This window comes from Tauraco erythrolophus, chromosome 6 (genome assembly GCF_009769465.1).
Source record: "Tauraco erythrolophus isolate bTauEry1 chromosome 6, bTauEry1.pri, whole genome shotgun sequence".
Lineage (NCBI taxonomy): Eukaryota > Metazoa > Chordata > Aves > Musophagiformes > Musophagidae > Tauraco > Tauraco erythrolophus.
In genome coordinates, this window is record NC_141470.1 from 65,866,129 (window position 1) to 66,000,614 (window position 134,486).

At 44.2% G+C, this 134,486-nt stretch overlaps 2 protein-coding genes across 3 annotated transcripts; one reads left to right on the forward strand and one right to left on the reverse strand.

Annotated features, from left to right (window-relative positions):
• Nucleotides 1-14,477: 14,477 nt before the first annotated feature.
• Nucleotides 14,478-16,739, forward strand: GPHB5 (glycoprotein hormone subunit beta 5). Its single transcript, XM_009979135.1, has 2 exons — nt 14,478-14,681; nt 16,551-16,739. Exons 1-2 carry the CDS (start codon nt 14,478-14,480, stop codon nt 16,737-16,739), a joined length of 393 nt encoding a protein of 130 aa, XP_009977437.1.
• Nucleotides 16,740-31,602: 14,863 nt separating this feature from the next.
• RHOJ (ras homolog family member J) lies at nt 31,603-88,315 on the reverse strand. Of its 2 annotated transcripts, XM_086614190.1 has the most exons (6): nt 88,138-88,315; nt 78,998-79,087; nt 39,117-39,175; nt 34,358-34,522; nt 32,932-33,027; nt 31,603-31,749 (listed from the first exon to the last, which is right to left on the reverse strand). In XM_086614190.1, exons 1-6 carry the CDS (start codon nt 88,313-88,315, stop codon nt 31,603-31,605), a joined length of 735 nt encoding a protein of 244 aa, XP_086470316.1. The 2 variants fall into 2 exon arrangements, with proteins under 2 accessions (XP_086470316.1, XP_086470317.1); XM_086614191.1 differs by lacking the exon at nt 78,998-79,087.
• Nucleotides 88,316-134,486: the final 46,171 nt, after the last annotated feature.

The window sequence follows — 134,486 nt, forward strand, 5'->3', positions numbered from 1 at the left end:
AATTGAAAGGGATTTTTTTGCTTTCAAGGGCAGGGAACTACCCCTTCCTGGTGCAGTTGTCATTTCATGACCAGTGTTACTAAGATACTGTTTTTTCTCCTCTGAGGCTCTTCATTATTATTACTTACCTAAAATATGCTCTCTTGAGAAAAAACTGCTTACCTAGTCTCTGGTATGAAAAAAAAAAATTAAATCAGTGTAACTTCACTTTCTTTGTCTGGAGAATACCAAATACAGGAGAGGCATTTTGCACACGCTGCAGTAAACATCAGTATGATGGTGAGGAGCAAGGTGCATACTGTCTGTTTAGGCACTCTGTAATGGAAGTGGACTGACATTTTGTAGACCATGGAAGAAGGTAGCTTGCATGAAGTGCATTGCTCTCACCCACAGCGGCAGAAGAAAAGGGGCGCTGGGGAAAAATGTGGGTTTGGAATGAAGTTTTAGAACTGGGAGTGCTACAACGAGGTGAAAACGAAGACCAGGCAAAATCCACTCCAACATTTATCTTCCTTCAGGGATGATCAGATGTTTAAGAAATTAGGGAAACAAGTCGGTTTTGAACATGTCCAGGAAAATGCTTTACTCCAGTTGTCCCAGTGTATCAGGGTAGGGTTGTCATAGCCATGTCTGGATCTCTTGTTCTGACTGCCTGTGCCATTCTGATGGTTGGACACTACAGTTTTGTCTCACAGGCTAGCAATTTTTTGGGTATGGATGAGCACTTCGCTGATGCAAGGTTAGTGCATCCAACATCTCCCAGCTGTAGCCCTAGCGAAACGTTATGTCATATGATAGGAGCTTGGAGGGAAGGGCACTCTGAGAAGTTACCTGTCCTTGTATGTGGCTCTTTTATGCTGGCCTCTGTGTGGGGTTTAGAGAAGTTGGGGTCCTTCTCATCAGTGCTGAAGACAGGGTAACAGAAGGAGCGGGGAGCTGTATTTAGTGCCTCCAGTCATTTCCTACTTCCATGTGCCAAACAGGTTTGGCAAAGGAGAGATTCTGAATAAAACCATCTCTGGATGAATGCCATGAGTCTTCTTTAGGCACATATGAAGATTCAGTGACCAATGGCTTCAGTGATAAAAACCTCTTGATGATGATGACAAGAAGACCAAACCCCATAGCAGCATTCCTTGGACCATGGTTTGAAGTTCCCGTGTTCCTATGGCATGGAGAATCCTTCTCATTCCCAAGTTGCCCTTGGGTCAAGCAGGGAGACTGAGTGGGTAAAGTCTTTGTTGCTCAGCCTACAGTCACTGCCTGTTTCTTAGGTATTAGAAGGAGGGTTGGGAAACGTTTGCATGGACTCAGTCCTGCATGTGCAATCAAACAACCGAAATGGGGGAAAAGAACAGGTTAGCCAATTTTCATCAACCTGTCAGCACTGTGGCTCCCTGGATTAAAAAAAGATGAGGTGATTTCTCAGTTGAAACAGGCTGTGAAACTGTGATGTACAGAAGCTGTCATTGTCACTGATCTCTTTAGAGACACATTACTAGTTCCACCACAGTTCTCCGTGCTGTGCGGAGAATATCACCCAAAACGGGAAAATTGGTAGCTGTTGGACTGTGGCCCTCGGCTTTGTACTAGTACCTACGCCTTTTCAGCACCCTGGGACCAATCTCTGTGGGGAGGGTTTTCAAAAAGGAGTATAGACCAGTACAGTTTTCCCCTTTCAGTGCCACTGGAGGTTTGGCTGTTGCTAACTCTTATAAACTTTTAACCTGCAGTGTGCGTTGCTCTTGGGTAGTGCTAAAGGGCCACGGGTTCAGAAATTCAGTTCCATACAACTGGAGCCTGCAGGACATTGATCCCTTCATATAGTTGTCACTGATGCTAATTAAAGAGGCAAACCTTAATTTTAATTTTCTAACCTTATGTTTAGGATCAAACTCAACGTTTTATTATGTTTCCAACTTAATCTGTGAGTCATTTATAATGCATTTTCCTTATAAAGCAACATCTGTATGTTGTATTCTTTACACATTGAAGGGGTTCAGAGCCTCTTAGTATTTCAAGTTGAGTGGGAATCCCTGGGGCACAGTTTGGCACACTACTCTGAAAACATAACTTTTAGTTATTTCACTGCTAGGTTTCAACTTAAATGGCTGATCGAGGATTTAAACAGCTGGATTTCAACGTCTGTTTGCCACATGCCAGCTGCCAGCAAAGCAAGAAATTATTATACTGGGCCATGATTTACATATTTGACCTTTGAGCATAAGAGGATACAACAGACATTGTCAGAATCAAATACAGTATGAAGCCCTGTGAAGTATGAAACTTGTCTTGTTAGATTGTCAGATCTTTATAAATTAATCTCTGGTTCAAAAGTGTCTTTAAATGACAAAAGCATTTTGTTTTTATCAGGATTTATCTGTCTAATCTAATTAAAGTAGACATAGCTTACAAAGACTGCTGAATATAAAGCATGCTTGAAAAAAGCAGAGGTGTGTAGCAATAGCACCATGAAATTGAATTTGTGGAACTCTTTCAGTTAATCTGTATTGAATAATCCCTATGCAGAAGACTACAGGCTCTGACCTGAACTTTCAGCTCAAATAGAAAATCATGACCTGATACTACTGTGATATGAGAATTAGAAAACAGGTTATAAATTACAATGTGTGATGTTTTCCCAGTGGCAGAGAGCTGTTCCTATATGGGGCAAAGCTGTCTTTTAGAAAGCCCTGTACGTATCAACGTACTTCCGTGGTCAGGGCTGGAAGTTGGCATTTCACAGGTCATGGCACGTGTGACAGCACAAACGATTTGCTATGCAATAGAGTGCCTGCTGTTTGCTTGGTTTATAACACACGTTTTGAGATGGATTGTGACTAAGAGATGATATTCAGGATTAGTTTATGATAGTTGTAAAAAGGAGGTGCTATATGAGCTCTCACTGTGGCCTCCACGTTCTTGTTTCCCAAAGAACATGCTTGGCTCTCTCCAGCTGTGTTACAGTGGAGTTAAAATGGAGACCTCTGCAGAAAGGACATGGCCATAATTGAAATGAGACACTTAGAGAGTGATGTGGTCATGGCAGTGATGTTCATAGGTGAAAGGAGGGGCTTCTTCTCGTCTTTCTCCCCTGGTAATTCTTCAGTAGTGTTGGTGACCCAGGATTGCACTCTACAACTACCTGAAATGAGTGTTGGTGTATTTTCCCGAGTAACAAGTGGTAGGACAACAGGAAACGGCCTCACGTTGTGCCAGGGGATGTTTAAATTGGAAAGACCACGATGATCCAAGGGCTGGAGCACCTCTCCTATAAAGACAGGTTGAGAGAGTTGGGGCTGTTAAGCCTGGAGAAGAGAAGGCTCCGGGGTGATCTTATTGCAGCCTTCCAGTACCTAAAGGGGGCCTACAGGAAAGCTGGAGAGGGACTTTTTACAAGGATATATAGAGATATATAAAGCCATTGCCAAGGGGCAATGACTTTAGGTCTCTTCCAACCTAAATGATTCTGTGATTCTATAGACAACAGCAAACTGACAACCCTATGGTCACCTAAGCTGTCTCTGTATGGCTGCAGGGTTTGTTTCTCAGAGGCCTGCTGGACCCTATTTTTCTTTATGACCTTGTGTTTCTTTGAGCCCTGCTGGTCCTGTGACACAGGATGACTCTGCACCCACAAGGAGCTTGTTGAAATCAGTGGGAAAAGGGTGATGAACTTAAACTGGAAATAGTCTGAAGACTCCAAGTGTTGACTGAGATCCACATTTCCCCAGAGGGTAAAAAGGATTCAGGCTGGAAGATCTGCTTCTGTCTGCTGCTGAAACTGCTTGCCTGTTACTGTCTGGGTCTATGCTGTGCCGAGGTTTGGTTTGGCCAAGTGCCTCTCTGGAGTTTGAGACTCTCGTATTTGTTTTCCTGGATGAGTTTTGATTAGTTCAGTAATTCTATGGCTTTATTCTAACAGGATTCTCAGGAAGAGACAGTAGCTTTGTTTCAGGAGATTTCATTTCCAGCTTTGTCTAATTTGTAAACTTCACTCATCACCACAGCAATGTTGGAAATGGAGCATTAGCCCTGGTGGTGACGCATGTTGAAACGAGGTGTCCTTTTTCCAGTGCTCTGGACACGAACAATAGAGAAATTAATGAATTAAGATAATGTATCTTTGAACTTTTGTAGTTTTGATTAAGAAGCTTCATCTTCTACTTCTGAGCCGAGAGGAGAGGATTGATGGAGCTATGTCATTGCCCACTGGTCTGTCATAAAAGCCTAAAATGTTCTTTCAAAAGACCTTTAGAGGAAAGCTATGGAATACAGAAATTATTTGAATTAAATTGGTTGTTGTCAGTCATATATAGTTTACATAGCATTTTTATTTATTTGGGAATATTTTTTCATGCTGCAATGAACTCACGGCAGATCTCCAGGTGTACAGTTGGAGAGCCCAGTTCTCACCCACATCGACGTTTCGCCACCTCCATTGGATTTGAATTCTTGAATTACGCTGGGCTGACTGTGATCAGCATCATCACCAAAAATGAACAGTTTAGCAGGCAAGAAAATGTGGCCACAGTTGAGGATGGTGTAAAGGTGTGCACGTTTTCAAAGGTGGCTGTGAGAGCTGAGCAGCACTTTACAAATTGTGCAATATCCACAGCCAGTTATTTAGTGCAGGTTTGATAAAGGCAAAAAACAAAGGGCAAGACTACAGTGCTGAAGTGTTTCAAACTTGCATTCCAGATCCTTAAACAGATCAACTGAAGCACAGTGCTGTCATCTCAGAATAAATGTCTACTGTTCTGCTGCATATAGCGTTTGTGTCCACATTCTCTAAAAAAGGTAAGTGGTATATCAGTCTATCAGTCTATTCACCTTAATTCTTTTTACTTCTGTCAACCACCTTGGCTGTTTATAGCAAATTTGACAGAATGATAGTGCTCAGTATTTTTCAGGTGTTATGAGTATTGTGGATACGTGTTCGTGTTACTGCCCTCCTAAGCAAAAGCTGCAGCTGCTTTATTCTTCTGGCACTAGCTCTGCAGGTGCTGCTCAGGCATTTTCCTGGTTGAGTTTCTCCTGAGACAGGGTGAAGTGTTACACAGAAAGGAATGCTAATCTTGAAAGCTGTCATATAAAGGGTGCCGTTTATTTTCACACTCAACCACATATTATTTTGTCTTGTAGATGTCAGAAGATCTCAAAGCTTGGAAGGAACCAGAGAGTTACCCAAGGACTTCATGCCAAGCAAAAGTTTGTGTTCTCTTGGAATGTTTGCACATCTCCGTATTGAGGATGAGTTTTGCATTAATTAGACTCATTTTTACACTATTTTAGGGCATGCTAGTCAACCATGGTCAACTGTATGTTTATGCAGTAGCTGTTGTTTTCAGACCCTGGTTTTAAGCTTTTTTTGTGTGTGTCTTAAATTGATGCTTTTTCCCCAAATATTTTCTGCCAAGCACCGATGATATAATATATTTGGCATTGGCAAACGAAGGAGAGCAATCCACTTTTCCCCTAATTAGTGGTGGTTTATTCCTTGTTAATAGGAGCTATGCTTGACAAATACACCTTTCCGGAGCAAAGATATAGTAGCCTTAAGAAAGGAGTCTCCTAACTTTCCTAAGGATCATGACTAAGGAGTTCCACAGCCTGGGCTTGGAGTTGTGCCTTTACTCTCCTCCTCATCCATTCTAGATATGTGTTTTTCCTTTTTCCTGAATATCACTGTATATATAACAGCTCCTAAATCTTCAGGGAACTCCCCAAGAGCATCCCTGCTTCAGATAAATTCTTCATGGCAGTCAATTTTTGAGAAATATGTCTTAAGCACTTCTTAACCTTTGCAACATGTAACTTACTGACACTGCAGAGTTCGACTCTTGAACTGATATTTGCAATACTTAGTCTAGGACAGGTATCAGGCAAAACCAGTCTATATCACTCATTTTGTTTTAAATTGTGGCTATCCTTGCACCATTGGATCAGGGTGTATTTTGTTGAAGGCTGTCCTTTTCTGGAACATGGACATTTTTAATTTTCTACTTGCCTTTATGTTTTTGCTGCTGAGTTTTTCTTCTGAAATTATTTTTTCTGAGGTAGCACATATATAAACATGTAAAACAGGAATTTTAGTAAATGTATCCAAAATATAATACAGATTGTTTGCCCATATCGTATAAAAGCAGGTTATGATTGAGAATCTGAACTGAACCTTCAGTTCTGCTAAGGATTTATCTTTATTGGAATTACCTTGTTTTGGGTGCAATACCTGTATGTTAGAGATGCTCACTACCAAAGTTGGGAAGCTCCAGCTCTTCTAGTGGCTGTAGGGCTTTCAGTGTATGTCTCCTGGATTGAATCAATCATAGCTACAGGACTTTTTCAGCAGGATAGTGTTATCTCACCAGGTTAGAAGTATCTCAAGCAAACTGTGGATTAGCATTTTTCCTTACTGTTAAGCCTCACCCTTGGACTTCATTTTCCAGGTCTGGATGGAAAAGGAGATGAATAGTGCTTGACAGTTTCCTTGCACCAGCAATCCTAGGAAGGCAATGTCTGTGCTGGAGCAGCCTTGATATTGCTGCAGTCAGTGCAGTGTTATTTCACAGCAATTCAGATGTCCTGGGCTGGATTTTGCAGGTCTGTTCGTTGGGCCGTTCTGCAGTTTGTAACACAGGTACGCCCACAAGCAGCAAGAAGTAATTACCTCTTCTGTAAGATGGGTCATTCCCCTAAGTACTCAGTGTGGCGTGACTTACTTACACAGCAGCCTCGACAAATCCTCTTTCCTGACTTCATTCTTTTCACCCTGATGCTCATTCAGTTGGTTCCAGTTTGCGTTGTGTTCAGCTCAAGAAGGGAAATAAGTAGAAAGTCTTCTAAAGCAAGAGGAGTGGCTTTGCGTGCCTGAGACCTTCAGCCAGGACTGGTGTCCCATTGTTAGTAGAGAGAGTCCACGTTTGTTTAATGACCATCTGAGAATACGTTTCCTGATTGCTGCGTTGTGCCTTCTGTACTTACATCTGGCAGTGTTTCTGTCACAGCATTTCTATGAGCTTTACTCGCTTCCTTTGATTTTAATTTACGGATCAGCCATGCCCTCTCAAGGTTAAACCTACTTTGTCTGTCCCTTTGCAAATCAATTCTTCACATTCTTTGGAAATTTAGCAAATGACAGAAAGTCACACTCCAAGACAAATATGCAGCAGCTGTGGGGACAGATTAAAGAATCTTAAAGTACTTATTTGTAATGCTATTTTCAGGATGTAAAGGTTATCTTCCTTTCAGAACTACCAAAAAAGAGTAAACAACCTACTGGGACAAAGTCTAATGTTAGCTTGTGTAGGGAAAGGCGATTCTAGTGCTGTATTTTTCAGAAAATTCATCAAATTACATCTAGCATACATAGCTTCATCCCCTACCTGATGGTTTTATAACTGTGTTCTAACCTGAATCCCTACCTCTCTTGGAAGCCTGCTCCTGTGAACTTGGCCAGCAAACCCATGCCACCTTGTTTCCTCCTTCTCCTCCTCCGTCTCTGTTACTTTTGAACCTACAGCCACCCTTCTCAACACTGGTAAGAGTCATATCTAACTCTTGGTTATTTCATATGCTTAGACTGACTACAGATTTTACTACCTCTTTATGTGATCTCTCTTGTGTCCAGCATATTAAATCTCTCCTGTCCAGTCACTGGCTTGGCTTGCCTGAATGGCTACCAGTTTCCTCTTGGCCTGCCGGCTGCCTGTGTGGTTCTCTGCCACACTTACTATGTGCAACTACTCAACATCGTTGTTTCCCTTTGTCAGATAGCACATCTCAGTTCCTTTCTCCAGTTCAAACTTCTAGTCCATTAACTCCCTGTTCCTTACTGTACCTCCTTGCCTACTTCTACAGTCTTCCTCCTCCAGCCTTTGTTTGCAGAGTAATGCTACCTCAGCTATCCGAGGTCCTCTCTCCTCCATACTCTCTTCCATTTCTTCACTTGCAGGGCATCTCAAGAAGAACATCTGTAAGACCTCCATGAACTCTGTTTTTCAGTTTCTCCCCCAAACTCGGCGATGTCATTGATGTCCACAAGAAGTGGGTGAACTGAGCTGGCATGAATATATTTTTCACCTTTTATTCATTCCTCCTCAAAACTTTGTGAGAAATTTTACTTCTGCTAGAAAGGCCTAGAAATCTGGGGCAAAACTTAGAGTTTTTGTAATGCTAGGTTGAAAAAAAAAAGATAAATCTTTGTTTTCAATCTGAAACCAGAAGTTTGGCACCTTATATGAAAACAATGATTTTTCATTGGAAAACACGGTGGGATTTTAGTTATTGTAAAATAGTGCCAATAATTTTTTTAACCTACTCCAAATGCTACACAAAATACGATCATGATCACTGTCAGTACTGCTTCACTTGTGTATGAGCTCTCACCTTTCCCCTCCACTATTTGTTTCTCTCTTTTTCCAAGTTCTGAATTAATCAGGATACAGATGAATTGCTCATAGTACCTGGAATATCTTGAGACCTATTGAAATATAAATAGTCCTCATAGAAGGTTAATACTAGGAAAAATACATTAGGGCATATTTGAAGTTGAGAGGCCCATCATCGAAGGACAAGAATTCTCTGAATCACTGAGAATTTGGGTGTTCATGTTAGTTAATCTGTTTGGATAATTTTAATTTTGGAGTTTTACGTGGTGTTGAAGTGAACAGCACCTGGTGTTGGTCTGTTTTCTGTACCTGGGAGAGGAGATAGGGAAAGACAGCATGAAGCTGCATCCAGAAGGCAGTGAAGAACCTATGCATGTCCAAGGTCTTTTGCATCTATGGAATCCCCCGTGTTTTAGGCTAAGAGCCCAGAAGTCTTCTGATCAAGAGAGGCTGTTTTTCAGAAAGCCTCTTGGAGTGCATGGGCTGTATATTGAGAGCTCTGCCAAGGACAAGTCAGTAAGGGGCCAGTTCAGGACCAAAGCATCCTCCCTGCTGGCAAGATCTCCCAAGAATGCACCCGGGAATGATGCTGTCCTGCCAAGAGCAACCAGAGTCACTGGGAGACCAAGGTGGGCTCTAAGGATTTGCTGAGAAGTCCAAACCCCTCTCAGGATTTGCTGGGAATTGGTTGGATTGAGCCCACAAGTACTTCATAACCAGTGATGGTACACATGGTGGAGGCTGCAGTAGGGTCCCATGGCAGCGCTAGTGCAAAGCCTGTGAGATTCGCTATAGCTTGGCTGAGGAGAACACAAAGCTGTAAGTTAGCAGTGCTCATAACTCTGACACCTTGAACATCACCCTTGATGTCTCTGCTCTGCCTGTCCAGAATTCAGAGGAAAAGCCACACAAGCCTGAATAGATGAGTGGGTGCACGATCCTCATGACACGTGCTCCTCTGATCAATCTGCTTCTGTCTCCTGTGTGTCTCAAAAAGAGGACAGGTAAATAACAGACATATTTATCTTTAGAAGTTTTATCTATACGTCACCTTTTATTTCAAATAAATTTTAAAGCTCCAGGGAAAGAAAAAATATGCAGCTTTTAAATTTCTGATGTATACTGAAGGCCAAGAGTACGCGTGGGTGCTATATTTATTAATTAACTTTAATAAAAAAAAATCATGAAACAATAAGCCAACAAAACTCTGCCTGGGAAAAAGCCAACATGCATGCTTTTCATGAGACATGATGCAAATCCTTCAGAAATTGGTGTCTGCCCCATGAATAGACAGGATTTTCAACAGAGAAAATAAGTGAGAGGGATCAGTTTGCAATTTGTCTTTCATTTTACTGTATGAGGTTATTCAGTACAAAAGGAGACAAGAGAACAGAATCTTCATTAGCTGAAGTCAGTGAATCCAAACTGAATTGCACAAACCAAAAGTCCAGCACCTGTTTTTCTAATCCGTAGAAGAAGAGGGATCTGTCAAAGCTGGTTGATCTGCCATCTGGCATGTATTTCCTGTACCTGTCTCTAATCTTGGGCTGATTTGTGCTGGCACAGTTCCAGAATCAAATAAAGGGAACTTATGACCAGTATTTTCACTTTACCAGCCTTCTGTGCAAGTCAGGAACTTTTAAACTGTACATTTTTTAAAAGAGTTTCAAGGTTTATTTTCTAGCTTTATTTTTGGTCAGCAAAAATTACAGCAAAATGTTTCGTGTTTTTTTTTTGTTGTTGTTGTTTGGTTTTTGTGTGTGTGTGGAAAGTTGCTGATACTTTTAGATCAGTGACAAGACTTTGGCTGTTCCTCTTGACCTCCCTGTGATCTGATTTTGGAGAAAAGGGTGTCCAGGACATGTCTGATGATCATGTCTATGGAGACAATTACAATACCTCCATTCAGCGTTCCTCCCCCAATATCCCACCTGATGGGTCTTCACTTGAAGCTGGAGTCTGCTTTTCTGCTAGCAAGACTGCGAATAATAATAAGCAAGAATACTGGGAATGATCTTAAACATCCTCTCTTTCTCAACTTCAGGACAGTTTTCAAATTTTTAGTAAAAAAACTGTTCCTTTCTTCTTTGTTCTTCCCTTCCTCTTGCAAATAAATCCTTTATTTTTGTTGTTGAGGGGCTTTTTTTTGTTGGATTGCTTTGCTTTGCTTTGCTTTTCTGTTGCTTCCCATGTCATGATGGCAATATGGCAATAGCATTGTGGGCAAAAGAGTTGCTTCCCTCTTTCACATCTTCCAATCACCATTTCTTAATTTAGACAGAAAAGGCAAGTCTTGAGGGTGAATAACCAGTCTTTGACATGCCACCTTGTATGTTTGTAACCAGTGTAATTTACTGACCAGGGAAATAGCAGGGCCACATAGTAACTAGAAAAAAAAAAGAGTAGTGGCTGCTCCAAGCTAAAAAGGAAAGTACAGCAAGCACTCGGTGGGTTCCCAGGAGGTGTTAGCATCAATACGAGTCCTGCTGCTGCACCAAGTGCATGCTATTGACCAATGCATGAGTGAAACAAGGACCTCGAGCCATGGGTCGTTCACCCTGAAAAGGGAGAACACCTATGTAATATACCTCGTTTGGTCCTGAATGCTGCAACATCACATTTCCTAAATAACTATTTGCTGGTTTCCGTAGGTCATGCTATGGAAGGCCTGAAGACAACCCACCAGAAGTATACATTTGATACTATGGCACCAATCATTCTTACCCAGCTGGACTGAGTTGAGCTAATGAACCACTAATTAACTAATCAACTCAAGGTACCTATCCTGCCCACAAGAGGCAGGCCATTTCCTCCTGGTTGCGGAGGATGCAACAGTGTCCTTGGTGCTGCAGCCCAGGCTGGTGAGCAACAACTGGTGACCCTGACGTGATACATCCGTGAGACCCTGGGAAGCCCCGACTCCCTCGTCGAGCCGAGAGCCCGAGCCAAAGGAGCCGGAGCCAGAGCTGGAGCCGGGAGCTTGAGCGAGAGTCCTTGGGAGAAGAAGGTAAAGCCGCAAGCCCCGACGTGGTATTCGCGGGAGGGAAGCGTGCTGGAGTTGGATGAATGGGCCGGGTCTCTGCTCACCCATAAAGCCTTTGTGAAAACAGAAAAAATGGTAAAACAAAAAGGGGGAATTATGGCACCAATCATTCTTACCCAGCTGGACTGAGTTGAGCTAATGAACTACTAATTAACTAATCAACTCAAGGTACCTATCCTGCCTACAAGAGGCAGGCCATTTCCTCCTGGCTGCGGAGGATGCAACAGCGTCCTTGGTGCCGCAGCCCAGGCTGGTGAGCGACATGATACTTGTAAGGTAAACTGTGAAGATGCAGTAATCACCGTTTCATATTTGATGAGATGCATTTAATGGACATTAACAGATGCTGTTTTGGTTGTTTGTTTTTTTTTCTCGAAAACATCATTATTTAAATCAAGGTTTTCTCTGTGTTTTCCCTTCACGGGGTTGGGTTGTGTTGCTGTGACTTCCTTTAACAGCATCCCAAGGGGTTCAGAATTGCTGACACTGTGCCTTTTCTGGATGTGCCTGGGTATTGGAGCAGTCAGCGCTGGGAAATCCCTGTCCAGCCACGAGCTGGTGCCAGGGAAGGGAGGTGACTTTCCTGAGATCACTGGGTGAGCTTATGGCTGCACTTCTCTCACCCGCTTGTCGTTTATGAACTCACTGACCAGCGAGTTTTCCACAGTACCAAGCTTGGTTCCTCAGCCTCTTTCTGTCCTATGAATAGCTGAAGCTTGTGTTTGCGCGGCGAAGGCGATGGACACGATTTCCAAGTTTCCTCTGCACAGTGGTGCTCACCTGTGTGACGGCTGCCTGACGCGTCAAGAGAACATTTGCTTTTCTTGCAGACTCACACATCCTCCCCCATCCCTTGCCCTTGCTTGTACAGAGCAATCGAGTAAAAAAGGCCTTGTGTAGTTGACAAAAATTCAGGGGTTTGTTGGCACAAATATTTGAAAAGTATCCCTTCAGGGTGTTTGCTGAGGGCTTGTTAATTAGGGGGATAACGATGATTCCAGAGCCAATCTCCAATATCCTCGCAAAGGTGTTGCAATTCCACTACGGAAAAGAAGATCCATTTTGCCCCAGTGCATGCTCATTATTTCACTCACCAAGACGTTCCTTTTGTTTCAGGGCTGATGCTATGAAACAATACCCTTTAAGCTCATCTCTGTTGGAAAGGAGAGGCTTCTTTTACAGTCGATGACTTTGATGCCTTGGGTAGTTCAAGTAAGGATCTGCCTCTGTCTTGCCTTGATTGACAAGACCCTTTCTATAAATTTGAGCAATTAAGCAGCCCAGTAGCAGCTTCTAGGGAGCTCTGCTGAGCACCAAGACGACAAAGATTGCCGTGCAGGTCTCCTGCTGCTCACTCTGACGTCCTGAAACACCGTCTGCAATTTAAAACTGCGAGAGGAGATCTGACTCCGACAAGTTGGGTGAGTGCACTTCTGTGCTAGCTCTGCGTCATGGCTCCAGCTCAGGAATAAAGCAGCAGGTTTTGCTCAAGTGGCAAACAATAAGTGTTCAATTTGCTCTGATGTTTGTCTCTTTTGCATGTCTGCTTTTAAAAATAAGAAATTTTAGCTTTTTTTTTTTAACGCCGTTGAAGCTTATATATAAACATACACTCGTTTAATCACATGTACAACTATAGCATGTGCATGGCCACATATATGGAGGGTTCACTGTAGCAAACTTCATGCACTGATCTAAAACTCTGATTTAGCAAATTTAAAGCATTTGTTTTCACAGGAGCCTAGAGACTCCAACATCAGCAGGCAACAGGCTGGCCAAGTTCTTTTAACTGAAGTCTGTGCTGCTGAGGACACGGGCTGATGCACACAAGTCTGTGTGCCCCGTGCTGTAGCTGACTTTCTCAAAGTTAAATGTCAAGTCTGGGGTTTCTAGGTGGGCGTTTTTAAACACAGTGCAAGTATGCGAGGTTTAAAATGGATATTGTGGCTTGGAGTTAACTTTCCAGCTCTCTTTTTTTGACAGGGAAAGTTTTCCAGAGAAGCTGGTTGCTCTCCTCACTGATGGTTTGAGATAGAAAGGCAGCAAGTATCAGAGGGAGCTGGGTGGTGTTGGACTGCTCGGAAGATGTGAGGATTTCAAGCCTTGTCTGGTCACTTTGGACACATCCACCTCATACAACCAGCTCTGTTCACCGGCTTAGCAGCCTTGGTTGTGTCTGAGCTGGCTGGTGGAGCAGTGTGTGCAGGAGGAACAACCAACAGTTGCATTTGCCTCTTTGGCTGCAGCCCTGGGAGTGGACCAGCACAAAGCACAAATCCAGTGCCCAGGGTATTGGTAATGGCAACTCCAATAATGCTTTTGGGAGGTGCTGATCTCTCCAGGGATTATAGCACAAATTCAGGGACATTTGGCTCCTAACTGAAGGTAATGGTAAGCGGGATCAATCCAGAATTAAGTGCCCTGGTCAAAGAGCTGGTGTTACCTGCAGACCTAACCCTGCTGAATGCATGGAGCTGCAGTCGCGCTGCTTTCTCCCTGTGCTGTGAAGTAGGGAACCTGCCACCTCCCATAGGTGTGGAGGACAGACAGACGGACGGACAGACTGAGCCCTTCCAGACTGACCCTGCCAGGGCCAGTACTGTCAGGGACTTCAGCCAATAACTTTCTGTGTACTGAGAGAGCAACCAAAGGTCTACCCAACCATCGGCGTGACACAAGCTCAGGGCAACCCAGCTGGGGTGGCAGGAAGGCATTTGCTGCAAAGTACACCTGCAATATGGAGATATCAGTGAGTCTGAGGCACTGGTGGGTGGCTTTAACTCTTCCAGGCAAACCCCACTGCTCTGTAGGGAAAGTCTGCACGCCCCTGCTTTCTGTTAGACCTTTTCACTTTACTCTTCTGGGAGTAGGTGACCCCTCATTCGTACATCTGCCCACCTTCTCTCGGGCTGAATGAGAATGGGGAACAGTGTGTCTGAGGGGAGGAAGGGACATCCCAGATCTGGAGCTGTGCCTGTGCACTTCTTACCTCCTAGACCTCGCTAGCTCTCCCAGCCCTCCTCTTCTCTCCCTTCTGCCTCAGCATGAAGCTCCACGGTGTGATCCTGGCCGCTCTGCTTCTCCTGCCACTGGCCGGCTGCGACAGCACGGTCAAGACCTCCGCCATCGACCTGCGCACCTTCATCGGCTGTGCTGTGCGAGAGTTCACCTTCCTGGCCAAGAAACCCGGCTGCCGGGGACTGCGGGTGACCACGGACGCGTGCTGGGGACGCTGTGAGACCTGGGAGGTGAGGCTGCGTCCGGGGCTGGGAACGGCCGGCGGGCACCGACATCCCTGAGTGGGGCTTCTACCCCCCAAGAGAAGCCCTCGAAAGAAACCCACCAAACAGGAGGTAGCTTGTGGCTACCTATGAAATGGGCAAGGGCTGTGTCCCGCTCCACGACCCCCTCGCTGCCGCTGTCGTGGCGGAGCGCGTTGCTCTAAGTCGCTTCCTCCCTCCTTCCGCTGCCCCAGAGGGGGATGCACATCACGTGCCAACATTAATGAAGCACTTATGTAATACTCTTCTTATGCAATTTGAAAGCCTCTTACAGCTCGAACACTTAAGGAGAGGAGACCTTTATTACTTTACTGGCAAAAATTCCTTTGAGATTAAGACGGAGCTCCCAATTGATGGGTAATATATTTTGTTCCAAAAAGCTAATCCCAAAGATAATGTCTGTTTCTAATTTGGTCCTGTTTTCAGTTGCAGCCCTGTATAAATATGAAGTAGTTATGTTTGGAGGGTGTACAGGGGGAGAAAGAAAGAGCATAAGTATGTCTACACACACTTCAGAGAACAAGTTTCTGACTGTCATCTTCTTTCTGCTGCTGGAAGGCTCAAGGGACCAGTCCCAGTTTAACTTATTCAGGGAAGCTTTGAGTGACTCCAGAGAGATTTTAACCACACAAAGACAAGGGGTCTGTATAAGTTATCAGAGGACGAGCCAGGGTCTGTGTGCCAGCTCCAGCCACCCTCTTTCACTGCTTGGTGGGATGAGGAGAAAGGCCATCAGTTGCCAGATTTCCCTGGTGGGGTAAGGTTCTTTTGAGGGACCTCTTGCTGCCTGGTTCCCCCTACTCCCAAGCTCCTCTGGCAGCACAGACCTTGCAGACTTTCTCACTGTACTGCTATACTGCTGGGATGGAGTTAAGCTGAATGCATCTGTTTGTGGGCTCAACAGCTTCTAGAAAGCACCATGATGTGTTTGGATGGGGTGGTTGGTAAGAGGAAGGGTGTCTGAGTATCTTCTTGCTGAAATGTCGCACCCATTCTTTTTCCATGTCATCATTCTCAGTTCCCAGGGCAGGCTCTTTACACAGCACAGAAGGAAAGAAAGGAAAAGAAAAAGAAAATGTCTCCTGACTGTGTTACTTTATGCTGTTTCCCATCTGTGCAAGGGAGCGGAGGACAGTGGGCTCCCGCTCCTGTTTGCACTGTCCATTCTTGGGGCCTTTGGAAAACGGGTGCCCCTGTCAAGTAAAAACTCCCTTTATAGCAAAAGCAATCCTGCTGTGATACAACATGGGAGTGGGGGTTTTAGGATCTTCAGGCTCCTGTCTCCTTCTGATGGCTGAGGTCTCTGGCCAAGCTGTTTTTCTCAGGAGGAATGTGCATCCCCTATGGTGTACATCTGTTGACCTTTGTGAGACCTGCTGCCTGACTGGGAAGACTGGTCTGGTTGGGAAAAAAACAGCTGTTTGGCACCTGGATGCACCTCTGCTCTTATGCAGCTCATGCACAGGGAAGGGTTTCTAGCAGAATGCATTTTCTTTCATGGAAAATCAATCCTTTTGGAAGAAAGCAGCTGCTTTTTTGGTTGAAACACTAGTATTCTGCTGAAAACCAGCTTTTTGGATAGGCTTTTTTTTTCCTTCAAGCAGCTTTAACTGTAGCATTATGCTTTAAACAAACAGAAACACACACATATACCCACTTCTCTCCATGGCAGAGCTCCAAGGAGCAGGTGTTGAAGGATGTAACCTAAAAATAATTTCCATGGCCCCTTCCACCTGATCCAGTGGCTCCCCTATTTACAGTAAATCCCCTTGAGGAAACTGGGACTCCAGATGTTTGTCTTGCTTCTTGCCCAAGGCCAACATTTCTCCCCAACAGAAGCCAGTGCTGGAACCACCTTACATCGAGTCTTACCACCGTGTTTGCACCTACAACGAGACCAAGATGATGACGGTGAAGCTGCCCAAGTGTGCCCCCGACGTGGATCCCTTCTACACCTATCCCATGGCCATCCGCTGCGACTGCGACATCTGCTCCACCACCACGACTGAATGTGAGACCGCCTGATCTCTCCTTTCCCAGGTCAGGCGAGGAGGGGCCAAATTCTTCCCTGGCTTCATACCCCTGGTACCTCCAGCATTACAGAGGGTGTAAGTCAGTCCAGAATTTGATCTCGCCTTGGAATGCTCCTAATAATTGACTTTTCTGGGCAGATGAGGCTTAATCCCCTCTTCCTGTGCTGTTCAAAGCATTATTGCTGTAGAAACGTAGTACACAGCCTTACAGTAGCAAATCCTGTGGGGGAAAAAAATAATTGATGCAGTTTCCCTTCCTTACAGGCTTTTCACACTGTGTGACCTGTCTTCATGCACAAAGTGCACATGGACTAAACAGTCACTGGGGGGTGGAAAAAGGCCACAGAGGCATTGCAGCCTGTGCCACAGCCTCTTTATTCAGGTCGGGTTTTAGCTCCTTCCTAAAGCAAATGCAATTACCAACGTTTCTGCCACCTCGCCTCTGCCATTAGTTCTTCTTACCCTGAGGTCTATCCGGAGTAGCAGTTAAAGAAAAGGCTTTAAGGCCAGTGAAATGGAAATGGGTATCCAAATTGCTACCTTGAAATTAGGGTGAAGCATACTCAGCCCTGACTCGGTTAAGTACTTAAGCTCATGATTAAGTGTTTTGCTTAGTATCAGTTGACTTCCACAGTTAAGCACGTATTTCAGTGACTTGCTTAATGGAGCTGTTCTGTTGAAAAAAAACCTGCCTCACGAGAGACAATTCCTTGAAAAAAGAGAGAAACACATTAAATCTGTGAAACCAAAAGTGCATATCTTTCCATCTGCTTCTGGCCAGGGACAGGAGGGGATCTGACTTCATGTGAAATCAATGAGACTCTGCAGAGCCCAAGGAGTCTCTCCTGACAATTTCCAGAGTTAGAGGGCTCAAGCCAAAACACAACGATCGTGGTTTGGTTTCGGTGAGCCCGTGGCTGAGGTGGTGGGAGAGGGCTACGAAGGGTCTTCCCACACTTCCATATGCTGCTCAGCCCCATGGAGACCTGCTCCTCCAAGGATGCACACAGAGCTAGGGGGCAGCCAGATGTGCTCACAGGACAGCTGTGGAGTGGCCAGTAACGTGGCCAACGTGGGTGAGATGAGCTCAGGACAGGAAAGACATCAGACATGCCAAAGGACGGTTCACACCTCCTCAGACCCGCTATTTACAAACTAGAGGACACCTGGGAGCTGCTGCGACAGCCCCCCGGTGACTGCAGCCACATAAGTGCCTTTTATGCTCTGGTTCCCACCTGGAGGAAGACAGATCCATGTGCATCCCTCACTTCTCCCCCGAAAAAAATGGGAAATTATGTGAAAGCAGGGAAATTATGTGAAAGCAGGAAGATTTGCCAAGTGGGAGAGACTCACAGGAGCTTACAAAACAAAGACACCTTCTCAGCTAGCCATTAGGAGAGAATTGCTGCTGAGATTAATATCTGCACCTGCCTTCCCCCCAGTTAAGTGTCTTGCCTTCTGGATGCAGTCGCCTTGTTTCCAGGGACGCATGCTTGAAACTTCTCCAAGTGTCCTGTCCTCACTGAGATAGGTTTAATTTAAACTGTAATTTATTAGGTGCTGTCATCTTTTTGTCTGTGGAATTGTAAAAGCTGCACTGTGGTTGAGCAGGAAGGAGGCGATTTTATCGCTCTGCCTTCTGTCACTCTGAACAGAGGCTGCCCCGTCAAATGGCAGCAGGAGCAGCTTTCCGGCGACGGTAGGGTTAACTGCCCTTTAAAGAAGTCCTTGTGTTTTGTTTCACATTGCATTGCACAATCCCTCTGATCTTTTTATTGTTCTAACTGGCATCACAACTACTATGGGAAACCTGCAAATTATTTTGTGTCCTTAATAAACCTCAAAATTGTAGTGTGAAAGCAATTTAAAGAAATGTGTCCCTCTTTATTTATGCATAGAGATTTCTCATTTAGAACATGTATAAGCTCCTATAAACTCTTTGCCAGAGCTGCGAACACCTGCAAAACATCTCCTTGATGCTGATGTGAAGTCATTTCCTTAGCCGGATTTCTCTCACGGAGTCTGGCTGTGCTATAGTCTCCAGATCAGAAGTAGGGTTAGAAAGTGGCAAACTTCCTTCCTTTGCAGCCAGCAGGAAATATGGGATGTACCCAGATAGGGTGAGACTGTAGGAACCTCAGCAAGCGTTCTGAAGAAAACACTACCGGGTGTGAAGGAGGGTTTTGATTGATGCAGCAGCAGCCAGACTGGGAGGTGGAAGAGGAAGAGTGGGAAGGATGTATTGACTGAAACCAAGCTAACACTTCTCCATGGTCTTTTAAGGAGGAGAGTAAAAGTGAATGGAGATGCTGTGAATTTGCTGAGGGTGACAACAGTACAGCTGATGCCAGAGCCCACTGGCCCGTTTGTCTGGCGCACCTCCCTCTTTGTCCGGCTCTGCTGGGTTCCCATGGGTGGGGCACATCACAGCGAGTTTCAAGGAGCCAACTTCGTTCCTGCTGCTATTAATTACAAATCTGGGGCTTTTTTTTCAGATGTTCTTATCATACTAGGTCTTCATTCTTCAGTTCCCACTATTTTTCATACTTGTGACCGGGCCTTTTGGCTTTCACATCCTTTATGCTGCAGCTGGGATGTTATGTCCTGCTCGGAATCTGCAGGCCGTCCAAATAGCCCACACAGTTCAGAGCAGGAGAAGCCCCTTCCCAGGCCACCATCATCTCCTTGGGGGCATTTTAATGCTCCTTAAAGCAACAGATTTAAATCTCACTTTCCCACCTGTCCAAAGCAGTTAAACAGCCCTTCTGTCTTTGGTGCAGAAGTTTGCAAGGAGCGTTTGTCACAGAGGCTGCCACGTCTCACATATTATCACAAAAACCTCTGCTGCTTTTTGTAGCACATTGGTTGCCCCCTTCACCTGGACGCTGACAACCATCACTGAACAAAAATCCTCACAGCCTGCAGCTTGGGCCTCTTAAAAGTGTCATTGGCCACCACACATTTAATCTGGCACAACTTTTGCTACCCAAAAGCAAGGGAAGGACATTTTGCTCTACATCTACAAGGGGAACTTGTCTTCCCTGGGAGAATTGTACTTGCAAAGCAGGGAGTGAAAGAGAAGCTCCTTCGTAAAGCCTCAGCAGCCCCATCTTGAAATACCTGCTGCCCTGAAAGGCTTTCTGCAAGAAGGGAGATGGCTGATGTGCCTGTGCAGGGAGGAGAAGGTGCAGATACGGAGGAGGCGTGACTCTGCAACCTGGGGACTGTACTCAGTTCTTGGCTCTGCCATAAACATGTCGGGTGAGCAGGGGCAAATCAGTGGATTTCTTTGTGCCTCAGTTTCCCTTCTGGACACTGGGAGTCATGATACTCTCAACTTCCAACACAAGAAGGACATGGAGCTGTTGGAGGAGGTCCAGAGGAGGGCCACGAAGATGATCTGAGGGCTGCAGCACCTCTGCTATGAAGATAGGCTGAGAGAGTTGGGGCTGTTCAGCCTGGAGAAGAGAAGGCTCTGGTGAGATCTTATCACAGCCTTCCAGTACTTACAGGGGACCTACAGGAAAGCTGGAGAAGGATTTTGGGCAAAGGCGTGTAGTGATAGCACTGGGGGAAATGGCTTTAAAGTGAAAGAAGATAGATTTATGTTATATATAAGGAAGAAATTTTTTGCAACGAGGGTGGTGAAACACTGGAACGGGTTGCCCAGAGAAGCTGTGGCTGCCCCATCCCAGAGGTGTTCAAGACCAGGTTGGAAGAGGCTTTAAGCAACCTGGTGTAGTGGAAGGTGTCCCTGCCCATGGCAGGGGGGTTGGAACTAGATGATCTTTTAAGGTTCCTTCCAACCCAAACCATTCTATGATTCTATACAGCTCTTTTTTTTCTCCCCCATGTGTTTTGGAGTGTACAGGCTGTGCAGTCCCTTGTGATGAGTCATATCCGTGTCCTGCACAGCATTCACTTTCTCAGGTTTGTTGTCACTCATTCAACCTGAACAGCAGCAGTCACAGTCATGCCGTGCTTTGATTTTTGATAATACTTTCCTGATATACGATGGTTCCAAAAGCCCACTGGTCTTGAAGTTCAGCTTCCCTCATTCCCATGCTGTAGTCGGTGTGCCCCGCCAGACTGACTGTGTCAGAAATCAGTATATTTCACCCCGTCTTCAAACCTGAGTTACAGTGAGAGGGAGGGCAGGAAGCCTCCCCAGATGCGTGTTTCCTGCATTGACTGGGTTTCTCTTTGGAGGACAAGGACAGGCAGCTCCCTCCTGCTCTCATTGTACTCACATGGAAACATGGGAACGGCTGTTCCGGGGTCAGGGCAGAGAGCCGTCTCGCCCTGTATCCTACCACTGACAGTCGCTGGCAGCGGATGCTCAGGAAAACGTAAAAGCATCAGGGCTGTACAGAGATATCCTTCTCTGGTTATATCCACCCAGCATTAACAGGCAGCAGTGTAGGAATTTTCTGCTCCGGAGGGTGCGTTCAGCACCCAGTTGTTAACCCCAGGTATGTAGGCCCTTCACACTGTTTCTTCCTGGACAAAGCCTGACTGTGGAAAGTCTGGTGACCAGTACCAGCTTCCTTTAGGGCCGGTAAATCAGATATATTCCAGGCCACATCCTGTGCCCTCATGAATTGTCCTGGCTCCTTTGGGGGTGTATCCGTTTATAGCAGCCAGGGATTTGGGCTGCCATGCCTTTTTATTAGGAATAGACCTTGCCACCTTTTGTCCTCGCTCTGCGAGCGAGTTCCCCAGACCGGGGCTGGTGAAGCCTGCTGAGCTTCCCAAGATGTGGGAACACGAAAAGAGCCTTTCTCTAGTGAAACTTGCTTTAGCCCAATCAGTATTAGGGACATCATTCAGGAACGATGGGATTTATGGTCTTAATTTGAAGAGTAGAGTAGCAGGTCAATGGGATTGCTCCTGGTCTTGCTATCAGTGGAACTGAAAAACTGGGTAACGAAGATACTATCTTTTTTTTTTTTTTAATTTAAATTTTTATATTTTTTAAAAAAAGATCCTCATCTCTGCACTGAATCCCTGGAAGACTGGAGCCAGTCATATTCTTGATCCCAGTCCAGCATTTAAGGGCTGTCTTTCCTCATCTAACTTCTTCAGCCCTTTAAGCATTTCCCTTTTTCTCCTACCTCCCTCTGACCTGTCTGCTGGGCTGAAGGTTACATAGCTCATCATCTTCCTTGCCATCGGTAAAAATTTGTTGGAGAGTTTTGTTATCCATGTGTTAGATTTGTCAGGGAGTAACAAATGCCCCTCAAAACTCCTCGCACTTGGGCTAACACTTTTCCAAGACGCCTTACCAAGAGAGCTCCAGTGGCTGCTAGGCTGCCACATGCTGGCTTCTCTCCAAAGCACTTTAAATACTCACTCAAGGGAGAAAAAACTCCTTTTATGGTGCTGTGATATCGCAGTGGATACCAGAGACAGTAATGCCAAGAACCCCTTAGTCAAATAATAAAAAAAAAGAAGTTATATCTGAAAGAGTAACCAACCAACAATCTTAATATTGGTGGAAGATGGGAAACTCAACATCTCCAGGCCAGTCAGCGGGGGACATCCTGGGACTGGAATGAGCTGAAGGCTGGGTGCCAGGAGGGATCCAGACCTGCTTGTCCCACATCTCCACCTTTCCATGTTTCCAGGCTGCGGAGGATTTGGTTAAGCAGCAGTTTCCCAAGAGGAACAAGATACCCGAGACAAGCAAACCCCTGAGGTGTCACAACCTGTTTGACTTTCTACAAGGGACACTGGAAGGTGCAGGCAGTTCCAGGACCATCCAAAAGCAATCCTATGTGTTAGTAGATGTTTTTCCTACCTGAAATGTCCTGCAAGGTGTATGTGATTAGCATCTGGGAAAATAAACACAGCACCACACCTTCTCAAAATGATGCTGTCAAAATACTTAGTAATACATTTATTTTGTTAAAATAAACTATGTACAATAGACGATATTAATGTGCAGTTACAATATACAATAATTACATGTTTAAAAAAGGATAAGCAAAAGAGTACAGAATCATGTGCGGTAAATAGGAAACTAATACAGTTTACATGATTTTTAAACTATGCAAAACATAATTGTTGGAATACGGAATTTCCTTGGTTTGAAATTTTATTGCTTTGACATGATTGTGAAGATTTGGTTAATCTTTGGAAAGAAATATGTCACTCGAAAGTCAGTCATAATGTGTTAGTATTCATCCTTTGGTTTTCCCAGCCCCATACTCCGGTTATATTGCACTCAGCAACTTTTTAAGACAGAAAAATTCAGTTGCTCACATCAAGTAAAGTAAATAACTCTTTTTCTTAACCTGCTAAGAACTGACTGATGATGGGTTAGGTCGTTAGGTCCTGATTTGTGCCGAGGTCATTACATCTGCTTCGCAAACAAACTCAGAATAACTTGTTGTACTGTTGCTTTCAAGTATTGCTGAAGTACTACGTAAAAAGAAAGGAAAGAAATTTTCTTGTCTTCATGTTCTCAGGGGAGCAGAGAATCTCTTTGCAACAAAATGCTTGTATTTAATAGTGCATCAACATCATAACAGGTTAAACCGGATTCAGTTATCCTTGCACTCAGGGCAGTTCACATCCATCTCTGCTCCTCTTTGCAGCCTTCTTTGAAGCCCTCCCAGTCTCAAGGTGCTGCTGAGCCCCAGGTATCCCGGTAGGACTCCACAGAGGCACCTCTGAGCCTTTTTGCCAGGTTCAGGCCATACTTGTTGGGTCAGCACGGACACCGAGTTATGCCTTGCTCTGTAGCATTTCCCACCTGGCAACCTGGGCTCACCACCTTAGATCACTTCTGCTCGTGATTGAAGAAGACTTTGCCGTTGTCTTTCCCCTCTCACATAGCTTTATGTTATTGCTTATTAATGAATTAATATTTACAAGTTTGGGGAAAGTTTGGGCTCATTTACTTCATACTGCCAAAGCAGTTCAGTGCCTGCTGGTTCTGTAGTGCTGTTAGAGCAGCTGCCTATTTTGGGGAAAAGTGTTGGAAGAAACAATATGACAGTCATACTATGGATATGGCTTACACTCGAACTACTTTGTCAGACATCAGACAAAAATTTCTACATGTTATCAGTACAAATCAGAAACTGTAGACTGGTGACACCTGTTTACTCTGAATTCATTAACCTCCAGTCAAAGTCAAAATTCACCAGAGTTGATATCAACAAGAGCTCAAACTGCTCTTTGGCAATACCAAATGCAAAATTAAATCTGGCATCCTGAATGCTACCATTCCATTGGGATGAGATGAAATTAAGTGACAGCAATGAGTGCAGTGTCAAACTCAGCAAAGATACCCGTTTGTCTTGAATGTTACACTGTTATTGTAATCATTTTCATCTCCAGCCTCAGTAGCAGTTGAAACCAAGAGTTACAAATCCAGTCTCCAAAGCTCAAGCTAAAGATCAGATCAGCAACTTCTCCAAGTGCCTAACTTCTTTCGGGAGTCCATAACCAGCGGCCAAAAGGTATAAAAGATTCTTGGACCTGGCTCAGTGTATCTGTGTGCTCAAATCTTGGTCAGCCACAATAACGGGCAGAAAAGGAGAAAACATAAAGACTCTCAAATGCTTTCCACGTTAGTCATGTGCAGACCCCATTGAAATTTTCCATTGTCTTCATGAGAATTGAAATGAAGCCAACATACAGCATCTTTGAAAATCCCACCCTAACATTATAGTTAGAAGCAGCAGCCAAACACTGCATTACGGTCTGCGCATTCTGGAAGGGGGTAAGGATCACGTTCAAACATATTTTTGTTAATGTATTTTCAAAGTTAAAGAGATTTTTTCTGAATTTCAGCAATTCATATGATTTTTGCTTGTTGCTCCGTAATATATGGGTTTGTGAACTCATTTCTCTTCCTTCAATGAGGTTCTGATATTTTTTTGCTGTTCTGGTGGGGTTCCTGGAACTGCCTGTGAAAAATAGATTCTTGTTCACATATTTCTGAAAGCTTTAACTGTAACAAAGAAAAGAGAATTTGAAGATTTTTTTCATCCTAGTTTTGGGCGTCCCCATAACACCTTAAAATGAAATTTAAGTCTTAGGATCAAACTGACTAATTGTGGATTTGGGCCCTGATTTTGCAGCTCTCCCCCAAAGCAGAAGTGTAGATGCTATTCTATTGCATTCATTACTTCTAAGTGGTGTTTTGTTTTGCTTTTTGATGCAAAAATATTTCTCTTTGTGTTTTGTTTTGATAGGTGAAGACAGCTGAGATCACAAGCCACCACTGAAATCAGTGGGAGGTTTTTTCCTGCTTTCAGAGGGTCTTTATTCACTGAGAGGAAAATAAACATTTATAGTAGAGATTCGTCTTCATTTTTACATAGAGCTCAACATTATCTGACACAGGTTACTCCATGCTCACCTCCTGTCACAGCAGATGCTCCTCCAGTCCTATAGAGTTGTGAGTCAAGAAAATATTGTTATTTCCAGATTTTATTTTTTTTTTTATGTAGGATAAAACATGTTACAAATCCTCTTCAGGGAAAAGGAAAATAGAGAGAGAAAGGCACGTGCAGCCGGATTCCTGCATGCTACCTGTTTGTTGAACGAATGGTCCCTGGGCCAACATGAGCATATGATGATTGCTTTGCTGGAGAAGACAAATGTGCTTGTAAAACAAGCCTGGCTTGAGACAGGTTGATGCCATTGCAATTAATTTTTAATTCAGATGAAGTTTCAGTATAGTGAATCAAGAGGTATTTGTGGTGCCATTTGGGGGAAAAAAGCGACAGAAAAGGTCATGGACTGTAAGCAAATTACGTAAGCAAATGGGCATCTTTCATGTCTGAATTAGAGAGACATTTTTGTAAGGACATGACAGCTTGCACGGTTAAAATACATCTGCTAGACACATATCATTGGCGTAATTGGCCACTGTATCACTTGCTGTGTATGAGGTTTGGTGTGATGAGGGGAGACAACAATAGAAATTTTTTGTAAGAACTTTTCCAACCTTTTCTGAGCTCCTGTAAAGAGCTCTCAAATTGGGTCTCCGGAGTCTTGGGACAATATCTTGGATGGGATCTTGACAACTTGCTGTTGACGGGAAGTGAAGCCCATGCATCCTTGTCAACAGACAGTTATTGGTAGTGAAAAGTTTGTTCCCTGTTGTTCTCTGTTTGCTACAGTGATTTTTCCAGTCTTGGGGTGGATTTGTAGCCACTTGCCCAGAGTTGCATTGCAGTGATTGTTTCTGTGGGAGTCCTGCTTGGTTGGAGTAGGGCAGGCCCAAGGCTCGTCTCCTTTCCCAACTTGTTTCTTGGTTCTTCTATACCACGCTTCCTTAGAGAAGGCAGATACCAGGCTGAGCATGACAGAACACCAGGAGATTTGTACAGTGTGCGGGGAATGGGAAATCACTGCTTTTTGGGGAACACAGGCCACCAACACTAGAGCAGCTAGAAGAGATTTTGTTATACACTAACTACAAGGACAGGTCACCAATGGCTGTATTCAGCCTCCCTCATTACATGAGCGGTATCATTGGGATTGAATGAGATGTGAGGATGTTGGAGACAATTCCTTCTGAAGTAAGATGCTCTTCAGTATGAGGAAGGCTTCCTAAATCCAGCCCCTTAATTAAAGTATTTATAATAACTTTATTGCATGTTGAGATGCAGTGCCATGTTTAATTCTCTGTTTATTTTGAACAGCACCAGTGCTTTGAAAGAGAATAAAGGTGAGAAATACCAACGACAGGTGCTGAAGTGATTCTTCTGATTGTCATGCTGGACTTGGAGTGAATTCTGCAGTTCCCACCAGCAAGAAGATGATTTGCATCAGGACCAGTGCGTGTGGAAGTCAATGGAAAGATTCACATCACGCCCAACTCAAGGTGATGCAAGGCAAGACCTTGTAGTTGGTTGTTCTTAAAGAGCAGAGAGAGAAGGTCTGGGAGAGTTTGGCACTTAGGACAACGAGGAGGAGCTCATCTTGAGAACTGCTCCCCACCACTTCTGGAGCATGTAAGTACATAGGACTTACACCTGATTGAACAAGTGTTCCTAGATGGATCTGTGTGGGGATCTGCCTTGCTTCTGCATTTTCCCCAACTTTTCTGAGCTCTGGGAGGCACAGGACAAATTGTGGAAGTCTTTGTGGGGCCTCCTTCAGGTCATGCTGAAAGTGGTAATATAGCACAGGATTATGCCAGTTCTGCTGGCCCGGTGTTTTAGCAGCACTCTGAAGGACAGAGGCATCTGTAGGTTGTTTTAATGTGATAACAGCTCTCTAATGTCTTGAGATACCTCTCTAATAGCTAATATCTCTAATACCTCCTTGCAGGATCTTGCATGAAAATCTTTTGGGAACCCTATTTGAAACTACAACTTCAGGTTAACAACTGATGGTAGAACATGAAGGTTTCAGAAGAGGCCAAAGGAGATGGATTTTACAGGATCTAGCAGATTTCTTGTAAGCTGTGAGTGCTTTTGAAACGATAGCAGACTACTAGCAAAGGCAGCTCTGTCAGCAAAGCTTTTGACATCAGTTGCATTAAGGGGATGTTATCAAATAGGTCCCTGGGATGGTTTGTAGCCTTTGTGACTCTCCTAACTGTGTTCCTTTGAAATTGGGGCCTGATTTCTAGCTCATCTTACAGCGAGAAAACCCATCTCCTTTCACCTGGCAATCCTTTATGGATTTTCATTTCTTGTTACTAATGATGCTTGAAAATAATGTGAAGTTTGTATCTGTTGCCTTATGCCTGTGCTTGCACTGTGTCTGGTGTTGTGATATTTCTGAAAATAAGCTTTGCTGCCTGCTCACACACCATCTGTTGGCTTTTAGAAAAGGTATGATGTATGACTTGCCAGATAGTGAGTCTCCTTACATCTGCCTACAATCCCTTTCTGAAGCCTGTTGGCCTGCGCCGCTCCTGGTTCCCCAAAACAAGAGTGTAACAGGGCAAATCCTTGAGTAAGTGCCACATTGCATGGTTAGGTGTGTGTGTACCTAACCTAACACAGGAGTAATGTTTATGGGACCTGCATTAACCAGGGCTATTTTTAAAACATTTATTTTTGTTGGAAGAGAAATTAAAAACAAATGGAGTGCTGAGGCAGTTTCTCAGTCAACTGTGACCACTCTCCCTCCCTTGCAGCTCCCAGATGTCAAATTTTTGGTTGCAATCAGCTTGAAGAACTTGAAATTTTAATGCCTCACAAACTTGATGTGCTTGGTTTTGTAAATGCAAATTAAACCCTGGTTAGTCTTAACGTTTTTTTTTTTTGTGTGTGCATGTTAGTTCTTTCTTATTTGCTTTCACTGCTAGACAATGATTTGTGCAGAGTGCTGCAGTTTAATACAGTGGGCCAGTAACATTTTAGCTTCTACATCATCACATGTTTTTTAGTTAGTTTTCCTCAAACCGCTGCAGGTACATTAATGCTACAACTTCCTATTTGATTTTGATCTTACATGCCTACCCTACGCCATCCCATTAGTATTAATAGACACCCCTGATACTTGGTGGCACACAAAAATACCACTTGATTATTTGAGGCTTTCTCTGATGCATGCCGGGAATGCTGCATCACATTTTTCCAGTGTGCTCATTATTTTATGATAAACTCGGCTGTCAATCTGGATTTCTATTTCCTCTGTATTTTGTGAAGCTCTAAGAATATCTGGCAGCTCCAACCCGAGTGTTTGCGTTGCACTTCAGCTAAAACAGACTCACTTACTTTAACCAGAGACTCGTATATAGGCTAGTGCTTTTCAGCAACCTGCATGAGCTAAAACAAAGTCATCATCCTATTTTATTTCCACTGAAGTAAATGGCAGCACAGTGAAGCTCTAATTTCCTCTGAAATCTGTTGAAAGCTTTTTTTTTTCTGTCTTTTCAGTGGACTTCTAGTCATGTTGTAAGCCGATGAACGTTCCCTAAATATTTATTTATCTAATCCGCTCCTAGTTCTCCTCGTACTCCCCTACTATCTCTTTACATGTTGTAGTTCGGCTGATTGCCAGTGTCCCAGCTGTGGGAATGGCCACCGCTCTGCCTGGGGACGGCAGCGCAGCCTCTGCGGCGCGACGTGAACTCCTTCACCTTCGGCACCATCCTCGCTCTGAGCGGTGCTTTACCGGTGAGGCCATTTGAAGCAAATGTCTGGGCCATAACAAAACCAAACGTAAAATACGCACAAGGAATGCCAGCAGTGAGGAAATTTTTCTTTTGTCTGCCTTTGGTTTAGCACAACTTTGTTTTCATCTGTGCTTGTGTGCAGGGGGAAAGAGATAGTCAGTGAAAGCCGGCCAGGTGACAGCAACAAGGTGTTGGCCTTGAATTTGATTGACTTTGTCTGAGAGAACTGTTGATTTCTACTTGGAAGCATTTTGAGGTGTCGGATCTGGTTTCTGTAGGTGTCCATAGTAAATAAAATCTGTGCTAAAATTTAAGGGAAGTGATTCTGCCCCTCTGCTCTGTTCTCATGAGACCCCACCTGCAGTACTGTGTTCAGCTCTGGGGCCCCCAACACAAGAAGGACATGAAGATGTTGGAGAGGGTCCAGAGGAGGGCCACAAAGATGATCTGAGGGCTGGAGTACCTCTCTCGTGAAGAGAGGCTGAGAGAGTTGGGGCTGTTCAGCCTGGAGAAGAGAAGGCTCCAAGAAGATCTTATTGCAGCCTTCCAGTACCTAAAGGGGCCTACAAGAAAGCTGGAGAGGGACTTTTTTACAAGTGAGTGTAGTGATAGGACAAAGGCTGATGGCTTTAAACTGAAAGAGGGAAGATTTAGATTAGATATAAGGAAGAAATTTTTTACTCAGAGGGTGGTGAAACACTGGCACAGGTTGCCCAGAGTTGTCCTGGCTGCCCCATCCCTGGAAGTGTTCAAGGCCAGGTTGGATGAGGCTTTGAGGAACCTGGTCCAGTGGAAGGTGTCCCTGCCCATGGCAGGGGGGCTAGAACTAGATGATCTTTAAGATTCCTTCCAAGCCAAACCATTCTATGATTGGATAAAGGAGGAGCTTGAATCCGTAAGGCTCAACGACTGCAGGATTGGGTGCTCCATCACGCTCATTCCTTTCTCTACACCAAGGGTAAAGCTCCTGTGGTTCTGCTGAAGTGGCTGATCGCTCAGAGTAACACTGGGTCTATAATTCACCACTAATCACGAGAGTTTTTCTGGTTGCATGTGCTTACCCAGCCACGCTCCTGTGCCTCTGGAGAGGAGCAGGCTGGCAGTTTCCTGGAGCGGGGTGTGCGGCAGGGCACAGGGCACGTGTCCCTGGGCTGGGAGGGTGCACTGCTGGTACTTGCTTACCCCTAGCACTTCTGGAAGCGCTGATTACAGACATGGCTGTAGCAAGGTGTTACATCAGAGGTCTTCAAATGTGTATTTGCTGACACTGTGATTTTCTGTTTGAAGAACGAAATCCATTAACAAAACAGTCTCATGGCATTGCCAGGGTGCCCGAAGGCAGACGCAAGTAACAAGACCCTTTGAGTTCGCATCTGAGCGTCTGTGTTGCTGTGATGTGCAAAAGTACAAGCTCCCTGGAGAGGCTTTAGTGAAAAGGCACGCTTTCTTCAACAGGGAAGAGAGCTAACAGGCAGCTTCCCTTCCCTTAAGGTCTGGACTTCCCATCCCCGTGCTCTGTGCTCTCGGCTGCAGCCCATCATCTGCCACTCGTGTGAAAGTTCACTCTTGAGGACTGCAGCCACACTGTGACGTAGATAGCACTTACAATAATAAAGATGGAAAAATGAGAGTGAAGAAAGAAATATTGAATGGGAGAAGGGAGATTATAACAAATCAACATGTTTACAACTCTACTTCAATGAGGTTTTTTACATGAGATTCTCCATTAAAAAAAAAAAATCTTAAGGTGGTTAGATCACCTTAAAGCACTTGAAGTCAGTATGACCTTTGGCTTTTTGGATTTTGCTGGTTTTGTCTGCTGGGTGAGATGTAGAAATCCAGCTGATCTATAAGGTAAATTTTCAGTTGCCATGGCAATATGTTTCGTCCATGTTCTCACTTTGGAAAGGAGATTGTTCCACACTGCTATTTCATGTCTAGGCCAATATTCTTTGGTGGCAGAATTTCTTCGTTTCAGTACATTAATGCTACATCTCTGTTCTTCCTTTCTCAGCTTATGGAAACACGGCTCAGCCTGAACGTTCCCCTGTAAAAATACAGTTATTTGCATTTTTTTGTTGTAAGAACATTCCTTAAGTCTGGAGGTAAATGTTGATACATTTGACCGCTTGGATTGCAGCAACATACTGATGCTGTGGAGTTTCACCATTAAGTGAAAACAAACTGGAATCACTCCAGCTTTGCTTTCATGTAGTTTGAACAAACTAAAGTATATCCTGAACTAGTGAGTCTTATAAAAGAAAAGTACATCCTACCTATAGTGTGTATCTTACATATTAGATTTCCACAGATCTCCATGTGCTTTCAGTCAATTCAGATTCAATTCCTAAGTACTGTGAATTCCTAATTTTGATCATCAATTCTTGCTTAAGGCCACAAAGGGAATTTCTCTCGTTTCTTTTACCATCTTTAGTTCTTTGTTTTTCCACACGCCACCTCCACCTTATTCCTAAGGTGAACAGCCAAGCAGGAGCAGGCATCCTGGTTTCTGTTGGCTTAGTGCAGTCTGCAGTCGTGGGAACATGCTGCATACAACTCTGGAGGATTAGGAAAGCACATAGACAGGAGTTGGCCTGATGTGATACAGCATGGAGGTTTCACAGAACGGAGGACTCCTACATTTGGGTAAGAAGGACCCCTTTCTGGTCATGTTCCCCATTTCAGTTGCATGTGACCTTCATTGCCTTTCTAACCTGCTTGGTTTCATTGAAATCCTCTCGTTTCTTTGCAAGTGACTTCACACAAGGGTGCAGCACTTGTAGCACTTTGCACAACGCTTCTTCTTCTTCTTGGGGTGGAAAATGGTCAGGATTGCTTCATCAAAGACAGTCTTAAGGCCTTTCTGTGTGAGGGCTGAGCACTCCAGATAGCACTGTGCTCCAATCTGAAAGAGAAGAGCGAAACTTTGAGTACCCACTGTTGGGAGAGAGAGAGAGCGATCCTGTTCCCTCATCCTTCTAATGTTCATAAGTGTCCTGCCACAGAGAGAAGCCCAGACCTTTAGAAGTGGGGTCAGGTCATTGCTCTGTTTTCTGTCTGGATGCCTATGGGATTAAGGCATAAGCTCAGGTTGTCATCCTGAGCAAGGGAGCAGTGATGAACAACACCAGTATCTCACCACAGGGAGTTAAAGGGGAGCAGGAATTTCCTGCACGACCCTCCAGAGAAAAAGAGGGGCTGCATCCGTGTTGGAGCTTGGCCTCCTGTCTGTGCAGCTGAGGGGTTTCAAGGAGATACTGGGTTGTTAGCTGAGCTCCTCTGTACACTTGACTCTTCTTCCCTGACTCGTCACTCCTGTGTCCTACCTCCTGCAATGCTAAGGAGATGCTACCTGGTGGATGGCCTCCAGCTGGCTTCTGGGAACTGGGAAGCATCGTCTTGAGATGGGAGTCTTCTGGGCATGTTGATATGACACAAACACAGTGGCCTGGGGAAGCAGCCTCGGCTCATTCAGCAACCTCGTTGCTCATTCAGCTTATTCTACTAATGGATGCTCACACTGGCCTTTGAGGGCCAGAGCCTGTAACGGCACCTGCAGCATGTAAGGTGGAAATGGCTGAGGTTCAGATGCCTGCATTTCAGAACTTAGGGAGGGCTTTTTTTGCCCTGCCTTCCCAGGAGAAAGGTTGAATAGCACAGAAACCTTGGGAGCTCCTCTGCTGCTTGAAGTGCAATAGGTAATTGAGAATCAAGTTGTCTGTGCTTTTGTAAGGTATGGGGACAAGTTTGACAGGAGGCAGCCGTGGAGAGGGGTTTGCCACATGCACCTCTTGGCAGATGCCTAAACAAGACATACTTGACTTAATAAAAGTAAGCAGTAAAATCTGCTTTGCTGCCCAGTTACCAACTGCTGTCCTGTGCACCTTGCTGCTTTGCATGGAGCTTGATCACGTATTGCAGCAAAACAGCGGGCTCAGGAGCCACAATCTGAGTCCAGCCTGTTTGAGTAGAGACTTTAATCTCTGGCTGGGACCAGTGTGCCCCAGAAGGGATCACCTTGAATGAAAGAAACCCAATGGGAAGCTGTGATCTATCAATTTCATGGAACCTCAGAAAAAGCTGTTACCTCCTTCGCCAGTTTCACTCCATGCTCGTAGGTGAGTGGTTTCTCCTTCATGTAAAGCAGCCGAGCCAAAGTTTTGGGATCATCCCGGAGATCAATCTAATAGAAAATACAGAAACCCTGTGCTCAGTACCACCTTGCTGTAATTCTTGAGAATATTCTCAAGAATATTCTATTCTCAAGAATATCAAGCTATTCATAGCTTTATGAACATATACATATGAACTTATTCATGTCCTCACATAAGGGCATCTGTCCTGCTGCCTCCGATGATACTTCAAAAATGAATTGCACATATATTTTCCTTTTTTTTTTTTTTTTTCCCCTTCTGTTTAAATGGATTAGTTCTCACCGGTGGGTTATCGGGCCACAGCTCAGACAGCTGCCATACAGTAAAGATGTGGCTCTCCATGGCTCTCACAATGCATCTTGGAAAGTGTCTGTGGAAGCTTGAGCCCCATGGGAAGGGGAAGCTGCTGCGATCCTGCACTGCATCACCCCTAAAACACCCTGACAGATGCAGCTCAGTCTGACTGACTTGCAAGAAAATCCTTTATTTCCATGGAAAACATCAAAGTAGAAGCATTCTGGCATTTCAAACCCATCCATTCTCAGAGTGTGTAATCCAGAGTGTGTAATTACCAAATGGTAATACTTTTATTTTAAAGTGGGTGTTTTAGATTATTCCAGCGTGGAAAAGAAAGCCAGTGCTTGAATGACTGGACTTTGCTGTGGCATGAAGATTTTGGTTTAACGAGAGTTTGATCTGTTTCTTTAACTTGTCTTAGGTTACTGTCCAGTGTTTGGACATTTCCCAGACTCATATCCCTACTTCTCACAGTTTCTAGCCACTCTGTGCCTTTGAAGTAAATCCATATTTAATGCATTTTTATTTGATTGATAGATTCATGGATTTTTAAGGCCAATATAAAGTGGTTTGATCTTTTAGTCTAAAATCTACTATAACACAAGCAGGACAGTGAGTCACTAATTGCAATGTTGATGTAAAGCATGCGGGAGGCTATTTCCTTCCCATGTCTCTAATAAGTAATTTAGTTAATTATTCCCATTCTTAAAATTTAGTTTGAAGTTTAGCTTCTGCTTCTAACCACAGACTTTGATGGATTTTTTCCTCTCTCTAAAGGCCTGTCAGAAATCTTTTCTCCCTATAGGTATTCATGACTTGTTGAATAGAAAGATGGGATGAGTTTTGCCAGTCATGACTAGCATGATAGGACATCTGCATCTTGGTTTCCATTCCCAGTCTCTGAGTTTTCCTCTAATGGAAAAGTCTGGCTGCGTTTCACAAAAGAAGTTAAACAGGAAATCTTTCCACAGAGCTTGGCCTCCAGCCACCTTGGGGTGGAGTAGGAGCCCGTTTGCTCTGAAGCCCCCTGCGATGACTGGCAGTGCCCTGGAGAAGCGTTACCTGTGTTCCTATGAGGACGTAAGGCACATTGGGCATGCAGACTTTCAGCTCGGGCACCCACTCCTCCTGGACATTGTGGTACGAGGCAGGGTTCACCACTGAGAAGCAGATCAAGAAGACGTCCGTGTTGGGGTAGGACAGGGGTCTCAGCTGGTTGTAGTCCTCCTGCCAGGGGGAAAACAGCAAGTGTGTTATGGAGTGGAAAATAACTGCAGATGGAGTCATCATGTTGGCTCTTGATGAACTGCTCTACAATGTCCCTCCATGCCCATCCATGCGTATGACCTCTGGGGAGCTGCCGAGGGGGAAATCACCTCTTGCGGGCCAGGGGTGCTATTTTGACAGCATCTTTACCCAAAAGAGCTAGTGCATTTGGTTTGTGCATGTGTTATTGGTGGTGATACTGGTGTAGAGGGTAATGCTAAACTGTGGCCGCCACTGGTGGTATAACAAAAATTGATCTTGAGGCTGTGTGTACCAGCCTCAGCCCTCCAGCAATGCGATACCATCCTGGGAAGTATTATTTGACTGGCACTGCTAGCTAATATTTGCTGATGACACATGTCTCCAGGGGCTTTTCTGTTAATTTTATGGACTTTTTACTCCCCAGTAGACATCACAGACATGACCATATACAACAAATACGGTCTCTGGGCTATTTGTTGCCATTGCAGTCAGGCATGGTACGCAGCAATGTGTCAGTCAGCAGAAGACACTCGTCTTGAAAGTACAAAGCAGGTTGAATCCACTTTGCAGTGGCTGGGTAAATCTCTGGGAGTTATTTAGTGTTTCCACAGGGCCTCAACTGGGGAAGGATAGTTGTTTTCACTATGGGCTAGTTGGGAAGAGGGTGACTTTTCAAACAACTCAAAGTGCAGCTGTGTGATGTCATGAGCTGGCTTTGATGGCTGAGTTTCAAGGAAGAATTTAAGTCTGTTTTCAGGCTTGAGACGTTGAGAGCGAGCAGAGGTTTTCCAAGCTGTGTGAAAGGGATAGACTGTCTCTTTCTGATAGTGGGAGCATATGTAGCTGGTGGGTACTTTTCAATGAAACCTGTTGGAAAATTTCAGTGCAATGAAACAGATGCTTTTAGAGGGGATACACCTGTTCTGAAGACTTTTTTCGGGGGGGTCCAGAATTAAAAAAGGAGAAAGGAACATGAAGTGTGGGAAACAATAATACATGTTGCTGTCAAGACTGACTGAGGCTTGGGTCTTTAGTTTATAGTTTCTGCATTATGGGTGAGCCTCAAATCTCTGCAGTATGGTTGGGTTTGGTTATGACTGTATGAAAACTCAACAGGTGCAGTTTTGCTTTGCAGATACTGAAATAGTTCACAACTCAATGAAAAGGAAAAAGAAAAAAAAAAAGGAAGATATCCAGGCACTGTTGCTCAGACACTGCTTTACACTGGTAAATCGTCTTTCCGAAGTCTTTTGTATCACTGAATATGAGGTGATAAGGTGACCCGGACTACTTCTGAATTGACACCAGTTTCCGGGAAATACTAATGGATTATGTAAAAACAGTCTGCTCCCACCTTTCTAAACAAAAAACCTTAATTATTTATTCTGAAAGGAAGTATGAGGCCAAATTTAGCTCTGTCTCATTAAAAAGAGACAAGATGTTTCTTTAAACATCCTAAACCACAAACAAAACATTTTGTTTTGTCTAACTGAATGTTCGTTGTCCCAAACTCAGTTCAACAGGAAGAGCACGTTCCCAGTTACGACCTCCAGCCCCACAGCCGCAATATTTGGGGTAAAAGCCAGAATATTTGTCAACTGACCTATGTCTTTCCATTGTCATAGAAAATATTGATCTGAAGAAGGATTTACAAGACAAGAGCAGGTGTCTGGACACATCAGCCCCCAAGGAAGAGTGGATTCGCCATGTTCAGGGAACAGCAGGTAAAAAACCTCAGAGACATTTGTGGGAACATTAGTGATACAGTAAAGGAAGAGGTAAAGTGGTTGGGAGGAGATTTATACAAGGCTCTGAAGATGACACCCAGCTCCCAGAAGATGAGTTAATAGAGGCAAAGCGGATGCCAAGATGATGGGATCAATGGAGCAGATGAGTTTTACGTGGATGCTGTGAGTTAGGAAGGCCTGGCCTGGTTTTGGGACATTATTTTAACCCAGGACACCAATTCTGAATTTAAGTATATTTATGCCACAGTCAACACGGATTGATACTAGGCGCTTGACAAAGGCCTTTTCTGTGCTTTTGGTTTAATTGCCGCAAATCAGCCTCCTAAAACAGCCACGTGGTGGCAGCAAGCCCTTGAGGAATCATCCTCTAGGAGTTTTGGAAAGAAATTGGCTAAGTATAACCAGTTTCAATATTCCAGACGTGCGTATTTAGAAGGGCTAGAACTTACTGTACCATTAAAATAACAACCTAAAAGCCACGAGTGCTCTGCCTGGCAGTGACAGCTACAGGAGTGTGCATTTAATTTTATTTTCTTGTTCCTTCAGAGCCCCTAGAAAATCCTTTTTCAGGAGGAGCGTTAGCAGCACAGAGCATTACATAAAGCATAAGGAGGGACGGCCATGCACCACGTAGCAGAGGTCTCATCTCCTCTCAGGGCACGTGGGAGCTTGCGTGGACACCTTAAAGCACAAGCACAAATGTAATGGGTAAGAGTTGATGGGGCTCCTGGACATGCCTGTGTCTGTGGTCTAGCAGGAGCCTCCAGACCACATCAGACAAGGACCCTGTCTCTGTTTGTACCTGCTCTCCAGGAGAAGGCTATAAAACCTTGCAATGGGCTGTTACAAGACGCGGCGCACCAGGATCATTTCTCATTGATGAATTCTCTCACTGATGAGAGACGGTTGAGGTGAAGCAAATAATTAGTGTGAAAAAAGGACTGGACACTTGCATGGGGATGGGGCACAGGCAGGGGTGCTGCAGCCAGTGACAGTGGCATTTGGGAAGGAACATGAGCTGTAGCTGATGATTTATTTCTTTCCCTAGTTCGAGCTTGCATTTTGCTGCCTGTTATTTAGGGAGCACAAGGCTTCCCAGTTATACTCCCTGGCCACTGGTTAGGCATGGAAATGCCAGCGCCAGATCTGTCCTTGCTGAGTTACCCACCTGTGACTTGCCAGAGCGGAGACATATCGACTGGTGTTGCTCCCTCTGCACTTCCTTGCTAGCATCAGCCTTGCAGCATTTGGGCCCAGAAAGTACAGCAAAATTTGCTTTTTTTATGGTGCTGCCGTGCTGATCTCATATACGTTCCTTTCCATACCAGTCTGTTAAAACACTCTGCACTTGAGTCCAGCCTGGGGCAAAAAGACCACTGTTTTTTTTTCCTCCTAGGACTGTTTGTGCCAGGGATACAGAAAACCAGATACTCCAGATCTGGGGTCCCTGCCAGCTCTCCCTTCAGTCTGACAGAGGGTCCTGCTGCAGGAGCACATTTTCCAATTGTTATTTCATTAGCATATGTTTTATAGCATAATGTCAAGTGCTATTTTTGGCTATGACTTCACACCGATGCCTTTGGAAAGCCATGCAACACAAGGAGAAGGAGGGAGGAAACAATCCAGATGATCTGTCGTTATAGCCTGAGCGTGTGGGAAGCATCATCCTTTCAGCCTCCATCTAGTTGTCAAGTGATTAATGCTCTTGGTTTTGACTAGATGGCCACGTCCTCTGGACCAAGGTCTGAAAGGGAAATGAGCCTGACGAGTTAGAAATGGTGCTTGGAGGCAGGTGGTTCTTGGGCTGGTTTAAAGCAGGAGATGGCAACCTGAGTGTGGAGGAAGGGATGGAGGGGTGAAATTTGTCAAACAGACAGATTAGTGTTTCTTCTGGCTCAGGAAGACGAATAAGAGGATGTGTTTCTGGGGAAATGGGTGACAGTTGGAACTGTCAGCCCTACAAAATAAGTAGAAATATTAAGGCACTGGCTAAAATCTGACTGAGAACTGAATAAAACTCCAGTCTCATTTGCGTTTGTGAGTGAAGAATAGAAAATTGAACATTCATCGAACATGGGACAAAGACTTGGGTCATATTTTGGGACTGGCTTTTGGATCATCTATTTGCACCACATAAATAAAAAGGTTGGGTGGACCAAGGCAGTGAGAACTACTGTCTCCTCCTCTCCAGGGTGTGGAATCAGGCAACAGACCAGAGCTGTTCTGCAGACTTTCAGTCTGAGCACACTGTAGCCGACTGTGGATAGTGGAAACAGTAAAAACATTATATATGTAAGTAAGCATGGGGTACAGACTCTCTTGCAATGGACACCCTTGTCCTGGGAGAATGATGTTGGGATGGATGCCAATCTGGCTGGGTTACCATTTGAAAAGTTGATAGCTGGTGACTGATAGGCTGGTGTTGTGTTATGTTAGTTTTCCGATCTTGGAAACGGGAATTCTTCTCTGTATCTTCAATGCCACCATGTGGTAAATGTAAGAAAACACTGACTTCATATGAAACGTCATTTTTGCAATAGGAGGTGGATATATGGGAGGCTGAACAGCCTAATCGGGCTTCAGTTTTTTTCTTGAACAAAATTCAGTCTTAGGGAGGAGTGTATGTGTGTGTTTTATTGCTGAACCAGAATGAAAACTCCATGTAGAAAACAAAAAAGCAGAAGGTCAGCAGTTCAACTGTTACAACTCACAACTGATTGTTATTATTTATAAAAAAGCCCCCACAAACAGCACAAACCCCAGTATATGATAGTAACAAACAAACCATGAGAAAGGAAAATTAAAAATGTTTTTCAGTAACTTACCTGCCCTGCAGTGTCATAAAGTCCCAGCAAGTGTTGTTGTCCTCCCACAGTCACAGTTACTGGAAAAGAGAAACAAGAAATGTTGTTTATGCACAAGCCAGTGGCCTCATTTTTACGTGTTTTAATCCTAAAATGCCAATAGACCCTTGTGCTGGACACGTTAGCACGTGTCTTACAATGTGCATCCTAAACCAAGCCCATCTATTCAACCTGAATTGAAGGCAACATAAAGTCACAACAGAAGCGAAAGCTTTGTGCCAAGCTCTTATTTCTTCGGAGACAGCCAAGAGAGATGAGCTGCACACACCGCTGCTATCGGGGACCCAGAGACCAGGGAACATTTGCTCTTGCCCCTGCAGCCACCAGCTGACCCTCCATGAGGTGCTAGGACTTGAAAGCACAGAATTCCTGCCTCCTCACCATGAGTGTTGAGGTAGGTTTGTCATGGATCATCGAGAGGGCTTATTAATTAGTTTCTTCCAGGCTATGAAACGATGAAGCAGTGGTTGATGGCAGTGCTTGATGTTTAGTGGGGTCCAGTGGAGGTGTGCTGCCTCTTGGTCCACCTGTCCTGTGCCATGCAGTCACAGGTCAAGTGGCAGTGCTTAACATGTGGGCTCTGTGGTGGATGCCTCAAAGGACGAGGAGGAAGAGGAGCACTAATATTGTCAGAGATGTTGAACAGATTCTGTTGCAAATGAAGGATACCATGGCTTAGCTTATTGATCACATTCAACATGTTTACTCCTTTGGTGGAATTCACTCTGAACTTCATTTTGAGCCTGTTGACATTGATGAAACTGTTTTCTCATTGTGTTTGGATGAGCTGATCGTTATTAGCTGATCTCTGTAATCAGTGTTATTTTGCATAAAGGGTATGGTCGGTGTTAATGACATTTAGTTAACCAGTTAATCTGCTTAAATCATTACTGCCCGACTGGCAAGAAAGGAGGGGAATCCAGTTCCACTCATTAGTCAACAGGAAGACTTTCAACATTTATCAGGAAAGTTGCTCAAAATAATGGTATTCTCGAAGCCCATGGACTATTACTTTTTTAAGCACAAGGGCAAAGGGCTGGAACAAACACAGAGCTATGGCTGGGGTGGGGGGGAGGGCTAAGACTGGTACCTGTCAGGTGATCACAACATGGAATTAATGAGGGCTGGGCAAGCCTGATAATTGCTTTTGGCAAGGAGAAGGCTTGAAAACACCGCACAGGTTCTTACTGATCTTTTTTAAAGTGATAAGAATTTTGTAGGAGAAAAGCACCTACCAGTTTATAGAAGTTAATAGCTCCTGCACTGGGGAGCAATGTCCTGTTTGAAACCTCTTAGACTTGAAGAGTCCCTGTCAGAGTGGCTGGACAGACTGATTATTCAGCAGCTTTTCTTGCTTGCAAAGCGACACAGTAATTCTGCTAGCATATAAACAGAACAAAACTGACATCCTGAAAGTACAAAGGCTCAGCGAGGACCAGACTTGCTGATGAGAGCAGGATGGGCCACGCTCACCCGCTGCTGGGGCTGCCTTGTGAAGTACAGGAAGGCGAGGAAGAGGAGATGGGAAAGGGTCCAAGAGCCCTCCTCCCACTCCTCAGTTCAGGACGTAGCTCATATACAGTCCAGCTCTCAGGGGAACTCAAAATGGAGCTGGCTGTTGAGCACAGATGTCCATGGGTGCAAGAGCCCAGGGAGGAGGTACCAGGGTGGGGAGACGAGTACCAGCGCAGGCGGGAGTCTGCCCAGATGCCCCATCCTCTTCCTTCAACCCAACTTGAATAAACTGGTTTGAACAAAACCTTCCCAGGGCCCTGGTTTTCAACTTTTTGTGGTGTAGGGGGTCTCAAAACGTCCTGGTAGAGGTATGAACTGTGTAAGTCTACTGACAATGTGGTGGCTTTTCTTAGCTCCCTTCTCAGGAGCAGTGGGGGACACCGAGGCAGCCAGGAGGTGTGCGTTTTTTTCCAGTTGCAACCTGCCCCTGCACCAAGAAGTGCAGGAGCCTGACCTGTTCTACTGATTTTGCTCTGCTCAAGCACCGACTATGGGAAGACGTACCCTTGAGCTGAAGGCCGTTTCCCAGCTGTGGTGCATGAGCCATGCAGAGCTCAGCTGGCCAAGGGGGTGTCTGGGACTGCACACGAGCATCCATCGCACCGTCAGTCCTTGGTTGAATTTGGATGGAGTCTGTGAAGCACCCCCAAAGCAGGATGCTCATGTGACAACTGTGTGGCCATGGTGTGCGTGGAGGTGCAGGTGGTCTAATGTGTCTGATGAATGTGAAGAGGCGTTTGCCGTATGTTGGTACTGACATAGTTACCCAGCCTTGCCTCTCATGCTGGCTGAGTGCAGGCAGACTGAGCTGGGTTCTGCTTAAAAAAGACAGCTCAGGTCTTCAGGGCTGTAAAAACTTAAAAGTCGTACTGAAATTTACTCTGTCCAGGCTCAGGTTGCTGTGAAGCTTCTCTGGGCCATCTCTTGGTGGCATCTGACTGACAGAGCTACCCTGCCAAAAAGCCCTGGTGCGGGTACAAATTGCCGTGCTGTTCCAGTAGTTCATGTGATTTGGAGATGAGCTGTTGGGATAGAGGTCCAGTCCATTGCTGGCGTGCTGTGCTTTGTGGTCCATGAAGTCAAGGTGGTTATTTTGCAACAGGTCTGTGGACCACACGCTGAACAGTTATCGATAGTTTGTGCAGTTCGGTTTGGCTCTTGGTGACCTCTGGGAAATGTTGAGGGAGAATAAATAGGTCGGTGGTGTCCTGCCATTGCTCTCCACATACACCAGAGCAAAGAAACACAAAGGCTTTTGGAAAAATGCACCCTGAGTCTACTCAGATTTTGTCTTTTTTTTCTTTTATTTTTCTTTTTTTCCCTTTTTCTTTTGTTCCTTTTTTCTTGTTTTCTTTTTTCTTTTCCCTTTTTTTTCCCTTTTTTCTTTTTTTTTTTTTTTTAATTTTCCATTTTTTTTTGTCTTTTTCTCTTGTCCCCATCAACCTTCATATTTTCTTTCTTCTTGTCAATTTTTCTAAACTACCTCATCATCAGAAGATATCTCTCCTATCCACATCACCTCTCTAAATTTACAGCCACCACCCCGGCAAAACTATCTTGTTGGCTAAACTTCAGCAACAGGCAAACTGTTGTCTTTGGATTCCTGGCTCTGAATGCAGTGGGGACCCGATGGCTTACACTGACATTTCAAACAATCACTAGTTCTTGAAGCAGCGATGTCTAGATTAATGTGTTGGTGCTGAAATTTCTACCATGCTTTCATGCAGGCAAAACAGATGTCAAAATAAATGGCTTTTGCCTGTGAAAACGTCATGGTATTTTTATACTAGGAGTTTATCTGTCCGCCTCTGTCAGGCAAAAGGCTGTTCACTGTGACCACTTGGTAGGTCACATTTATGAGCTGAGATTGGTCTCCTAGATTTGTAGGCCTTACTTTTGGCTTTATCTCACTTTACTTTTACTTACCCTGTTACTATGTTTTCCTGTTCTCTCAGCGGCCAAGCTTATGGGAAGCCAACGCGGAATTCCTTCCCAGTCACTGGGGGTAATGCAGGCTCCTTTATGGGCTTGTGAACTCGGCTTTATGAGCAATCTTGGAGTAACAAGGTAAATACAAGCTCTCCTTGCCATTTACTGGCCGTATTGATGTATCGATTAAGCACTGAAACAGCATGGCCTTTAACACCGAGTGCAGCAGGGACTGCAATAAAATGTGGCTGAGTACTCGCACAGTCCTGGTTCTCGTTTGGCTCCAGACTCGGTTGCATCAGACGATGTGATAAGGCAGACGTTTTCCTCCTTTCATGGGGTGGTTTTAACTAAGTGCGGGATCTGTTAAACACCCCTTTTAAAATGTTGGTTAGATGAAGAATTAGCTGAGTATTGCTTGCTAGAGTTAGAGTAACTATTTTGGGTCACCTCCAAGGCTTTGTCGTAGGTCTGCATGCCTGGGGGTTTTGCTAGTGGGCTTCAACACAGAGGTCTGAAACATGCTGTCCTGCTTGAAGACCACAGCAGAAAGCCAAGGTGCTAGACGGAGTTATTGTCTGGGGTGGATCTGGTGTGTGGACCATGAACTGGTCTGAGCTGGGAGCTCTGTTTCTAAATAAGTGATTAATTTGTGCTCCTGGGGACAATATGGCAATTTTTGTTGATGTTTCTGTTGCCCAGGTGGCCACAGATCCACCTCTCAATGATCAGTCTTTGGTAAACTCTTCCCCATTGTGTTTCATTTGCTCACAGCAAAACTTTAGTGGCTGTGGGACTCAATTGTTCCCTTGGAAGAGCCTTTCAGCCACACGACAGCGACGTTCACAGTCTGCACTGACAGAAAGAGGACATAAATTGTCTGCTGCCCTCCCAGAATCTCTTATCCTTGACTAATAGCTCAAAGCAACATGTAAGGCTATGGTATGACACCAAACTAGGATGCAATAGCTCAGACTAGCTTAGCTGTGGTACAGGAGAGTGGATGTACACATCATGGAGAATTTTTCCATGCCTGTAAAGAAGTGCTTGCAGAACCAAACAACTGTGAAACCACTAGCCAGAATATAGACAATACCTTAGGCAACGTCTAATGTGGTACCACATGGGAGAAGTCATCCATTTATTCTAGTGCCTTCCTGCCAACAAACTAAGGTCCAGTTGCTTTGGAGAGATACCAGGAGCATGATAGCAGGCAGAGATGGCAACACCTGCCTGGATAGAAAGGCTTTCTCATTTTTTTTGGCAAATTAGTCTGTGTCAAGCCTCAAACTTTCACAAGAGCCATCTTGTGCCCTTGCCAACAACTCTGACTATTAAATTTGTGCATCCTTTTGTTCACTATGATGATGTGTACCAGATGCATGTTACTTGACACAGACTAATGGCCACTGGTATAAGCACAGCTGCAATTCAGGTTGGTTTACTGGCAGTAAAAACACTCAAGTCTGTTGTTTTTTTCCAGCTGGGAAGGAGGGTAAAATCGGGAAGAGGGACAGAAGAGTAGTTTTCGGTCAGCTGCAGTGGAGTTTCGGGTGGGTTAGATGGAAGTTTTGGGTTTTTACTGCTCTAAGGGATGGGTAGACACCTGACCAAATTTTTAATTTCTAGATAGAAAGCTCTTTAAATACGTGCCTTATAGCTTTCTTTGCACTTTCGAAGATGCTTGTTAATACAGGCCTCACTCAAGAGGGAGCAGTACTGTTTTGAACTCATGGCTTCAGCTTGTACCCAGTCTCACAGTGCTACTTCAAACCAAACTTCTTTGCTCCTGCATATATTTGTCGGGTGAAGCTCTGCATGAAGCTATAACTGGATCTGATCAATGTGTTAAATACAGATCAGATACTAAGGAAGGAGGATAGCAATGAGAAATAAACTAAGCACTGTTTTTGTCTTTAAAATACATAAGCACACAAACATACATATGTTTCATATATAATATATATATATTTCCAGTTTCTAGTTGAACAAAATTTTCAGTTGTAGAGTGAAATATCTTCTTGTGACTTATACAATCATAGAATCATTTAGGTTGGAAAAGACCTTGAAGATCCTCAAGTCCAATCATTAACCTAACACTGCCAAGTCCACCTCTAAATCATGTCCCTCAGTGCCACATCTGCATGTCTCTTAAATACCTCCAGGAATGGTGACTCAACCGCTTCCCTGGGCAGCCTGTTCCAATGCTTGACAAGCCCTTTGGTGAAGAAATTTTTCATAATATCCAATCTGAACCTCCCCTGGCACAGCTTGAGGCTGTTTCCTGTTGTCTTATCACTTGTTACTTGGGAAAAGAGACCATATTCACCTTGCTACAACCTGCTTTCAGGTAGTTGTAGAGAGCAATAAGGTCTCCCTTCAGCCTGCTTTTCTCCAGACTAAACCACCCCAGTTCCCTCAGCTGCTCCTCATAAGACTTGTGCTCCAGACCCTTCACCAGCTTCGTTGAACTTCTTTGGACACACTCCAGCACCTCAGTGTCTTTCTTGTAGTGAGGGCCCAAAACTGAACACAGCATTTGAGGTGCAGCCTCACCAGTGCAGAGTACAGGGGGATGATCACTGCCCTAGTCCTGCTGGCCACACTATTTGCAATACAAGTAAGGGATGCTATTTGCCGCCTTGGCCACCTGGGCACACTGCCAGCTCACATTCAGCTGTCAACCAACACCCCAGGTACTCTAGCTTGGGGCATCTTAATCACGCCCAGGACATTTGGAAAGGGGAAGGATCCAAATTCACAAAAGAACATAGACCTTATTGGCAAAATAATGGGTGAACCTCTCCATACAGCGTCACCTTGGAAGACTAGAGCACCTCCCAGGGAGATGAGAATGCAATGTCCTTCTCTTCAGGTTTCTCAGTATAAGAAGCAGCTGATATCACTTCTCCCTTGTGACTATTCCCTATTCACTGCCATACCAACCTATAAAATCAGAACATTTTCAGCAATGCCAAAACCGTGTTCTTTACCAGAATAACTGTTGAGACATTCATATAAAGAATAGAATCCACCTGCAATTAAAGTGGTGGTTTTTTGTGTGTGGTTTGTTTTGTTCTTTCCTTGGCCTAGATTTCAGGTTTAAGTTGAACTCTTCAGAAGGGGGCATTAGTCAATGATTTCCCCAGGGGGTTTACTCCCTCTCTGATAGAATAATCATCTTTGCAAGGCATGATTCAAGTCCAGACTGTATCTTCAAGAACAAATGTATTGTCTGTGGACTGCAGCAAATGCCGGGTGTCTCAGGGACCTCAAGTTCCTTCCTCTGGCATCTTTCAGAGTGATTTCTGTGAAGTGATCAATACACTGAATGTGGTGAGTTCTCCAGCACCTGATATCCCTGGGGATACTGACGATATGTTTTCTTGCTGGGTAACACTTTCCTTCCTTCCGAGTATAGTTTTGTGAAAGCTTTCGTAATGAACTGGCAATCCCCCTCCCCTTCACAGTTGTGTGCTCCTCTCTGGCAGGACAGGAGTCCTTTTGTAGGAATTTGTTTGAAGTAGAGCAATTTTAAAAAATCTTGTTTATGATTTGTCTTCTTTTTGTACTGCATAGCTCCTAATTAAGGACCTCTGTGGCTGAAATGTGAAGATTCCTGTTACGTTCCAACTAGGGACTGAAACTCAAACATGCCTCAAAGACATTTAGATCTCTAATTCCCTTTGGTTCCCATAGCAGTCAGGTAGCAAAGTAACTGAAACAAAATGACATATCCCAGACTTCACAGCAGCTTTAATATTCAACAGGAAAACAAAGTAAATGTGGGCAATGCATTTTTGTAGCACCTTTTAAGTGCTTCAGGTGCATTTATGAATCTCACTTTGGGTCATATTTGTGTTCAGAAATACCTTTCTTTGGCTGATCTAGGTGAAGAAAATAGGGATACGGCTGTCAGGGATTAATCTCTCACAGGCTGCTTTGATTTTCGTTGGGTCAGTGTCTGGGGCACTTTATTTCAGCTGCTGTGGACCTATCCTCAGGAGATGTTACACAGCGCCAGCTGAAGCTGGGAACACTCAGGAAATCTACAAATGAAAGCCCTAGTGATGCTACACCAAAGCAAGCTGGTCAAAAAAAGAGTAAGAAAGACCTTAATGACATGTTCTCATCATTCGGGCCAATGACAATCAACTCAGATGAGCTCTAACGACTGTTGCCACTTCTGTGTTCCTCCTTGGAATATTCCCTTTGGTTTGACTGAATACTGAATACAATGCTACAATACTGTGTGGCCAAGACACTCAGTGCCGAGAAGAGCTGGTGTTACAGGACCCTTGGCCCACCCAGGGTCCACGAGTGCCCTGTGACTCAAGCCAAGGCCATTCTTCACTTCCACATGTGAGGGTCATCTCCAGGAAATTGAGTCACACATTAGTCATGGCATGTTCCCTCATTTCCTCCTGTACGACAAACAAGATTTGATTACAGCCAAAGTGATTTGCTACCTCAGACTTATCCTGCAGCTTAACTATATTCTTTCTGAAAGAAAAATCAAAAGTGTGTTATTTTGCCCTGTAACTGGCCTAAATACCTCGCTTTAGATGTAAATTGTACTAAATGCTTTTCTTTAATTGCTCCTGTAATCATCCACCACTAGGTTGCGCAGGCCTCCAAATGCCAGCAGTTTTCAAAGGAAGAGCTCCGAGTAAACGTCACCATTTTCTGTCACCTCATCAATGGATGAGGTCTATGTTCTGCTGAGCAAATACTTTTGCCATCTGATATTTACCATATCTGAAAACCGTTTCCAGTTGCTCCCCGCGGTGGGAGAACGGAGAGACCTTCAGGGCTGCGTTTCAGCTGATTTCACTCAGTGTAGCTCTTGGTCTGATGAGGTGGTGAGGAATTTGCTGCTCTGTCTTCAGGCCATGGACATTTAGTGATTTTAAAGCCAGATAGGATTCATAGCATCATTTTTTCTGCTCTAAATAGCTTATCTAATGTCTTCCCACAAGGCATATTTTCTTGTTCTTATATCATTCTTCCAGCTCTTTTCCCAATTCTTTTTCAAGCAGTGGCCGGGACTAGACAGTGTAGTCTAGCTATGGTTTCATTAACGATCTAGCCAGAGGTAACATGACTTTCCTATTTCTACCTGTCATCCCTCAGCGGCTGATCTAAAGCTCGCATGGGTTGATTATTCTCATCATTTAACGAGTCTTGCAGTTCCTTGTGCTTTTCTTAAGGCCAAAGTCAAGTCATTCTTGGCTTTTGTATTTGTAAGCCTTTTTATTATATTCTTTTTAACTCTGCCGTTGTATGGAAAATCTGGAGACTGTAACTCAAATGCCCGCTGAAGGCATCTCATAGAAGGGGAGGCAAATAGTCATGCTCCTGCAGCGCTCTCATGGTGTGGAAGTCAATGTCAAAGACTTCTGAAAGTCTAGGATGAACTGTGCAGAGATAAGCTTTTTCAGCACGACATTTCATGTGCTTCTGGAAGCATCAGAGAAGTTATACCTAAACACTTTTCAAGTTTTCTTTTCCAGACATCTCTCCACTGCCTCTAGGGATTGGTCTTCATCTTGGGCTCCTGCTTCTTGCATATGGCATGGGGCACCCCCTCTTCTTTGCCTCATCTGTATGAGTCTGAGGATTCCAGTGGAATTGGTGGGAAATGCCCACCCCCAATTCACATTGCAGCCGTGTTGTGGAAGCAGGCTCACACCAAATGACAGCTGTATTGTCCCACTCTGCAATAGGAATAAATTCCTCTAGACAGTGTCATCTTATAGGAAGATTCATGACTGGTACTATATGTTTTTTTTAGCATCTTGAGAGGAAAAAGGCTACAGCTCTTCACAGCTGGGTGTTTGCTATGCAGAGATAGCAACTAGAAGAGATGTACCTGTCCACCAAACCTTTTTATTCAAGCAGCTGATATGAAACACTGTAAATCTTTCAAAATGATTGAGAAGTCAGACTTCAGCATTGGCCAGCTGACATGACAAAGAACACAAAAGCAGTGGAGGTGGATTAGGAAGATCAAGCAGAAAGAATCTGGTCCAGAAATGGATGAAAGAGAATGGAAATTCCCAAAGCTTTCAGAAAAAGCACAACACTAAAAATGAGCCAGTGTCTTCTCGGTCTGGGACATTACTTATTTACAGACAGCATGAATGAAGTTGATTTATCGGAATCATTGACCTCATTGTTTGTAAAATCAGCACTGGAGGATTTCCCCTGCATCTCAGTGAGTTATCGCTGTGCTAATCAATCCTTGAACAAATTCAACTTTGCCAATAGCAGAATCCGAGGAACCCTGGGGTCTCTGTTTGCAAGAAAGGCTGTGACCAGTTACTCCAGTAATATAGTCCTGAGGGAGCTCTTGGACCTCAATGTTATGCAAAGCTGTGCTAGATGGAAAAAGCTAACATGATTATAGTGCTTGGGGAATTGAAGAACAATTGACATTGTGTCTAAAGAGTGCTTTGTTAGATTTCATTCTGTCTTAAATAGAGGTCTGTGCACTGCAGCAGACTGGGAGGTGCTTCCTGAGTATTTCAGCTTGCTGTGCACCAGTGGCTGTCCCCATGGAAGGCAGTTCTGCTCCTGAGTAAGAAACGAATAATAACTGCCTAGGTAAATGCACTAAATTTGCAGGCAATTAGACTCTGACGTGTGCATTTCAATGATACTCTAACTGAGGGTCTCTTTAGTGAAAATCATAGCACTAAATCCAAGCAAATGCTAGACGGGAACAAACGCAGCGTAAAGTGGTATAAATAGGTAGAACCCAAACATATTATTAAAAACATTATGATTGTTCCTAAACAAAGAAGAATACTAGGTATCTTCTTAACCCTGATGGAGGGGAAGTGCCCTTCCTGAGAGCACGTGATTGGTTGTGGCATTGAGATGAATGAAAGAAAAGAATTTTGGCTGTGACTGCAATGTGAGCCTATCCAAAAAACGAAAGGCAGAATGTAGATTATTATCTATATTTGTAGCTCTTCTAAATGTTTTTAAAGCTTCCATCACCACAGCACAACATCTAGGAATGCATGTTTATGTAGAGCTAGGCTCAAGTCAATAGCAAAGGTGATAGAGCTCTGAAATTATTAAAGAGTAACTGATAATTGGAGCAATTTTATTAGTACTATAACTATCTATGCTGACCTGACCTACAAAAGACCAGAAGTTATGATATTTCAGCTTATTTTAACACAGATAAGGTTAGTCAAGACTTGAAATCAGCTGTTTACTGAAACCTAATTGCGTGAAGGGTGTATTTGGAGTCTTCTAACAGTGATGCTGAGATCAAGGTAAGAAGAGCAAGGAGTGCGAGCTTTACTCCAAGGAGAAAAGGTGGGAATAAAGGGAGCCCTTGACTCATTGCTTAGCTTCTCTCTCCTGTCCATGTAAGGCAACAAGTCATTGCTCTAACTGCAACTGAGTGCTGGGGAAAAGACTATCTCCAAAGTTATGTCAAGCATCTGGTTATCAAGGAAACATGACAGTTGGCAAATAGCATCAGAATACATGGAAGATTAGCAGCAAAATGAGACAAATTTCACAATACACAGGGTGTTCCCAGAGCATGGGAGGACAAGGCTCTCTGTGTGGTTGGGGGTAATCAAGGCAGCTCTCCACTACTCTTCTTGGACTGCTTGAGGATCAGAGCTAGGGTTTTTTTTTGCCTAGAAGGCAGCACATTATGGCACATCCTACAGCTGCCGAATGGGATTCAGGGGAAAAATGGCTTCTCTGTTTACCAGCACCTTCAACAAAAAGTACAGACGCCAAAGCTAGAAAGGAAGAAAAAATTATCTATGATATACACAGAAGGGGACAGGAGTGTGTCTTCCATAAGAACTTGATATTAGGGGAAACATGATTGATGTGCAGAAATATAAATCAGGAAGCAGCCAGTAGCTTGGCTGCTGTCTGTGCAAAGAGCCTGGATCTCCTGTTCCTTACATTTGGGTGCCAGGCAAGCTGACCAAAACCGCCATGAGCCAGATACTGTACCTAATGCAAAGATATGGCTAGTGAGTGGCTGAGGTGCTGCATTTGGGCGCAGACCTGCGGGGTATATGTGTGTGTATGTCCATCCCAGGTGCTGCCATGTGCATTTGAGCAAGGTCGAGGGAGGTGATTCTGCCCCTCTACTCTGTTCTTGTGAGAGCCCACCTGCAGTACTGTGTTCAGGTCTGGGCCCCCCAAAATAAGAAGGACATGGAGCTGTTGGAGCGAGTTCAGAAGAGGGACACAAAGATGATCTGAGGGCTGGAGCACCTTTCCTGTGAACACAGGCTGAGAGAGTTGGGGTTATTCAGCCTGGAGAAGAGAAGGCTCCGGGGAGACCTTACAGCAGCTTTCCAGTACCTAAAGGGGGCCTCCCTCTGGAGAGGGACTTGTGACAAGGGCATATAGTGATAGGACAAGGGACAATGGCTTTAAACCGAAAGCGAGGAGATTTTGATTAGATATAAGGAAAAATTTTTTACAATGAGGATGGTGAAACACTGGCACAGGTTGCCCAGAGAAGCTGTGGCTGTCCCATCCCTGGAAGTGTCCAAGGCCGGGTTAGATGAGGCTGGAGCAACCTGATCTAGTAAAAAGTGTCCCTGCCGCTGGCAGGGGGGTTGGAACTAGATGATCTTTAAGGTCCCTTCCAACCCAAACCATGCTATGATTCTATTACACCTGCAGTTGGATTTGCTCTCTGGCTCAAAGAGCAGAACGGTGCCTCGGGCGTCGTTCCAGAGTTACAGCAGCGTAGCTTAAAACAGCATCTGATCCTCTTGAGCTGTGAACTGCTGGGGCAGGGGCACATTTGGCACACTGAACTGAACCTAGCTGTCTCCGGTGTAATGCATCGTATGACAGGATAAGGTAAGTATGAGAGCTCAGGAGCATTATGTTTGCCCAAGCTCCAGCACTTCCCAGCTGACATTTTGCACACCGTCAATCCTGTTTCAGGCAGGGGAAAGATTAAATGATGTTTTGAGGCACCTTCCAGCACCAGCTTCTTTGATGATTTGTCTGTGTCTTGTTCAAGTTTGACGTTAGTGCTGGCTTTTCCTGTGCGTGTTTCCCTGTGAGGCATTGCCTGAAAGGGCTTTAAAATAAAGTACCTGTTTCGGAACCCAAGACGGACCATGACAGAAACTCTACTTTGCATTTCCCAGAAACAGAATTGGGCCTGTTGTACTTAGAACCAGGACCAAACTTCAGCTGCTATTTACTCTGCAGCTTGCAGACATTAGTCAAACATTTGTGCAGCAGATCTAAACCTTTATGAGTTAGGAAGCAGAAATGTTAAACTCCGTAAACAAAAATATTGGAAATATTTAAACTTTCTGATAAGAAAGAAAATCTGAAGTTAAGGTGTTTTGGTGGGTTTTTTTTGTTGTTGGTTTTGGGTTTTTTTTGGCTGCCACAAAGGTTTTAAACACTGCTAATGCTTTCTCTACGTCCTGCTTAGAAGCCTTCCACTTTCCTCTCCAGTGTGGCAGTTGCTGCAGACAATGGAGTGATTGTAATGTTGAAAAAGCAACAGATGCAGAAGGATGAAATGCCTCATGTGTGGCATGCACCCTCTGTGTGTTTGTGCATATGAAAGGCAGAGAAGGTGAGTGTATACCTGAGCACAGGATACCCTTATGTTTTACTGAAACGTGATTGCATTCATGCAGCAGAGCCTGATCCAGCCCCCATGATCTCAGAAGGGTCCTTCCTACCACCGAGGAGGATTTGGTGGCCTTTTTGGCACAGACTGGGTCTTGCGGGACAGCAAGAGACTGCACGTTGGCTGCAGCCCAGCCCTGGATGTACACAAGAGGTGTTGAAGTGCCCGGCTGAGCTGAGGCCAAAGGATTTTATCCTTTGGACAGAAAAAATATATCCAAATTCCTGTATAGGGCTGGACAAGAATTTTCAGTTAGAAAATGTGATTTCTATAGAATCAAAAACTTCCATGGGAAGCTGTCGCTTTCGATAGAAGAGTTCAGATGTTTCCATTAGGAGAAATGAAGTGAAACGATGTGAAATAACTGACCCTGATCTGGACAGTTCCCTTTGTCGAGAGGACCTGAGCAAGTTTACGTAAAGCTGTTTCCCTGCCATAATGGTAACAAGTGCTGTGAGCAGAGACTCCTGCACCAGGAGCAGTGAGCCCCGAGGGGAACCCAGGACACCAGGGAGGCACCATGAGCACTGTGACAACCAGTGCCTTGGTGGGCGATGGGCAATGCAGCCTGGATGGGGAGCAAAACACAAGTACCTGGATCCAGGCTGTCAGCTGCCATGGAGTGCTTTTCATGATGCTGAAAAGGTGTTTAATAGAGTCCGAAATCATCAACTTGTTGCAAATGCATTAAAACTAAAGCTGGCACAGGACAGGTGTGACCACCACTTGGATTTAAAAGTTTTGAAGTGAATAGTTGAGTTTTTTTCCATCGATCCATTTATTTACTATCTTATTTAGAGAAAGTTTGCTCTTAGGAAAAATCTTATAATTTTTAAACTTTCATCCTCATGTACCATGAAAACTAATTTTGAAATGTGTAGCTTTTCCAAGCAACAGAAATTGGTAATGAGTTTCTGCTCTAACCAAAGCTCTTTAAACTTCTAACTCTTAGGTTAGGATTAACTAATTTAACTTTTCCGTTAATCATTGCACGCTTAAATGCAATTTTTGAACCAGATCAAATGTTCTAATTTGGCTGAATTTCCAGGAATGTCTTGCACTCCCTGTTAGTTATAACTCCATTTAGCTTGTATTACTCTTGAAAAGATTTATGACATTTCATTCACTTTTTCTTCCACCTTGTGAACATCAGAGGCAGCTCTGCTGAGCTCAGATGAATTACTTTTGGTTGGGAGAAACATCAATCATAATGTCTTGTAGCTGGGGAAAAAAAAATGAACTAATTTTGAAACAAGCTGTGTATATTTTTATGTAAATTGTTGTTAAAATGTTTTGATCTTAGAAAGCAATGGTCACTACTTGCAGAAGAGCAGAAATTTATGATTAAATGCTTATTTTTATAACATTTCATTTCTTCCTTTAAGCGAGAAAGGAACATAGTCAGCAAAATACAGGATAGCAGCATATACTCCAATTAAAAAGTCAAAATATTCACCAATATAAAATTTGGCATCTCTGCAAATTATTCTTTCATCTGGCAGAAATATTATTTATTTTCCATCTAGCTTTATTTAAGGCTGTATTTGCTTAATAATTGACTGAAATACGCAGCTTATAAAGAGGTTCATTCTGAGAGACCATACTAAACATCATGCCTGGTAATTTTTTCTGTTTCACATTACTCTCCCGAGGGCCGAGCAGCGCATTCCCCCTTGTTTTCTGGAGCTTTAATCTGTATTAGAAAACATTGACATACTTCTTCAGCTACACGGAAGTGCCACTAATGGGGATCACATCTGACTTCAGAGGAAAGGGACTTTGAAGAAAAATCACACAACGTCGCAAATAAAGGAGAAATGAATCGTGGTAGAAAATCCACAGCTGCTTCCCGCAAATGATTACCAAATATGAGACGAATTGCACCTTTGATTTGAGTTGCTGGTTAGCACAGCGAACGGATTTTAAGCAGCATATTTTACACAATCAGCTACATGAAAAGCCTTGTTTTTAAGGAAGACATTGTTCTCCATTTCTATTTTTACGACGGCAACACCTCAGATTATGACTCCATTGTATAAGGGTGGTGCAAACAGACGGACAGAGGCCAGCCAGGCAAACACAGCAACAATGAAAGTGGAGAAAGAAAATTTCCTGTTTCGCAGCAGGGGAAATAAGGTGCACAGAGGGGACGTGGCTTCTCAGGGCCACACCGGGCAGCTGGGGTACAAAACCTGAGCCTTAGTTTGTGGCTTTATCTCAAAATAGAGAAGTCATAGAGTCATAGAATAGTTTGGGTTGGAATGGACTTTAAGATCATCGAGTTCCAACCTCCCTGCCATGGGCAGGGACACCTTTCACTAGATCAGGTTACTCAAAGCCTCATCCAACCTGGCCTTGAACACTTCCAGGGATGGGGCATCCAATCTTCGGGTTTGGCCATCGTTGCAGGCAGCACATCTCTCTTGGTGATGCTTGGAGCCTGGCCGTCGTGTCGTGCTCATCCCTGTGGGACAGTCTCAGGTCCTTTGCTCTTGCAGGTGCATGGAGCAGCAGAGACAGGGTGCGTTGCCCACGTGCACCTTCAGAAGAGTGCACAAGATTGCCTGCAATATTTATTTCAGCTGATTCACAGAATCATAGAATCATAGAATGGTTACGGTTGGAAGGGACCTCAAAGATCATCTAGTTCCAACCCCCCTGCCATGGGCAGGGACACCCTCCACTACACCAGGTTGCTCAAAGCAACCTGATTTTCCTGACAACAAGATTAGAGTAGCTAAACGTTGCCGCTGGTGGAAATTGATTTTGAACATCAGCAGGGCAAGTGCTCGCCTCGGCCACAGCTGCCTGGCAGGGATTGTTTCTCTTTAGTGCTTGTGACGTTGCTGAGTTTTCAAACGTGCTGTAATTTTGCATTGATTTTTAATGAGACAGTGCTGATGCTTGTATAAGCAGGCACCTTGGGGTCTTGTGCTGACTTTGTCCAGAGCTGAACTCATCAGATAATGTTTTTTTCCCAGTTCCTGCCCTGTCAGAGTAATGTATCGCAAAGACTCCCAGAAACTCATTCAGAAAGTACATCCACGAAGAAACCAGGCTGCCAGATTAAGTGAGACAGACATTAACTCAGACACCTCTAAGCTCAGCTGAAGTGGACTCTGTCACATGGAGAAAAGCTGAGTTGTGGAAAACATTTTCTTTTCTTGTGCATTTTTAGCAGTTTAAAAGGGTTTTGAGTGATTTTTTTTCAGATTTAGAAAATACTGAGAAACCCCCAACAGTCTGCTTTGGTGCCATAAAAACGGAGCTAACAAAGTAGCATGCAGTGTTTTCTATAGCAGTGGATGAGCACTGTATTCCCTGACCCTAAATATCACCACAGTAAAAGCAGGTAAAAAAAAAAAAAAAAAGCAGGTAAAAGCAAGTGGTGAGATTCTTGGGTGGGTTTAGGTATTTTGTGCTGCACCTCTCGCTCGTGCCGGTGGGTGTGAGCAAGGTCTGGAGTTGAGTGCTGGTTTAACAGAGCTCGGCTGCAGGGGTTGTACCCGTGCCAGGGCTCTCCTGTACCAGCCCGAGGCTTGATTTCCAAGGTCTTTGCTGCTGCCACGAACTGGCATTATTAAGGATATCTCTTTGGCTGATTTCAAACTCATGCATATATGGAAAGTCGCCACCAAGCTGCATCAGGAGAGCAATGCAAGGGGGAGGTTGATGGTGGTTTTAAGCCCTCTCTGATGCTGCCTACATGAGTGGAGGAAGCACCCTGTACCTCTGGGCTGCGTAAATCTGTCTGCCCCGCTGCCTGATAATGCTCTTATGCAATGGCGCGCTCTGCTCTGCAATTAGTGACCACATCATGTGCTCAATTATGGCTTGTGGCGAAACAAAGTGGAAGGAAAGAGGAAGCAAGCATGGACCACAGAGGTTTGTCCAAAAACCCGAAGCTATTGCTTAAAAAATATCCCAACAAAACATAATTTTTGTTTAAATTGCTGGTATTTTTAGTGCTTTGAGCAAAGCACCTTTTTCTCTTTTCCTTCTGTCTGTATTTTTCTGCTCTTGTTTCAACCCAACGTTTGGCACAGGGAGGCAAGGTAAAAGATTTTCACTCTACGGAATGCAAAAGGTAGAATAAACATAGCCACTTTCCCATAGGGCACTTTGTCTGTCTGTGTGTCTTTTTCTCTGATATCAGTGTTATACAGAGCTCCTGCAATCGAAGTAGACGCAGGACAAAACTAGTACATAAAAAGGTGTCTACATGTTGCTGTAGGTTTTATGCAACCAGGCAGAGAGCAGATGTGAGGAGATGGATGTAGGTCAATGGAGGTGATTCTGCCCCTCTACACTATTCTTGTGAGTACCTGCAGTACTGCAGTCAGCTTCAGGGCCCCCAACATAAGAAGGACATGAAGATGTTGGAGAGGGTCCAGAGGAGGGCCACAAAAATGATCTGAGGGCTAGAGTATCTCTCTCGTGAAGAGAGGCTGAGAGAGTTGGGGCTGTTCAGCCTGGAGAAGAGAAGGCTCCGGGGAGATCTTCTAGCAGCCTTCCAGTACCTAAAGGGGCCTACAAGAAAGCTGGAGAGGGACTTTTTACAAGTGAGTGTAGTGATAGGACAAAGGCTGATGGCTTTAAACTGAAAGAGGGAAGATTTAGATTAGATATAAGGAAGAAATTTTTTACTCAGAGGGTGGTGAAACACTGGCACAGGTTGCCCAGAGAAGCTGTGGCTGCCCCATCCCTGGAAGTATTCAAGGCCAGGTTGAATGAGGCTTTGAGCAACCTGATCTAGTGGAAGGTGTCCCTACCCCTGGCAGGGGGGTTGGAACTAGATGATCTTTAAGGTCCCTTCCAACCCAAACCATTCTATGATTCTATGATTCTGTGAAAGGATTGTGCGGTTGTGACCACATGAGAACAGGGAGCAGGAGGGCAAAGAAGGTGCTGTTCTGTGCATTTATCCCTCGCAGTCCCTCTGCTCCCTGTACTGCTGCACCTCCACCAGCTCTCATGGCAGCCCTGCATTGGGGCTCTCCATCGGTCAAGTAAAGAAGCTCTGCTCATACCTGAAGTGACCCAGCACTGCTGGACAATGAACGCTTTACATTGTCTTTTCAAGAGAACACCATGCAGTGTAGATCAGAGAGGACCCTTCCCTAGTGCAGCTTGCCAGCAGCAGGCTCTGTGTGTGCGCACGCAGCATTTGCTTTTGTGTGACGTGTTCTTTTGCCAAGTGACATTTTCCACAGATGCTGGCTGAGATCAGTCTGCACCTGCACATGTGTGTGCAACCGAGGCTGTGATTAGCCCGTTTGTTTGAACAACTGTGGTTTCAGTCCTAAACTCACTCTTTTTTTTTTTATTTTTTGGCCTGTATGCTTACAGCTCCCGTTTCTAACAAGTTGATCTGCATATACCAAATCTGTGCTGCCATATATGCCCTGCAGTTACTGTCCCCTCCTACTGTACAAACCAAACTTTCTGTTCATACAACAATAGAATGCTTTGAGTTGGAAGGGACCTTAGAAGATCATCCAGTTCCAACTCCCCTGCCATGGGCAGTGACACCTTCCACTAGATCAGGTTGCTCAAAGTCTCATCCAACCTGGCCTTGAACACTTCCAGGGATGGGGCAGCCACAGCTTCTCTGGGCAACCTGTGCCAGTGCCTCATCACCCTCAAAGTGAAGAATTTCCTCCTTATATCTCATCTAAATCTCCCCTCTTTCATTTTAAAGCCGTTGCCCCTTGTCCTATCACTACATGCCCGTCTCCAGCCCCTCTACAGCTTTCTTGTAGGCCCCCTTTAGGTACTGAAAGGCTGCTAAAAGATCACCCTGAAGCCTTCTCTTCTCCAGGCTGAACAACTCCAACTCTCTCAGCCTGTCTTCATAGGAGAGGTGCTCCAGTCCTCGGATCATTTTTGTGGCCCTCCTTTGGACCCTCTCCAACAGCTCCATGTCCTTATTCTGTTGGGGACCTTTCCCCTCTGGCTTACAGCCACTTTGCCTGGTTTTTGTTTTTGAAGCATTTATCATCATAGCCAAAAAATAAGCTGAAATATCTGGGAGCTAAACCTACGTTATTAAATAACACTAAGAATACTCATGGAAGGCGGGGCTTTCTCTGGCTTGACATACACACTTTTATATCACAGTGACAGGGTTGAATTTTGTTTGCTATGGTTCTTAGAGGGATGCTAGAGCAAATAGGCAGCTCTTTCAGTGAATATAAATACAGCAAGATTGAAATGCTTCCTGGTCTTCCTAGAGAATGACCATTTGGAAACAGAAATCTGGGAGCGACTTCCTGGGTTGTTTCATCCTTGGAGTCAACTTAAATTGGAGCTAGAGGTGGCCAGGTAAAGGACCAATCCACTGTTGAAATACGTGAGGATTAAGGATCTTTTGTAAATCCTTTGGAGAAGGATAGAAAAGAGACAGCAGAGGTAGGACTGAAGCCTTCTCACATTGCAGAATTTCCCCTTGCCACATGCATCACTTTAAAACCAGCACAAGAAGCATGAATTACAAGCAGCAGTGGAAATCCCTCTGCTCCAACTCAACGGAGGCAGCAGCTATGTGGCAGAGGTGTGTGACACAGCAGCCTGGCATGGGAGCTGGAGGGATGGAGCTAGCTGAGATGCACAGCGCTATTTTTGGCAATTTAAGTGCACGGTCAGGGATGAGTCTGATCTGATGCAAACTGGCACGCTTGACTGCTGAGGCTCATATGGCAAACACTGCTGCTTGGCATATATTCTTGAATCGTTTCCCTCTTATCTGGCTTATCTTATCATACTTCTGCCTTTGCTAGCTGTTTTTAATCCTGTCTCTAGTCCACATGCAGCCAGATGTCTGCAAGGCAGTGCTGCCTGTACCACCGGGAAGGATGGAAAAACACCTCACTCCAGGTACTGAAATATCGGTACATCTCCTGCCATGCCAATGAGTTATGCAGCAGTTCAGCCTGGAGAGCAGGAAGCTCGTGCTACTCTGTGTGTCTGGATAGACTGGTAAGATATTCTGGTCCTGATTTCTACACACTCTATTTTTAGGAATCTCTGTGGTGTCTTTCCCCCTGCCTAACGTAAGAAGATAGCATGCCTGTCTCTAATTTGATTATTAGAAGATCATCCAGCTCCACAGGTCAATGAAGAGTCAAAAGCATCATTTAATACTTGAACTTTGCTGCTGGCCCCTGCCTGTCGCTGGTGCTTGCAGGGAATGCAAAGCAGCTGCTTGGAGAGGAGCTGCGATGTGTCTGCACGAAAGGCAGCTGAGGGCCAGAGGCAATAGTTTCTCTGAGTCGGTGGCATTTTTTTCTTCCAGGAATTTCACTGCATCGTGACTTAAAGGTCATCTTTCTCTTGGCCAGGGAAAGAGGCTGACCCTGATCCCACCACTGCTCCGGGGTCCTCGCTCAAAGGGACTGATCTCATGATGTGGGTACAGAGGAGGAGTGGGGAGGACACTTCCACTGGGTTTACTCCCAGTTCAAAACATTACCAGGAAAGGCCTGATAAATCCCTTCTAGGAGGTTTCTCCTCAAATGATGCTGTCTCATTTCCCCCCATCAAATTCCCCATGGGGTTGTCATCAGCATTAATCTTGCTCTGGTGGTTCACGCCGCCCCGGCCCGCACCCCTCCCGCTGCGGAGAGACTTCCTGCGTCTGAGTCAGTCCGGCAGCGGGACCGGAGTGAGCAGATGGAAACAGACACGGGCTCTGTTTGTGCATCCCATCCTCCCGGCGCGCACCAACAAGCAGTGAAGCTCTGTCCTGCTCTGCCACTGATCCACGTGCCACACACTCGTGCCACAGCAACCCAGCCTTTGTCAAACACCGCTGCTCCGTACTGCCTTGCAGCACTGAGGCTGGTGTTTAGGCAGCGGTGGGCAAACGTCCAGCACGGGGATGTGTAGGACTCATATTACAGTGCTTAGGAAATGCCCATAAAATATCAGCTCATTAGACACACTTGGTAATGGAGGTACATCAACAATGAGTCAGATTTGCTGTTTGTCCTTGCAGCTCACGGGCTCTGAATAACCGTGCGGCTTCCTCGGCTGCATTGTGTACAACGGGGAGAGGAAAACAGGGAGGTGGTTGATATGCTAATATGGTCCACTTTAAGCAACGTATCTCCTGAAGTCCCTCTGACCAACAAGGTGCTCAGAGCGCCAAAACTAGCTCAGAGAATGAATGCTGAAGAAATCTTTCCCTGTGTCTTACGCTGGCTTTTTATAACATGTTCTTTTAAAAGAACGGCCATTTGCTAAGAAATTTCCTTTTAAGTGAAAGTCTATAAAAAGGAGTGTTGTATTTGAAAGGTGAAACTGGTTCCTTTTCTCTAAAGATAGACAAAGGAGGAGTTTTAGGTGTGTCTTTGGAAAATACTGAATTGGATAAAATTATACAGGGAAAAAAAGGTTTTAATCGGTTCTGTTGAGAGTGGCAGCTAGCACAATTTCTTTTATTCACACCTCAGAAGTAAGGAAGAACATGTTTTGGTCCTGGATGGAAGATGTACGACGTTTTCCTCCTCCTGTGACACAGGCTGTGGGTGCAGTCCAAATCCAGTTCATCGGCAAACTGCTTCTATTACGGGCATCAACTTCAGAACGGTTCACGGGAAGGTTATTACGCACGGGGACCTGCTAACAGCTGACGCTTGTGCTGACAGGAGAGTTAAAAGACAGCAAAACACATCTGACAGGCACGTGCTTTCCTTGCAGAAGACTGAAGAGATAATAGCATTTATCCAAGTGGAGATGGTGCTTGCGTCTCCGGATTCACGTGGTTATGCTACGGTCTTTACAGTTGCGTGACTGGCCATGTTGCACTGTCTGTAAAAAAGATCTTTTGTCTCTTTAAATGTCACTTACTGTCAAATTGTGGAGAAACCTAGAAGCCAGTGCTGACACTAACGCAAACAGATCTAAAACAATTTCTGGTAAGGTTCCACTGATAAACACTTCGGCCCTGATCTTGCGGTTGGGTGTGTGTGGGCAGATGCGTGTGTTCCTGCAGAGCCTCTCTGACTGCCAGGAGGGGACACGTGTTTTTAAGTCAGCTGTTTGCCTTGAGTATTTTGCTGGACAGAGTCTTAGTGAGGGGTTTTGAAAGGCGGCTGAGCGACTGAAGAGCACGAAGCCACTGATTCTCACCAGGAACTGTACTTCATAAGTGGCTTGGGCTCTTTTGAAACTCTAATGTTACTTTATTATTTAAGAACTATTGCTTAAATCTTTCTAATTTTCCGTTTTTCTCCCAAACATTTACACTCTTCCATCCCACTAAATCCTACCTTTTTGCAATCATGGAGGCCTGAATTTTGCCCTCATCTATTCATGTAAATCTCTCATCTTCAACCAACTAGATACCAACCAGGTGAAGGATTAGCCTTGCATGGAAATACACATGGAAGTGCACAGAGATCCATACGGTTTTCATAGGTGTGTTGCATATGCAGTGAATCGTGGAGGATACAAAATTGAATAAATTATCTAAAAATAAAATTATGTTTAACTGAATTCTGATTTTCACTCGAATCTTTTTAGTGGCAAACCGGGCATTAAAATTACAGTCGAACACTTAGTTTCAGGTATTAGGATCTGTGGTGTGTGTACCCAAGATTTTTTCTTGGCATTAATGAGAACTGAGTGAACACAGATCCTGTAGGGTTTGTGACAGCGAATTTTAAGTGAGGAACACACCACTTCTGTCTTTCTTAAGATGCTGCTGCTAGAAAATGCCCTAGAAGTTTGTCCTGCCAAAGAGGCTGTTTGTCCTTCTGTCAGTGATACATGTAGGAGCTGTGCTCTCAAGAGATGTCTGTTCCTAAAAGATTTCTTCCCTCCAGGCTTTCCAAGGTCATGCTTCAACATGAGGCTTGAAAAAATCTTTAATGTCAGCAAACAGTGGGACAATCTGTTAGGCACACTCAGAGTCTAAGTAAATTGTCTTTTTTCCATTACTGTGTAAGCTTAAAAACGTAGAGAAATTCCATCAACTTTGCAACCAAATTTAGTGTTATCCAGCCCGCTCTTCTCCTGTTGCATATGTGCCCAGAGCACCCAGCCTATCACTCCAGTTATGTTTTCCGTTGTTTGATGTTTCAGCATTTCTGAAATCTCTCTTGGGTTAAATCCCAGTGAGTCAATGGAAAAGTCCTGTTGACTGCATTGGAAGCAGGAACTGGCTTTTAAGACTCTCTTCCTGATCTGAACTTGACACTGATGGTAATTCACAACATATGGAACTAGAAGGGTAAAACCAGCCCAGTAACGAGGTTTGACCGCCACCCTTAAAAGTGGAATCAGTATGCAAAGTGCAGATGTGTGTACAACCCCTCTGTGGTCCATTATGCTCTGGTTTCAGAGATTCTTCTTTAGGATAGTAATAATACTTTGCCCAGAAGGTTTAAGAGCTGCCACTTCGAATATGAAAAAAAAAAAAAATCATGAACCCTGTCAGATGGTTTAAACCGGTGTTAGAGGTCCGCCAAACAGAAGAAAATGCTCATTTGAAGTTCAGACCCGTTAATAAATTACAGCAGCTTCCACTCCTCAGGTACCAGGCTGATATGAACTGATGCCCCTTCTGTGGACATATAGAAATCACCTCTCAAGTAGCACACGTGATCCAACACCAAAGTTTGGGGTATTACTTTGAACTCTCAGATCACCAGGCAGAGTTTGCCCCTGTTCTGAAGGCTAGCTCATGGGCTGCGTGTGATGATGAATAAAGATGATTGCCTTTTTCCCCTGTATACAACGTACTCAGGAAAATGGCTCTGTTGTACTCAGCTTTCCATGTTTAATAAAAAAGACTGCATTGTCCTTTCCAGGCACAGCCTGAATGCAAATTCATAAATACGGTTAATATGGCTGTCTTGCTTCCACAAGTTTTTTCTTACAGTCCCTACTTACTAAAATGTTAAGTCCTTAATTGAAATTCCACCTCCAGTGGAACAGCCCTCCATCAGCTGTCCCTGGGAAAACAGAGGGAGGGATGACAGGAAAAGCATTGTGATGAGCTTTTCTATGCTCTCCTGGCATTTTTTGAAAATTTTCCATTATTTTGGCTTAGAGGTCAGTGCTGCTATGGAAACTCAGTTGTGCTTTTGATTCTCTATTATCACGCAAAACATAACATCATTTAAAACAACTACCAAAATCAGAAACCAGTCCTTGGATTGCTTGGGAAGGGCCTGTTTAAATAATAATTTGTTTTCAATGATTTTGTGACTCAAGCAGCAATGAGTTACCATACCCATCCGGCCATATATATTTAGATATAAATTGTTTTTCACAGAGGAGAAGATTTGCAGATAATTTTACAAGAAGGGGTGGAAGCTGTCATAGTTTACTTGTCCTTCTCTCTCTCCTGCCTGTCTCTTTAGATCAAGTTATTATCTTTTGTCCTTGTTCCTTTGACTATAATCTTTAAAAAGAAAGCAAATGCCACTGGTGCTGCAATGAGAAAGCGCTCAGCTCACACACTGTGGTCTCTAAAGAGAACGATGTGAGGCTGGAAGACAACTTCAGGCATGTCCATGAGAAGAGGTAGGGTAGAAACAGAGCCCTAGGAAGGCTCCTGACGGCATCTTTACCTGACAATTCAGCACAAGCCATTGGAAACAGGAAAATGGCAGATGGCAGGAAAAAGGCAGTTGACAGATTATCTCCTAGATGTGTTGACAGGTAATTGAGGGTCTAATATTTTGCACACTTATAACATCTTGTGAAGATATGAATGACTGTTATATTTCTTCCTAAATATGGCAAAACAGACTCCACCATAGGATCTGTCATGGATCTGCTTATGCTTCTATTTTGTTGGTGTCCTTACGGGGGACTCATTTGCACCAATAATTAGTAGGACTTATCCAGAAGGAAACGGGGGACCTGGCTACCCAGGATATGGAGAAGACTGAGGTACTCAATGACTATTATAGAATCATAGAATGGTTTGGATTGGAAGGGACTTTAAAGATCATCTAGTTCCAACTCCGCTGCCATGGGCAGGGAAACCCTCCACTACACCAGTTGCTCAAAGCCTCATCCAACCTGGCCTTGAACACTTTCAGGAATGGAGCATCCACAACTTCTCTGGCTTAAAACAGATGGGGCAATCTGTTCTGGTGTTTCACCACCCTCATTGTAAGATATTTCTTCCTTAGATCTAGTCGAAATCTCCCCTCTTTCAGTTTAAAGCCATTGCCCCTTGTTGTATCACTACACGCCCTTGTCAAAAGTCCTTCTCCAGCTTTCTTGTAGGCCTCCTTTAAGTACTAGAAGACTGCAATAAGATCTCCCTGGAGCCTTCAGCTTTCAGGAGCCTCCAGACTGAACAATCCCAACTTTCTCCTGTCATGATAGGAGAGGTACTCTAGCCCTTGGATCATTTTTGTGGCCCTTTTCTGGACCTGCTCCAACAGCTCCATGTCCTTCTTCTCTTGAGGACCCCAGAGTTCAATGCAGTACTGCTGGTGGGGGTCTCACAAGAACAGAGTAGAGGGGCACGAATCACCTCCCTCGACCTGCTGGCCACGCTTCTTTGAATGCAGCCCAGGATGCAGTTAGCTTTCCAGGCTGCAAACACACATTGCCGGCTCATGTTGAGCTTCTCATAAAGTAGCACCCCAAGTCCTTTTCCTCAGGGCTGCTCTCAATCCATTCTCCACCCAGCCTGTACTTGTGCTTGGGATTGCCCCGACCCATGTACAGGACCATTGCACTTGGCCCTTGTTGAGCCTCATAAGCTTCACACAGGCCCACCTCTCCAGCCTGTCAAGATCCCTTCCCTCCAATGTGTCAACTACACCACACAGCTTGGTGTTGTCAGCAAACTTGCTGAGGGTGCACTCAATCCCACTGTCTATGTCACCAACAAAGATGTTAAACAGCACCAGCCCAAATAACTGACCCTGAGGAACACCACTCGTCACTGGCCTCCACTTGAAGATCAATCGTTGACCACAACACTTTGAGTGTGATCATCCAGCCAACTCCTTATCCACTAAGTGGTTCATCTGTCAAATCATGTCTCTCCAATTGGAGACAAGGATGTTGTGTGGGACAGTGTCAAATGCTTTGGACAAGTCCAAGCAGATGATGTCAGTGACTCAAAATTCTCTTCTCTCCTTCTCTTCTCTTCTCTTTCTTTCTTCTTTCTCTTCTCTTTTTCTCTTCTTCTTCTTTCTCTTTCTCTTCTCTTCTTTCTTTCTTTCTCTTCTCTTCTCTTCTCTTCTCTTCTCTTCTTTCTCTTCTCTCTCTTCTTCTTTTCTCTCTTTTTTCCTGATATTTTAATAATGTGTTTACATACACACATACACATATGGAAAGACTTTCAGACAGACTTTGCAGATTTACAGCACTCTCTTCTCACATTCACTATCATCAGTAACAACACTTTCCCATGCTCGCTGCCATCACTGGCCTTGGTCACCAAGACTGTTGTGATAAGGTGGCTTTGACCCCTTCTCTGACTTTGAGACTCCCTCACTGATTGAAGAGATCCACCTCCCCTGGGTTTGACTTTGGTGGAATTGCTCCCAGCTTCCACAGTTTGAGGTAGGCAGTTATATTTTATGTTTTGTAGTTCTGAAATTGATTGAGAGGAGGAGGAGGAGGAGAGAGGAAAAAAAACCACAAAAGCAGAGGGGGAGGAGGTAGGGCAATACAGCAGACAATGCAGACTATCATTTAACGGCTGCTTTGAATGGCTGGGAAATGACACCAGACATTTTACAAAGACAGAATATGTATTTCCATGTATAATTATATGGTTACGATGTAGTGATATGGATAATTATCACCATTTTGAAAACTCATTTAATCCTCTCTCTTTTTTTTTTTTTTTTTTTTTTTTTTGTATTACAGCCATTTCATGCATCATAAAGTGTTATCCACTACAGGATTTGGAAATTACTTGTTTTGTTATGGGTTTATTTATTTATTTTAAATTTTGCATCAATCTCCGCAGGTTGTCGCTGTACATTTTTTGAGAGCAACTCACTGGCAAGCAATACAGCTGAAGACCAAAATAGGTCTATGCCGGATCCTGATGCACGTACTGACCACAAGTACAACTGCAGTCCCAGGACAGGCAAACACTGGCCCATGTGACCAAGGCTGTCAGGATCCGGCCCAGTGCACATTTCTTTCAATGAGTAGCAATCTCTCATCTGATCCATGTGAACATTTTATGAAGCAAAGTCCTAAATTTCAAGCCTTGTAATTTGCACATATGTTCCTGTCACCCACCAGGGACTAGTAAGGTTCCAGTTAGAACAGGCAGTCTTGATTTTGCCTGCCTTATACTTATACTGGGAGATATAGGAGCATGCTTGTTTATGTGAGGTTTGGGAGAACAAAGGCTAATTAAATCCCACCCTTCCAATAGCATATATATTTTTTCAACCCCGAAGCAAATTTTCTATGTATGTTTTGGCTTTTCAACTTAATAGCCAGCAGGCATCAACCACGTCAGCAAAGAAATGGAAAGCTCATTATTACACTATTAGAAGGTTTAAAACTTCAAACCAGAGGCTATAACAACAGCAAATGGGATATCAAAGACATGCCCTTCTACTGGAGCCTTTCACTGAATTCAGGCTGGAGGGATGCTGTGAAGGTTGTTTAACTGTGCCTGCGCACTCTCCAAACATCACAGTACGTTGAGGGTATAATGGCTTTTTTGGATGTTATTGTAGATTCTTATTCGAGCAGATAAACAGAACAAAACCAGATAATATGACTCTTGGAGGTAAAGATGTGCTGTTGGGTCTTCTGAAGGAGCATTCGCTCCCTGCCCGGTCTTGATCTGAAGCGTGCGTCTGCAGTGTCGGTGCCACATGAATTTCATAGGGTCGTTTATTCTGGCCCACAGATTACAGCATGCATTTACGAAGAAGTATTCTAAATTTTGGGCTGTTGGCGGCAATTTAGGCTATTCTGTATGTATGAATTACTTAAAAGACGTTTACCTTCTGCCCTTAGCTTCTTATTGTCTGTTCCTCATGGGTCCCTCTGGACCGCTACCTTGCTGTTCTGTATTATTTTTTCTACACGATCCCTAGCCTTGATGTTTGCGATACTGGTAGCTTTTCCTACGGACCTGATTTTCTAAACCTTCTATTATTTTCGTGACCTTCTGAGATACTTTCCATTTCAAGAGCATTCTTTGGAAGACTGATTTGATACAGAACGAAATAATTCCGACCTGGTGTGCTGGGTTTTAGGTGAAAGGGTTCTGATAGCAGGAGAGGGGATTCACCCCCTGTAACTTCCCAGGCTCCAAAACCAGTCGTTTAATCCCGCTGTGTCTCTCCCCAGGCTCACATGGGTGCTGTGTATAGCCTTGGTGTGCACCCCCATGAGCGTGGTGCTTTCTCAGCGCTATGGAGGTTGCTATGGGGAATGCTGCTTCTGGACTAGTGAGGATGCTGCCAACAAAAGCAAAATGCTTCTGCTTGCCATCCAACTGTTTCTCCACGGGCAACAGTTTTAAGGCTTTACCTGCATGTATATTCCCTGAAGGAAGTCTCCTGTATCCGGCACTGTTGGTTTCCTTAGAGAAAAAAAATCTGCTTGGAGCAGATCCTTTGGGGGATTCAAAGTTCCCTCGAGGAATGCAGCCCTGAGCCAAAAGTGTCAGGTGCAGCTGATCCCAGTAAAGCCCAGGGCTTACGAGGGGCTGAGTCAATCGAGGAAGGTGGAAGGGTTTTGGCTAAATGCCAAGCCAAGGCAGGCTGGAGGCTTACATCCCTGTCCTATGTACACTGATTTCTTTGACGTGTAACAGTCGTTGAGGTGTGTGGAAGGTGGTCGGAGGCTTCGGTGGCTGAACAGAAACCACAGGTATAAAGGCTGAATTGCAGAGGGAAACATATTTTTCAGCTGCTGGGGCTGGATGTATAGGAATCTCAACGTTTTATATGATTTCTGCGTGCTCCAGACAAGTATACCGATGCTATCCTTTAAAAGGCAGACCCTAGAAAGCATGGTGGCCGGCGTGGCTCACACAGCCCTGCCACGTGGTCTTTGCTTATCACAAGTGAAAGATGTGGTTGGTACTTAGGATGCTTCTAGAGTAAATGTCAGCAACAGTCCACTCACCTTTGATTTTTGAGACATGGCAGTTGTATTTAAAAATGCCTCAGTCCTAGTGAGAGAGGCTGTAGGGAAAGGTACTGTTTCCCAGGGTTTGTTTTGAACCCTGCAGAGGTTTTTTAGGAATTGTCATGTGCCCTTCTGAAGTTTTCGGTTTAGGTCTGATGTGACCAGTGATGTTAGCTGGTGTCTGAGCCGACACCGAGAGTGCAATGCTGGATTGTTATAAATGAAACTTGCTGGTACCAAACAGCATAGGGATTTTGCATTATCTGAAATAGCAGGAATTAATTTGCTTTTCTCTTCCACCCTACCACTGAAAGAAACTTATACCTAAATCTCCAGCCCACGGTAGTTTTGATGGGCAAACCCCATACGTGCAAAACCAAAGGGGGAGGATGATCATTTTCACTCCCTGGAGGCTGACAAACAAAAATGTTTGGATCACTTTAATGGGCCCTGATGAGGCATCATTTCATCTGTGCCTGAGTGCTTCAGCACAGACACAACATTGAATTGATGGCAAAAGTGTGTGGCAGCAATTACTGCCATGAGAGTTGCTCTGGAAGGAAATGCAAAAAAATTCATTTAACTCACTCACCACTGTAAGTAATCTGGACATGCTAAATTCCCAGCACAGTTATAAATTTAAAAATAAGCACAGCCAGGGCTGTAGCTGAAAAGGGACTGGATGGTGTAACAGATCAAAATGTGCTCCAGAATATACTAGAGTTTAGTTTACAAAAAGCTGCCTTTTAAATTTTGTGTCTACGATCTATTTCTTTCTGGAACAAAATATGGTACTTCCAGCCTACAATATGAAGTGAGTCATAATATTGCCATTCTGCTCCCAGCACAATTGGAGCATACCTATGGTATGAAGTGGGAGAAATATTTGGCCAAAAGAAAGCTCCAGAACTTTTTATGTACTGTCAAACATGCTTAATAAATGGAGAGTATATTTTCATATTGCGTAATTCAGATTTTCCTCATTCTGGGTTGTTTCAGCAAAACACACATCGTGTGCTTATCTTTAATTAGTGTTTAAGCTCATATCTGTTAACAATACTTATGGGAAGGGCTTTCCTAAAGGTTGGGCTTACACCTGAACAGGGTCTGAACGAAGTCTTGCAGGTGGATATGGAGGATGGGGTTGTGGCAGAAAGCACATGAGCTTGCATGGTCTGTGGTCCTTCATCCTGTATTTCTGCTGTTTCCCTCAGGACAGATTTCAGTGGTCTCATATCACTTGTGTGGGCACGGGCTCAGCAGGCTGTGAGAAACAGCCTGAAGAGGAGTAAACAGAAAGGCTGGTTGTCCAGCTGGAAAGGCTTCTGGGCAGAGGCTGAAATTCCCATCCTGGCCATGACAACAGGCAGTCACCTTCAGACCACGTTTCAATCCGTTGTATAGACAGACACCGAAAAAAGAGAAGCAATCACGAAGCATATGACTGTGTTTTGGCAAAGGAAACAAGACTTAAACCTTGAACTCTTCCAGGTAAAAAATAAAGGCAGGAGCAACTTGTGTGCATACAGGATCGCAGGCGAGGCAGCTTGTGGGTAAAGCTTTGGTCCATGACACAGATGATTTGGCCCCGATTCCTGCCCTGCAGCTGTGTGACCCACCCCATCTCAGTGTTTCCCTCCAAATAAAATGTGACTGTTGACACAAACCTACTTTATATAAAACCCGTGAGCTCGCATGTATTACTGTGCTTATACTAGAGACTGTTAATGGGTTGAACTTAGTGTTTACTTAATACACCCTACTCCTTGATATTAAATACTGTTACTATTAACTGCTGTGATGCCTGCTGCCCGCAGGGCTTTAATGATCAAGATCATCTAGAATAACAGTGGTTCATTTTATTTTCAAGCATCCATCGTGTGCAATGACTTGCTTACCATCAGGCAGTGTGTGCATTATTATACTGTGCTCATATATGAATGTGGTTTTTGACCAAGCAGCCTGAAATCTCTTTTGCTTTTGGTAATGAAAGCTCACAGAATCAGAGCTTGAACATTTGAACCCTCCAGAGTGTGAAATAGTAAGGCTGGTTGGTGCCATTTCAGTTGGGAAAGCAGTGAGCAAATAGCAAAGATATGAGACTGAAATGTTGTTTATACCGCACCACTGAGGACCACTAAGGAACTGGTTTGAATTGGTTTTAAGAGGATTTCAGAACAAAGCAGTTTCTCAAAATCCCTGCTTTTTCTGAGCAGCAACATTCCTCTGTACACACAGGATCGTCAGACTTTGAGTTTGGGGGCAGATTCTGGTAAACAGATGGATTGACCACTGATGAGACCCTCTGGAGGAATCAAGATGACAAAAACGTCAGGAAATGTATGCCTATATAGCTCTTCAAACTCCTTTCCTTCCGTTAAAATACTAACTTGTTACTGCTATGTTCATAAGGCAGCTTAGGGTGTCTGAGCAGACTCCCTGTTGTTTAACAAAGAGATTGATGGAGTCAGGCACTTCGCAGGATATACCTGGTCAATGAGAGGTTGGTATCCAGAAAGCCAGTGCTAAAGTAATCTGGGGGTTAGTTATACAAAAAAAAGTATGTCTTCTGGTAATCACAGGAAAACACTGTGGACAAGTTAATTTGATCCTATGTATAATTTCCTCATCATAAGCTTACTATTTGCTTTGTAATTCTTTAACAAGGAGAAACAATACTTTCAAGAATAGTCTCAGGGCTGTACCCTTTCCAACAGTCCTGCAGCCTCTCTTGCCATCTATGCCTATGTTCACTCACTTCAAAAAAGCTCTTTCCTTACCGGAGGGTATGTGGATGATGGCAAACTGCAGAGTTTTTCTTAGTAAATTTGCTCGCCTTCGTAAACATTTTTCTCTGGAGTTTTTCCTACCCTTGTTCCTTCAGATATATTGATCTCCACAGGCTTAACTTCTTCCTAGTTTAAGATCTGTTTTCTTTTAAGCCATCTACATGTCTGCGAAATATACACTCTGGTGTTCCAAGAGGGCAGAGGGAGGTATTTCTAGAAATAGCAAGATGACAAACAAATAGAGAGAAATTCTAGTCTTGGCTACCTTACTGTAAGCTCAGCCCATAGATCTTTATTTTTTTTCAGAACTGAAGTTTCCCATCTGTCAATGGGTGGATATAAATCCCAGCAGATGTTGAAGAGACATCTGGAGTGTATCCATTGCACTCCCAGTGTCAGTAATCATCACCCAGTTACCCTGTATTTTTGCTGAGCTAAGGGAATTTGTGGTCTTCCTTCCAAATGGGTGATTGCAAAAATTGCGATGTGTCTAACGTCCTCTTCTGCAGCTGCTAAGAGTCTCTGATACCCAGACTCTGCTTAACTCTTGTGTTTCCATAGCCAAAGCTTTAATGAGCATCTGAATGAGCCATTTTAAAACTAATGGGGTGGGTGCTGAGGGTTGGGCTTGTTGCCGTGCTGCAGAGAAGATCTTGATGTCTGTGACGAGACCATCGTCAATGGAGGAATCCAGAACCTTCAGCAGCTCAGGAAGCTGAATGAGGGCATTTGAACCTCTTGGGATCAAAATGAGGGGAGGGGATTTTCCAGGGAACCCAAAATGCTTATTTTCAAACCGAGTTTGAATGGGATCCCCAATTCTATAAGGTGGCTTCAAAAATTCCAACCTAAGTTTTCTCAAGACAGAGAGAGGAAGATTTTCCATCCTGTCACATCTGGCCACAGCCCGAGGTACCCGACAAGAGAGAAGACTCTTCCAGCCAGCTACATTTTTTTCTACCCCAGGAACAACTCTATTGTACAGCATGAATGCCAAGGCCCAGGTTCCTTCTGCGCTTTGCACATTTTCTCATGTTCTTGTTTATCTTGTGTGATCTGCCCTGACCTTTCTGGTTCCTGCTACTGTTTTCTCTTATTGTTGCTGGTGAACTCCGGCCCGTACCAGGATGATGGTGGAGTTGCCTTTGTCTGAGGAGGTATATGGGAAATTTTCCAATAGTGGAGTGGCCCTGCCTCATGCTGAGATGGCATATCTGTTCTCCTGATGATAAACCTCTTTTTCTTCTGTACATACTGTTAAAAAACATGGAGAGAAATAAAGCTCATTTGCTAGCCCCTAATTTACAGGAGTTGCTTCTGAAACAGTGAGTGGCATTAGGACTGTTGTCTTTGCTTAGCAACAGGTATCTGTGCAAATAATTTGGAGGAAAATTCCCTGAAGTGGAAACTATACAAACTTCTCTAATTGCTTATATAAATTAATATGCCAAAGAAAGAGATTTGGGGAAAAAAATCCCCAAATATATATCTTCTTTGAAATCCGATAAGCCTTTCTTTGACAAAAATAAGTCACACAACTATTAATATATGAACATTTCCTTGCATCTCCTGCAATTATATAAGGCGAAAATTGATACTTCCCCCTTCAGAAATTATCTGTTGTATGTCATAAATATCTTCATTCTGATTTCCTGAGAGCTTAGCCATTTGCACAGAAATGCATTAAGGAAATTATCTGCGTCTTTCACTTATTTTATTCAACTACTTGTTGGCCTTTTATTGTATGCCACGCATTCCTTCACTTCAAGAGTTTCCTGACTTAGATTTGCTTGGCCCTGGCTCTGTGAGTCTTCCAAAACCAGATGAATCCAGCAGTTTGTGTGAGCATAGTGAACCTTGAAAAAGTTTGCCTAAAAATCTACTATATCCTCCATTTTAAATATCAAAAATATATTTATGGTTATTTCCTCATATTGAAGATCATCAGACTACAAGGTATGTATTCTGGCACTAGAAATAAATATTTACAACTAATAGCGTCTGTATCTAATTTTAGATATCCACACCCCCCACGCTCACTGGGAAGTGAAACCAGCCTCTTTCAGGTTATGCTTCCAGCTCTTCTAAGGAGGAAAATCCATTAAGCACCGTTGGTAGTGCCTTCTTATTACCTCTGATGGCTCTGTTTTTATTCTTGCCTGGCAGCTCACAGCAGGAGCACATTAAAAAGGGTTGCCCGTATGTGAAATCTGAAATTCAGTGGTCCTCAGACACTCCAAATGAACCTCCTTAGGTCAGATGTAATTCATACTAAGGCAGGATTTTGAACCCTCAGTTGAGAAGCTCCTGGGAAGGACAGACTGGTTTAGCTTCTGGAAGGAATGAACCCTTTCTATCAAATAGCGGTGGCTTGGTTTGTTAATGTGACAGACAATTGAAATGCAGCTATATGGGGGGGGATCCTGAAAGTGACCCGACAGGAATGATCACCAAAGCTGGAGTATAGGTTGAATTTCAAGCTCAGACTAATTGCTCACAAGCTAATTTCCCTAACCACGATGCTGTCTCTCCTAACTTAATATGGCATGAGCTCCAAATCAGGTCCATTACTGTATATTTCCTCTTTAATCTGCCAGCAGTGTCAATAGAATGTGGCCACAGACACCTCCCTCCACGTCTACTGGACATCACAGCTGAAGTCCTTGTCCCCGTGCCACTACAACTGAAAGCCAGTGTCACTAACATTGGGACCACTCTCCGGAGCAAGGTTGTGTCTGGCGGAGGGAAGATGTACTTGGAAAATCTTTGAGAGTGCTTGGGCTATCTTCCTCCTTCTGGAAATCAAACCTATGTGATCTTATTAATTAAAATGTGGATTTATTAGACAGTAATTGATGACAAAATATCATTAAAGGAGAAGAGGAGAAAAAACAATTCTGCAGGTAACCCATACCAGAGAGAATTAAAGACATAACGAGTGACACTCGATTCAAAGACTGTTTTCCCTCTTCTCCTAAGGGCTTGCCTGGGTGCTGCCATTGGTCTACCCAAGACTTGCAAGGATTACCAAACCTCTCCCTGCAAACTGTTACAGCTCTTCATATTGAGAGAACCTAAAACCACACCTGAGCTCATGCTATTTGAGGCATTTTCCTTGGAAATTTTTGTCTTTGTTGCATTTCTTTTAGAGGAAGCAGGAGAAGTCTGCCCTTGAATAATTATGATACAATACAATAACTGTAAAATGGATAACAACAGTAACCAACTAGAACCGGCCAGGGGGATGATAATTCAGCTCTGCAACAACTTCTGAGGTTTTACAATTTGTTTTTCATTTTACAATGGAATGAAAACAAAACCTTTCAGATATTTGTTTTCAATTTAGGTCTTTCTTGCTGCACTGTCAGAAATAACCAGAGGGCCCTGGACCTCAAGAATTTGTCCTTCTAAGTGTTTAAAAAATGCTTCAACATTCATGAATCAGCATTTTCTCCTGGTGGGATAGTTCATCAAAAATGCCTTGGCCAGAACTTTTGTTAACCCCAAAAGTTCAAAATCATGAGTCATATCCCCCAAACATAGTTGTTACAAATACACTTGTTTATGGTTTATGGATTTTTTCTGCACTGTCTTCTCTTAAACATACCTTTCTCTTCCATCCTCTAAGGATGCGTATTTGTTCCCACCCTCCATTCTTCTCTCCTATTTTCCTTGGGCTTTTTTTTTTGTTTCTCATGCAGCTGCTTGGCTTTTTTGACCTTCCCTACCTTGCACACAAGAAACAACGCTGAGATAATGCTTTTAAGGTATGCTGTGACAGCGATTTACCAGGAGAGAGGTGGCTGCTGGATGGTGTCTGGCAATAGATAGTGGTCACTGTGGGGTGTCCCACCACTGTCCTGCAAAGCCCTGTCTGGCTGCTCACTGGTTTTCACTCCTTTTTGGATGGCATTTTCTATCAGGCAGAGCTGACATCTGTCCGAAGGCAAGAACATCTGCTCTCATGCCCTGGCCGTCTGCAGCCCTTGCCAGCTCAGCAGGACTTGAGGAAATCAGAAGAGCCACACTGTAATAATTATCACTCATTGCTTGTGGGCAGCTGCTATATGTGCAATGTCTGTGGTTTGGTTTTGGACCCAGCTGGCCTCAGAGATGGCTCTGCAGGACCCATATCTAGTTCTGGCCAGCTCCATGCCCCATGCTGCACCCACGCATGCTTTGGAAAGACAAACCATCCTCATTTTTCCCCCAACAGTTTAGGTGGCAAGACCCTATTCTTTGAGAAAAAAAACAATGTGGAAAATGAATACCATGCAAAGGAGATGCAGCTATACATTCTGAAAGATGGGAGGGAACTTCACAAAGGGGCTCAAGAGCTGGAGGGACTTAATGTGATGGAAGGTATGAAGTGTCTCATGCACCTCACCATGACATACTGTGAGTGCGTTTCAGCCCGGGACAAGGTTCCCTTGTGTCCTCAGGAGTTCCACCCTGCTGGGCATAGTCTCAATATACTGTTTTCCTTGCAAAATTCTTGTAAGACTTGCTTTTTTTAATCTTCTCACGTTCCATGCATTTAATCAGAGGGCAAGAGGAGAGAAACCCAATTGGGAGCACCATATGGAGACAACACAAGTTATTCCTGTTCCACCGTTTTCTTGGCACAGATTTCCTCTGTCAAACATAACTTCAGATTGGGGGACCTTATTCTGTATTCACACCCCCTGTGCGTCCTCCTTCCTTGGAAGTGTCAGGAGGGACTTACCGGTGTTGCTACAAGGAGCTCTTTACAGGAAAGAAATAAATTGGGCAATATGCTTAAAATAATGGAGAATGAATTATTTCACCATTTTAGCAGTTCCCAGGAGGGAGAGTAGAGGGAGAAAATGCACTTAATGCTCTAAAATTTTAAAATAACAAGAACCACAGCAACCTTACCCCTCTGGACTTGAATCAAACTGAATGGTTTAGGTAAATTCCCAGCAGATCTCCCAGTGGCACACTCCATCAGAGAATATTTCTATGCATGGCAAGAGAAACTCTTCATATTAACGATATCATGAACTGGCTCAGCTAATTTTATGTTCTTCTGTAAGGCCTGGTTTCTGGCAGATTAGCTGAATATTTTTGGAATATGAACTCCCCTTTTAACATTGAGTTGGATCCTGTTTTCATGGAACATATTCCTGGAAAGTTACTTTCTTAAAGCTGTATTTCGCATATATTTTTTAATGAGAGATATTACTGCCTTATATTCCTGGAACAGGCTTAAAATATTCCAAGCAGTAACTAGAAGGCAATGAGACGAAGGGAATTGTCTTGATTTTTGAGATTTACTTATTACATACACAGAGCAAAGCAAAGCAAGACTGTCAAGGTAAAGGGTCTTTCTAAGAGTTGAATTGAGAGCATACAAATGCCCTCCTAGATTTTGTTAAAGATTTTGCTGAAAATTTTAATGCAAGTTTCCAGAGAGCAAAAATGTTTGTTTGTTTGTTTGTTTTCCTGGGAAGAAATTACAGGCAATTCTACAGCATCCTTGTGTTTTGATATAGCTGAAAAGGTCTATGTGTAGTTATAACCAAACAAAAATAAAGGTGCAATTACAAAATATCTCTCTAGAGTATTTTGTAATCTATATGTAGATAGTCCCTGAGACCTCAGTGACGTTTTTGTGCATATATGAAGCCATTTGGGAAGGGAGATCATACAACCAGTCAACAGCAGTGCTCTGGTCCAAGCTTGAATGGACAACATGAAGTCCTGGGCATTGCTTCCACAAGCCATTGCTTGATATATACAGCATAAAATAGACGGTCTCAGGAGGCATTTTCAGTGTGAGTTTGTTCCAGAGCTGAGACTCCTTTGTGGAAACGCCTCACCTTTTAAATGAAAGATCAAGTCTCTGCATTTCTGCTGCTCATGGACAGGGTCTCAAAGAACTGACAAAAAACATTGAGTCTATGCCTACTTATTGGAGGAAAATACACCGAGGTAAGCTAACCAGTTCTGAAACAGAGCTGGGGGAATTGCTCAGAAAACAAGAGTGTCCGAGATGGGGAGGGTCTGGCCTGTGAGAACAGAGCTGCTCACAGCAGCTGGCCTGCTGCCCGCTCTGGAGCTGGAGCATGAGACAGTTTGTGAACTTAAAACACATTTTCCAACCTTATGGATTTGCCTTACGGTCTGTTCTCAGCAAAGCAGCATTATTATTGTAAATAGATGCTCTTTTTGTCCCATCTCCCAGGGGACAAAAATTAATGTTATGTATGAACATGTATGTTTTCCCACTCATTGCAGAAGCTGTTCTTTCCTTTAAAGTCTCCAGAAAGCCGAGCATTAGCAGATACCGCTAATGTCATTACTTCAAAGTTATAGCTGGATGTCTGTGCCAGAGAGTCTTTAATAAGAGACGTGGCCTCCGTCCCCTCAGAATTGCAGGAGTTGGAAACTAGTTTTAGTGAGTCATCTCAGGCATCCTCCTGCACTGTGGCAGGACCTTTCTGCACAGTCCTCTTTAACTCTTTCAGATGTCCAAGTTATAGAATCACAGAATCATAGAATGGTCTGAGTTAAAGATCATCTAGTTCCAATCCCTCTGCCATGGGCAGGGACACCTTCCACTAGATCAGGTTGCTCAAACCCTCATCCACCCTGGCCTTGAACACTTCCAGGGATGGGGCATCTACAACTTCTCTGGGCAACCTGTTCCAGTGCCTCACCACTCGCTGAGTGAAAAATTTCTTCCTTATATCCAATCTAAATCTCCCCGCTTTCCGTTAAAGCCATTGCCTCTTGTCTTATCACTACATGCCCATCTCCATCCCCCTCTCCAGCTTTCTTGTAAGCCCTCTTTAGGTACTGAAGGCTGCTATAAGATCACCCCGGAGCCTTCTCTTCTCCAGGCTGAACAGCCCCAACTCTTCTGTCTTTGTAGGAGAGGTGCTCCAGCCCTCGGATCATTTTTGTAGACCTTCTCTGGACCCACTCCAACAGCTCTATGTCCTTCTTGTGTTGGGAACCCCAGAGCTGAATGCAGTACTGCTGGTGGGGTCTCACGAGAGCAGAATAGAGGTGCAGAATCAGCTCCCTTGACCTGCTGGCCACGCTTCCCGTTCTGGGAGCAGTTCTGACTCCTGCGCTCATCACTGGGACTGTTGTTTCCATGACACACTTGCATGCTATCCTGAAAAAGGAGTGAGGATCCCAGTACAGTGCTGTGCTGCTCCCAGGCCATCATCCTCCTGACTGTGCCTCCTATGCCACTGTGCTTCTGAATATTTTTACAGCTGTCCACCTCCCTCCTTTGGGAAGTTATTTTTTTTATTTCCTCTCGCACCCCCCTCCCCGCCCCAGTGTTTCTCCTGTCAGTGAATGTTTTTTTCAGCCTTCTCTTCCCTGAGGCTGGTTGGCACGTTTCATATTTACGGAGTCCCCAAGGCAGAAGGGCAACCCTGGGTCAGCCTTAGTGCTGGATTTGCTGGTGCTCTGGACCCACGCTAAGTCTGGGGAACTGTGCTGGCTGAAATACCAAGCTCTCATGGGCTTTCATGCCTTCACCTTCCCTGAGATCCCAAATGTGCCACTTTGGTTATGGGGACTAGCTGGGCACACCACTTCCCAGCAAGTGCCACAGGGTGCAGCTAGCACTGTGTCCCCCAGGACCCTTCCAAGCCATCTTGCCTACTCTCATATGATGACTTTCCATGCCCACAGTGATATCTGTTTAAGAAGAGGATTTTGATCTTGGTCATAAATCTATGAATATGCACGCTGCAGAACAAATGATTAAGGAAAAGTCATCACTGCATAATGAGATCTGCATCTGTTTCAGCCAAAGGTGGTGGGAACCACATGGTTGAATTGCATCATTGGGTCCTTTCTCATGCTACGCTCACCTGTCTGTGTCCTCACTGCTGAGACTTGATGGATGGTGCTTGGCATTGCAGTGAAGTGTAATGATTCATTCTCAGACCTGGGAGAGCTTCCTGTCCACCTGGGTACATGGAAAAGCCATCGGCTTATGAATGGCACTTGAACATTTTAGCACGCATAGAGTTGCACGTAAGGTCTAGTCCTCACTTTCAGCCAAGGCTGCTGGTAGCACAGCTTGCCTTGAGTGAGAGATTTCTGAGTTTGAATGTGAATAAAGCTTGGCAATAAATAGGGAAACTCACATTTCTTTTTTAGCTTTTGATTACTAGATATTATTTTGACACCTATTTTCACTGATCTTATTTGGAGAAAAAAGAGAGATGAATACCGGTTCATAAATCCAGTCTAGAATTCATTCATTCAGTGCCTCTTGGGATAACACTTGGGATGACAATTCATAATGCTTTCATTCTTCAGTAACTTACTCCTTGACTTAGCTGGAAGACCCATAGCTTGGATACAAGAACAATGTATCTGACAGGAGACTGGTGAGCAATCACTCTTAAAAGTAGATCAGAAACATAATAACTTGGACTTTTTTCATTGCAAAGGTAAATAATAATTTGACAGGAGATGTCTTTACTGTTTAATGACTTTGTCTGAACAGAACAATTGAAGGAAATATGTTTGCTCTTCCTCATCCCTTGCCATTTCCATGATGTCATTAGGCCTGGCCATAACAACTGGAAAGTTAGAACATAGGAAAGGCACTGCCTGCAGGGCAAAATATACAGAGTGATGCATGGTAGCAATGATGTGTATCGCTAGTACAGACGTCAACGTATCAAGGTTTATCAAGAGAACAGAAAATGGGAAGGAAGTTTTAGTGGAGGTATTTTGCATTGACTTAACTGGTTAATAAGCCATCATAATGATGACTTAGTAGAAACGTTGCCACATCTGCAGAAATGAAGAAGTTTGTACATGTTTAGGAGCTCTGGTTGCTTAGACTTCTTTGCTAAGTTTTTGTTTTGTTTCCTACCTGTGGAACATCTGCTGTTGAACAACATCTGCCTGGCCGTCAACATGTACCTGGTCTGGCACCACCTGTAAGTGGTTTTGCCCCTTGGGATGGCTGGCTGGCCACAGGTACTGAGTCAATTATTGATTTTAAGATAGTGGATGTGATTGTTAGCTCAAGTTGTAGAGTTTGACCTTCAAGAGCCAAAGGCCACAGTTTCAGTTTTGGTTTCCTCAGCTGATGTCCCCTCCTGCAATGTTATGCTGATTAGAAGAGGAGGGAAAGATAAGACTGACTGTCATGGAGTAGTGGAGAAGAAAAGGGTAATTTTCTCATTGCTTCCCCTGTTAACCCCCTTTCCAAACACAGACAAATCCCACCATGTCCTTGCTTCAGCAGTCCATTGCTGCATAAACAAAATTTGAAAATCTGTTTGGCCATCCATGTAGCAGAAGAATCATTCCAAAATGCCCCTTTCTATAGCATCATCTGAGTACAAGAGTGCTGGATTGGGCCAAACTCACAGCCCAGGGAGTTAAGTCTTTGTCTCTGAAACTACAGTGAGCAAATTTAAGACAGTTTGCCATCCATCAGACCAAATTTAGGTCTTATCCTGGCCTCTAACAGAAGGTGGTGTCAGCTCACATTTTATTATCTCTTGCAGAAGTCTTTTTTATTAGCTTATGATAGCACTCAATCTCCCTGATACCTATTCCAACCTCCCTTTTCACAAACTTTGTTGAAATGTTTTCCTCGGTAACTTCTCTACAGTGATAAGTTCCTTGGGTTAATCACATACCATGCAAAGAAATATTTCTTTTTAAGCCATTTGCATTTCTCGTCTTTTCAACCCATTCCCTCAGGACTGTGGTTAACCTTAAAAAAACCCCATCATTCTACACCCGAACCACCAACACACATTCAAATGGTCTAACTCCTCACTTAGTATTCTTTGTGTTTCCTCTTGCCCTTCAAATACCACATAGCTAATACAAAATAGTAGACAGAGGGGCTTAGGTGGAATTTAGGGTGGATAATTCTGGATAAAGTAACATGGCTGTTTCATCTACTCCTCTAATTCCTGGCACTGTCCTTCCTGATGTGCATTGTAGTTTGCTTATTCTCTACATCTACTTTTTAGACTGTAAATGTTATTCATGGTGCAGTGTTGTCCCCTGCTGTGGTTGATGAACAAAGATATCCATTGACCACTGATACTGGATGAAGAAATCCGTTCTCTGCATCAAACTGCAGCAGCTTCTGGGCTGTTAGTTGAGTCCTGGATGATCAGCAAGATATGGATGGGTGGATATCGGTGGGGTTGGTGCAGAGCTCTTTTGTGCCTCTTTGGAGCATAAAGCTTTCATCAGTGTAAAATCAAACTAGGAACGGAAACAGTACAAAGAGAAGCTGTGTAACAGAGCCAGAGGCAATGGTAGGAAGCAGCTCAGGTGCTGCAGGCTCCTCCCCAGCCACAGCAACATTTTAGTAGTGCTGGGGGACAACAGGCACTTTGTCATCACAGAGCTCAGAGCACTGCTGCAGATACCATCTGCACTGACTAAATGTGATCACAAAGTGTGCATGCACCTCTCTCTCCATGGGCTTCAAGGGGATTGTGCACCTGCAGGACAATACAGGGATGTGTGTGAGGAAGAGAGATATGAGCGATAGTTATCTCAAGTCTTCGCATACTGTAAAACACCTTCAGAAGGAAAAGGTCTTAAGATGCTTGGGGGTATATACGGTGCCTATTTCATCTGAATGTGGAATAACCATGGTGATTGAGGCAAAAAGTACCTTTTTGTTACAAAGGCTGTCTAGGCTTCCTGAGTGCGAAAAAGCCTGAGGATCACTAGGTGTCCTCCACCCGACTTATGTGACACAGGACACAGAATTAAACCTTTTGTGGGGAGCCTAAGAGTTAGTTGTTCTGTAAAATTTGCCTTCAAAAAGCCAGCCATGAAAACCTTCGAATTGCACTGGTGGGTTTCTGTTGTGTTTTATTGAGTTCCTGGTTTATTCTGGATGATATCAGGAAGATTGGCAGAGAGAGGCAAAATGAACCTCTCTTAGCTCCTGAGAGGCAAAATGAACATATCTGTTCTGTGTCTACTAGTCTAAAGAGCCAGATCTTAAAAGAGTCAATGCTTTCTTGTCTCAAGGACAAAGTTCAAATCTGTATGATCGAAATTGGATGAACATAAAAAGAAAAAAAACCCCACTGCTAACATCCGTGCAAATAAACATCACAGCTCTCCTTCAGTGCTATTTATAGCTCTTTCAGTTTAATGACCCCAAACATTGCATGAAGAGTTTCTCTAATGTGCTACCAAGACTGTTTATAGGAGACAACTGTCTCAAGAATGTGGTAGTGTGAAGACTCCCACGGCAGCACCCATGCAGAAATTGCAGATCTCCTTGGGCAGTCTCTTCCTGTCTAATAAAGTTTCAACAGGGTAAAAAGTTGATGATATGGGGTTTAAGTCATTGCTTACACAACATGGCAAGCAGAGATGGGTCAAAAACTGTGTGCATTGGCAATTAATTAAAAATAAGTAGCACATCAAAAGTGTGGACGGATGCGTTCTTGTGCCTCTAGCTGTAGAAATTTGGGATATTACGGCTCCCATCTGGTTTCTGCCATGTCTTGGCTGGTGGTTCCTCCTTCACGGGGAGAGGCTGCAAGGCAAAGCTGCTCAGTGCATGGCCTGTTGATGGTGTCAGAGTGGTCCCAGTCTCCCTTGGGTGCTCCTGCCTGCCCCAGTACTGAGAGTGGCCAGCCATGGGCAGCCCCACGATCAGTGATAACCCACTTCCAACCGCTGTCTTTTGTGGGAGGACAGGAGGAACAGGAATTTGAGTCAGTGCTGTGGCATACAGGCAGGATACAATAGATCTATGGATTTTCACAGGTACAGGCTGACTGCTCTGGACAAGAGCAGTAGTACTGCTCCTATACTAATAAAAATGCCAGAGCAGAAGACTCTCCCTTCCTGCATGGCTTGCCTGGCAAGCAAGGTTTGGATCACTGCTCTGTGAAAATGGTAAGTGCTCCAGCCCACTTCAGTGCAAAGTCAGACAGATTAGATTGACTCATCACTAAAGAACAAAAAATGTATCTCCTAATAGTAATTAACGGCTGTCTTCTTCTATATTGCTTTTAATTTACAGAGCTTCAGTCATGGCTGAACTATTCTGTATGCTATTCATTAGCTGATCACATGCCACTGCTAATTTTTTTCAAATGGGTTCACTATTTATAAATGTTCACCAGTTTGTGCCGACACATGAGGGGAAGGAGGGACATATTTATGCCATCTACTTTATGTCTTTAGTGCAGATGCTTTGCAGTTCTCCTTTGGAGGGATTGACCTCTCTCATTTACTGAAGATGGAACTTTGGCTGCTAAAGCTATTTGTATGACATTATGTGCTATGCCTGAACTAGGCAGCTTAAGACTCACCACCCTCTTCTCCTTGGACTTCAACCATCTAATGAGTCCATTCACCTTTGTCTGCACAGTGGGCCAAGTTAGTTGCATGGCATTGGTACTGCTCCTCAATCGTTGAGGGTTTTTACATTTAAAAAAATACACTTTTAGAATAGAATAGAATAGAATAGAATAGAATAGAATAGAATAGAATAGAATAGAATAGAATAGAGTAAGATAGGGTAGGGTAGGAAAGGGTAAGGTAGGGTAGGGCAGGGTAGGATATGGTAGGGTAGGATACCGTAGGGTAGGATACTGTAGGGTAGGACAGGATAGTTCCAGTTGGAAGGGACCTACAGAAATCATCTTGTCCAACTGCCTGACCACTTCAGGGCTGACCAAAAGTTAAAGTATGTTATTAAGGGCATTGTCCAAATACTTTTCAAACACTGACAGACTTAGGGTATTGACCACCTCTCCAGGAAACTTAGATATAATTTTAGGGTGAATAAATTTCATGCTAAAAACTGCTGGTTTTTAGGGTTCATGAATATCAAATAAGATGCTTGATAACTGCCTAAGTAACGAATAACACACATCTCCCTTCTGTATTTCACAGAGCAAGCCTGTTAATTTTGGTGCTATTAAACCAACTCTGCTAGTAGTTGAATAGATTTTTTTTGTTGGTACAACCTCAGACCTAATTAAATATTTATAACCTTACATAGTTAGACACAATACAAGTCACCCTGGCTGAGAGACCTTTGCTCACGGAAAATCAGTGTTTGATGTTCAAAAGATGGAATGGAACCAGCATGTTAAAGCATCTACTCACTATCCAAACAGACCCTATTGTTACAGCTATTGCCAGTAATATCCTGTTTGTCACTGGGACAGTACTTTGGTTCACCTGCCCTAGAAATAGCCATTTACCTCGTGGCTAAACACTTTCAGTGTGGGACTTGGAATTTCACCAAAGGTAAGGAAACCTACTCAGGGCTCTGGCCTCCAGCAAAACCTCTTCAAAATGCCTTGAGAAATAACCAGACTCAAAAACATCCACATGTCCAACAGAAGAACCCAGTTTCATATCCAAATAACAAATTTGCCTTCCCTATCTGTCTGGCATTGCTGCTGACCATACTCTACATCCATCACATCTTAACCCTGGCAACAGGCCCTGAACAAACTCATTTTCGTGGACTGTGGGTGAAATCTGTGGCAGAATATTACCAGCGTGGAGCTAATACCTGTTTTGGACTTTTGTACAGAGCAGCTGCATACATGGTGAAACACCAACAGCCTCTCGTCCCAGACGTCGCCGTATCTGAGTTGTAAATGCTATGTGAGATATCTGCAGGAAGCCTGCTCCTTCCTAGGGTGAAATCCATGTATTGACTTTGATTTTCTTAGAGGCATGTGAAGCCCAAATTTTATAAAGTGGTTTCGAGCCCTTTCATGTGAAAGGCACTGAATAAGTACCCACAGAATAAATACTGTTGGAGCTCAGCCCTTTGAATTGCCGGTTGCTTCCTCTGGGCCACCCTTGCCAGTATGTTCACCTGCTTCACCCATGCCGTGAAGGAACCAAAAGGATGCAATGCAACAGGGCAAGTAAACGTAGCTGGTGCTGTGGGGCCATGAACAGTTAATGCCTTGGCCACAGCGGTGGTGCATCTGGAGCTTTTCCCAATGCTGGGCTGGATAGTATCACTGTCTCCCCCGAGTCGCTGGAGTCGTGGCAGTGAGAAACTTCTCTGAGCTCACCGTTGGAATCCTCGATTTTTAATGCCTCCCCACTCCCTACTTTTTCCATTATAAAGAAGGAAATTGGTAAATGCTCTGGGACTCACAACCAGGTTGTGACCTGGTGAGGCAAGAGGAAGTGCTTGCTAACACACCACTGCTGGTAACAACGCCTGGGTGAAAAACCTTCAATGGAAAGTGCAGCTTTGCAAAAATCTGCAGCAATTAATTGCTTTTGAGCATTTCCAGCATAGGAGAACTGAATCAAATGGTTTCAGCTCATTTGGGAGAGTTGAAACCATTGGTTTTGGCAGAGCAAGGGAAGAGGCAGACAAACCAGTTCCCTGGGGCAAATTCAGATGTGATTTCCCAGAGCCTCAACCCTCCTGTGAGATCTGTCTGTGTCCAAAGCCTCTCTGTGTGCTGTCATGCCTGTGGTACCACCATGCTCATGGTACTGCTATGCCCGTGGTATCAGCATGTCCATGGTACCGCTGCACCCATGGTACTGCCGTGCCAGCTCTCCTTTTGGCCAGGGGCTGCCATGCAGACAGATATGGAAGGGGCCATTGTCACAGAATATCCTAAAGGATGTGAGCCCAGGGGTAAGGTTGCTCCAAGTGAGCTCTTTTCTCTCTCAATCCCTACAGTATTTTAAGTAGGTTTATGTTATACTTCATGCCATGTAATATTTTTATGTTATATGAGTGGGTTTTTTTCCAGCACTCTGCTCCAGAAGTGATTTCCACTGCTCAATCCTGTGTGCAGTTTTGTGGGGAAATTGGTTTAACAAATGATGAGATTTCTGAAAAAACTAATATTCCATTCTTGCTCAATGCTAGTTTTGACCACTGCTGCTGGACAGGGTTTGTCTCTGAATAGCATGTTAATATACAGAGCTATTTTTGCCCTTATCTTTCTGGACTTTCTCATTGAAAACATTCTTAGTTTATATTTATGTGCTATGATAGTTAAGAAGACACAAATAAGAATAGCTAGAGCTATTTTAGAGGTCTAAATCTTCAAACCCTGAAAACATAGTTTCATTTAAACGTGCACGCGTACTGCTTTTACCTGGCACCCTAAGGAAATAAGGATTAAGCAGTGAGACTCTTCATCTTCCCATCCCTCTCTCAGCCCTCCTCTCCCTCAGAAACTTTTGAGCCCACTGGCGTTTTCTACTGCTTCTGAGAGGAGACGAAACCAAAGCAAGTCCCTGCAAGTCACCTGCGGCTGGATAGGGAAGAGAAATTCGGAGTGATGCCCCACCGAGCGCCAGCCTGACTGGCTAGTGTCAACACCTGTGTACACACTCACACGTGTGCCCCTGTGCTCACACCAAAGCCACCCATCCTGCAGGCTGATGCATACACGGTCTGGTACCAGCTGTGATACAGCTTTTTCCATACATAGAGACATTTGCAGGGCATGGAGGAGAGAGAGAAGGGCAGTGGGTGCTGGGACCGGCATACTGCTGGGGTGGGAGGCTGTAAGGGACATGCAGATCTCAGCTTATCACAGAAAAGTGGGTGCTGTTGCAATATAAGACCTAAATTCACACAGCCAGGCTTCCTTAGGGTTTTTGGCGCATGGAAGTACGTATTTACACCCTGCAATATTCTTTCCTATGTCTTGTCTGGGTGAAGGTTTTTTACTAAGATGGTAGTTTAATCTATCTGGTGGGAAGGGTAGAGAAAAGAGAGCGTTGCTCGCATTAGAAGTGACACTGCCCACTCTTGTGGAGGAAAAGGTCTTCACATTTCCATGGATCAGATTCTGCAATTACACAGCTTTCTTGTTTGGCCAGTTCATCTGCTAAACCTGACACGAAGCCAGAATGAAAACAGAGATTTTCCCATTACAGAATACCAAATCTATGATAAGCCACACCATAAAAATTCAGTTTTTAAGGAGGTGGGGAGAGAACGAGCAGAACTCCAACTGCTGCTGCAAGATAAGCAATGAGTTTTGCAGTGCTTCTAGAATCTGTTTTTCAGAGATCTCATAAACAACAACAACTGTAAGTGAAAGGAGCAGTGAAAATGGCAGAATTCGGCATAGGAAAATTTAAGTAGAAGTTTGAACAACAGTTTTAGCCCGTCACACCATCTGTGTGCTAACTTTGGACACAGCTGGGTAAAGTAATTGCTACAGAAAGAGGCCTGTGAATATTGTACTTAATCTGTGGGTCTGTTTTGCACAGTGATGCAGTGAACGTCATCGATGATCTTCGTAATGTTCTTATTTTTTTTTTATACTATGAATTCCCTCACTATAAAGTACTCAAACCAATCACCACTTCTGCTTTCCCTGCCATCAAGTTACCGTATTAAAATCTATTTATAGATGGAGTAACAAATGTCTCTGAAAGGAAAGTTGTATTCTGACAGCACTGAAAGAGGCTATGCTGGCTTTCTCAAAGATTACTCTTTAAACAGGATATATTCTCAAGGATTACTCCTTAAATAGGATATAAAAATTGTAATTTATGCATCATTTGCCATGAGGCACAAGATCACTGATAGCATATATTTTTCTGTGTGTGGAGAGAGAGAGAGAGAGAGAGAGAGAGAGAGAGAGTCTTCATAACTGCAGCCTGCAAAGTTCAGAACTTCAGAATTTCAAAAATAAACCAAGAATACAAATCAATGGAGGCTGAATTATAATTGTTGTCCCAAAAATCCAGTGGACTTAATTGAATCCCTAATGCTGCTTATTTGCCAAAACCAAAATAAAAATCTGAAGCAAACAAATAAGGTCTCTGAATAAATCCTGCCTTGCCCCAATTGTATGAGCTGCCATCTAAACTGCCTGGCTGCCGTCCAGGCCTGAATCAAATTCCCGGACAAGAAGTAACCCATGCATCCCCTTTGAACCGTCCTCCCCTCTCCTTGAGCTTCCTTTACCTCCCACCTGGCTCTCCTGCAGCTCTCAATTAAATTTCTTTTAAAGCACTTTCTTACCTGCATAGTGGTCGAACACAGTGGGGACGTACTCCTCTGGGAAGGCGTCATTGGCATAACTCATCAGCAAACAGGTTTTCCCGACTGCACCGTCCCCAACCACCACACATTTTAACATCTTCTTCGTGTTATTGCTGCTGCCGTCAGTGCAGTTGTCATCTTCTTCCTTGCAGTTCATTCTTGCTGCTGCCGCCGCTGCCGCTGCTCTTGCTGCTCCCAGGACTTCCAAGTGCACATGAAGGAAAAATGAAGTGCGATTGTATTGACTTTTCCTGACTTTGGAGGGGGGGGGGGGGAGGGGGGGAAGATCAGCAAATCTCAAACTCAGGAAATCATACTAATGTTTTCAGGCTGTCACAGCCGCTTCTAACAATTACCAGATCAGTCAAGAGAATCATCAAGGTGAATAAATTAAATATAAGAGAGGAATATCATAAAAAAAGCAATCTATCCTTTCTCCTTCGTCCGAGTCAGGAAACCCTCATCCTGCCCCGGAGTTCTCAGTATTTATTGCGACTTAAAAAATATCAGCAGCCTGTGGCTTTGGTTCGCGTCTCCCTTCCTCTAGCTCAGCTGCAGGAATCGGGGATTCCTGTTAAATCCTTTCCATTTTCCATTTCATTTCTAACATGGAGGAGAGCCTGGAGGTTTTTAATGGAGTTTTTCCTTTCTTTCTCCAGCTTGCTGTGTGTCAGGAAATCATGGGTTTCCTGCTGAATTCCATATTAGGATCAGTGGGCTTGTGAAGGGCTGCAAACAATGGGAGCTCTGTGTGTATTTGTACTTTGGAGGAACTCTGCCAGGACATGGAGAAAGAAAAACACTAGAGGTCCCTCTGCAGAACAAAGTTTTTAGGCTTCCTGCTCCATCCCGCACTCGAGCTGCTCGCAGGGCTGCCGACACCGAGATCGGCTGGGAGGATTTCGGAGAGGCTGTGAAAGATGAGGGTATTGGACCTACATGGTCAGATGGGGCACGGGGAGGCTGCGAGCTGTGCCCACATCTCAGGGTTGTTTGTCTATTGCTCCCAGGCATGATCCCCTCTGACCTCGGGATAGGTATTTTCTTACATTTGGGAGGGGAAAGGGGGAGGTGGAAAGGCAGACAGGAGGTGTGGTGGGTAGGTAGAGTTTAATATCAACTTTCTCTGTGTCTATAGGTCTCTAAAGAACTTTTGTTAAAATGAATAAATAATTCGGTTTTCAATTCAGGCACTCAGAAAGTTTTTTTTGCATTTCCCCTCATCCACCCAAAATAACAAAACAAGAGATTTTCCCCTGCCCTACTGTAACTATGTAAACATAGACAGAGATAGAGAATAAAAGAGGGATGAAGAGTTACAGGAATTAAAAGATTAAGAAAAAACAAAATAAAACCACTGCATAGCAGTCTGTGAGCTGTATAATTCCTGCCTCTTCATCTCTTTTGTTCTGGTGTTTCACGTGCCTCCTAAGTCTTCGCTCCATTTAAATATGTGACAGCCTATATGCACATGAAGGGCCAAATTCCCTGCTCCTTCAACAGGAAAGATTTTGCAATTTCCAGCAGAAACGAGCCAGACATTAACATAAACTCCAGTACAGCAGTCCAGCACATCCTGCTGGCGGCGTTTCCCTTTCATGAGACTCAAAGGCTTTGAAAGGTGGAACCAACCCCCGCTGGGGCTCCACGGGGGAACACACGGCTCCGAAATGCCTCCGCCACCTTGCTCATGCCTGGTTAGAAAGAAATGCCTGAAAGTTCACACAGGCTTGGAGCAATGCACACCTGGAAGTGTGAAGACCAACACAACTTTAAAGAAGAACTGTCTTAGCCCAAACTATATGAGTAAAGACAAACACAACCTTAATAATAAACCTCCTTAGACCCAGACTGTGCGTCCTTCAATTTTTGCAGTGAAGGGGCTCAGCAAATCCACTCACAGTCTCCCCTGGACAGGCTAAACCCCACATCTGTCAGGGCTCTTCAGTGATCTAACTGGATGCTGGACCAGCCCTCAACACCTTCCCCAAAAGGTGGTAGATGGATAAAACATGTGAACAAGGTTGAACAGGGTTTTTCTATTTACCTGGAGAGTCCCAGGGATCTTTGTTTGCTGTCTCCTACCAGGAGTCCTGGTCATTCAGTAATTTGTGCAACATGCCTCATGTTATTCATCTTCTTCATGTCTTCCTCCCTGTTGATAACAGGGATCTTGGTAGGCAGTATTAGACCCAGCATCACACCGTCTCAGGGCATCACTGCGAAGTTTCCCACAGTTGGGAGTTCAGGTGGCATCCTCTTAGCTTCAAAACTATAGTCCAAGGCTGAGGTTTATCCAAGAAAACTTGTGAGCTCTGGGCACCCAAACCCCTGTTCTCCAAGCATTTACTCTACTGATCATTTCCAATCCAAGCAGCATGGATGGGCCATCCTGGAGGGATCAAGTGTTAGAGAGTTTTATTCTTTAAGCTTCATTTTGGTCGCAATTGAGGCAAACTCTAAGCCTGTGCCTCTGTCTAGTTGTTTCACTGCTGAGTAGGTACCAGCACACTGATACCCTGTATGCCTTTGCTTACCGACCTAGTGACCTTGTTGGGTAAGTTTGCCAAATATATGAGTAAATGTATGCTGTTGCAAGGTAACTTGCCTGAGGAAGCAAAAAGTTCCAATAATTCATGGTTCAGTTCCCCATTGCCTCTATCAGACAAAAGCAACAACCATCTTGCTTTCCATTTTACACAGGCATAATCTATCTGCAAGCTTTTTCAACATCAGACATACCGTAGTTAAGGCAAGCTTTAACGCTACTTAGGCCAGATTTAGGCCCACAACAAAATCCCCATGACTCTTTCCTCCTTGACCATAAAGCTGGACAAGTCTCAGCAGGACTGTGTCCACTTCCGTTTTTGTTTGGTTTTTTTTTTTGCAAGAGGTTAAACAATGAAATTCCGTTGCTGTTTCTCTAGAGGCTTTGAGATACCTTATTCTCCTCTCCACTTTGTTTTAAAGGATCTTTCAAAACTGCTTAAAGGCATTAGCTTTTCTGATACTCAGACTATCAAGGGGCTGAACTGGAGGGACTTTTCAGACCCTTTCAATTCTAAGCTCTGATGCATGGGAAGCTTTGTGGGGAACCAGTTTTAGTTAAGATGCATCAATAAAAGAACTTACATCTCTTAGCATGCGTAATGGAAGTGCAGCCACACTGTTAGAACCTATCTAAGCTTGCCTGGAAGAGGCCACCAGGATGAGTTTATCTGGAAGGTGAGGAAGGCTGACATCTTGTACAACTCAAATTCAGTGCTACAGTTTTGCTTTACCTATATGGCTGATACGTACAGCTTTAGAGGAGTTATGGTAAAGTTATAAAATAAGACCTCTATCTGGACTAAAACCATGTTTTCTTTAATCTCATTACTTTAACTTGGTTTGACACCATTAAGATCAGCTGGACCAAAACATCTTAAGAGCTGATTTAGTCGCAGTAAGTATAATCACATCGGTTTACACCTTTTTTCTCAGGGAACTGAGACGTTAACCCCTCTGCTACTCTGGGGTTGTATCTTTTACTTACAAAGTTGGCACTGACTTTATCACCGAAAATCCGGAGAGAAACTCTCTAACACAATTTGTAGCGTTAGAAACATGCACCCAGCGCTGCAATAAAGTAATGTCTGCCTTCTAACACTGCAAATAGTGTCAGAGATTTTCTGTCCAGATTTTCAGTGACAATTTTGCTGTCTGAATGAACTGCCAGTCCTGTCGTCTAGCAGTCTAGCAAAGTTTGAGGAAATTCTGTTACGTTTTTCAAAAGATTTCTTAACCTGAAAATTGCAAGTGGCAATGCTTTAGGTGAAAGCTGACCCTCCTGCAGTTGCTGTGCAACTTTCAGCTCCCCTAAGGCTACTTCTGCACAACGGAACTGCCTATGAGCCCCATGGTGGAAGTCTCAGGGTTATTGGTAATGATTAGCAAAGCTCAGAAGGTCTGGTGATTTAATCTGGATCCAGGGCTTTTTCACTCTTTCGCTAATCAGGTTAGAAATGGTCAGATTTGCTAGCAAGATCTCAGTCGTTCCCATCTCACAAATCCAATAAGAAGCAGGCTGGTTCCGAGCCATAAGGTTTGGAAAGATGTGGCCAAAGTAAAAAAGTGAATCCAACTAGTCTGAATGCTTGGAAAGCTTGTTTAAATGCATGTGTTTCTTAAGTATCCATCTCAGTTTGCCTTCTCGTTTTACAAGCTTCTAGCCAAGGTCATCATGGTAAGAAGGGAGGCTAAAATAGATAATAGATACGGGCGGGTCCTATTAGCACTATGGAATGAAGACATCACCTGAGGCACTTTCTAGCAAAGTTTCTTAAGCAAAGAGCTCTGCTCTAGATGAAGTGCCTCTGACCTTTAGCTAATTAGCAAATTAGCTGGCAGTACATCTATTCCTGGGACCACAGAGTATGTCCAACTCCTACATGTCTTTTGGAAGCATCAGCTTCATCTTCGTCAGCACAGGTCTGACAGGGTGGTCCCTGGAGCTGCTTCCTTAGGGATTAGCAAGTTCAAGGCTGGTGCAAGATATTTTGGTAAGAAAACCTGTAGGAGATGAAGGATTTGCAAATTTGTTAATTAGCTCTGCAATGAACAATATGTTTGTCAATTAACTCTATTGTATATTTCTCTGAAGGCTTGTAGAGGGAAAAAAAGACAATGATGTTGTATAGCCCTTTTCTGCTCTCTCTGTAGCATCGTAGAATCATAGAATAGTTTGGGTTGGATGGCACTTTCAAAGGTCATCTAGTCCAACCTCCCTGCAACGAGCAGGGACATCTTCTACTAGAACAGGTTGCTAAGAGTCCTGTCTGACCTGACCTTGACTGCTTCCAGAGATGGGCATCTACCACCTCTCTGTGCACTATCGGGAAACTTTTCTCGCCATCTCTCGCTACTAGAAACAGACTTGTCCAGCCTCCCTCCTTCCATCTACCAGTGTTGATGTGGGAATGAGTTTTCTGGCACTGCTACTGAACTGTAAATTGACTTCGGGAAAATTTTCTCACAATTTTTTTTATCCTTTGTCTAATCTGTTTAGATTGTTAGAGTTTTTTAGGGCAGGGATTGTGTCCATATTGGAATGAGCATAGCAGAACCATATTAAGCCTATCACTGTGCTGTTCAAAACCAGGTTTCCCAGGCCATCAGATTCAAAACCTTTCCTGGACTATGATGTGGTAAGAGACAGACCCTTACAGTTAAATAAATCTGGAACTTTAAGATATCCCTACTGTCATGATATTCTCAAGGGAACTTCCTGTATCCCTTGTCCTAGATAGAGCAGCCTTGAGGTGGCTCCTCTTTGCTCTTGGGTTACCTGTATGGCCTTCCACATTGTGCTAAGAATAATTGAAATGAGGGAACTTTATTCTTATTCCTTCCATTCTTTCTTCGCCTTCCTTGCTGGCAGCCCCATTCATCAGTCTCTCACCCCAGTGAAGTGGTCATGGAGACCTCAAGTGAATTTGATGTATTGAAAACCAGAAGCAGCAAATGAAGGAGGAAAAATAACAGTTTAAGTGTGAACACAGGAGGGATGGAAGTGCTCTGTGTGAAGCCTTTTTAGAGGCAGCTTGCTGAAGGGCAGGTGTTGAGGTTCAGTTTTGAGGCTTGTTGAGTGAGAGCAAGCCTCTCTACAGCCATCACACACCATCAGTCACACTGCCACCATCACTAGCACCATGGTGGTCCATGCCAGCAGCAGGGGTTCCCTGTTTCATGCTGCTGCCATGGATATAATTACTGTCATTGAGTTTCCCTTTGGAAAGATGAGCTTATAAAACAAATGAGTTTTGGGAGATGAGGTCAAGCAAAGGATGATTCATGTCCTGTCCATCAGAGTGCCCTATTGCTTCCCAGAGACAGCTGCAATATAATGACAATTGCACATGGTTATTTGTGTGTTCAGGAGTGAGGAGGACTGTTTTCAACTAGGAGAAAAGGTGATCAGCTTGTTACCTTACAGTTCATTTTGCATCACTGACTGTAGATAGTGCTGTGTTACTTACCCATCCATAGGCTGGTGGTATTTATCCAGAGTCTGTATTTCCAGCTGTTCTGTTCATAGGTATTTGTATTTATACTTTGAGGATGGCTTTTCCTTGGAGGTGTGAAAGTGGCCTCTGGATGGTGGAATCTGGCACATAGACTGGTGCGTCTCTCCTTTTGCATCAGGGTTTTCTCGTTTCCTTCCAGAAAATTGCTGGCTGTTGCCTCTGCCTTCTCTCTTTTCTGTTTGTTTTTTTTTTTTTTTCTTGTATGTCTGTCTCATTATATTTTTTTTCTCCTTTATCCTCTCCTCTCCCTCTCTCTTCCCCTCCTCCTCTCCCTCTCCCTTTCCCTGTCCCCCCCTCCCTCTCCTCTCCCTCTCCCTCTCCCTTTCCCCCTCCCTCTCCCTCTCCCTGGAGTGCTGGTGTCTGACAATAGCTGTTTACCCCTCTCCCTATGACAATGGAGAGAAGTGGACTAAGGTAAGCACGCAGCCTGGGATTAGCATAGGAGGAAAAATATCACTTTAGGCAATTTCTTCCTCTCTACCTATAGTGTTTTCCATAGAGGATTTTTTTCTAAATTACATTTATTTTAGGATGGGCAGTGCAGCACGAGGTTAAACAAGGAGGAACCTCATCTATGCCTCTTCTGTGTCTTGAAATGGCATTTGGCTCTGCAGATGGTGGACTGCTGGGAATGTGAAAGGGCTGCAATCAGGAAATCAAGCTGCACTGAGGGCACCCAAATTGTGACCAATTAGCACCGTGCGTGCATCCACTCAGTGAAGTCATTAAAGGGACAAATCTATTTTGTTCACCTCCAAGTAAGGCTTGGAACATACTCTGCAATTGCTTTAAAAGCAGAGAAACTTCCCTGAATTAAATGTGACCAAATGTAATGTCTCCAATGGGGGGAAAAAAGTTCATGTCTAAAAAACATGCCAGTTGGAATCTGTAGGTTTTCAGCTTCCCCCTTTTCAGGCCAAATTGCGAAGCTGGCTTTATCGTTGAAATGAACACACGGCTGATTCATAAAACATTCATGCAGAGTTTTTACTCCCTTGGAAAGAAGGGAGCAGGCTGCTTCCAGGGAGGGAATGTGCTTTTGTGCTTCATGTCTGCCTCCGCTCAAAAATAAGCAGAAGGCTGGAGCTGCCTCCACGTTCCAGGAGCAGGCAGATGGGAGGAGACCGAGGTGGAAAGCGCTGGGATGCCAAGATTGTGATGGGTGGGTTTTTGCAGCGTCTCCTTGCTGAGCCTGTTCTCAGCAAAGCCTTGTGGCAATGGCACTGTGATGAGACCCAGGAGCACCCTGTTTCCAAACCCGCTGCTCAGACTTGCACAAGCAGAGGAGATAATTTAAGTGATCGATGCCCTTATCTCATATGTAAACCAGGAGTTTTTTCTGTCTATTTATACTGCTAACCTTGAGGGCAGCGACCAGCTCCTGCATTGTTTGAAGGATGTGGGTCCATGGCAGAGCTAAACCAGCTCACTTGCTGATTGTCACCAAGAAAACGTTTGATCTCACTTACAGTGAGCTTGTTAAGGGAGAAAGAGTGTAGGAAACTCTTCTACTCTTACTCTGTTTTTTTTTTCCTTCATGTTGATTTTCTTCTGTCTGAACTCCCCTAACCCACTATGGGGACAGCCTGGCTCTCCACCAGTGACAGAGTTATAGGAGGCGTGCAGCAGGTTACTTCGCTGATTTTGTAGCCAATGGAGGTTTTATTTGCGTTGCCAAATCATCCTCTTGCTTCAAAGGCGTCTGGGTGCGGTAGTTAAACAAGGGAGACATGTGGGCACCCTACCTAGGCTGCTGAAATGTATATCCAAAATTGCGTAAGGCCTAAGGTTAGAGCATTTGGTCAATGCCTTAGGACCTACAAGTACCTGAACATGCAATGGAAGGAGAGAGAAGTGGAAAAATAGTCAAAGTCTCAATTTGCAGTGTCTGCTGGCTACTTGCAGGTAATTTTTGCAGCCACAGCAAATGCAAGGGACTTCTCGGCAGCTCACCATGGGGGAAAGAGGGGTCAGAGCATGTGTGTGGACAGGTGGATAACTCATCTCGGTGGCTGGTAATCTTCCTGCTCTGATGAGCCAAATGCCAAGATTTTCTTGTGGTCAAAAGCCAGCAGACACGTATCGAAGACTTTGGGCTGTCATGGAGGGGTAGATGAGAGCTCCAGGGAGGGGCTGCAGTGATTCTCCTGAGCTCCCTGCAAAGGAGGGCAACCAGGTGCCATCATCTTCAGCAGATCCCAGTGGCTCAGTCCCTGTCCACTGTGGATACTCGTGTTACCGACCCAAGCGCACTAGCACAGCCCTGCATCCCTCCTCAGCTGCCTGAAAAGGGTTTACAGATTGCACCCAGCTCCAGGGCCACAGCCTGGGCTCCCTGAGCTTGGGCTGCGGAAACGTGTTCCTGTGCACTCTAAAGCACATACTCCAGTGCTTTCCAGGAGATCTGTGCAGGCTTTGTAGTGCTCAGCAGAGCTTTAGCTGCAGGTAACACAGCTGTTAATATACCTATGCTAACACTCACGGTTTGTGTGTGGCACAAGCTGCAGTCACAGCTTTGCAGACATGCCACGGCAGGCGCTCCTGGCGCTCTCAGGCTGATTTAGAAACTCTTTCACCCATCTGTACCTCATCTTTCTCATTGTTATTTGGTTCATTCCTCCTCTGAGAGGGCTCTGACATCTCTCAGTGGGAATCTCTGCTTATTTAGCAGTGGCCATTTGTAAAGTTTAGGTATAGTGTATCATCGGGGAACCACGACTGTTAAATACTGCAGTATGGTGTGGTGCTCTGCACTGTGTTGCAGTCAAGCGAGGCAGCCCCATGAAGCTTTTAAGAGTCAGGGCTCCCTTTCCTTGCTCCCCCTTCTCCCACAGTGGCACATTTATGTAAAATGAACCTGGCTGTACATTTCTCACTGTCTTAGAGCTGTCTGGGTTTGCTTCCAGTGTCTGCCGTTAAATGGCAGGAATCCCTGTGGGTGGTTTTCCCTAGTTCAGAAGCGCTTGAGACCGTGCTGTCTTCAGGAAAGTGTATTTTGCAATGGTGATATCTCAAGAGATTTAGCATGCAAAGCTGACTCTTAAGAATTTTCAATTTTGTTCAACTTCATCGGAGTCAAAGGTCCTGTAATGCATCTCAGGGTTTGTGGAGTCTCCATCCTTGGAGGTATTCAAAAGCCATCTAGACATAGTCCTGGACAATTGGCTCTAGGAGGCCCTGCTCTACATTTTCTCATATGCAGAGAAGCACATAATTTCTCCTCTCTGCCTGTGGAAGTGGCTTTTGGGCAGAGGCCTCTGTGTCCTCTCTCTGGAGGGGATCAGTACAGTATGGAGATGAACAGACATCTTGAAGTAAGTGGGTTTATTTAACATACAAAGCAAAACATTAGAGGAACTAACTTGAAAAGAGCCAGCAGCTGATAAGCATCTGTAATTTAAACTTCAGACCTTTTTGAAGAACTTTACTCATCAGTGACAGGAGCAAACCAGCCCCAATTTACGTGCTTTAACTAATGCAGGCGACCTGGAGACACAGTCTGCTCTCAGTAGGCATTGCCCAGCATGACTTCTTCTTGGAAAAGCTTTTCCCAAAGCCCTGAGCCCGCTGTGCTCATCTGAGCCCTGTGACCATATGTTGCACTGGCTTTTGTCAGGTGACCAAGCTATGAAGCCTTCCTTTTGTCACAAACTGACGACTTCTTTTTCCACTCAAGCATCCAAGCAGCCTGAGAGCACACCGATGCAGGAACCTCTCTGTAATCTTACCCTCCAGAGCAATAAATCTTGAATGCCTTGGCCACAGAGCTTGTGATGATGATGAAGCACATCTGTGCTCTCATTTCCAGTCCTGAGCCCACCAGCCTTTGTCACTGTCATCAGCTGAGCTGAGAGCCCCATGCGGCAGGTGCTGTTCAGGTACACAATAGCAAAGAAACCTGATGGCTTCCAAAAGCATTTCAATCCTTCCTGTCCTCTCTGCTGGTCTATCAGCTATGTCTCAGCCTTACCTGAGAAGAGAAAGCGCTGGAGTCCTGGAAGATGTTATGTCTTTCCCACTGCCACAGGTGAGAGCCCTCTCCTTTGGTGGCAAGTGAACATCAGGAATAAGATGCTTCATTTCAGCCCGTTACCATTGCTCCAGTGATATTTAATCCTTCTTGTAGATCATCCTAAGCACTTCATCCACTTCCAAAATGGCCATTGAGACTAATTTTGCTGTGTTAGTTACTGGATAAATAACATAAATAATAACCCTCAGTTAAAGTGATTCACTAAATGTCTGAATAATGGCATAGTGCTTATATACATTTCTCCTCTTTCTTAGGTGTCTTGAGCACTGTTAATTGTTTTACCAGATTGGAAGTACAACTCAGATTGCCATCACACATTTCAATACCTCTTTCAATTTCATCTAGACCATCTTGGACCATATTTTGATTATTGGTGAAAGAAAAAAAAAAAGAAAAATGAAAAAGAGGACTCCTGCTTTATAGATTTTCCCAGAGAAGGAGCCACCAAGCTTCTCGGAAAATCTGTCCCCATGAGATTTCCCAACTCTTTTGACCAAGTTCAGTCATCAGTCCTTTTCCAAATTTGCACTGAAGTAAGGGGATTGGAAAACAGCCCATTGGGAAATCATATAAGAGTGGGTTCATGTGACAGATCTTTCTGCGACTTGTCATGCCGCGAATAGCAGAGCAACAGCCTTTCAGCACTCAACCATGTCACCGCCTGCCTCGCTTTTGATGGAACTGGGGTGAGCGCGTGCTTGTGGAAACAAGGAAAAAGTTAACTAGTGCTTTTTAGCTCAGTAAAAGGTCTGGTTTGTGTTCTTATTCAATGTTTGCGTAACATCTTAATTTAATTGCCCTCCTGTTATTGTGGCCCCTGTACCAATAGCTCTGTGCTGGCACGTAGGATTTGTGTTCAGCAGCGCTTTGAAGATCGCAGAGGAAACACGCTTCTGTTACATTACGCATTGTACAAAGGTACAGTGAAATTCAGCAGCCCCAGCCTGGTGGCATTTGCAGTCTAAAGGTGCAAATGACGGTGATGGAACCAGAAAGGTTGTCCAGTTGACGTGTGAGATAATGGTGTTGCTAGAAATAGCACCCCATGCCCTTGATTCATAAATGAGTGGTTATCTCCTGCTAAGTTAAATGCCTTCAAGTCACGTGCTGTGCCTACAGCAGGTTGCTCTGAATGCAAGACCAGGGCCAGACTTGCTCTTTGTAGGATTTTCCTGCAGCGGGATCTGTTACTCTGCAGTGTTTGGGGAGGGCTGAGCTAAGGTGCTAAAACTCTCCCCAGGTGCCCCATAGCTGGAGGGCAGACAACCTGTGGGCTCAGGCTGGGACTCCTCTGGGTCTCTCCATAACAGCAAAGATGTTTGCTTGGAAACGTCACTTGGAAAGTACCCTTCCTCTCCCTATCCAGCTATATTAGAGACTGTAAAGATATAAGCAATTAAAATTGGATGATGCAGGGGCCTTTCCTTAGTTCAGCTCTTTCACCCTTCTGTTCTTGCCTGCCCCTGTTGAGACTATCACCATTGGCTGAGCTTCAATTTGGATTTTGCAGCTCAGGCCAGCTGCAGCCATTCTGCCCCAATGGGCAAAGTCCAGGTCTGGACACTTCCCTATGACTGAATTTCTTTGGCTGGCAAGTCCCTTGGCTCCCAGACGACACAAAATAGTTTGGGAACCAACATGTTGGAAAATTTTGGGGTTTGAGCGGATTCAACACGAGCTTGAAACCCAAGAGGATATGACAATACAGCTATGAGATATTCTCAGGTGTACAGCCACATCCCACCTCTTCTCCTTCCTTCCAGAGCACAGAAATCACATTTACATGTGAGCAGGATGGATCTGATTGGGCAAAAAACTGCACATAACCATGAGGTTACCTCTCACGACAGGCAGCTGCTCACAGCTGTTGTTTCCCACTGTGGATACATACAGCTTTGTTTTTGTGATGCTGGGGGAAAAGTTGGGCTTTCAAACCCTAACTAGCTATTTGCTTCGCCTTCTCTGCCTCTTCACACAGCTGACCTCTGTGTCCAGCTGCGAAGGTATTTTCTGGTTTAAGAGTACAGTGAGCAGAGTGCCAGCAGGTGACATCCCAGCCTCTCCTGCCGCTCTGTAATTAGCCACCCCAAACATGGAGTGGCGTCTGACCCTTTGACATTTTTTGCTAAGGCTTTTATTAATTTGACACTAGTTCTCATAGCAACTCACCAGGGAGCTGTAACAAACATTCGGTTGTACCTGACAGAAAATGGTGGGTTTATCTGCTCAAAAGGTCATACTGAGCGTCAGAGGCCAACTGCGGTTTGAATCCTGGGGAACGCTCCAACTGTTTGATGGAAAAAACATGGAGAATTAAAGTGGGAACGTTACAATTTAGAGGCAGAATTTGTGTCACCTTCAAATACTGAGCTCTGTTATCATGGTCCATCAAAACTCCTACTCTCTGGTGAGCAGGCAGGTAGGAGACTTTTAACACCCCTAATGTCACTGATCCTGAGGGGACACTGCCTCGTAATCTGTAAAGTAACTTCAAATGAAGGATTGTTTCATTCGTTAGCTGATGGAAAATTTTTTCATCTTCTTAAGTCAGCTTTTCCATTGTTTCCACAAAAAACTGTTCTCAGTGCTCTTGTGGTCTCTTTGCTCCTGCTCTGCCCACTTCTGGTGTGAGCACACTGTTGCATAGAAATGCTTGGACACCTCCAATTGTCCTTTTTTTTTGGCCACACACTGTGATGGTGGCCACGGTATATGCAAATTTGGGTACTGTGGTTTTTGGTGGACTTATACTTTTGGTTTCCTGTGGTGTTTTGTCTCAGGGTCCTTTACTCTAACGCAGTTTGATGTCAGTGTTCACCCAGCATATGCTCTGCCTGAACAGGGTGATAACCTTTCATCCTTCCCTTGACAAACTCGAAATGCTCTGGACAAAGATACTTCTTCATTCACACAGAGTCTCTTGACTTCACCCCAAATTCCAGTCATGATCTGGTTGCTACAATCAAGGACTCCATTCTCCCCATATTTATTCTTCACTCTTCAGTAATTTGCAGCCTCTTCTGTCTTTTCTCTTGCTGTTGCCCAGTTTGTAAATATCTCTTTCATCTCTTTCCCCTTTGGTGTGGAAAGGGGCATTAATCAACACAAAAGCATCGTTCAGTGCTATCTCGTGGCTCAGCCTCCGTCCACGAGTGGATATTGTATAACATTAACCAATTTGCTTCATGCACCCCTTGCAAGGCTCACTTCTTCCACCCCCCTGCTGAAGGTGGCTTTAAGGTATCCACCATACTACCCATACCTGTTCTTGGCTCATACCTTGGTTCTTCTGCCTAGAAATTTCTTCTCTAGCATAAATGAAGATCTCCAATTCTTTTAGCCTCAGGCCATTGCTCCATGATGTTTATTCTCTGAGTCTTGGGTAAAACCTTGATGGTTTCTGAAAAACTTTGGATGCACTGGACACTTAGGTGACATGCCAGGTCAGCGTGTATTTAAGAAGCACTGTAGTTGTTAATGCTGCATTCCCCTCATGCAGATTTACGTTGATGGTACCAAATCTGTACATCCTATATTTTTACTGTTGTTGAACAGATAAATTTCCATTTAAATTCGCTCGAAAACTCATTAGTTTCTGTTTCAGATCTGCTTAAGATCTGAGTGAAGCTTCCATACAATGGCTTGTGGTTGAGACAGGAGTTGCTTTCTCTCTCACACCCTATGGGGACAGCATATATGATTATGTGTGCCTGTTAACTGCAAGTAGTCTTACAGTGGTATTCAGATCGCTAACACCTGCTGTTAATTTTGGTGAGTAGATGAATAGGCCCACGCTGCTAGTCTTCCCTGGTTGTTTCTATTTGCAGTGAGGTGTAATTTGAGGGACTGCACCTTTACATTCATTTGCAAAGCAAAATCATTCCTAGGTATAGGCAAGTTTGGGATGAAGGAAAGGACAAAGCTTTTCAGTACCTAAAGGGGGCCTACAAGAAAGCTGGAGAGGAGCTTTTTACAAGGGTCTGTAGCAATAGGACAAGGGGTAATGTCATTAAACTGAAAGAGGGGAGATTTAGATTAGATATAAGGAAGAAATTCTTTACTCTGAGGGTGATGAGGCACTGGAACAGATTGCCCAGAGGAGTTGTGGATGCCCCATCCCTGGAGGTGTTCAAGGCCAGGTTGGATGAGGTTTTGAGCAACCTGATCTAGGGGAATGTGTCCTTGCCCATGGCAGGGGGTTTGGAACTAGATGATCTTTAAGGTCCCTTCCAAACCAAACCATTCTTTGATTCTATGACAAAGAACATCCAGACATCATAAAGCAGCAGTCTGTGTCCAAAGCATACCCTGATGTAGTTTCACAGCTGCCAGAAGAGAGAGGTAGCCAGCCATGTAGACAACAGCTGCATCGCCAAGGAACAAAATTACAGAGCCAGATGTTCCTCTTGGAAGTACATTACACTGAACTTGGCAGATGAATGTGGTAGCTGCCAAGTACATCTCTTATTTGGTCATAGGTAACGATCCCTCTATCAGAGAATGTAGAGGAAAAAGACCACAGGGAATATCCTCATCAAAATGTTATAGTTGAAACATTAACTTCTCCTGGACCAAAAAGATTTGGGAGCTCCATGGCAACCTTCACATCTTGTTTGAAGGATGATGTTGTTTACTACCAGGCATGAAGTGAGAAACTTAACAGTAGCTGAAGCCAAGTGCTTTCAAGGTATTTGTTACTGAAAGGTGACTGAGAGGCTGATATAATTTTTATAGCAACCACAGTTGTTTGTGGGCGCTGTTGTAGTTCTCAGCTAAGACTGCAAGTGAGAAGAAGATCTTCTGGTTCTGTCTCTAAAGTAAATACCAGGATTTCGGGTTTCTAAGGACATGTTTATGCTGCAGGCAGGTCCATGACACAGAGTGGTAGAGACAGACCCAATCTAGCTTTAAACGAGCCCACTGGGTGTGAGTGGAGACTAACCACTGCAGTGCAGAGCACCTTCATCAGCTCACTGCTTGTGTGTCTGTCTTCACTGGAAAATTTTGAAGCTTGATGCTGCCTGCTTTGCTCTCTAGAGCTGACACTGCTGGGGCCCACGGCACTCTGCAACGGCAGCATGTAGACACTTAGGCTACATTCATGCCAACTAGTGGGATGCAATTCATAAAAGTGCCTGACTTGGGGGTCTGGCTGTGGTGTGGCCAACGGAAAATGACTGATACCTCCTGTCCTGGCTTTGACTGGGGCAGAGTTTTTCTTTTCAGCAGCTAGAAGAGCTCTGTGTTTTGGATTTAGTCTGGGATTTGTTATGAGAAGAACGTTGATAGCACACTGATGTTTATAGCTGATACTGAGACATCAAGGACCTTTCAGCTTCCTGTGTTCTCAACAGTGTGCAGGAGCACAACAGGCTTGGGGGGAGCAAGGCTGGGACAAAAGGTCCACAAGTCCCCTTATGATTTGAACTTGGATTTAGGATTAAGGGCCAAATTGGTCAATGGAGTATTCCATATCATGCAGTATCGTGCCCAGCATGTAAGGGAGGGTTGACCAGGAAGATAGGTTTTTGCTTTTCTGGGGATTCTCTTCTGAGGGCTCTCTTTCAGACTCTCGGAGTGCTCTCTCTCTTTTTGGACCTCTTGCTTGCCTGGGATTGCGGTGTTGAGACTTATCTGTTTCAGGATCGTTTGCCGGGATGGGATAGATGTTGGTCACTGGGTCGTGAGCAATTACACCGTGTATCACTTGTTTATATATATTATTATCATTATACATATATTCATATATTATTATTATTTCATCATCTTTTTTTTAATTTTATATTATTTTTATTATTAAATTGTACTTATCTCAAGCCATGGGTCTGGTGAGTGAGGGGCTGTGTGGTGTTTAGTTGTCGGCTGAGCTAAACCACAACACCTCCTTAGGGAGAGCAACCCCTCCAAAGATCCCGGGCCCCCTGTAAGTACTTATCTAGTGAGAGCTTAGGTGACAGAATCTTTGGAAATAGGTAATGTCAGCATGTCTGAGATAACTGGAGAGATAATTAGTGTCTCGTGTCTCTTCAGTCATCTTTCTTAAACTTTCTGAATCTGATCCTTCTCTCCTGGGGCTCTGAAGTTGCAAACCCAATTCTTTCTTTTAAGTACCTTCTATTTAATAACCAAAGAAACTAGTGATAACCCCAAACCCTCTGCCAAATAAATCTCTCAGTAGGGAACTTACCCCTAAAAATTGCTTTGGCCCAACATTTCCCATGCGTAATATTAAACTTGCTCCTGCACCATCAAAAAATTTAAGATCTAATATCTTGGGGATCGCAACAGAGCTCAGAAAAGCTACAGACTATGAATGAAACTCACGGATCATACCAAAGGATTTCTTCGTCTCTGGTCACATCTAGTTCGCGGCCCCCACCACTCATCTGCAGCTGAGGGAGGGAAAAAGTCAAGTTAAAAACTGCGGGTTTGGAGCGAGAATGCCCTGTGCTGCTGACACATTTTCCAGGGAATTAAGGACAATAAGTTTCTCTCCCCACCTAGTGGTCATTAAGAGATTTTTAATAGAGCGGTAGCTTAAACCATGGGGTTTAACCGCTCTCCATGAGTGATGCATTTTGCGTTTTTTCCATGCTAGCACAGGGAGGAGATGGTTGCTCCCTTTGTTGTAGATGATCTAGCCGAGACGAAAGCAGAGAGGAGGATTTCTGGAGGATTCCCTTTGTTTCCAACACGCATTTAATCTAAATATGACAAGGGCAAGAAGCTGAACTGATGGTAGGAAATGATAGTAACGAATGATCGGGCAGTGGCCGCTAATTTTTCTTTCCTCTGTAATCCTCCTGCGGTGGATTTTGAGGCAAGTGAGAGCAAGTTTGAAATATGACAGGAACAGAAATATCTTCATTACTCGACTGCTTGTTGGCCTGGCTGTGGTTAATTCTTTCTGCAAACAACGTGACATTGGGTGAGGGAAGAATGTGATATCAAAATCAATATGGATGTTAAGCAAAGCTGATACCGGCTTGTCTAAATTTGAATAAGGGACCTGGGAGAGTAAGTAGCAAAAGCAAATGGAGTTGATTGAATTCTTCCCATTCCAGTGCCCTAAGGTGTTACCAGTAACGTGGGAAAAATATATACGAAGCCAAAATGTGGTTGCAATATTATCGCAAGACATTCCACTCCCTTCCCTGAAACTGCTCATACAAACACAGCCTACAGGACGGTTAAATGGGGAGTGTTTTTTTTGCAAAAGCAGTGCTTTTTTTTTTTTGCCTCTCCCCTTTTAGAGTGGGTCATGAAACACAGCAAAGAGAGCAGCCCCGTGGCACCTCGCCCTGACGCTGGGTTACCCACGAATGGCTCCCTGCTCAGCACTAGATGACCTCTCGTCATGTTTTCCAGTGCTTCATTGTAATTTTATAATTCTGTAGCTGTGAAATGAGAGTGATGATATTTTTCTGCCTGTGAATAATACCTGGAAAATGAAAGCGGGAAAGTATAATTAAAGACTCCAACTGCATCAAAAGAGCTGGCTGAGGCTTATTATCTGCAGGACAGCTCAGATGTCTGTTCCTCCAGCTAGATGCGCTCAGGGGAGACCTGATGGCTGAGCCCTCCTGTCCTGCACACAGAGGCAGGGCCAGGGCAGGGGTCCCGGCTCATGCTGTGGTTGTTCCCCAAAATGACAAACTTCCCAAAGGACCCTTATGGAAAAATCTCTGGAGCTTAAGGCTGCATCGAGCTTTTGGTCTCTTACCTCTGAACGTAGACACAGGTGACCTGTTGGGCTGCTGGGTCGAGGAGGGACATGTTCATGGTGTTGCTCCACCAGCTTACTCCAGATATCCTCCTCAGCCCTGGCTGATGAACGTTTTAACTGAGATTTGAACTGCTACGAGCTTTAGCAGACTGGGACAAGCTTTGCTGGAGAGAAGGTGGACATTTTCCCTGTTAGACAAGGGGTACTTGTTGCCATAGACTTCCCATGGACCACCTCATCTATCTGACTGAGTTTGTTTTTAATAAATCCTTAAAATAGGAAGGGAATCTGGGAGCACTGTGGCAGCATGGGAAGGAATCAAATTGTTCTGTGGCTCAGGTGAGGAGGACAAACATATGTGATGTGGTCACACCTCTCTCAAAGGTATGGTGGGATGAGTCTGGAATGGAATAAGTGCAAGCTAGATTTCTTCCTTATCTCAAACCTAGTTATTATTTTCTCCACTTGACTCTACAGAGACCTTTCATGCTGTGCCTTACAGTGGTATAATAAAGCAGATGGAGAGAAATGTGCGTCTCCTCTCTAGCTCTCTTATCAATACCTCTGTACAACAGTAAATAACAGGAAAACGGAGCTCGCTTGTCAATGTTACCAGCTGCCATTGCTTTCTTTAAACAAACAGTCATATATTTATTGCTGACTTTTTGAAATAAATAACAGCATGAGACAGGGCTGCGGACTCATTGTTTTACCTAAATAAGATCTTAGTGACAGCCAAATGTTAGATGTCTTGTTTTTTTAATTGTTATTTTCAGTAGCTGTTTGCTTTTCAGAGGGTGCCAGAGAAGCTAGTCAAAGGCAGCCTAGGTCACTAATTCATCTCAAATTAGGTTAGGTTGACAGCTAATCCTAATTTACACCTTGACATAAAGAAGGCATATTTATAGGGGTATGTACTTGGTGATATATCATTGCTCTGGCATAGCTCTGTAAGCATGGGAGGGGTGTGCATTCCCTTCCCCATCAGCATTGCGTTTTCTGGCCTCTGCCTGGTTACAGCTGGTTCTGGTTTGTCTGTGACCTCTGCTTGACCAGACATCAGACTCACGTCCTGCCCTCCTTGGTGGGTATGACCTTCTTAATTGAGGCCATCTGCATGTTCCTGAATTTTTACTTTCCATCATTAACACGATTAATGGAAATGTCGAGGACAATTGAGTGGGACTGACCACTTCAGGATCCCAATGGCAACACATGCCATCAGTCTGAGGATAACTTGTTGGGACATGTTTTTGCAGGCAGGTGCTCCTGGAAACCATACTTTCCTAGTTTCTCATGACTGAAATCAAGACTTTCAATATCTACCACCTCCCTGCTTCCCACTCATCCCATCAAAGAGGGAAATGAGTTTGGGTTCGGTACAATGTGTTCTTGACATATCTGCTCTGGCTTTTTTTAATCACTTTATTTTCTCCTGGTGTTTGTGAACGCATTGTTTAATCATTTGCCCTAGTCTCTTTCCAGACTGACAGTTTTATGGTTCCCCAGGTTCTCATCTTCCACCTTTAAAGGGAAAGGTACTCTGTTTACCCTGCTGGTATGCAACACAACTGGTTTCATGCGAAGAAGCAGCAAAATTATATTATTATTGCATTATGACAACTATTCTGAGTCATCCTGAGGATTAATCAGAAACAACAGCAGTGGCGGGACCTGAACGTTCGGAACGATAACAAACCAGCAAGGAGAAGCTGTGCAGGTAACATTGTCCCACCTTTGCAGAGGGTGCATGGCAGCAGCGGGGGCTGAGGAGAGCTGAGCAGCAGTGGCTCGGTCAGGAGGGGCTGCAGGGAGAAAAGTAGCTGTCAGACAAGAATTACGCGCACAGGAGCATCACTGGTATCCAAACATTTGGGTATTTGGCTCCTGGTATTTTGGTATTTTAGAAGTGCAGTGTTGGCTTGATACACAGCTGTCCATCTCCCAGTGTGGAAAAGCCAAACTTCCCTTTTCCAGCACACACTGATGGCCTGAAAGAACTGTACAACATGTAGCGTGAAGAATATCCACGTTAATCCTTGGTGTTCAAAAAAAGGAAAGAACCCTGTAGTTTAATAAAAAATGAATTAACTTCCCAAACAGCTTATTTTAAAAAAAAGTTTCTTTTATCTGGCATTGTTTTATTGACCTATTTTTGTGGATTATGTACCGGGACATGGTGCTTATATGAACTTTCTCAATAAGCTGTGTTAGGCACAATCATCACTTTAGAAAACTATTCTGCTCTTGCTGCTGATAACTACCCTTTTTATTATTCAGAACATAAGAACACAAAGCAAAAGAACAGAGAATCCAGAAGACATCTGTATCATTAATAACTTTATAATTTTCCCTTTGCCTGTCTTTGCATTTAAGAAAGAAAATGTTAAAATCCGAGCATACCATTGCTAGTTTGGATTTGTGTTTATAGTGTACATGTCTCACAGCTTAGAAAATGAAAGTTCAGGGAAATCCCATCATTCTGGTGATAATGAATTTCAGTTTCTAACACCCTTGCTGTGTAACATCACATGAAATATTTGCTCATTTAACTCTGAGCAGGCACTGTGGTGGTATCGTGGTTGTTGTTAAGAAGGTTTCTCTCTCTACAGTGTAGGATTGTGGCTCAGCCCTATCCCCTTGCTATAAAATGCAGGTCCTGTGCATGGGCATATGAGTCAATACACTAAAGAAAACAAAGGGATGACTGAATTCCTGAAGGCGAGGGCATACTTAAGTGTTTGCAGGATCAATCCCTTAATTTGACATCGTCCTTTTAGAGTAAAAAGTTGACACTAGCAGTACACATTGCAGTGTGCTGGGCTACTGCCTACACAGTGAAGAAAGCCATTGAGAAGACATTGCTATTTCTAATTATCAGTTTTGTCTGCATAGAGAGAACAATCCCAGAAGAAATCTTCTGTCTCATAGTAGAACTTGGATTCCTTTTTCCTTACTTACTGTAGCAAACAGAAAGGAGTTACCTGCTTTCATATTAGTTATTTGAAGAATGCAACATTATTATTTGCTATTCCATGTTGGGTTGCAGCAGTTTTGCCTGACAGACAGACTACGTTTTGGCATAGCCGCTGGAGAAGCTGTGCATGGTTAGTGTCCATCATGTTCTTCCTGCTGCTTGTAAATCTGCCCTCCTGTGTCACACATCATAGAAAAGTATTTGGGGCCAGGTCCTCACCTGGTTTAAAGTGGTCTGGTGGGCTGAGGTTGTGCTGCACTTGGTGGATGTGGAGTGGTTTACATGAGTGGAAGACCTGTCTCTCTCCTGTCGAGCACTGAGAGCTTCCACCACAATGGTTACCTCCTATGCCCTCTCCCCTCGGCCACCCTCCTTGTGCCCGTCTCCTACCGAGCCTCTGGCACCTCTTGCTCTGTGCATCCCGGCAGTCCCTGGACCCCACCAGTCCACTTTGTTCTGCCTCTGCTTTCCACTTAATAAGGTATAAGAAGACATCTACGGCTCCGTGAAGACCTCCTCTCCTGAGAGCTACCAGCAGGAGCATTTCAGAGTTTGTTGGGCCAGCTCGCCTGCGTATGTTGTTGGAGGTGTTGAACTGGCAATAGAGAGTGTAAACCTATGCTGAGAGATGATCAAAGTCACTTAATCAAATCCCTCTTTTAATCCTGCCATCGCTGCCTTTCCTTTGCACCATGAGTTTGAAGTAACCTTTGCTGATGACTTTTAGCTTAATGTCCCACTTTTTTTTATTTTTTGCTTTTTCACTCTACAGACAAAAGCATTTTAAAATAATTATTTTTTCTCAATACTAAAGCAGCAGCAGCAGCATGTCCCCAGGTCAAATATCCTGATTGTTTAAAACAGGTCCCTTCTTATTTCCTTCAGTATTTTGTCAGTAGAAATAAAGTCAGCAGAAAAACATGATGGTCACAAAGCCCGCTTTCCAAATATTTCCATTACTGAGAGCTCTCTGCCAAGTGTTTGCAGACGTAATGAACAGGAACTATAGCCAAGTTCATAGCGTATCGGAGACAATATAAGGGAGACTCACAGGAGAGTCTTCATCTTCCTTGAAAAGTACTTAAAAGTGGAAGATTTTACTGTAGAGTCACTACAAGTATTGAGAAAGGAAAGTCCTTTGGAAAAACCTATCAGTATACTGGTGTACAATAAAAGGTTGGAGGTCGGCTGCAAAATATACACCCCTTGGATCCTGGGGAAGTGACCTAAGGGTAAACCCAGAAAAATCAATCCTCACCATTTTAGGGGGGTGCAGGGTTACTGCCTCCAGTACTCTTATGTCCTGTTGTTCCCTGGTAATGGAGAAGCAGCGTTAAGTCCCTGCAGTTAGGAATGACTGTGATCATCGCAAGATCTATTTCAGTTTTTTAACAAACTCTAGCTGTGAAGATATCTTGCAAGATGTTTCTTCCTTTTGTGGCTGATAAAATGGCCCTGACTGAGGAAACAACATCTTGCATCCTAAGAGTGTATCTAAATAAAAGGGAGGTAAAAGTGGGCAATAACAGCAATGTTGCCATGGTGACACTGGCACAACTGGGATTTTAGGAATACCCTGGAGGTGTTGAACAGCCTTTGGTGCAGAGAATCCTCTGTTTTGGTACTTGACCTGACCAATTTAGTGGTGCAACAGATCTCAAAGGACTCGGGAAAGCATCTGTCTCCGATAACATGAAACATCAAATAAATAACAGAAATCAGCCATGGAGTTGTACTTGAAGATGATGAATTGGCGCTGACCACCCAGAAAGAGCTGAGCAAGTTGTGCTTTATGAGAGAGGGTGTTGAAAAAAGCTAGAATATGTGTAATCTTTCCTACATGGGAGAGAATCTCTGCCCAGATCCTAAGTCAATGAAAGTGATGGGAGGAAAAGGTACATTTTTTTTTCCTCTGGGTTAATTGGTTGGTTTGTCCTATCTCATAAAGTTATTTTTTTAAATAAAGTCTAGTTAAGGGATGTTGGTAGTTGAGTAGTCAGGCCATCTATAATCCAGGCTGGCAGGTTGCTGGCCCACTGAAGCTGGCTCTGGAAGGTGCACATTGGCAATCTGCAGAGGAAACTGAGGGACATGTCTCAGGTTTTATGGGGGCATAGAAATGCACAGCCCTACAATAGGCATGAAAGCTGAAGCCTTCTCCTTTGCCAGGGGCTGGAAATCCATTAGATACCTCCTAAAGGCAGGCGGTAAGTTGTTTCCTGACACTAAAGCTTCATTTTTACTCCCTTTGAGAGAGTTGGTATCACTGTAAAGACTAAGAGGGAGTGCTGGATAGGAAAAAATTTAAAAGGAAATTCTAGGATATATTAAAATGCTAAAGGATGGTGTCTGAGCCAGAATGTGTCTAAGAAGGGCAAAGGGGAAATGTATCTAAGAAAATAAATGAGTATTGACTGAAGATTTGAAGAGGAGGACTAAAATGACCCAAGGTGTCATTTTACTGGCTTCTTTTGTTTTGCTCCTGGGATGAATTTTGCTCAAATTCTATGAATGTCAAAACCAGGTCAAAAGATAACGATGTTCTTTGTACAGAGCCTTGCTCATGGTGGTTGCTGTTTACAGCTAAGGCTCCTGGGTAGTTTAGTAATACAACTAATGAAGACTAATAATGCAGGTAAATTGTTTTGCATCTGAGGTAGAGGACTATTTTAAAAACTTTAATGACGTAACTGGGAAATCTGTACTCATTTTAAAGTTCCAGACAGTTTTAGCGTTAACTCTGATTTTCTGAAAAAATGCCTCCAATGCAGCATCTTCAAAACATCTATATTTAAATTGTGTCTGCCTTATCACTTATGATGAGCAAGGTATGTAGTTTCCTCTCTCCTTCCAAGAAATATGATTTACAGGTTTATACTGAGGACCAGGAATAGCAAAACAAGAGACTGGATTAAGTCAGGAAGAGGCAAGCTTGGGTGCTGTGCAGGGATGGGGTCCAGGTTTGGTTAATTACTTTATGCCGAAGGGAATGACCACTTTAGCAGTGAAATCCTTGCTTTGCATGCATGCTATTTGGCAAGCCTCCTAACAACCAGTTTATACAAATGAACTGAACTTTTGACACCGCCTGTCCACCGATGACCGTGCAGTGGGATTTTCCCTCAGTCCCTGTTTTCTACATGCACATCATGTTCTTGGCTGGTGCTGGAGGTCTTGGTAAGATTCAGGCTGAACTTCCTTTCAGCTTACTGAATTTGGATAGATAGTTCCCCTGGGAAGGGGGAGGCAGGCGAGCAGAAAAGATGAAACTGCAGAGCAACACACCCTCATCTTCCTTCCTTCAGGCTTTTTTCAGGGATTTGGTATGGGAAAAGGGAACACTCCCATGTTGCCTTTCAAGAACAGTTTTTTTTCCCACACTTTTCATATAGCTTTTCTGTGAAAGTGCATTTAAATGCTCTGATGTTAGTCTTATTCTCTTTCTACCATTTCTGATCCCTTAAAAATTCATCTGCAGGCCCTTTTAGCAAACTAAAAGTCACCAGCAGAAGTATATCCCACACCACAGAGCATGAAGCAGCCAACATAGTGTCTGCAAGCTCGGCATGTCCTTCCCGTCTCTCAGCACCCTGCAGCGGTACAGCAAACAAACCAACTATGGCTTATGTATAGATTGTGCTCTTGGCCTCTCGTTGGGTAGGAAAAGCGTGGGCCAAGGAGAGTTTTGTTTAGGTTGGGGTTTTGTGAGCGTATGCTTGTGAAGCCTTTGCGGAAAGCTCTTCTGCGGCAGCCAACAGCATGCGTGTGTGATGCACATCCAGGAAAGGACTTGCAACAGATTTCCTGGTGCTCTTGCTCATGGACCCCAAACACCCTTGCCACTGAAAGAAGGGGTCGGTGGGAACTCTGCTTTGCAAAATTCCTGGATGCCTTTTTGCCTTCCTGACATTAGTTTACAGGAAAGCTTGGCATGGCTCTTGGTGGGATTAGGAAGTTGTGTTGATTAATATGAGTTGCCTGTGTGTTACTTTTAGTTTAATTTTCATCCTCAGCTGAAAAACAAAAAAAAAATGATTACAAGGGGATTAGTAAACTCCTATAGTGTAGCAGAACTGCAACCAGCAGGTCACAGAGCTTTTAAAGCCAAAGCCGTGATGATCAGAAGGTAAAACCTCAGGTGGAAAAACAAGAAAAGTTTCCTGACGATGTGTTGTACCAGGCCTTTGAACAATCGTATAAGGAGTGTCAAAAGTCCAGTAAAAAGAGTTATTTGACCCTGGGCGAGAGGAACCCCAGTGAGCAGGCACTAGTGATCAGCCGAGCACAGGGGGATGTAAGGTGGCTCATGCCCCTTTCTAGTGCATCTGATTTTGTTCATGAATGATGACTACCAAACATCTTAATCTTTGCTTGATTCTGGTTATTGTTAAATGATTTCTTCTCTGTTGTTTCTCCAGGGAAATGTTAAATTATTCTTTTTTTTTTTTGCCCATCTGTCTACTAGTGTTTATCTCTTCCTGGAAGAAGTCCAGGTTTACTAATTAAGGCACTGGGAACAGTAAGAGGTTTGATCAGTAGATAAAACATAATTATAACAGATCTGTGAGTCTCTCTGCAGTAAATATTTTAACACCTTGGGCCAAATCCTCCGTCAACACAAACAGAGCCATTGGAGATCACACTGTCTTACACCAACTGGGGATGTGTAAAACAGCACAGACAGCTGCATTGTGGTTGTGTGGGAAAACTTGAAAAAAAAATTACCTTAGGAAGATGATGAGGTGCAATACTCTGTGCCCAAAAGGCAGTTTGGATGAAATAAGTTGGTTGGTTTTTGTTGGTTTTTTTTTTTTTTTCCACATCCTGTGACATATGCTTGCTTATCTTTTTCCCATGGCTGTTTTCAAATATCCTGAAATAGAATTATGTCTGTACGGGTAAAATTTTCAAAACTAATGTCTTCAGTTGCAGTGGTGAGTACACTCTGTCTCGTAGTTGGATTACACATACTAATTAGGCAAGGGGTGTAACTTATTCCCTAATTTGGGTGATTAGGTGAGGGTTTGTGGTAGAAACATTTCACAGACAAGAAGATTGTTTTGGGGAACAGCACCAAGTTAGTTGAAAATTCCCCATATTCCACCATTTCTGGGTATCTTGTTTACCCTCCTGCTGAAGTTTGGAGCAGGTTCCATGCCATAGCTAATGGCAGTCACTATTTCTGGCTTCCCTGACCTCAGAAAATACTCTAATGGGACATTGGCCACATTCCCCAAGCTCCTCCCCAGATCTAAGCCCTGGGGAAGCCTGAAGTCAAGCATCATCCACTGAACCTGCAAAGTATCAGATATTGTCCTGCTGACTCCTCACCCCTCTGAAGTGGATGAAGGCTGTAGAGGGCCATGCAGGAAGGTCATCTGCCATGGACATGGAAAGAGAAAGACTTTTGGGTAGAACAACACCCCTGCTTGTGATGAAAATTTTCCAGAGAGACTGTATGGATAAATCATTACCACTCCGGGCTGTGTTGACAGTCCTTTCAGCTACTCAAGACTTCCTAAAGGATTTAAAGATTTTACTGCTAAACCAATAAGGTAAGCTGATGGGGAGGATAAGCCATGCTGCCATTCCCACAAGTGGAGCTCGTTGTCCCTCCATGCTGCGTGCTAACTGCTGCTGTCGGGTAAAGAGGCTGAAACTTTTCCACCAGCAAGATCTTCACTGCAGAAAGGGAGCTGAGCTATCAGCTTTCTGCCTTGTCACAGATGGCCTTTATGGGACTCAGGGTCATGCTCAGAAGTACGGACAGGACCTTATACAAAAAGGAGCATTTAACCCATTGAGGAACCTACTTGCTTCAGTCCTTTGCAGAAATGGCCTGATGAATATTTTGGAGGGTGTTCTCCCTCTGATTGCATCTCGTTCTGCAGGGGTTGTTCAGAAACTGAAAGGCATTGAAAGAAAGACAAAAGAGTATGGCTATTGCAACTGTGGCTATTGCCCAGATTGCCCAGCTGGATTGAATTGATTGATTTCCTATTTAAGGTTTAGACCCTGCCTACAAAAGGTGGGCTATTTCCTCCTGGCTGTGGAAGATGTAATGACATCCTTAGAGCCATAGCCTAGGCTGGTGAGCAACAAAAGAGAACAAAGGTGAAAATCAAAAAGGAAGGGGAATTTTAAGGCAATGGAAGCCGGATGGCGATTTCTGAAATCAAGTGGCAAAGGTGCTGCAGCAAAGGCAGCAGCAGTTTGTTGGGAACAGATAGCGTATAGCATAATAAAATAAACTAATTCAGTGTGTCTTGCTTCAAAAGCAGAACCAACAATCTAATGTCTTCCAAACAATGACAGCTCGACTAACACAACAGAGAATTTAACGAAAGCATTGAATAAGAATGTTATATTATTACAATACGAAGAAAAATAGTCATTAAAATGTTACGTACTGGCTTGATCCTGTAACAAACAGAGGTTCCAAGGAGTTGAGGGTAAAAGTTGAGTCTATAACTCTTCCTATATTAAGATATGATATGATATAACATAATGTAATGTAATATAATATAACATAATGTAATGTAATATAATATAACATAACTCATATAACATAACTAATATAGCATAATTAATATGGCATAATTAATATAACATAATTAATATAACATAATATGGGAAGGCTTACTTCTGTTCTCCAAAACCAGGGTCCAAGGCTCAGCTGGCCCTTCTGGGTGGCCTCTTTCCTTACATGGAATTGATATGAAAACTCTTACCTCAAGTTTATGTCTGCGCTGTGCGTGTGATCAAAGAGTAAACCGCAATGATCTTTAAAGTCATTGGAAAGCCGCTTGTCTATAAAAGAAGTATTTCATTATGATTCAAAGATGCCAAAAGTGTCGTTTCCCTTCAAGGTTTGCCAATTCATTTGAAACAAGACGTAAAGGATGCATCTGTGCAAAGACTTGGAGTTGCACAGCTGCAAATGGGGGAAATAAGTTGTTTATCCCTTCAGAAGTCTTGCATTTGTAAAAGTAAACGATGCACAGATTGGAAAGGATGTACCCCATACCATACAGCGACGCCTGTCTACGTCTGGCTGTGAGCGCTCGTGCAGGAAAAGCTGCGGTTGGCTCTGACCATAAGCTTTTGGAAGCAATAATGAGAAAAGCTTGTGGCAGCACCGGCACATCTATAAAACATAGTGATGTTCCTGCAAAAATATGCTACTGTGGTTAAATACAGACCAAGAGAAAATATATCCCATACAGATTTCTCGATCAGATGGTTTCTGGCAGGGGAAAACAATTAGAAGGAGGTATTTTCAGGCATAAATTAATTTTGTTTGGGCTGAGCAGCATTTGCGGGGTAAGAAATGCAGAGCCCAACCATGCCAGAAGCTCAGCTGTCCTTGACCATTTCGTTGCATTTCAGTGGTACAGTGGCTGCCCTGGGAGGACTCAGCAGTTGTGGGTCACCTGGGTTTTGGGGATCCACACAAAACTTGTTCGTTTAGGGAAAACGTGTTTAGCAAACAATGAAGATCAAGAAACATGAAGTGACATTATATCTCTGACAACTTTCATTTCTATGGGATATTTTTATCCTCTGAGACAGAGCTTAGTAGTTCTAATTGAAATGGGATGCTTTTTAGAAAAAAAAACTAAAAAAAGAATAAACTGTCTGCAATTAGAATTTTCAGTTGAGGTTTGGTTTTTTTTTTCCCCATTAAGCTCAATGACTCTCATTGGAAATTGCCTGTAGGAGCGATAGAAAAGAATTATTTACACCTTGTTATTTATATGGCAGGGGGGTTGGAACTAGATGATCTTTAAGGTCCCTTCCAACCCTAACCATTCTATGATTCTGTATGTGTACGAGTTAGCTTTTTCAGAAATGCTTATTGTTTGGCACAGTTTGTTTTAGTTTTGTTTTCCTGGAAGCCAAGTGCATCAATAATGAGATTTATTATACTTTTTTTTTTTCTTAGAATCAGTCTTGATGGCAGCTGCTGCCCTCAGATTAGCTATTGCAAACAAACAAAACTTTTTGTTCAGATATTTGCTCAGTGTTCAAAAAGCAGCTAGACAAACTCATGGAAGAAGATACTAAATGCAGAGAAAACACCTCTGGCTTAGGAAGCTCCTGAACTGCAAAATACCACAGCTTTGGAGAGTAACCTGGGACTATGCCTTCATATGTCTCCTGTGTTCTTGCATTCCTTCTCATACATTTGTTCTTGGCCACTGTTGGAAGCAGGACGACGAGTCTTTCATTTAAGATAATATTTTTTTGTCCTCATGTTTATATTCCATGTCATAAAACCACAACAGCTTTGCTGCTTCTAACATGTTTTTCAGCAGCAACACACATGATTTTTGAAGCTACTTTGACTCCACATCATGACAGAAAATGAAACAGCTTGAAGATATGGTAATCTGCATGCCAAAGGTTGCATGTGTAACACAAAATACTAGACTGTATTGAAACAGGAAGGTGGTGTGGTTAGGTGCACCCCATACGTAACTCTGGAAACTCTTACATTTTGAAAGTAACTATTAAAAATTAAAAAGGCATGTCATAAAACCTCATGAAAACCCATTAAAAGCCTAATACTGATTCACATATTTCATTAAATAACAACCAGAGCAGTAAACCGTTTGTGGTTGGTTCTGGTCATACGACCTCATTTGTGGCTTGACTTTCTCTTGATGAAATTCCTTGTGAGAGCTTCTCTCAAAGGCAGAAACAACAATGGGTTAGTTTCATAGATCTGATTTAGTTAGATTGCCCAAATTATCATTTTTCACTGCTGCCAGGGAATCAGAAACATCCCTGTATCCCTCTGCTCAGTCTCAGGTGTCATTCTGGCATGCACGGTGTTTGGGCCAGGTGAGGGTGAAGAAGCCCGTGGTAGCAGCAGTCCAGTGGAAAGTTTAAATAAATGGTTCAGACCGCTACAGCACTTACATGGGGGTCACCTGGCTATATAAATCTTTGAAAACCTCGTATTAAAAATACTCAATGGATCCCCAAGAGGTTGTGACTCCCAGCTGAGGAGACATGTCAATGCTTCTCCAGCTCCTTGGTACAGTCACTGTCAGGACAAACACCTGCTCCACTGGTACTGCTTCAGTGGGAGTTCAATTTGGCTAAAGAAGTACCCAGCTGTTTGTTAGGAAAGAAAAGACATCTCTACAGATGGCTAAATAATCATGTCAATGGCCGCACTCAGAGAGTAGTGGTCAACGGCTCGATGTCCAAGTGGAGACCGGTCACGAGTGGCGTCCCTCAGGGGTCCGTGTTGGGCCCGGACCTCTTCAACATCTTTGTTGGTGACGTGGACAGTCGCATGGAGTGCACCCTCAGCAAGTTCGCCGATGACACCAAGCTGTGTGGTGCTGTCGACACGCTGGAAGGGAGGGATGCCATCCAGAGGGACCTCGACAGGCTGGAGAGGTGGGCTCGTAGCAACCTCATGAAGTTCAACCAGGCCAAGTGCAAGGTCCTACATCTGGGTCGTGGCAATCCCAGGCACAAATACAGACTGGGCGGAGAATGGATCGAGAGCAGCCCTGAGGAGAAGGACTTGGGAGTACTGATGGATGAGAAGCTCAATATGAGCCGGCAATGTGCTCTTGCGGCCCAGAAGGCCAACCGCGTCCTGGGCTGCATCAAGAGGAGCGTGACCAGCAGGTCGAGGGAGGTGATTCTTCCCCTCTACTCTGCCCTCGTGAGACCTCACTTGGAGGTCTCAGTTCTGGAGCCCCCAACATAAGAAGGACATGGACAAGTTGGAGAGGGTCCAGAGGAGGGCCACGAAGATGATAAGAGGGCTGGAGCACCTTTCCTATGAGGACAGGCTGAAAGAGTTGGGGCTGTTCAGCCTGGAGAAGAGGAGGCTCCGGGGTGACCTTATAGCGGTCTTCCAGTACCTCAAGGGGGCCTACAGGAAAGATGGGGAGAGGCTATGCAGGAGGGCCAGTTGTGATAGGACAAGGGGTAATGGTTTTAAAATAGAGGGAGGTAGATTCAGATTGGATATTAGGAAAAAATTTTTTACCATGAGAGTTGTAGAACACTGGAACAGGTTGCCCAGAGAGGTGGTGGATGCTCCATCCCTGGAGACGTTCAAGGCCCGGTTGGATGAGGCCCTGAGCAACCTGATCTAGTTGGAGATATCCCTGTTCCTTGCAGGGGGGTTGGACTAGATGGCCTTTGAAGGTCCCTTCCAGCCCTAACGATTCTATGATTCTATGATTCTATGATTCTGTGTTTAATGGTACTGAGCAGCTCTTACCCTAACCTGTTCACATCGATGCAACTGGAGTGGGGTATTTGCACACTGTCTTGTGTGAGTCTGCCTGGAAAATATCCCAGCTGTCTAAATGAACCTATACATCATTCTGGTTTGGGTTTGGTTTTTCTTTTTTTTCATTTTTCTTTTTCTAAATTTTATAGTCAAAGTTTCAAGTTTGATAATTGAAAAACTATCTAATCAAATCACCTTTTAAAAAAGGAAGCTACTTCAAAAGACATGTTGCCTTAACAAATGTCTTAAGTTTTTGAACCAGGCAGTGGCTTGAGGAATCTCAGAAGGATGTAGAATTAGGATACACCTATTTTTCACCAGCGCCCTCCAGGCAAGTTTACCAATTTTTCTATTATTTATTAAGGTATTCTGTGTTCTTTTATAGAGATCCACCTAGAGGAAGCAATACTCAGCCTCTGCCTTCGACAGCCCAGGCAGAATCGCGTGCTGTCTTTGACACGCCAGTCCCTCAGAGCCTGGGAAAGCAGTAAGAAATATGAGATGTCCTGCAGGAACATGGACGACATCACGTGTCTGGGAGCTTGGTGAATTTCCAGCAAAATTTACTTATGCTCCAGATTCATATTAACTCCTCAAAATCTGCCATTTGAGAGGCTCTGAGCTCAGAAAACTGGAGGAAATTGAAAATCAGCATAGAGCACTGACACCCTTGCACACAGGATCTGAGTTATTTGGGGCCCCCCAGCTGAAGAGAAAAGGTTTCGATATCCCCGTGAACCCAGTGAAAATGTCTCTGCAACGCAAAGCAGCTGTGAAAAGCTAACGGCAGCAAGTAAGCTCCCTTAACAAGGGAATAGGGAGTAATAAGGAAAGGCTGGGGGCTTGACAAGTTAATCAAAGCTGGGCAGCAGTTTAAGGAACCTCAGAAGGATATAAACCAGAGCTGCTCAAATGATTTCTACCAAGAGCTGCTGGATAGATGTAAATACTACAAGCAGTTGGGGTGTTTCACCTCCAAAGGGATGGCAGGTTATACGTGAGCGCTGGGGAGAGGGAGATGATTTGCAGCATCAAAGGGAGACAAGGGGTGATGCTCTGGTCCCGTGTTTGAAGCGGAGCTCCTGTACACAGGATAGGGATAGGGAGGGATTAGATCATGTGGGGAGATGTATGGGGCTGAAATGGGGTTTGGGAAAGCAAAAAGAAGGAGATGTAGGCATATTTTCTTAGAGAGGAGGTAAGAGAAGATGAAGAGTAGTTTCTGGAAGCACAGGGGGAGCAAGCAGAGGCAGATGTGAAGACAGGCTGGTGGAGGAGGAGGAGGAGGTCTACAGTTGGATTTGGAGATTGAAGAAGTGGAGAATACACTTTGCAGCCAGTCCTCCTTCAACAGCAAATAACGTTAGTAGGCTTTGCTCCTCTCTCAGCTGCCGGAGAAGGAGAATAAGGGAGCATCACATCTGAAGCCCTAGCACAGCCTGCCAGCCACAAAGAAGCATTTTCAGGACTACAGAAGGGGCAGAGGGGAGGAATGGCAGGTGAACGTGCAAAGTGAGTGGCAGAGAACTGTATCATGAAGCTGCTGTGACAAACTCCTTAAGAACTGGAAGCCCCCCCTCAGATATGGGGTGTTGCAGTGTGGTTATTCGCTGTTATCTCCAAGGGATGTTATACAGAGTCTGGGTTTCTGGGGTGATTACCATGAATGGGGCTTCAGAACATAAGGGTGACTTGGAGCTGCAGGTTTTGAGAAATAAATTGAAGTGAAGTAAAGGAAAAATTGAAAGTAAAGGTGAAGTAAAGAAAAACACAGAAGATTTGAATAAAAAGAATTTGAGCTAATACTCTCTACATTGTGTCACTATTCAGACTGCACAGGGTAGGATTAGTAAGTCTTATTCATTAAAAGCAGAGGTGTGTTATTTGTTTTCCAATTAGTAGGTGGATTTCAGCCTTCCAAGCAAAGGCAACGGAGTAACTGGAGATCCACCTGCTCGTGCTGTGGTTAAAGTCACTCTAATCCCTTCTAAGGGTGTTCCTTACTGACGTGGCTCCTTGCTAATCGGTCTGATTATGCCAGTTCACGAATCATTGCAGTGTATTTCCATTTCTGAAACACATAATGCTGTGCCTGAAATCTTCTTATAATTGGTGATAGATAAAGATAATCTTCAGTTCCTGATCACTATTACTCATTATATGCAACACGAAAGATGGGAATGTGTTTCTTCCTTTCAAAAAACATCATACCTTTGGGTAAATTTGTTGGTTCATTCAATCGCAGTGATGTTTTCTGAATCCATTGTGTTTATTCTTCCACCAATAGAAGAGGCAGGTGGATGATGTAAGTCCAAGAAGAAAAGCTTAAGAGGCAACAGATCAGGAGTTTGGTTCATGAAAAGGAGGAAAGCGGGAGAGTGGGATGAGTAGGAGTGTGAGGTAGAGGGAGAAAGAAAAGGCTGCAAAAGGAGAGAAAGGCAAATATACTCTGTGTGAACTGAGAGGATATGGGAATTGGAGCTTGGCAGAGGGAACACTGGTGCTGGGTGATGGTTGGGACCCAGCACTGAGCCCAAAATGCAGAGCTCAGGGAAGCAGTAGAGCCTGGAGATGTTAACCACCACGTGTGCTCACTGTCTTCTGGTTGGTTCATGGGACTGGGCTTGGATGTCAACTGGAAGGCAGCTGAAATCATGGAAACACTTCAATGTTAGAAATTGATGTAATCAGGATAAAAGAACGGTTTAGAAGCGGCAGACGGTTTTACTTCACAGCATAGATCATTCTGATTATATTTTGTTTTCTGATTTTGTTGGCAAAAATCTGTAAGCAGGAGACAACAAATGGCTTTTAACTTATTATTTTCTCTAAGGAAAGCATTATTTTTTAAACATCTCTCCATTAAATCTGCATATGCCTGAAGCCTGAAGAAAACAATCTGCTAGGGGGAAAAAAAATAGCACGGATGAAAATCTATTTGTAACGTCCTGCAACAGAGAATATATATTTTAACACGAAACAGTGATGATAGGAGAGGCTTTAGATGGCTTCAAAGCAAAATCATCCAGGCAGTCAGTCCTGCAGGACTTCAAAACCTTGCATTGAGACAAAGCGGTTTGTACATCAGAGCTTGAAATTCAAATCAAGCGGAGATCGAGCCAAGCTAACTTTGAGCATTCTGCATTACTTTGATGTCCTCAAAGGCTGCAGAAGTTTCTTTATAGTTTGCTTGCATCGCATGCCATCTGCAGTGCTGCTTTGCAGGTGTTTCTTTTTCTTCCAGTTGTGTTGAGCGGTTACATAGATTTGTAGTGGATCACATGTGTGGTTTTTTTAAAGCTTTTGTTCAATTGGCTTCTCCTTCCCTCCCTCCAGTCTCAAAGGCAGTTTTACAGGAATCTTTTAAAGATATGACAGTACATTATTTTAAAGCTTTATTCTTCTCATCTTCATGGTCTTAGGGGTCACAAAGGACTACACATGAGGATAAACGTTAGGTTCCTCGGCACAGAATACAGTCAGACTGGATTACACAAAACACTTAAACAGTTAAATCTAGATACTTTTCTCAGTGTCTCCCCTCCTTGCCACCACTGATGAGATTTTTTGAATTTATTTTTAAATGACAAGAGGGGGGGAGTGCCAGAAAGAGCAAAAAGATCCCCAAAACTCCATCAAAGAACCTGAAATAACATTTTAATTCTATCCATATAATGCTGTTTCAAGAATGGCTCAGTAGAGATATTCTTATGTGAAAAACAGCAAAGAAATATTATTGGCTAATTAATGATAGGGTTTATATTTCACTAATGAATGTTCAAACAAATCATCTAGTGTAGGATGCTTTCAATTTGAGGGCAGAGGGGAAACTACATTTGTGTGATAGTTTGATGTGTGGGGGGGTGTTCTGGTGGCAGGGGAGGGGATTTGCTCCCTGTGCCACCAGATCTGAGTCCCATCCCCCCCGGGGGAGGTTGAGCCAAGGCGGCGCCTCTGCGAATTGCCCTATTTAAGTTGAGACAAAGGGGCGGGAAAGGGGCTTTTGGCTCAGGAGCGAGGAGAGAGCAGGAGGGCGCTGCCCTCGCTCCCGGCTCCCGGCCGAGCGGCCGCTCGGGCCCGGGCCGGCGCCATGTGCTCAAGATGGCGCCGGGGAGCCACATGGGGGACTCGGTAAGCGCCCCACTCCCGGGGTGCCCACCGGGCCGAGCTTCCTCTAGAGAGGATTAATATCTAAGAGAAGACAACCACAACGACCGGGTCAGCAAAGATGGAGCAGGAGGAGGTGTACTGGAGCTGAGGCTTCCCTTGCAAATCGGTGTGAGATGGCAGGCGGCCCCCCTGCAGCCAGGGTGTACTCGGCGGAGCAGCGACCCACTCGTGGCCTGTGGAGAAACCCACGTCGGGAAGGAGATGCCTGAGCCCAGGAGAGGTCGTGGAGCAGGGGATGCGCGACCAGGTACTGTTGATAATGGGGCATGGAATGCACGACGAGGTCGTGGAGGCATCTGGAGACCGTGGGACGACCCACGCCGACGCGAGTGGCAGCAGCTCCCTAAGAGGCCGAGACTGGTAAAGCCCGAACTGGTGCGATCCATGGGGAGGATTGCAATCCTGCGGGCAGGACTTACTTTGGAAAAGTTTGGGGACTTTTTCTTTGTGAGTAGGGGATCCACCGAAGCAAGGGAAAAATGGTGTAAAGACTCCTCCTCCTTTAAGAAAGGAGCGGCAGTGAACAACATGGATGAACTGACCTGTACTCCCCCATTCCCTGTCTCCCTGCGCCGCTGGGGGGAAGACAGAGCCAGGAACGAAAGGAAAATAGGGGGTGGGGAGGTGTTGTTTTAAGATCGGGCCTTGTTTTCTCTTTCTCCTCTCAAGTAACCGGTTTCGTTCCCTTTTGTCTTTTGTTTAGTAACTGTTAATAAATTGTTTTGTTTTATTAAGAAAGCCTGAGTCATGTTTTGCCCGAGACCATGGTTGGTGGGTGCTCCCGCTCGGTTCTTGTCTCGACCCTCAGTCCAAAAAAAAAAAAAAAAAAAAAACCACGACAATTTGCTTTTGATGAAGGAACAACTGGATATTGCAAAATTGTTTCAGTGATGAGGCTTCACTGGATTTGATTCAAAGCAACGCTTAAAGCTTAGAATCATAGAATCATAGAATCGTTAGGGCTGGAAGGGACCTTCAAAGGCCATGTAGTCCAACCCCCCTGCAAGGAACAGGGATATCTCCAACTAGATCAGGTTGCTCAGGGCCTCATCCAACCGGGCCTTGAACGTCTCCAGGGATGGAGCATCCACCACCTCTCTGGGCAACCTGTTCCAGTGTTCTACAACTCTCATGGTAAAAAATTTTTTCCTAATATCCAACCTGAATCTACCTCCCTCTATTTTAAAACCATTACCCCTTGTCCTATCACAACTGGCCCTCCTGAACAGCCTCTCCCCATCTTTCTTGTAGGCCCCCTTGAGGTACTGGAAGACCGCTATAAGGTCACCCCGGAGCCTCCTCTTCTCCAGGCTGAACAGCCCCAACTCTTTCAGCCTGTCCTCATAGGAAAGGTGCTCCAGCCCTCTTATCATCTTCGTGGCCCTCCTCTGGACCCTCTCCAACTGGTCCATGTCCTTCTTATGTTGGGGACTCCAGAACTGGACGCAGTACTCCAAGTGAGGTCTCACGAGGGCAGAGTAGAGGGGGAGAATCACCTCCCTCGACCTGCTGGCCACGCTCCTCTTGATGCAGCCCAGGACGCGGTTGGCCTTCTGGGCCGCAAGAGCACATTGCCGGCTCATATTGAGCGTCTCGTCCACCAGTACTCCCAAGTCCTTCTCCTCAGGGCTGCTCTCAATCCATTCTCCACCCAGTCTGTATTTGTGCCTGGGATTGCCATGACCCAGATGTAGGACCTTGCACTTGGCCTGGTTAAACTTCATGAGGTTGGTACGGGCCCACCTCTCCAGCCTGTCGAGGTCCCTCTGGATGGCATCCCTTCCCTCCAGCGTGTCGACGGCACCACACAGCTTGGTGTCATCTAAGTTGCTCATACCAGAACTTCTGTCACTCCATGCTTCTCCATGTGCTGCTGCAGTTAAGGAACCCCTATATTTCATCACTTGTAGTTCTGGTACAGCTGAGCTGTGCCAGAGGTGGGGAATTGGGAGCCTTTGGTTATGAAACGTGCTTTTGCCAAACCCCACGGAGGACTGAGGTGACTGGAGGGTGGGTGCTCCAAGGCTTTGCTCATGGACATTGGCTCCCAGGGTGCAATGTTGAAACCTGTGCCAGCTGCCCCTCTGCTCTAGGTAGCATGAGATCCAGGTGACTGAATGAGCAGCAATCCATCTGGGCCAGTTGTGTAAATAATAGTATTTGGAGTATCTGTTTTTGCCAGCGCTGCAGCAGCTGCATGACCTATTGCGGTGTGGCTGGTGTTGGAGCTCCCGGAGCTCCCGAGGGGATTTATGCCCAGGGAGATTGTCCCCTTGTCACTGTGGTGACAGCTGCTGTGGACACACAGAGACACAGCTCCAGGGACCTTTCACTGTCAGGAAGAGTTTTGATACCTCTGGTCTCAGGTGACACTTGGTACTCTGCAGGGCATCAAGGGGCTGGGTGGCACCTGGGGGGCTCATGGGTTCTTGTTCTGGGTGCCCAGGGGTCTCAGCACCACAGGTATCTGCTGTGGATGGATGCCACATACAGCTTGTCAGGAGGTGAACCAGGTGGCTTGAGAAAAGCTGCACCCAGGTGAGGGTGGGTGTGCCAGCCAGGTGTGGAGTGTTAAGGAAACCAGCAGCAAGGAACAGCTCTGCTGTCCTTTAAGCAGGACAAGCCAAATGTACTGGTTTTCTTTGGATCTAAGGAAAAAATTCTTCACTCTGAGGGTGGTGAGGCACTGGAACAGGTTGCCCAGAGAAGTTGTGGATGCCCCATCCCTGGAAGTGCTCAAGGTCAGGTTGGATGAGGCTTTGAGCAACCTGGTCTAGTGGAAGGTGTCCCTGCCTGTGGCAGTGGAGTTAGAACTAGATAGTCTTTAAAGTCCCTTACAACCCAAACATTCTACAGTTTTGTCTCTGTGTGGCATGGCTGAGGGAGACAAGGTTCATCTGGGTATGTGATTGCATTCCATTTTTTCAGAAAGGGTGAAGGGAGCGCTCAAGGCACCACCACGCTTGCTCAGTGATAGGCATCCGCTGGGCTACCAGCAGTCACAAAACGCCTCCTGGTGTTCCCTTGCATTTTAATGTTCTGTCATTTCGTAAACAGTTTATTTTGTCCCTCTCAGTCCGAATCCTGCTATCACTGGTGTGCTTTTAACCTGAGGATAGAGGCAAGGCTATCCTTGTCTCCACTCCTGACAGTCTGTGGTTTCACAGCATAACACTGGGAGTGACTTAGGCTCTGGGCAGTTTATCCATCTGTATGGCGGAGACCAGACTCCTCCCAGGAGGAGGCTAGCATTTGCTGGTACCCAGCTCTGGGCATTCTTTCTGATGGACCCAGATTCTGCAGCATCACAGACTCAGAGAATAGGAGACAACGCAGGACTCCTCACAAATGTAACTATTTTAATGGCAGTATTTGCAGCAAGATGTGAGAGGTAATTCCTGCTGCGTGTCTCCAAATCAGATGCTATTTCCAGGTCAAGGCAAGGGAACAGTCTTTATGTTTTGCTCTGCTGCATAGGTTTGAGCTATTTATTACTTCCAAACTGAGCGGTGTCTGCCTGAGGGCCAGATGCTCAGCCAGATATGGAGGATTGGTCTGGCACCCGACTCTGTGGACGAGGCTGCCAGCTGGGAGGGACAGGTACTGTTCAGCTGCGGGCAGCCAGCAGTAATTGCTGCTGAAAGGCAAAAGTACGGAGATGGGTGAAGCAACCTCCTTGCAGAGGAAGCGATTCTCACCTCTGAAGTGTTACTGGCTCTGTCGCTGCTCCTGAGACCGCAGGTGGAAGGAGTCTTTTAGCATCTTCTGCTCTCCAGAGCTGGGCAAAGCCCTTCACTCAACCTTCATTCAACAGAAAATGTGCTGTTAGCCAAAGAATTTTTTGGTGAAAAAGCTTCACTTCATTTTAGATATTTTTGTTTACTTTTTCTTAGGGCTATTTTAATAAAGGGCAATTCCAAAATTAGGATAAAATGACTACAGAAAACTTAGGCAGCTGAAGATGCTGTTAGTTTTCAGTTTGGGTGTCTCCTCAGAAACTACCAAAATGTGTTACAGAAAAGCTAAAAACGACAAGATTTCTTTGTTTTAAATATCTGACCCAAAATTAGCATTTTGGCTTACCCTAGCAGCTAACCCAGCAGCCCTCGGCTACACGTCTCCTGATTGCCATGGGCAGCGTTTGTTCCTGCGGGACAGGTTATCCCACAGCGCTGCTGTGATTAGGGCTGGCTTCGGAGACACAGAAGCATCCTGTGTTCCAGGATGTGGCTCCGTGCCTGTAGAGGCGGTGAGACATGCAGCCAGGTGAATCTGGAGTACGATCTCCGTGCCCGTGTAAAACCTTAAATGTTCTGTTCACTTTGGTTAGCGGTAGGTAGGGGAGGGAGGGATCCCGATGCGCACGGACAAAGCTTCGAGCTGTGTGTAACCAACAGGGGGCATTAAGCTGATGCTTATTAAATGCACGTTTCTACTCCTGGTAGAGAAACATCTGAGTCGTTCGATTGAAAACAGCAGGACGGGAATCCTGGATCCTACAGAAGATAGAGGATTCTGTTCGTTTGTTTGTTTGTTTGTTTTTTCCAGAGTATTTCATAACTGTATAAGTCTCTTCTGTTTTCTTTAGGTCTGGCTTGTGTCTGTTTCGAGAGGAAGATAAGTGAGATTGATGTAATTAAGATCCAGATGATTTTTGTATGATCTGTAGCTCAAAAAGCACTTGAAAAATATAAGTGTTTCTGGTGCAAATTGGTTTGTATTGATGATTTCCAGTTTTCTAATCAGAAACTAAAGAAAGGCTGCAATTACATCTTTCTGATAGAAATTACATTCAGCACTACACAGTCAACTGCTGCTCCTCATAATGGAGAAAACTTTGCCCTGAGTTATTTGATTAGTGAATGCAAAGGACTTTAGGGAGGAGCTACAGTGCAAGTGCAAATTGCAGTCTTTGAAAATGAAAGTAATATTTATTACAGAGGTAATTATTATGGCTACAACCACTTCTACTCCTGTAGGCAGGAGTAGGAATACACACATTCTGAGGGAGATGTGGTTTTTTGTATTTATAGCACTGATTATAAGAGTAAGTTTTTTTCTCTTCATACGTGAAGTTGGAAAACTATAGCCTGCTCTGTGCTCCTGTCATATCCAAGCAGCTGGATAACTGTTTTAGGTGAAGTCCTTTCTACAATCTGTTGTTATCCTGAGCTGCGTTTGGAAATATGGGAATAGGTTAAGGAAGTAGATGCTAAATAATTTGGCAATACAGCTGAGAAGATCTGTCAAAACAAATTGTTGGCTAAAATGTACAGATGTTCTAAGTTTCAAGAAGTTGATTTAATTACCTGCCTTATGTTAAAATGGGGTTTGTATAACCTAATAACTTTAATTTCCAAAGTGAAGTAACGTTAGAATTTCGAAGTAAAACAGACAAACGAGCAACCTCTACGAGTAGCAGAGCTTTTGCCTGCCAGTGCCTCTGGGATGCTGTGAGCAATTCTGGGCCCCCACGGTCAGCTAAAAGGAATTCTAATTGGATCGGTGGCACACAGTATCTCCCTTCTCCTGAGCCCTCTCCATATCCCTGTCATAAAAACAGGCAAGAGGAGCCTGGTTCATTTTTATCTAGGGAGAAGGAAGGTAAAGGGCATACGACTGCAAACAGCCAGTCCTGTAGCAGGGTGCTGCAGAGGTATGAGAGTTCACAGAGCACAACATTTGCCCAAGAAAAACGGGTGTATCTTTGCAAACCTGTGCGTGATAAGGGAAGATACAGTTTTTGGCAGGTGTCTTTAGGTGGTGCCTGAGGCAAGGAAGGCTGGATGCTTCTCGAGCATTTGTCCTAATGGTAAACACATTCAATCAGTGTCTTCCCCAGGGTGTTTAATTCAAAACTGCTCTGTTGGAAGTGGGAAATGTCTAGCGGTGGCATTTCTGAAATGACAGAGTTGCTCTGATGGTCCCACCGATCTCCAGAGCAGGGGCTGTACCACTCTCCCACTGTTCTCCGCTGTGGCAGGACTTGGTTCCATTTGGGCTCCCTGTGTGTAAGTACAGGTCAGAGGGCGTTATGGAGCATTTCTCAGCCTTGTTGGCTGGAGATCACAAGGAGGGTACGAAGGCTTGTGTGTCCAATTTGCTGGTGCCTGGTGTTTCTGACCTCCACCTGTTGCCTAGTTTGTGTGTTGGATCTTAGCAGACAGCTCTGCATTCTCAAACAGGTTGTTGGAGACATCCCAGAGCACGGGCTCACAGACAGTTCCTTCAAGTGCCATATCCACATGAGAAGGACAGCCCAGACTCCCTTCAATGCCCTTGAAGAAGCAGCTTAGTGTCAATTGCTTGTATCAGATTGTAGATTTGCCTGCATGAGTAAATGAAATGCTTAAAGGTTAAGTTACTAAAAGGTAATTGCTCCAGTACCTTCCTATTGAAATCTGTTCCTATCTCTGTGCACATCTGACTGTCTTCTTAATGTTGACAGTGATTTTCTACAACTAAAGTCCAAATGCTCGGAGGTGAACTTCCCATTCAAGTCTTCAACACAGGAGCACCTTGTAATTTGAAAAATGAGAGTGGTTAGCTGGGGAAGAGGGTTGGATTGGGTTCATGAACAGAAATAACACTCAAATTCTCATCTCTTTCTTCATCTCTCTTCCCCCTCTGTGACGTCTGGTTTTTGAATCTATGTACTGAACAACTTACCAGCCATGGAATAAATTTCCTTTTTGCCCTTCCAGGATATCTTTCCTGTTGTTTGCATTCCTCATCTCCTGCAGCCTGGTACTCACATCAGTGAGTGGATGGTGCTAGAGTGTAACTTGTCTGTGAAATTTCACAGGATGAAAGTTTGCTGTGGGTGTACACTAACACATTTTAGTGTTCTTGGTTGAGATTTCCAAAGCATGGATCACAGAGAGCTAATAGAATCATAGAATGGGTTTGGGTTGGAAGTGACCTTAAAGATCATCTAGTTCCAACCCCTCTGCCATGGGCAGGGACACCCTCCACTAGATCAGGTTGCTCAAAGCCTCACATATGGGTCTAACTTGAGCCTGGGGGCCAAGGAACAAAATTAAATCCCACTTCGATGCTTGCAGGCCTCTTCCAAAGAAAGTCTTGGGTCACTCTGGACCAAACTCAGGAGCAGTTTCCTGTGCTTATATCTGTGTGTTGATCTCGATGTCTCATTTTGTGCCAGACTCAGAAGCAGATGTGATATCTGTGGTGCAGATCTTTTGTCATTCTTGTGCACTTTTCTGGAGCAGTAAGAAGGTCTTGAGGAATGCTTAGAGCATGATAGCATCTGCAGCTGCTGTTTCAGCCATGCGTCGTCTAGTCCCCGTCCCTCCTCCCCACCCCCCCCCCAAGTGGTGACATCTCTGGTCTCCTGAGTGCTGGTATGTGTGTCCTGGTCCAGGAGGGACCCTCTAGTTGTTCCATCTGCAGTGACTTGACTCTAAGGGTTGCCACATCTTAAGACTTCTTCCATAGTCAGCAGGTGCTGCAGGCAGTACAAGGTCTGTAGGCACTATAAAAACAAACGTGCAAATGTGTTTTATCTTATATTGCTTACCTGGCTTGTTTGTAATCTTAAAAGAAGGAACCAGATCATCAAGAAAGATCAACAGGACATGGAGCTGTTGGAGCAGGTTCAGAGGAGGGCCACAATGATTATCCAAGGGCTGGAGCACCTCTCCTAAGAAGACAGGCTGACAGAGTTGGGGCTGTTCAGGCTGGTGACAAGAAGGTTACAGAGAGACATTCCAGCAGCGTTCCAGTACTTAAACTGGCCTACAAGAAAGCTGGAGAGGTACAAGGGTATGTAGTGATAGGACAAGGAGCAATGGCTTTAAACTGAAAGAGGGAAGATTGTGATTAGATATAAGGAAGAAATTTTTTACAATGAGGGTGGTGAGGCACTGGAACAAGTTGCCTGGAGAAGTTGTAGATGCCCCATCCCTGGAAGTGTTTAAGGCTAGGTTGGACGAGGCTTCGAGCAACCTGATCTAGTGAAAGGTGTCCCTGCCTGTGGCAGGAGAGTTGGAACGAGATGATCTTGAAGATCTCTTCCAACCCAAACCATTCCATGATTCGATGATATTTTTTTTTTAAGTTGCTTGGTCAATGCCCTGGTACATCCTTCCTCTCATAAAGCAGAGTCTAGTGTCGGTCAATACTTAATTCAGTCTGAACTGCATTTTAAACAGCATCTCATCTGTTGGACCTGCTTCTGTAAGTGAAGTTGTGTTATTCTGTGTATCCAATAGAACAGCAAATTAGGGACACCTTTTCCATGCTAATCAATTAGTCATGTAAGATGCTACCACTTTCCAAAGAAGTGCTAGATTAGCAGCCGTGCTACTTGTTCTGAAAGGTTTGTGTGTCAGCAGATTCTGTGTCTGTGTTATGTTTTCTGCAGAGCCAGCAGCAAATCCTAATAAAACTTAATGCAAGAAAACTTTGCCAGTGAGGTGATAGGTTGAGATTAACTGCACTAAACCAGGCAATTCCATGCTAAGTTTTTTAACTTCTCTGAAGAGTCACTGTTATAAACATACCAATTTAAAGAACTTCTTTCTGCTCCTGTGAAAATCAATATGAAAATTGGCACAGAATTAATCTGAAGAAGAAAAAGCAGATAGCCATTTAGCACCCATCCTAATCCTGGACAGGTGAGCTGTGCATAGGCTGCACTAACACTGGGCTCAGTGAAAAACTGCACCGGTGCAAAAATATTTAGCTGAATTAGATGTTTACTGGGGAAACTATGCTGTTATCCTGCAGATCTTTTGCCTTGGGAGTTAGGAAAAGGGACTAATTAAACTTTTTTTTTCCTATTACGGTTAGACATAACTTGAAGGATAACACGTATGGAAGGGGAAATGTTCATCTGCCTTTCAGAATGACTGAATGACCAGTTCCTCTGTGTGATGCATCCATAGGTAATTGGGTTTTCTGTACTATACATTGAAATTAAGGTTTCCATGTCAAACCAATCTCTGTGAGCAGAAAGAGTGTGCGAGCAAGGGTCGGTGCAGACATCTGGTGTCATTCTTCTCTCTGTCTGAAAAGGAGTCTGGGGCAGGTGTGTGAAGCATCAGGCTGGCAGTAAGAGGATCTGGATCTGATCATGTGCTCTACCCTGATGTTTTTGCTAGCTGAACTGTTCTGTCTTAGTTTGCTATCTATAGGACAATATGTTTTTACCTCTCTTTAGCACAAACTCAACCATGTAGATATATGTATGTACAGGTACAGCGTCTTTGATGTTGAAATTTTCTAGCTTTCCAGTAATACAAGTTTTAACAAGCATGTTTAAACTCAAAATTTAGCCCCCTGCTGAGGTCTAATGACAAAGTCTAAAAAAAAAATTTAAAAAAAATCGTAATTGAGCTAAGCCCTGGTGTAAGTAATTTCCTTCTCAAGATGTTTTTTATAAACAAGTGTATATGAATAGGTTTAAAATTGAAAACCCTCTTGTTCTTAACTGCATCACTGTTATTATAATGTTTTATCCAAAACTCATAAAATTCTTAGCTTAGCCTGCCTACAGTAGAAGAAAATGCTGTGTTTAAAGCAGTTTTCTGGTGTTGGTTTGGTTTGGTTTTTTTTAAGTACATAATTTTCAGAACATTTTAATATCATCAACTTATGTTGATGCCTCGGCTGCCAAAAAGTCTTGAGATTTTTCTACTATATTTGATGCACAACCCTCAGGCTCTGAGGCATTCCTATAGGAGTGAAATGCGGTGAAAGCAGAGGATTTCCACCTCTGGAGAAGCTTTTTTCTGCAGCTCCTGCCCATTTCAGAAGAGGCTCCAGAACCTGACATGAGTCTCGCACAGAGAAGGAGCCAGAAGAGGTGTCAGACATGGGAATAACTTGTAACACCTCTGGGAAGGAAAATGAAGCAATGGTCTGTCTCAAACCATCCTGCCTGTCACAGCCTTTGCCACACGCACTGCTGATGCTGTTTGGTCTGTCCCTGCTCCTGCCAGTGCAGCTTTCCCGGCTGCTTTCCATATGTACATGCTGCGAAGTGTGGAAGGAAAAAAGATTGAACCAAAAAAAACCCCAAAGAGCCAAGATCAGACCGAGGCCTCAGCTCCTGGAGTCATGGGATTACACACTCTCAGCTTCCAGTTCCTTCAAACAGAAAAGTGTCTTGCCTTGGGAGTCCCCAGAAAAGCCTGGAAACACTGTCAGATCATAGCCTATGAAGCAATCCATGTCTTTGAGTCTGCAGGAAGCTCTGATGCAGAAAGGGACTCCGTCCACCAGAGAAATTCTTGCTTCCCTCCCATCCCCATGTGTGACCAAGGCTGGAGAAGAACGGTGGGGGATATTTGCAGCTACTCATTTCGTAGTACCCCCAGCTCCCCGCAGGTAAGATTGTGACCTGTGGGGGTGTGAGGGGAGATGTCATACTGTTTGGAGCCTCTGTTAGACTTAAGCCAGATTATTATTCATTGCTGCCTGAAAAAATATCCCTTTCTGCTGTTAGGATACCATTTTTCTGAGTTCCCTGTCAAGGATTTTTGCCGGTTCAAATAGTCCAAGTTGTCCCTCAGAAGCACTGCACCCTGGAGTCAAAGCAGTTTTTTTTGAGTACTATAAACTGGGCCCAGGAAGGACCTGGGAGCCCATGCGATCCTTGCCTCTGTTACGGATTTCCTCAGAGCGTGCCTGCAAGGATTTTTTGGGCTGTAAGGACTTTTGGATTAGTCAAAAAGGCCAAGCCAAACAGAAGATACTTCCATGAGGTGTTTTTAGCTGGACGCTACTTTAAATGCAAAACACTTCCTCTAAGATATAACCATGGATTGTTTCCTCTTCTGAATCTTTTCTGTGATGATTCAGCTATTGGCAGAAATAACCCAAAGAGGATGATTTTGAAGCATGGGAATACTCTTTAATCCCATCTTCATATGATTGTTATTTCAGGCATTACCTGTTTGTGGGTAGAAATACTTTCCCCTTTAAAAAAAAAAAAAAAAAGGCAAGAGAAGGACATCAGTCTGTTTCTCTTGGCTTTCTGTAATTAATCCGGTGATTTATCTCTGTAAATTCTGACAATAAATTATCAGTTCCTATCACCTCATTTCTCAGGAAGAAACCCTGGA

What these genes read in the sequence shown, in the direction of transcription:
- RHOJ (XM_086614190.1), bottom strand. Translation starts at nt 88,315, where the DNA reads ATGAACTGCAAGGAAGAAGATGACAACTGCACTGACGGCAGCAGCAAT. An exon ending in TGTGTTCGACCACTATGCAG is followed by an intron (nt 79,088 to 88,137) that starts GTAAGAAAGTGC and finishes CCAGGTGGACAG; the next exon opens with GAAGCTCTCCCAGGTCTGAG. An exon ending in ACGTCCTCATAGGAACACAG is followed by an intron (nt 33,028 to 34,357) that starts GTAACGCTTCTC and finishes ATTTTCTATTAG; the next exon opens with ATTGATCTCCGGGATGATCC.
- GPHB5 (XM_009979135.1), top strand. Translation starts at nt 14,478, where the DNA reads ATGAAGCTCCACGGTGTGATCCTGGCCGCTCTGCTTCTCCTGCCACTG. An exon ending in GACGCTGTGAGACCTGGGAG is followed by an intron (nt 14,682 to 16,550) that starts GTGAGGCTGCGT and finishes TCTCCCCAACAG; the next exon opens with AAGCCAGTGCTGGAACCACC.